Source organism: Diadema antillarum, unplaced genomic scaffold (assembly GCF_040938485.1).
Source record: "Diadema antillarum isolate AM-2024a unplaced genomic scaffold, OU_Dant_1.0 scf00000004, whole genome shotgun sequence".
NCBI lineage: Eukaryota > Metazoa > Echinodermata > Echinoidea > Diadematoida > Diadematidae > Diadema > Diadema antillarum.
This window is the reverse complement of record NW_027270893.1, coordinates 2356161-2500339: the sequence shown is the minus strand read 5'-3', so window position 1 is coordinate 2500339 and position 144179 is coordinate 2356161. Positions and strand designations below refer to the sequence as shown.

The window sequence follows — 144179 nt, the reverse complement described above, 5'->3', positions numbered from 1 at the left end:
CAGTAAATTTGGCTCAGCGCGAGCGAGCGATTGAGTGTGTTGTGCTGCTGGTGGTTGACGTTGACGTATTTGACGTATTGACTAACCCATATAATACAACAGATGATGACTTTTGTTGTCGGGAACATGTACCAAACGTTCCATCCTCAGGGTATGAAATGCTATTTCGGGAGGCTCTCGACTTCGTCGAGGTTATAATCCTTCGACTTCGTCTCGGGACTTGTAACCTCCCTCAATAGCATTTCAGACCCTTCTGGTGGAACATTCGGTATGTTCAATCCCCCGCCAGTCATCATCTATATAATATCTGTATACATAGCCATTATTCAAGAACAAAATGAAGGGCCAATTAATCCAAACCATTTTAATAAACTAAATAAAAACGAATGCAAAACCGAAACAAGTGCTTTCTCAAATCTACAGCAATTAAATAAGTACCAATATTATATGTCAAACAATGAAAAATCATATCGCTTACAAATCGTATTGCCTCTCCAATATTTCTGTTTTCCATATATCCCACTTAATCCACATGTATTATTTCACTCAAAACTTCTTTTTTTTTGTTGCATTCTTTGTGTTAATACTCTTGACAGCATCTTATTATAATCCACATTTAAAAGTGTGATTGGTCTATGCTTTTTAATATTCAAAGGATCTTTACCCTCCATTCCTATCAACGTGATTACTCCTTGCATCTGAGATATTGATAAGATACCTTAAAATAAGCTTCATTCAAAGCTTCTAAATGCCCTTCTATATATTACCAAACGGTAACATAAAGTGACGTACAATTCTTCAGATTGTTTTACCAATTCTGAAGAATTACCACAAGTCAATAAATTTTTGTTCTAAGTCTCTCAATTCCTTCTCTAATTTTTCTTTCTTTACATTCTCCCTTTTTCGCTTTATCTTTGGGGTCTAGGGCAATTACCCCCTCGGCAATTATCCCGTACCCTTCTCGTGGCCCTAATCCTAATCCTAATCCTGAACTTAATCCTAACCCTAAACCTAACCCTAATTCTTACTCTAACCTTACCACTACCTAATATTTAGCGGGGGGGGGGGGGGGGAGGGGGGTAATTGCCCGGATACGGTTTAATTACTCATTTAAATGAACATACCAGGTACTCTGATTAGCCCACAATATAACTGTTCACCATAAAAGACAGGTCCATTAGCGGAAACATTCAAAAATGTACCATGCATAATTTTGTATTCATTCCTGAGAGATAGGCTCATGGAGTTCGTACAACTCGTACTCCATTGAGAAAACCTGGCACATGCAATGTACAAGGTGTAATGAGCTCATTGGGAAACAGACATGCCACACATGTGACTGCTGATATGTCAAAAATGTAGAAAGCCATGTCATAAATGTAGAAAGCCCTCTACATTTTCGTACACACGCACACACCCACACGCACACACCCACACACACACTTTTTTCTTGTTTTTCAGTAATCTTTATTTGATTTCTATAATGTAACATAACAGAATATAACATGCAGCTTGAATGTATGCAACAGTATTCAAACAACAATGATCCAGAAAACGAAAAATAATCAATGCATAATTCAAAAATCATAACGTACATTTTGAATTTACATACTAGCTTACTCGTAAGCACACCCAAAAGAAAATGAAGAAAAAGAAGTAAAGAAAGAAAGAAAGAAAGAAAAACCTGACCTACCCCCCTCCCGTAGTTGTAGGGTCACATCCCAACCCTGTGCACTTCAATAAATTACCTCTAAAATTCCATAATGATATTCATCGCACATAACCATCACGTCCCTGCCTATACTAATGAATGTAATCACAAATCATAGGTGCCAGCAGCAAACAAGGAAAAGTAGAAATTACGCGGTGCATAATATATGTCCCCACCGGAAGTAGCATTTAGTAGCAAAATGTACAATATAGGTCAAAAATCAAGGTCAAAGGTCAAAGAAGTCAAAGGTCAAAAATCTGTGTAGAAGTTTTGAAGCCCTCACCTAGTGCCATCACATAAAGCAAACGGAATCGAAATCGGGCTAGAAATGGCAAAGGAGTAGCATTTTGTAGCCAATGTACAATATAGGTAAAAAATCAAGGTCAAAGGTCAAAGAAGTGAAAGGTCAAAATTTTGTGTAGAAGTTTTGAAGCCCTCACCTAGTGCCATCACACAAAGCGAACGGAATCGAAATCGGGTTAGAAATGGCGGAGTAGCATTTTGTAGCAAAATGTACAATATAGGTCAAAAATCAAGGTCAAAGGTCAAAGAAGTCAACGGTCAAAATTCTGTGTAGAAGTTTTGAAGCCCTCACCTAGTGCCATCACATAAAGCAAACGGAATCGAAATCAGGTTAGAAATGGCAAAGGAGTAGCATACACAATAAAATGTAAATACAGTCAAACCTGCCTTAGCGGCCACCTCTCTATAGCGGCCACCTGTCTATAGCGGCCACTGAAAAATCCCCCCGAGAGAAAAGCCATGTTAAAGACCCTGTGTATAGCGGCCACCTGTCTAACGCGGCCAGCGGCCACAAATTCTGTTTCCCGCGGTAGATTTTAACCTGTCTATAGCGGCCAAAAACCCGATGGAGCCGTAGCCGAGCAGATAATTCAGGGTGTTTTTCTGCTTTTTAGCCGTGCCAGTCATTTCTGGGCAACATTCAGTGATCGCCACCGTTGCATTCATCACTTATTCAGTCACAATAATGCACTAATTCATGACTGTGCACATGCTACATCTAGTGTACTGTGCAACAATTTCATAAACACCGGCATTGTTCTATGCATGATACAAACGTGTGCATACGTACGCACATAAATGTACATGTATATACAACGATGATACATGTACATGTAGGCAAAGCACACAAAGTTGGATTACCTGTCTATAGCGGCCACCTGTCTATAACGGCCACTTTTTCCGTATCCCTTGGGTGGCCGCTATAGACAGGTTTGACTGTATAAATGTACAATATAGGTCAAAGGTCAAGGTCAAAGGTCACAACTGAAATTCTGTGTAGAAGTTTCAAAGCTCCCATGTAGTGCTATCATATAAAGCAAACAGAATCAAAATTGGCTCATAAATGACAGAGAAGTAGCAAATTGAACATTTTGATCACACACGGACGCACAGACGGACAGACGGACGGACAGACGGACGGACACACACACGTACGGAGCCCGTTTCATAGTCCCCTGCTCGAACTCGTTCGGCGGGGACAACAACGGAGAAAAAGAAACAGGCGTTAACAATACACCACAGAGAAGTGAAAAAACATAAATTTGAACCATAATAAAACTAATCTAAACCCCTACCACTCTGTGCCCATGAAATGCATAAACGTTAAAACACTTCTTTTACTTATCTATTCAAATATTTTAATCAAATAACATATTGCCACTCCTTAATGCAAACCCAATTTCCCTCTCGCAATAGCCAATTTCTTTTCCCCTTCTATACTATCTACTATCCTCTTCTGATTTATACTATGATGGTAAAGTACCTGTACTTCTTAACTTACAAATAATATAACTCAACAAAATAATCAATGAGTTAACAAACATTATTCTCATTGAACTATCGGTCAGTCCTACAAAATATCTACCCAATGCATATCTCGTATTTCCACTAGATCATAATGTAGTACCATATCAACTGTCCATAAATCTTTAACTATCTGACATGACAAAAATGCATGTTCGTAAGTTTCTATTTCTTGATTAAAAAAAGAACACAAGTTTTTTGCTACAAAACCAAATTTAAACACATACACACACACACACACACTCACACACGCAGACACACACACACCCATACACAATGGATGTGTGCATTAATGACGAGATAGACTTCTTACCGTTGCAGATCGGGCAATGAGCTACGTGAATCCACTGATCACTTTCATGTTGGCGTCGAAAAATTTGGCATTGGCAGCAAGATTCCCATGCAGCCTTGTATGCCATAGCGTACAGCCAACCTCGTACGGAGTCATAGCAGACAGAATACACCTTTCCCTCCATGTTCGATCCAAATGGCGCGAAGGTGCTCTTTGACACTTCGGAAATGAAGAAGGGAGAGCCGCTGCTTCCAGTTCTTTCCACAACAAGAAGTCGTCCTGTATATAAAAAAAGAAAAATCGTAAATACATATCTTATTTTGAGTGGGAACTCCACTTTTTGTTTATGTCAGGCTTGAAAAGACGAGTAAGGAGGATTCGGACAAAACTATAGACTTTTGCTATTTTTTGTTTCAATGAGTATAAGGCTTAAATAAGCCTGTTCGGAGATAGCTCATGTGCACATGGGTACAAATGACCTTTCATTTTTCTCAGTTGGTTAGGCACTTCACTCAATTCAAAGTGACAAAATGCAGCAGCTTGCCCAACGTAGCAATTTATGGAACTCGTATTCTAACTAAGAATGAACCTGTGTATAATAGATGAAGTGACCAGAATGGTTCGTCAATCAACACTTTGGGAAGTATTGTGCTGTTTTCTGTTAACATTGCCAAATACCAGGCTTGCTGTCAGGTGGATGTACTGGCAGGCACCATTTATAAGGATTCCATGAATAATCATAGCGTTACAGATGCTTATCTCAGTGAAATTAAAAACCAACCTGTCTCTCGGCACAAATGACCTTTTGCTGCTCATGCTCAAACTGGAACCCCGAACTGGCTTATTGGTCACTACCAACAATATCAAGTGAGGTATCAACAGGTAGCAGGTACCTTCGCTCTAATCAAGGGTTCTTCAGAATTTCTGTGTTCATCTTTGTATTTGTTTCTTTAATTTGAATGGATTGAAAAGCTGTCTTTCCTCGGGTAACGTATGCTCTTTGCTTTCCTTTTTTTTTTTTTGGGGGGGGGGGTGATATCCCTGTCATCATCGCCATCTAATTTGCATACAAACTGCGACTGTGATTGATACCACTACTAGTATATAATATTTTGGTGAAAGGCATAAAAATTCAAGTTCCACAATGTATGATCGAACATTCCCTCAATGCTGGTTGCGCGCTTGGTATACAGCACTGGAAATAGACATAATAGGATAAAATGAAAAGAAAAATGCTTGAAAACGATGACGAATTTCAGACGAATAAGTAGTAAATGTGAGTGGAGAAGAGGTAAAATGTTTGAACCTCTGAGATCGCACACCACCCCGGCGTCTTGGTCGTGGTCACAGGTGTTCACCCCGACCGGACTCTTGCGACATCTGTAGAGGGACTCCTCGCTGCCCGAGCACACTGTGTTGTCAAGCCAGATCCGCCCCGTGCCCGCATTGTACGCCGATGCACCAGGCCAAGCTACAGCCTTGGTGTAGCCAAGCTCCTTGCAAACAACTTGAACAGCCTATTTTTCCAAAGGGAACAGAGTTGAGAGAATAAGCATGCTCAATACTGCTATCAAACTATGATTACAATAATTATGCATTATGTCCCAAACGAAATGATAAATATGATAAACGGTGATTGTTACCTGTTGTTATACTTACTGTGTTTTCCAAAGTCGATTCACGCAAAACTTTGAAATCTATTATGGATAATAATAAGCGTCTGTCACAAGAGTTCTACCTTTAAAGTGATATTGCCGACATCGAACCTTATCTGTTTTGGGGTGGTTTTTTTTTGTCACTTATACAATCTGACAATCAAAGCATATGTTCCACTGATTAGGAAGAGAAACATATCCCTATATATTCAGGTTAGTGTGACAAGATTTACAAACTTTGGCCCGATTATGATACTCAATACATAAAGTCTCCCGATTTGCCATTAATGTTGGATGCCAGATTTTATGCAAGATTTTGGATTTGTACAGGAAAAAGCACCGACTGAATGTATATGATGATTATCAAAATTGAGATCCATTCTATATAATTTCAATGAAAGCCGTATAGTAATGATAAAATTCTACGAGTTTCAAAAGTTTTTCTCCAGGCTGTGGCTTTGATAACAATTACACAAGCATACTATAATGTGGCGATGTTTATCTCCAGTCTCCAATTTACCTGAATACTATTCTCTGTAGTCTCTTTAAAGGATAGACTTATTGGCGAAATGTACATTTCGCATCTGATCAAAAAGAGTTATGCCTTTTTCAATTAAGAAGAAAGAGATTATACATTTTGCTAATTTATTGACAACCAGCAACAAACATCATTAATGTTTTTGTTTGTGTCGTTTTATTTGGGGCTATACGAATATTATTGTCACGATTGTGGAGAAAGAACGTCTCAAAGTTCTATCACTGACTACTTTTCGTCGTACTTACAAAAGTATAACTCTTTTTCTTGCTTGCTTTTCATAGTAAACTAAACTACAGAATGGAATCTTGTTTAGTGCCTAAATTGGTTTATAAAATATAGAACTTATCATAAATGGCTTACATTACTATCCCATGTGGTGTTACACACGGTGCCCCATTCCTTACGGTAGTAGATTTCAACTCTTCCTTCGCCATTTGAAGATAGTCGAATAGCTAAAACGGAAAATGAAAATTAAAATCAGAACATAACGTGTTCTGGTTTTCTTGAATTGTATCATTTTTAATTTTATCAACATTAGATCCAGAGAAGTTTACATTAAATGTCAAGTCACACTCACGTAAACACGCCTACATGTAAGTCCATATGTATCTACATTAACACTTAATTACAGTCCGATTTCTACATGTATGTTATCCGGTCATGTGGAGACCGGCGCCGGCCAAGATTACAGATTCGGCTAGCCTTTTGTCAAGGCCCTCTCGCTGTAACGGGCGAGCCAAACGAGCCCAGCCGAGCGCGTTATTCATGACACATGAACCCTTGTAGAGCCCGCAAATGTCAAAATCGACCACTAATATCAAAATAATCACAAATACAATAACACGTCAACCAAAAATGTCAAAATTACCACTGTAATACGTCAACCACAAATGCCAAAATTACCACTAATGTCACACGTCAACCACAAAATAATGTCAAAATCTGATTAACCACAAATGTCATAACGCGTTGATCACAGAGATGTCAAAATGTCAATTTTTACTGCAAATGTCCTAGCGCGAGAGAGAGAGAGAGAGAGAGAGGGGGGGGGGGGGGTTGAAGCCTCCGTAAATTCCTTAAACTCTGGATTTTCTTTGTCTTTTTCTGTCGAACGGAAAAAGATAGAGCTAAGTTAGTGCTATGAAGACATCAATGACTTAAATTTCATGTTTGATTATTGCGGATCCAGGGGTGCCTTGATGGGGGGGGGGGGGGGGGGGGTGAGGTGATGGGGATTTCCCACATTTTCAGCATCTTCTTGGAAACTTGGCAGATATTTATGGTAATATGATCTAATATATTTGATATAATACTCATTTAAAAGGAGATTAAAGTTTTTTCTTTTAAAATCCTATAATGACGACTCCCAGAATCAGATTAGTTTACAGGCTTATTTTGTTACCCGTCTGCAATATCTGCATTGCCGTTCTTTTTATTATTGTTACTATTGCCTAAGCCTTGACTATAAGATCTTCTGTATAACCTATACTACGCAGTTGAAGGGTTTGTTCTATATTCTTTTCTTCTTCTTCTTTTTCTTCTTCTCTTTCTTCCTCAAACCTCCGAGGATCGTTGTCTTTGTTGCATATTCCTGTCTATTCTGTTACCTCTTTATCACGCTATAGTCTTGTTTCCTCTTGTGTCGTCAAGTCAGTTTTTGTCCCTACAAGTAGTCTTGTTGTTGTCACAGTCCTGTTTTATGCTCATTGTATACTCTGTTTGTTGTTGTTTTGTGTATAACTGTTTGTCCGTCTGTCTCTTAGTGGGTTGCCAAACTTTTTTGTGACAAACTTTATTTTTGTGCTGATATGTTTCTGTTTTCAATTAAATTTTTGCATCGAGTTTTTAATACAAGAGGGGCCCATACACTCTACAAGCTTTGTCTTTTTAGTGGGTCCCTCCGTTTTTTTCACACAGCGCATATATTGACAACTATTTCACTTTCGTTACCTCAGCAACTATTGCAGTGTATTGATACTGTTATTGTTGTTTTCTCTGTACAATTGTATGCATTGTTTCTGTCACTCAAGAAAATGAGATTTATGTTTACATTGTGGAAAAAAACGAATAAATTTGAACTTGAACTTGAACTTGAAACTTTCACTTGTGGAATATTTTCACTTTCGCGAATCTGGGCTCCCCTTGAAATTCGTGCAAGTGTCATGTACTTTTGTTGATATCATTACCATTATCATAGTCGTTGCTAACAAGAAAAGACAGTTTGAAAGCCGGCACACTCCCAAAGCGCCCTTTCTGCAACCTTGATAATAGTGAACCTTTATAATATGGGAGGAGGAGGAGGAGGGGGGTTCTTTAGACGAATGGTTGGATTCCATTATAGTCAAAGCGAAGGAACATCATTTTGGTTCAAACCGACAAAATGAAATGAAGTAAATAAAGTGATGATAAAACACATGAAAACATCAAAAATCTTATCTACCAGTCACGTCTAATACACGGAATTGAAGAAGAAGAAAAAAAAAATTAAAAATAAGCTAACATAAATTATTTTTGTTGTCGTCGATTTGAATGTTTGCTCTAAAGTGACAGTATATTGTATTCCAGATTTATTATCAATCATCGTTATTCTTCATGCAAATGGGTTCTTCTCTCTTTCTGAATCAAGTCTAAAAAAAGAAAGAAGAATGTCAAACATTCTTTAGGTTCGTACCTGTAGGCAAAATTCATAATGGTGCTTTGGCCTCATTTTAGTTTTTCCTATTGTGTATACTGCCCTCAACGTTGCAATACTCGGCGCACCTTCGAGATCGTGATGCCTCAGGCATGCAAAACAACTCGTTAGGCCTGCGCTTTTGTGTGTGTGTTTTGTGTGCATGTGATACATACGTGAATGGGAGAATCAAAAGAGATCGACTAATACTGCAGCAGCTCTAGCAGTCTTTTACTGGGTACTACTACTATAACGATACAGCTGCAGTCAGTGCAGCAGAGGTTCTTAACAGCGAACAAGGTACAGTTTCTTGTTTGGAACGTTGGAACGGAAAGGAAAGATCACATGAAGATGGCGGCGAAACTTTGCATGATATTACCGTGCCTCTCCTTCCTAATCAGCATAGGTGAGTTTAGAAACCATTTGTCCCGTGAGTCCTGTGAACTGTGGATGTTGTTGTTGTTGTTTTAATTTTAAGGCGTGTATCATTAACGGTCTGACATTGACCGAAAGATCGGTCTGTATCTGTCCGTCGGGGAATGTTCCGCGGAAAATGCGTCTGGCTTCACGGATCCCCTCCTGCAATACGGAGGACAGCGTTGATGGCAAAAAAAAAAGACTCCTCCGGACAGACGCCATCTTTCTGTCTAACAACAGTTAGGTCTGACATGACTCTAACGTTAGTCTAGACCTAGGCCTAAATAAAATTCCATTGAGGAAAGAGTTCCTTATGTCCCCCCCCCCCCCCCCCCCCCCACCAACTTGCACAAAAAAAAAAAAAATAAAAAAAAAATTACTAACGTTAGATCTACCGTATATCTAACGTTATTCCCTTTCACCAACAATAAACTACTATAAAGGTTAGGGCGGCCTAGCTAGATATGCCATTTATGTGAAGACTTCCCATAGAACATCTAACCTTTAACAATTAAACTAGAAAACTAACTGTTACAAACTATTTAGTTTACCACCAGCAAAAAAAAAAAAAAAAAAAAAAAAGTAGTACCGGTACCATGTAACGTTAGGCCCTAACTGCGACCAGCCCCAACACGCAGTCGAGGGTACGGAGCGTCCCGGGGTTAGTTAGGCCCTAACGTTAATGTTCAGTTAGGCATAAATAATCTACCCATTCTGCGCAAACTAGTGCAGTGGGGGGACATAAGGAACTCTTTCCTAACTAAATGGATACAGACTTATCGCCATGATCGTTTGCACAGCATGAATTTCACTTGCCTGGGATTGTCTACAGTACCGGTAAACATAATGATTTAACGTTAACAGTTAAACGATGGGTTGTTGTAACATTTGTTAGTACTTTATGGAGGTATTTGTTTTATAATTTTGACGTTTCCCCCCAAATCACTAAAATGTCGTGGTTAAACTTGACCGAAAGATCGGTTGGTCGTCGGGGAAATGTGTTTCTATAGTATCTCGCAAAAACTTAAAACCTGGAATCCATACCTCAATCAATACTACCGGGTACTGTAAAACATGATATATTCGCGGCATGAAATTTTCGCGAATTGGAGCCGACAGCCTTTTTCGTGGCATGAAATTTTCGCGAATTGCTACTGGCATTCAATGCATGTAGTGTAGACAAAAGCTTTCGCGTGCATTTTAATTTCGCGAATTTTGCCGCTCGCGAAATTCGCGAAATTAAAGTGCACGCGAAAATTCCTCGTTTTACACATTACAGTATATCATCCCTTTAACAATCTGAGAGCCATAAATCGTGGGTAATGCCGCAGTAATATTTACAGTAAATTTGGGAGTCTGAAAATGAAACAAAACATCCCAAAAAGGAGATATCAGTAGTCTGACAGTTGGTTGCATAATACGTCATGGTTCTTTAGAATAATATTTGATTAGCTTGCTCCTCTGAACATCTTTTTTTTTTTTTTTTTTTTTTTTTTACACTAGTGTTTATAGCATGAAGCCGATTTGCATACAGAACATTATATACTAAGATAGTTTTGGCATGGATTCCAAGGTCAGAGGATTGGACAAACATTGCTTTATACATCATACTTGTGTAGATCAAGGTGAGCCTAGACTAAACACTACATGGAATTGCTGACTGGACGCATACAGTGGACTCCCATTTTAATGAAATCCTTGGAACCTACATTGCAGTTTTCTTTTGTTGTATCAAAATTTTGTTCTGACCGAACAAATAAACAAAGACACAGAGTGGATAGTGTTAAGGCCTGATTTTTACTTTGTTGTAACCGGAATTTCGCAAGTACAATATGTAACCATGTTCATTAGAACAGGAGTACACTGTCTGTACTGCCATACAAGTGTTTCATACTGTGATGGATTGGTGGGGAACTTTCTGTCTTCTTAACAAGTTGTCTCATGTTAATCTTGTTGCAGGATGGGCCCAAGTCATTCAGCCATTTCCCACCGTGCAGACGGTCGAGAACGGTGACCGCATTTCGCTGGACTGCGTGGTCCGCGGCACCACCTCGGACGCCGACGTGGAGTGGAAGCACGACGGCAGGAGTGAAGACGTGGAGCTCATCTCCCTGGGCGACCGGCTGATACGGGACCACAATGGGGCTTACCAGCTGGACAAGACGGGCTCCGGGGACGAGTTTACCTGGTCGCTTACGATCAGATCATTCAGCGGCATCCGCGATTCCGGGATCTGGATTTGCACTCACATTAGAGATAACAACGAGGTTTCGCAAAGAACGGAACTTCTTGTACCAGGTACATAGTGTATAGTCGCTGTTAGTATTACTAGCTTTCCTTCCGAAGGAACCCCATACTATAAATTAACAAACATATCAGTTTCCTGTTGCCTGTCTCAGCCATTTCCAAACCAATTTTCATCCCACAGACTCTTAAAATTGTTTGCTCTTGAATATTTCATAAGAGATTTCTCATTATCTCACAGAAAAGCTGATGCCCCACCTCAACCAAAACTATACCATCTCTTTAAGCTAAAAATGAGCATAATTAGCACATTCCATCTATGACTCATTCCAACTCTCAGAGCAGTTGCATTTTTCTTTCAAAAGATATTAGAGTTAAAGGTGAAGAGTGTGTAGATGTTTTTTAAGAATAGAGAAGAGGCTATTCCACAAGATTGAGTTCTAGAAAAACTGCCATAAACACAATTTCGCATTTGTTTTGTGTTCCCAAACTTATTAAATTACTCTTTCAGAAAATACGAAAACTCAAGATTTACGAGGTAGACCCATTATTAATTTGGAGTCCTCACGTACAATGCAGGGCATGCAAGTTTTTGTTTGTTTTGTGCTTCGCAATCATGTATAATGTGACAGATATTGCGTGTCTGTTGTAATATGTACCTAGTAACACTTTACAGTCCTATGGAATTTCTGTTTTCCCCTTGAGACTGTATTCTCTTGGGGAAAAATAGAGCTCTTCCAGGGATATTTTGTGTTATATTACACAGTCTCTAAAAAGGCCATATCTGTATAATATTCTGCTGATACCATTTCCTCACATGTGTCTGCACTACATGATGTCATTCAAACACTGGAGCAAAATTTTGTTATCCCTGAAAGTAGAATACTGTGATATACAATATTTCATATGGTTCTATGACATTTGTTCCTGCAACAATAGCTCCCATGAAATATCTACGTTTTAAGGCAAACATAAATTCTACTCACAAACATTTCCCTAACCCTTACCCAAATTCTCACATGAAACTAAGCCTAAAACGCTATCTTACCCTAACCATCAGTCCTTGGAGAAGATAAGACCGGAGCAATTGTTGCAGGAGCGAATGTCCTGTCATCGTTTTTTTTTATAAATGAAACTTCGGTTTATCACCTACCCTTTTCATCACCTCCTTACCGATAGCTGTCCCTGTCATCACACACTTTACTGGCGATCTCAACCCGATTGAGGGCAGCAATGTGCGGCTGGAGTGCGTCGCCGATGGCAACCCCCTGCCCAGTGTGGTCTGGTCGCGCTCCTACCCCGAGACGTATCTCGAGCTGTCTGGCGGGGTGCAGAAAGGCTTTGTGCGAGCGATGCACAACAACACCTTGATGCTGAACCAGATCAGCCGCACCCAGAGGGGCGAGTACACGTGTGTTGCCAACAGCAACGCAGCCACCTCCAGCTCGAGCTCCAGTTCCAGCTCCAGCACCATCCAGATTCGCACCATGTACCTCCAGATGCCCTGTGAGTATACAGCTTTCTTTATAGAGAAATGCATTGGTGATGTGTGTACCACATAGTTAAAATATGCATTCTGTCCAACATCTTTACCTGCCGGCATTTGTGTGTTCATCATGGGGTTGCTAAATGTAAGTACAGTCAACCTCACCTCAGCTATCCTTGCACGCTGTAAGTTAAAAGATGAGCTAAGTCAAAAAAAAAAAAAGCTTCCACAGAGGATATGAACATGTGTTCCTTCTGTTGTGCATCTGAATTAATCCGTTGAGGACAGACTGATTTTGCTATTACACACATTTCCCATAGATGTTGCCTGAGTATTCTTTGGACTCGTCTTCAATGGGTTAATGTAAGTCAAAAGGATATTCCCCAAAGGCTTTTGGATTCGACTAAGGTTGAGGTTGACTGTAAGCTGGCAGTGTTTTGACACTGGAATTTTTTCACCGTCTCTGAATGCTCCTCTTCTTTACTTGATTGTTCCACCTCCACTCCCTCCTCATCATTACCTCCGCCTTCGCCAAGGGAGGAGGTTGTGCTTTCGTTACCGTTGATTTGTGTGTTCGTTTGTTTGTCCGCGTGTGCAAAATAACTCAAAAAGTCGTCAACGGATTTGGATGAAACTTGCAGGAAAGGTTTAGAATGATATAGGTAACAGATGATTAAATTTTGGTAGTGATCCAAGAATTTTTTTTGGAATTTATGAGGGATTTTTGATATTTTGGCAGGTAGGGCCAATGAACTTGAAAGTTCGGGCTGCGCGTATATGACGTTTGCATGCGTGCACCAAATTGCGTGCTCTAATTTCTGCCAGGGCGAGGTGTGCCGTGCAGCTGAGGGTTTATGACGTAACAAAGGCTTCTATATTGGGAAATTGGGCGACTTGCAGCATACAATGCTATAAGTACGTATGGATGGAAATCACTGATATCTCTATGGAAGAACAAGATCAGTGGTGGAAATGAGCTTTTTTCTTTTTTTTTTCACTCCATTGGTCTTTACAGCATTGCTGTGTCCTTTTTTTGTATTACTTGCCTGACAGGCCTATATAAGAGCCAGTAACTGGTGAAGAGATTCAGTGATGTTGTGATTTGATCATGGGCTAGTGTGATTGTAAAAATGGTGATGAAGATGTTGGAGCCAAGTTAAGAAGATTCACATTACTTTCCTTCCCCCCCCCCCCCCCCCACACCTCTGTCCAGATGCTCCCGAGGTGAAGGCCACACTTCCCAGGGTCTATGTGACTGAGGATCACAGCGCTGTCCTGGCCTGCACAAGCCAGGCCTACCCAGCGACGTCGTCGACCTCGGACGTGGTGTGGCTCAAGAACGGCGGGGACGTCAGGTCAGGATTTGACTCCCTCTCAATTCTGAGTGGAATTTTTTTTTTTTTTTCAGTCCCTCTAATATGATCACAATGTGTAGTCTCAGGGGGGATGTAATATGTACTGAACTCTTTGCGTGCCACATTCGCACACCAGCTCGGTTGAAGACTTGCCAGATTTCCATAATTTGCTCAAACACGCAACTGCCCACTAACAAATCAATGTATCGCATTTTGCTATGGTACAATGGAAAGTGTCACAAACATAGCTTTGTCATAAAATATGCGTCCTGACTATGCATGCAATTTCCTCACAACTTTGCTGTACTTCACTTTTAGCATAAATGCTTCAATAAAAGGCACATGTCTTTGAAAGCCAAAATGTTTTATGAAAGTGCTCATGCATTCCTGTCTCAGAATAATTGGCACATGGGTTTGACACTGTGGAACACAAAGTTTTAGATACATATTCTTCATCCTACTGAACCTACATGGTGGTGTCCTGTACCCTTGCCTAAGTTTGCAGCATTGTTCAGTATTTCTGTGATATAAACATATCAGGAACAAGGACTGTAAATTATGTATATGATTTGCAATCTCCATTTCTGAAGAATAAAGTTAGAAATGTTAAGTAGCAATTGAATGAAAGTTAAAAGTGTCAGGCAAATATCTTTTACCAATGTGCGATCCATTGCATGCATACCATTTCTTTGCGTTTGTCTGTATGCTCATCAAACTTGCTGTGATTGGTTTAATGTGTTGCAGGGGCAACTCCGGCCATGACGTGCGCATGCAGCGCCACCGTAGGGACACTCGTGACGAGCTCTACTACTCCACGCTGACCATTTCCCGCGTCAGCCGAACCCACGCCGGCACTTACTCCTGTCAGTTCACAAACAGCGGCGGCACAGCCTCGGCCTCCGTCGTTTTGTCAGGTAAGTCTCCTCGGCAGCTGCTCACACATTTTGCATTTACTGTATACGGCGAATATTTGGCGAGGTTTTTATTTTCGCAAGGCAGGTGCTATTCGCGCATTAAAGACATGCAAAAATAATGACTCTGATCCTGATATGAATGTGGCATACACATATACATTTTTCCCTTCAGTACAGTGCTCCGCTATTGCAAAATTAACCACTCGCGAAATCGTCTGGAAGTCCCGATTTGCGAAAATTTAGACTCGCTAAATGTATGGAATATACAGTATGTTGTAACTCAGCGCTGCACACTAGCACTGGTCCGGTGGTCTCGGACCAGTAAAAAATCACTGTTGGACTAGTAATATTTTTTTGAACGGAACAAGTAAAAAATGGAAAAACTGGGTACATATTGGTTTGACAGACAGGTTGGACCAGAAGAAAAAATGGGTTAGTGTGCAGCCCTGTGTAACTACATGTCACCCTCGAGACAGGAGAGATTCCCCCCCCCCCCCCAACACATTTTGAGTGCCAAATTGCTGAAATAAAGCAGAGAAAGTTTGTTTTTTTAATGAATTGAAAAACTGATGAAAAGTGACAGATTTGTACATTTGTGTTGACTTATATAAGTGTGCTTCTTCTTCTTCTTGCGTATGAGTCAGCTATGCAATTTCGGTCAGGCGTTGCGGCCAGCTCACTGTATCTGGGTCGGGGTTGGTCAGGTTGATGGTGGTGCTTTCTGGTGGGCTGAGGGTAGAGCAGTTGTGGATTACATGGTGTGCAATCTGGTCGGGGTGTCCACAGATACAAGCTGCCAATGAGCGCAGTCCCCAGCGTTTCATGTTATGATTGAAACGCCCAACACCAGTGTGCTGCTTCTATAGATGAGAACTTGACAACAGTTATTCTGATGTTTGCATGATTTTCCTGTTATATTGATCTTTTCCCGACATCCAGGACTCTATAAATCCATCTGATGATGATCTTGTAGCATTCTTGTATGCATTCATGTGTAGGCGTGGCTCTCGTTACAAATGTAGAAGTTTCATCATAGTGGGGAAAAATGCATATGAAAATATGCAAATACAATGTAATCATTTTGTGAGCCTAATTCTGACTTCATTGCATATAAGCTTTGTTCTGAATGTGCTGGTTACAATAGAACCGAGTCCACTGTATTGTCTATTCCATGCGATGTAATTCTCCAACAAACGCAATAACACACTGTCTTTTTATTTTACCCCACACCCTTTTTTACCCCACAGTGGAGCCTGAACTCGACCACAGTAAGTACTTTTCTTTTCATACCATCAGGGAATATTGGAGGGGTTCTCTTGTGGTTCAAGTGTATCGAGGCTAAACCTGGAATATTGATGGCTGTTGTATTGCTGCCAGCTATTAATAAAATTTAGTAATTATTTAAGTAATTGCAGCACATGACTGCTGATTGGGATTTTGTGAAATTATGCTTTATTTATATTTGTTTTCTTAAATCTTACATACTACTGTCTGCTTCTATGTAAAACAGCCCACTTTTAGTAGTTTTCATTGGAGAATGACCAACACCCTGTGTACAGACATTTCAGTTTCAATTTATTCACTTCATAAAATCACATTCAAAATATTGACATAGATGTGTGAGTCAAAGGAGGAAATCACGCAAAAGCCTAAATCACGTTTGCAGCCGTGTACTTAACCCCTCTGTGGCAGACACAGTTAGGACTTTTGATGTATTAGGCGTGGTCATGGTAATGAACTGGCTGACAATGTATGGTATGCCAACCTTGTGAAAAGTACCCACCTCCCCCCAGTGATTAGAAACAGTAGATGGTGTACCAGACCAGAAGAGATAAGTAGAGAAAGGTGGATATTTACATGATTACTGGATATCCATAGACTTTAAGGGGTCTCTCCTGGAGACTTCTGTCAGTTGTACTGAAGATGAATAGATATGTATGGAATAGATAAATGATAATAAATGGGGAACAAACAAATAAATGGGGATACTATCATAAGATGGAAATTTACACAGTATTTTCTTCTTTCTTTCTTTCTTTCTTTCTTTCTTTCTTTCTTTCTCTATTTATTTCTTTATATTTTTTTTTGTTATATCAGACCAATTGTAATGAGCTCCCCTTGTTTGGGATTTTGTGACTGAGAATATTTTTATTCTCATTTCATTTTTCCCTACATCTTCATTCGTTCTTTTTTTTTTTCTATTCCAGCAGAGCACAGGCAAAATATTCCTTTTTTGTAGTATTTTGCTCATTGACAATTTTAAACAGAAATATTACCCCTCATAAAATAAAGATGACTGTAAGAGATGGTAAATAGATAAAAAGTTAAGGTTTGTCTCTACAGATTTTAACGTTAGGCAATACATGTATGTTCTACATCGAAATGAATAGGAATTGTTAGCATATGGATGGTTTATTATACATTTTGCTGACATACTGAACCACAAAGTGTGTATAATGTTAAGTCATAGTGGGTATAAACAATTTTCTTAAAGCTGTGCATACACATTGTGTTTCTTTTTCAGACTTCGGTGCCAAGGAGGAACTGTAGAGCCTGGATTGGACCTAATGGTTTTTACTTCTGCTAGTCTTTCATCAAGCCAGCTTTCCTTTAATGAAACAAGTGCTGAGGTGGCAGAACATGCTTATTGGTGGAGGATGTTTATATCCAAGCAGATAAAAAAGCAAAGAAATGACTGGAATGAAAGAAAATTGATATCAGGCACCCCCAAATATGTCAGAATTGGCTTTTGGAGGTGATAGTGAAGCTGTATTCTTGTCTATTGCTCCTGTGAAGTGAACAATGCGCAAGATTCTGGCCACAATATGTATGCCCTCCGTAACTGTAAAATAATATGTCACTTACATGTGGTAAGAATATCCTGAGATCATTTTGTCAGTGACAGCCTGACAAATTAGCTTTTCCTGTCAACCCATTATCTGTATTTAGAATGTTTGTTTATTATTATTATTTATTTTTTATCAGAGAGATTCAATTTGAAATATCCCTCCCTCCTTCCCTCCCCCCCCCCCCCGAAAAAGATTGAAATCTATGGTGCTAAGATTAATTGATAACTGTCTTTTAGTAAAATGGTTGGAGCACTATTAAGTTTTGATCATGCTGTAACATATTTTTTTTTTTTTAAAGTTACCTTTAATGAACATATAATGATCAGTGGTCCTTCATATTCGTCTTTGTGTTTGCCAGATGTGCTCTGTCTATTTGAAGAGATGCCCTTTACATGAGAGTCTCTCCCTTATATTCCTGAACTCTGGTGCTTTAACTCTTTCGGAACCACCGACCCAAATCCTACTGACTCTGTATGCAAACATGTCACCCACAGGGCAGAAAGAGTTACACGAATAGATGAAGAGTTTTATCACAAAATGGATTAAGCTCCATTATTAAACATTTTGAAATACGTGTAAGTCTCCCATTAAATAGAGAGAAAAAAAAAATGAGATTCTTTCCAGGATTGAGATGGGGGACAGTAGGGTTTGGTTGTCAGTTTCAAAGTGATTACTGTGTGTTTTACTGTGGATGAACAAATAATCTAGTGAAATATGATTGAACTAGATATGTTGTACAGTTGAACCTCTCTTATCCGGCCTCCCTTTATCCGGATCTCTCTATTATATGGACGCAATCTCGCCGTGATTTTTTTAAAAAAATAATTACGGGAGGAAAGGGGGATTCCCAACTCCTTGAGAACTCCTACACAAACACACATGAATTACATATACTTGATACATTTCTTGATAGTTATTTAGGTAAATAATGCCAAGAATTTATAAAAGAAAATGATTTCATTCTTGCAAACACGAACCTCTATTTTGGGGTCTGTTACTGAGTGTAACAATGAAAAGGTTGCAGTATACACATTACTACATGTGATACTACAATGGGCTACTGTACATGTGTATGTATATTATGTACCTATGTATAAAGCATTGAGTCTCCCGTATCCGGCCAAATCCCTTATCCGGATGAGCCCCGGTCCCGACTTGTCCGGATACGAGAGGTTCAACTGTATTTCATTTCTTCTTTTTTTATGGTAACATAAAAGTGCAGTAGAAGATTGAGTTGCTCAAATTTTTAAGCACATTGAATACCCCACAATTTTTCACAATTTTATTCAAGGCAGGACATGTGGCCTGGCATTATTTATGTAGAGGCTGTAAAGGCATGATTTGAATGTTAGGCTGAATCTTTTTCATTGGATGATGTTTTTGTTAGTATTTTGAGAGGCTAAGTGTATACAATGTTTGCATGTTGTTTGCCAAACTCACTGGTTTAGGCTGAAATGACATGCCTGCTTGAACATGGAGATGACTTTTTCACTTTGCTGTTTTATCATGCATAAGTTTGCCAAATTGAGTAACATTTGACTTGGATAAAGGCATTTCCGTTTCATATTATCGCTGCATACCGCATTCCCTGTGACTCACAGCTACTGTCTTTCAACATTCATGTTAATCAGTACTGCATATTTTTCACCTTTTTTCCCCACGATATGTGTGGAGGTTCTTGTATTCAGAGGCTTGGGCCATTCATGCAAAGAATTAAGTACTGTGTTGCCTTTTCATCATCCCTCATATTGTGATGAAGATACATGTAATGTTCAATGATACTTGTGCAAAGAAAATCCTAACTGATATTTTTTACCCCGTAGTGATGTCAAACTTCGTAAGTAAACCAAGATGATGTGTTTCGTGGTTACTCAAGAGATGGATACAAGTGCCTGTTGAGATACTTAGATTTTTTTTCTTTTGCATAATAATGAGATAAATGATGATTGAAATACAAGCTTTAATGATATGTTGCCAAATTTTTATACTATATGAACAATGTGAATAGAAAGCCAGTATGTGGTAAATTTTATGAATGTAAGGTAAAGGGGATGAAAATATTTTGTAAGATGATCAAAAATGGTTTCTACTAAATGGAAACAAGGGTACAGTATTTATATTCTCGGAGCATGTAACTAACGTGTTGCAGTATTTTCTATAGACATTTTTACAATGAATGCCAATGAGAGCATTCGGTTTTAATGTTTACAGGAAAGATGAAATTAATTGTAGAAGAAACAAATTCATTGTATTGATTGAAAGGCTGTAATATTTGAATTCATAGGTTAATCTGTGTCATCCTTCGGACCAACTTGTAGGGCTTTGTACGTAGTGTCAGAATATGTATAACAGCTTTTACCAAGTTGATACGATATAATGTATTAATGCTGTATGCTGTATGTATGGATTGATGTTTGAGTTACTGCTGTGCGGTAAAGTGTACAGATAAGACACAGAGCTGCTATTTGGACAGGGTATAGTTTGTTCTACTCTAGTTCACCCACTTTTGACAAGATTGTCAGGACAGTGAGATATTTTTTGCTGTAACAGAATCTTGTAAAAATGGACAAAGTAAATGCATGTTACGGATATTATGATGGTTTTACACGGAGAAATTGTCTTGTACTAACAAAATTGTGTACAATTGTATCTGTGTTTTGAACAGTGAGGTTTGCCATAGTTGGTCCCATGGTCCATGTTTTGAGGAGTTTCTATTACACTGTATACTGATATAAGCTGTGGACTGAATGGTGCCGTACGCACTAAGTATTAGTAATTTGTATGCAGTCATTTAAAAATTCAAGTTTTTTAAACACGAAGGTTGACACACACTTCAGATTTTTATTACAGTGTACAAGTAGCTTTAAAAGCACTACTCACAAACTCTTTCATCCTAAGCCTTACCATCTTTGTATTCTTTTGGACCTTCACTATTACCGTAAATAGTTACAATACATGTACATGCATATGTAATCACACCAGTTTTTTCGTGAAAAACATTGTATACAACCCTATGTGTAGTTGCATTCAGTCTGGTTTTAGTCATTGTATGGCTTGCCACAGATAAGTTTTAATACACACTTAGAATTATCTTGGACATTTTGAATCGTCGTCATTATAATGGTACATTTGTGTGCACATAATCTGAATTTGATGTGTATATATTTGAAGCAAAAGAAAAAGCAATGTGCTGCATACTACAAAGTCTACTCTGTACTTCGCATTCATGTATTCAAAGTGGTTTTAGTGGGCGTACCTATTTTCGTACTCTTTGCAATAAAGCACTAGCAATCCTGTGCAAAACAAACTGTTGTACGTGTTCTGCTTTGTTGAGCTCTGTGTGGGGGTGACCTGATGGATGATTTGTTTGTGTGAAAATTGTGGTTAAAAACAACTAAATATTATATAGATTGAGGTTGGACCACTTCCACATCTTGTTGAAGTCGGATTTGACATGTAAAATAAAGCATAATCAGATAAACAGAATTGCAGAGGTTTGCTCAAAATGGAAACAAAAGGGGGGGGGGGGGGAAGAAACAGAAATTAAACTTTTCTGTTATTTCTTTAATTGGTAATAATGATGGCACCCATATCCATTCTTACCGCATATTCAAATTGGTGCAGGTGAATGATAAAGTATGACCTTAGAAGTCTATTCTTAGATCATTAATTTTCACAAAATCCAGGATGAAATACACATATTTCCTTCACAGCTTTCTGTTTCTATCTACCTACCTACCTACCTTCCAGTATTTATCTATCTATCTATCTATCTATCTATCTATCTATCTATCTATCTATCTATCTATCTATCTCTCTCTCTCTCTCTCTCTCTCTCTATTTATCTAACTATCTCTATCTTTCTATCTATCTATCTATCTATTATCTATCTTTCTATCTATCTATCTATCATCTTTTTATCTATCTATCTATCATCTTTCTATCTATCTGTCTCTCTCTCTATCTCTCTCTCTATCTCTATCTATCTATCTATCTATCTATCTATCTATCTATCTATCTCTCTCTCTCTCTCTCTATCTAACTATCTCTATCTATCTATCTATCTATCTATCTATCTATCTATCTATCTATCTATCTACCTATCTATCTATCTATCTATCTATCTATCTCTATCTGTCTATCTATCTATCATCTATCTTTCTATCTTCTATCTATCTTCTATCTATCTATCTATCATCTTTCTATCTATCTATCTATCTATCTATCTATCTATCTATCTATCTATCTATCTATCTATCTATATCTACCTATATCTCTCTATCTAACTGTATATCCCTTTGTGTGTCTATCTGTCTCTCCCTCTGTCAATCTATTTCATATCAATCTAGATATATATCATCTCTATCTGTCCATCCAAATCTAACTCTCTGTATTCCTATCTTTATAACACGGTGGGCCCCTGTCTGTATATCTTTCTCTCCCCTCTCTTTCTCTCTCTATATATCTATCTAATATTTATCTCTCTACCTATTTTATTCTATCTTTATATCTCGCTCTCTGTCTTTCTCTTTTATCTAAGTATGTACCTAATATATCCAGGCCTTCTTGACTATCTATCCATATATTTTCACATCTGTAGTTATCTATTTGTCAATCAATTTTTGTATTTAGCTATCATCCATCACTGTATCTGTCTATCTGTTCATGTCTATCTATATCTGTCTATCCATCTATCTTATATCTATCTATATATGTACATATCTATCTATCTATCTATCTATCTATCTATCTATCTATCTATCTATCTATCTATCTATCTCTATCTATAACTATCTATCTATCTATCTATCTATCTATCTATCTATCTATCTTTCTATCTATCTATCTATCTATCTATCTATCTATCTATCTATCTATCTATCTATCTATCTATCTATCTATCTATCTGTCTCTCTGTTTATCTATCTATTCATCTACTATCTCCATGATATTTTACCAGAGTACATGTCCGCAAGAAGACATTCAATGTACCTTCCAATAGGGGGCGCTAAAGCACCGATGTGAACACACGGCTCATACTTGCCCCAAAGAGAGGCTTCAATACTCTTTGACTTGTATCATGGCGTATTTGGTGATGCACACACCAGAGCTGGCTGCACTGGTATCATAATAGGCACACAGTGCTGTACTGAACGAAATTAGGAAGTGGTGGTACCAGTGTATAAGCAATACGTGTACGTGCTGGGGAAGGGCTGAGAACTGGCATAAGTACTGGCGACCAGTGATATTGTTTTGAACAATTCTGTTGATTACAACGAGATTCATTTCGAAGATGTCACTGCCTGTAAAGCTAGTGTCGTTGGTCCTACTGACAGCTAGTAAGTATCTTGTACAGTAGTTTTCTGTGTGATTTGATTGGAATGATGTGTCGCGTGAGCTGGAGGGCGAGGGGCCAGAACAATGCTCCCGAAGGGTGACTGGTGTCGCATTGTATACGCCAGGCCAGGTCGTTGCGCGGGGTTTTCAACGGTGCTGTTTGAGCATGTTTGCCCGGAAGGAGCGGCGTACTGCTTAGACGGCGTATGGTGTGTGTACATACGGACATCAAGCGAGATGAGGGAATATACACATTATATGCCACTATCTTATTGTACTACTACAGAACTTTTCGTTCAGTCAAGTAAAATCGCTTATCACTGTTTCAAGAAATTGTACAAAGCCATCTTAAAGTGTGTGCAGTTTTATTATACAGTTTAGTGAAAGAGTTTTTTATGGATCCTCCCTTCACTTCACTTGAACCTTTTATGTCATTCTCTTCTTTTTCTCATTTCAAAGGACAGTAAAGTTTGTAGTCTCGTTCTCTGTTATTTCATAGCCTCACAGTGCTGTGAGATGGATGAGAGATGCCACATACATGTACGCTGACCAGATGACCCTCTTTTGTAATCTCATGTTGGAAACGTCTTGTCATATTGGCTGCTTCCAGTTTGTAGTATAATAACTGTCTCATCTTTCTGCCTGTCAGATAACATACGAAACTTTAACAAGTCATTGCATTTCTTTTTGATGAAAAGTACTCTTTTTACTTGGATTGTTCCGCAGCTCGACCAGACCAAGGAGGTACTAGACCAAGGAGGTACAAGGCCTAGTACCTCCTTGACCAGACGCTGTGCGAAGCTTGGCGTCCCGCAGCGTGCGCATGCAGCTGTCGCGACTTTTGCACATCGACAGACAGGGCTGTTTGTAGTTAATTATGCGCGCATAATTATTATGTTGAATGCTAATTCCTTCTTTCTTGTTTTCATGCCTGCTGCAAGAGCTATTGTTGTGTTGTCCGAGAGGGAAAAAGAATTATATGTAAAATAATTTATTATAGAGTCACTATTAACAACAGCAGCAGCAGCAACAACAACAACAACAGCAACAACAACAGCAATGAACAATACCCGCAAAAAGAAAGCACCATCAAACATGACGACCTCTTTTTTTTTTTTAATTTGTTTAAGATAAAATTTCATGGTTCTGTCAATCCTCAGTATGATAAAAATTGTCCCAATTCATTACGTGCCTTACCCGTTGAAATTATAATAAGCTCTGATTGGCCAAACAAGCAACAAACAAACAACCAAACAGACAACTGAAGTCAACTCTGTGTAATGAACTGATGTTGTCTCAAATTTGTCTAATTTATGTACATGTAGGTTTATTACAATAAAACCTCTTAATAAAACGATCTCAAGATATCTTTTGTCTGTCCTAGTGATATTGGTCAATGTTTTTATTGAATGTCTACTTGTTTTTATTCTCCAATTCGCATTCAAGTATTTATTCTACAATTCACATTGAAAGATGCACAAACAATTCATATTGATTAAACAGGAATCAAACAAAGATTAGAAAATTGACGGATTGCTTATTTCAAATGTATTTCAGAATCATTTTTTTTTTAACCATGATTCTGTTCTTTCAGTTCGCATAGGTATAGTGTAGATTTAGAAATCAATGTCAATCACGATGGCTTCATGAGAAGTATTCCGTTAATGCTTCGACTCAGAATTTAGTCTTGGAGCTGCCACTACCAAATTGAATGTCTCAATTTATTGTCTGTTTATAAGAACTGACATTCGCTGGCACCGAGTAAGTGCCCTGTATGCGTATCCAGAATTTAGCGTTTTACATGTAAATATATTTTGAAGAAAGCCATCCTAGCCAGCCATATAGGTACGTGTTTGACCACATTGCCGACATGAATTATGATTGTTGGCCTACATGATTATGATTCCTCTGTATAATGCTGCAAACATTGGATATGAATTAAACTCGCATGAACCTGTTCTTGAACCCTGGCATTCTGTGCCACCAATATCCGGCGGGTATATACGGCGTAGTCATTGAGGAGCAGATCGCATAACGGGTTCTTTGACTCTGGATTTCGTGTCATTTGAAGCTATCGTCGATGCCGAGTCGTTTGGGGTGACTCCTTTGGGCCTCTGGAAATGGTTTCCAGCGAAGGGGACATTATGCATGTAATAACACTACCTCATACTAAGGCCGGGCATGCCGTCATTATAGGCTAACTATAATGGAGTTAATCACCATTGAATCTACCATCGAACCTTCTATCAGAACTTAATTTGTCCCGCGTTTGACTCTTGGCAGTCCATTGATATGTCGTGTTGCATTAAAAAGAAACAACAACAACAACAACAAAAGTTTCTTATATGTTTTATGCACGAAAATCAAAGGTACGGTATAATATCCAACTCCGGTAATGATTCTGCATACCTCTGTTCGATTAAACGCTATTTCTAAAATAATACTGTTTGATTTTCTGTTTTCTTTTTATGGATTTATAATTTGACATAACTTTGAGAAGACACAGTAAGGGCACGATGCAACCGTATTGTAAGATTTTCTGATAGTTATGTGTGAGTGAAAACCTTTGCATTTCTGTTCAGTAACTCTTTCAAAACTGTTTCTTATAACGCTGATTGATCCTACCAATTCTATTATGATCGTTATTGATATCTAAAAATACTTTGTCTTGCTCCTAAACCCTGTCACTTGAGAAACCTTTGATATCTCGATGAAAGATGCGACTACTGTAAGTGTTTCCATTTTTAGCATGTATTCATATTCATTGTGGAGCCTCTTTTATATTACTAATACTACTCTTTGCATTTCTGGATGACCAACATCAGAAATTCTTGGTACAGGGTGTATACAGTCCCACTGATATAAAATGGTGGTTTAATATAGTTTCGTCTCCCTTTTGCAATCACCTATTTCACAATGAACCTCTTTACTCAATACGCATTCATACGCAATACGCTCCCTCTCGTAATTTAAGATCAACTCAGAAAAATTTTCTCCAATGTCCTATTACCACGACAAAGTTTTATGGTGAGGGATCTTTTGCCCATGCTGCTCCCACACTGTGGAACGCTGTTCCGTGTTATATAAAAGAAGCTCCCACAGTGTTAAAGTTTAAACCTGCTCTCAAGACATTTCTGTTCAAAAAGTATTATGAATGAGTTTGGTTCTGCATTTATGGTACACATATTGTACACTGCATTTCTTCTTTCTACTTCATCCCTCTCCTTAAAGCGCATAGAGACACCACGGTAGTGATATGCGCTATATAAGCACTGTGTTATATATATATATATATATATATATATATATATATATATATATATATATATATTCAAAGTAAGGACGGGTACATTTTTTCTTTCAGAGAACTTAGTTACCTAGCTATTCAGTATTCACACCTTCCTATTACAGTACCTGGAATTCAAATTTGCAAATTTGCGTTGGTTAAAAGTAGCTATGTCGGGCAATTCTCAGACAAGCTTTCAGGTTGTCAGGAAACAAGTTTTGTCACAACATTATGAATAAGATTGAAATAAAATTACGCTTGTAAACTGGTGTTTTATACGATAAAAGCCATCCGATTTTCCACAAGTACACTGTGATGAAGGCCCCTATCACGTTGGAATTTAAAACCATCTTTGTTGTGCTCGATGCAGACTTGTGCACACGTGGACTTTGGTCGCGACACGCTAGATTCCGAATTGCAGGTGTTACTGTTGTAGAGGGGATGGCAGGGGAAGAGAGAAACTCGTAGCTTCGTAAGTCGCTTGATATTTCGAGCGGTTCGTAGCCCATTGAATTCGGGCATAGAAATTATAGGTCAAAAGGCTTTGTTATTGGCAGACATGAATTGTATTCCTATTGTCGAGTCTCAATTTTAATAATCTCATCCGAAAACGTGTCAAAGTTCACGCTACCAAAAGGCGCTAAAAATGAACATGCAGTTTATTTCTGCAACGAGGTTTGGTAGAAAAAAAGAATAGAACAACAAGACAAGTCGGCGCAGTCTCCTTTTTCTATACTTGAATCAGGGAGGGCGAACAATATCTGCTTCCCGGAGTAAATCGTGTGATGCTTCTGGTGTTACACACTACATGTAGAATACATCTAGGTCTACAGGTTATAAGTAAAGTGTCTGGGGATATGCTGTGATTTCTGGATCTTATGTGAACAGTTTGTTCGTTCTTTTAGCCACGAAGGATTATGGAAATGTCAAAGGGACTTTTGTGCAGGCAAAATCACCATACTCATAATTACTAGTATTTCACATGTTTTAGCTCTCAGCCGCGGGGATTTCCTGCGCTGCGTTATATCATTAAGCCATCCGCAAATCGTCGTGAATTTTGTGTCTATGATTATAATATGTTTCTGTGTGAGTAGATGGATGTGTTCGTTTGTGTGTATGTGTTTGTACATTGAAATTGTGCGTTTATATGTTAAGTGCGTTTGTATGTTTGCGTCAGTGTGTATGTGTTATCTATGCTTAGAAATATGTGTGGAAGGGGGGGGGGGAGGTTGTCTCGAAGGTAACAGGCCTACTGATGCTCGAAATTGCATGCACACGTGCTAAAGCTATCAGAACAACAACAAAAACAGCAAAATCTTCATCGTCGAACCATAACGTCTGTCTATTCCGATTTATTGAAACTCATGTACGCGGAAATGCAGTCTTGTTAGCGTCCCTACTGGCCGAGGAATATCGAAGGAAATGATATAGAAACTTTGATGTCTCTCTGCGCTCGGCAATTCTGCTCGAAAGCAATTTGAGCACTAATATATCACCATCGTGTAATCCCAGCACCGAATGCCCATGTAAATGTCAGAGACAGTCTGTTGGACGTTTGAGCTGCACGCATAATATACGAGTTACATAGAGAGAGTCAGGAATATATCATTGTTAACCTTATGAAATCTGACGAACTTCAGTCTTTGCTGGGGCAGTCTTTTACTTGCAATGTTGCTTAGGCAGATATCCGCTGCAGTACTGGGTAAATATCTCTTCTTCAGAGTGTGCCTATATCTTAGGTAGTAAACCTTAATCAAATCTTTTTATTTGTATTAATGTGTGTTTGTGTATGTCTGTACTATAAGGGATGGAGGTTGGTTGGATTGAGAAGGGGGTCTCATTTAAAAAAGAGGCGTACTCTAAATATGCACAATGAACGCACAAAAGCTATTCTCAGACCCTTGAACTTTGCAAAGCGACGCAGAGGCTTGCATTTGGCGGCAACAGCGTTCCTCGTGGCGCGGAATGAGTGTGTGTATCAATAATACAGTTGCACTATTCTTTGGGGGCAAGGTAGGGCCTATAATGGTTATGAATACATTACTGCTCTTCGTGGGTGCGTAATGTTACTATACTATCTCTTGATTGATTTGATTGATTCAGTGTTCATAGAGGAATATCTCACTTATGTATACCTGCATTATATCACCGTTATATTAGTAGACCGTGTTAGTGTAATTGCTAACCCTTGAGACGCTGTATTACAGGCATGCGTGGGATTGTGTATTAGTGGCCCTGCTTCTTGGGGCTTAGACTGTTACAGCAATTACTGGCTCGTAAGTTTACCGAGTATAGCGGTCCTTGTCGGCTTAGTACATTCACTTGCCCAATGATTCAACGCCATTACCAGACTTTTGTAAGCTGTGTTGATGGCTGGTCCCACTTACTTAGTGCACATACTTGCCCCATGTACGACGAGAATGTGCAAGTATTTCGTGGTGCACCTGGCTCAGTAAATTTCACGAGCCCGTCACCGTTCAGCTAGTGTACTCTTGCTACTAGCCCGAAAAGCACGGTATAGTTTTGTGACATGCAGTTGCGGATCCCAATTGATGTTTAAGTAGCCAAGCAATGAATTAAATTTTGCTATGATGTTTGTGGCCAATGTAGGATGTCTACGGTAAATACGTCTTTCCTTGAATCGAACATAAGCCATATGGCGTAACGCATCGATGCTGCTTTCAGGCCCGTAATTATGGGGGGGGGGGGGGGTCGCGGGACCCCCCCCCCCGTTTGCTCCTTGGAATCGCTCGGGATGTGTATAAAACGGAATTGAACATAAACTTGAACTATTCATAACCCCCATAAAAAATCCTATAGTTACGCGGGCCTGGCTTACCATACCTTCCAGTCCCCTTTCTTTGCTTGTCATTGCTCAGTTCAGTGCCTTCGTCGCGAGATGAAATGTTAATAGTGTAGATACATCAGATTTAGTATGGAGGGAAGCTACATGTAATGTAGTCATGGGTTGAGGTGAGAAAGGGGGGGGGGGCGAGGTCGCAAAAAGGAGCAGACTGGTTCACGCGCTACTCAAGCAGCTGGAAAGGGTTCAATACCCGAAATGAAAGGAATCTTCCTTTGAACTTAAATCTATTCTATGCTTGATTCGGTAGGGCGGGACGCGAAGTGAGTAATGTATTCAATTTCGGCTGCACTAGGTACTATAAGGGAGTTCATGGTTAATTAGTGCATGTCTCATTTGACCCCTACACCACAGACTTTGAAATAACATGGACATGTGCTGTGATCAAGAATTCCTTCTTGAAGCATGTCATCTTGAGAAAGTGCATGGAGAGATTATGCTAAACAGTACCTGTTGATGAATGACTTACACATGTACGTTCTAATTTAGTCTGAAACACATAGGCCTACATTGTACTGACATAATTCAGATTCTCATAGTTGCTCGAGACTTCTTTACATTTTAAAGTCAGTGGCAATTACACAGACAATCTCATTTGACCTTTGTTGTGCACATGCGCAAATCACAACCGTGAACTCTCTTATTACACAGGAGGTAGATTAGGAAGGGACGGGAGAGACGGGAGACACGCGACGGACAGACACTAATGTATAAACTGTACAATCACACACACACACACACACACACACACACACACACACACACACACACACACACACACACACTGATACTCACTTCCATCGAAATGATACCAAATCAGCGGGTCAATGTGGTATCAACTTGACAACAGAACAATGCTGGTTCCTTTATAGCATTTATGCTCTTGGCAATTTAAATCAACAAAGCTTGTACTTTAGACACACATTCAATTTGTCAATGCAAGAAATGGATGGAAGAAGTACAGCAAAAATATCAACAAATAAAATAAATTAGGCCCTATATCTTATAGCTGAAATTAAGCACCTATACACATTTTTTATTTCAATAATCTTTATTCATTAGCATTCAAATACAAATGTAATATTATGAGCCGATAGCGCTGTACAAAGTAACAACAATCACGCATTTTTACACGACTAACAAAAGTGTTTATACCCTTTCTGTGCAATACTTATTTTCACAGAAATAAAAATCAAAACTTGATATTTAACACCTGGCATTCTAGACCATATATGCACGCACACATACACACACTCACAGACACACAGACGCGTACCTGTTTTCTAAAAATTTTTGTTTGTTTTAGTGAGGCCTCATGATTAATCAATCATCAACGTAACTATTGAGGTTTTGTTCTGAGGGGGGGGGGGGTTGGAAGGGGGAGGGGGAATGGGGTAGGGTAGTAAGAGGGAGAATGGACGGGGGTATAGGGTGGTGGGGGGGGGTGTGTTTTTTTATTTTTAACAATAAACTTCAATCAATGGATATTGATATTTTAAGTTGGATTGAATGAATGTTGAAAAGAAATTATTTTTGAGTTAGTGATTTAGTTAATAAAATGTGTAATGTAATGAAGGAATAAAATTAAAAAGAGAATGAGAGATCAGTAGTGTAAAATAGAAAAGAAGAGATGTGTATATGGATTGTGTATATGGATTGTGGAAAAAAAATGTATCAGAGGGTATCAAAAGGTATCAAATTGATGTTAAGTTTCCGTATAAATTTTGTATCCATTGACGAAAATGAATATGAAATTAGTCCAGAGAATTTTGTATAAATTTGTTTGTAGATTATGTTTCCCATTGATGAAGAATGAAATATCTTTTAAAACAAACAAACCAAAACTATGCAATGTAAGCACAAAACGGTTAAAAAAAATAGAGAGTTAGAAGAAAAAAAAAAGGAAGAGAGGAATTCTGTTGCTGGTAGAAGAAAAACAAAAGGAGAGATGCTCAACCTTAATCTTCCCTAAATACAAAAACAACAAGCACAACAGACTTATATCGAAGAATACACCACGATATAAATATGGAGCTCTAATGAATTCTGACCTGTATGATAATGCAGTTATGATTATGTATTCGTGGTTAAGATATCGCTGACAGGTCTGTGGATTCAAACCGCGTAAACTAAGGAGACGAGAAGTGCCGAGTATCCGGACACTAATAATTATCATAAAACATACGTTCAGTTCCTGACTGCAGTGTTTTCATACGTCGATTGGGACTGAGGCGGTATTTTGGGAGAGGGTAGAAAAACAAAGCGATTGATCTTTCGATCAGGTCGGTAGAGGCAATGCCGTCCGAAGCGGATCAAAAATATTCCGCATCGACGTCGGGCGCGTCATCGGTGACATTTGGCGATACAGAGGGCGACGTATTTTAGATAAATATTCCCCCCAAAACCGCAGATCCCTGCGTCAGGTTTCATGCAACTTTGAATCCTCGAGGGGGAATGGAAAAGTGATCGTGCGTATACTCCTCAGACGAAGTTAAAGGGAAACTCGACTTCTCGCTTTTAAAGGTGACGTTATCAAAACACTAAGTTAAAACGGAACAGTGAAATGAAATGAAGAGTAGGCAAACATAAATGAACTGCGAAGTGTCAGAGTTGCGATATCTATGAATTACCACTTATTTACCAGTGATGTCGCACACAATATGAAAATTATCGTGATGACGTCATGATCCCCACAACTAATCTCCCACTGGTCTATGTATGTGATTAGAAACACTTATTTTTTTTTTCTTTTTCGTTTTCCGTTTCCGTTATTCTTTAAGTTCGAAACATAATATACTGATATTGATTTGTCATCACAATTCTTGGATAATTTGATGGAACGACATGTTTGTGTCGTTAGATGGAATCTAATGGAGATTTGATTAGGGTTGTCGATTTGCAAGTTTAAAGCAGGACTCGCACCGCCGCCACGCTCCACGCCGTTCTAGCGGTGACGCGGAGTTCAGCTTCCAGACACGAGTGGATAACGCTGCCTGTTTTTACTATTTAAGCATCATCGTGCTCCGAGGCGTATATCACACCTGCTAGAGTGCTATGAACTTCCACGTTTTTGGGGCCCAGGACGATCAACCACAAAACTACACTCAACCCCTTAGCAAGTAGAAGATACATTACAAGGAAACATCGCATTACTTTAGCATTTATTGCGTCTATCTGCCATTCGTAGATCGATTTCCAACAGCACCCGCACGTAACAACAGCGGTATTCATGCTAAAAAGTTCGCGAAAATGTACTAAAACTGTTGTAATGGCAAAGCAATTTCACGTTTCGCATAGTGCGCACTCCCTATACAATATGCAGCCGCTTATCAACGTGAATAATGATGTAGATACAATGTGTATAGCTGTAGGGCCTACACACACATTGTCTATTCCAGGCTGTCAAACTCAGTATGTGCACGTTTGATTAATAACCTGTTGCTCACGGGAACACCTTGTGTGTTTCGTGTTATGTCACGTTCAAGTTCAACTTCAAGTTATTTTATTTAGCAATTTTGCAAATATGAAAATTGTACAAAACAGAAGCACATTTAATTGAACAAAAATGTAGTAGCTCAACAGGAATGCTGATTGCCTACATTTTGTAATATGAATTTTGGCTGTGATGACAGAACTACCAGTTAGGCCTACCTCATCTCTGAGTGAGTGGATTTTTGAGATGAACTTACTTAATCTTTCTCGTCCCCAAATCCCTCGTCCACTCTTATCACCTGCTTTCTCTCCTTTTCTCCATCTCTTTCTCTCTCTCTCTCACTCTCTCTCCGTTTACCCCCTCTATTTCTGTCTTTACGCTTCTTCCAAATGTCATCGGGTAAAAGGGGATGGATGCTGGCCACACTAAGAAAAATAGGTTCAACATTGCACCTTTTTTCCCCACACTGGGAGCACCTTTACGGGTGCAACTTTGCACCTTTCGGACCACAAAGGTGCAAAGTTGCACTTTTAAAGGTGATATACTGGTCTAAAAGGTGCAAAGTTGCCCCTAATTTTCCTGAGTGTTATCAGAGTGTGGTAGTGGTGGGGAAACCAGTGGTGGTTGTTGTTGGGAGGGGGGGGGGGGGGGGTTGAACCTACACTACAAGGGGTCAAAGCGACCATTATCTAGTGTCATATCTTCATATTTCTCTACCCGATTCCCTGGTATGTTCTGTTTGAACGTACATGTTCTTGTGCCAGTCTGTATCTCTCCGCAGTTCTGTTGCAATATATGGAGTATATAACCTGTCGCGGTCGGGTTCATATTTAACTCAAAGTAAACATCGTGGAGTGGCGTCCATATGCTTGATGACTAACTCGACCAAACAAATATCCCATCACATAAACACAGTCTGTAGACGGACCTCGGGGCATAAATGCATCGTAAAAATGTAGCGAGTCTCTCTCTCCTGTTTGAAAAAGATAGATGAAAAACGAAACAAAACCAAAAACAAAACACTGAGAGAAACGGAGGGGATATACGATGTGAAATGAATGCAACCATGCGGATAGTATTCCATATTGCATAATTCATTTTGCGCGAGGGACTTGTTAGGTTGTATAATAATGGATAGACATGCTGTGTATAAAAGCGTGTGTAGAATAGACCTGTTTGGTTTGACTGCTTCTTTTACGTGAATGTCTATTTCAATTATGTAATGTGTGTGTGTGTGGGTGGGGGGGGGGTGCTTCAGAATGTCTGACAATGGTTGATTTATGTACTGGTATAGGAATGAGCCAGACTCATTGCATAACCCATTGAGTCATCTTTTCTTCGTACTATTTTTGAAGCTCTCATGTTAATAGCCGATGCACTGTACAGTGTTTTAGAATCGAATATGTCTGTTGGAAAGGGACAACATGCGACTTGATAATTACGTAGGGTACATCTCAATCCGCATTACCGAGCTCTCAGTTCAGCCTGTGTGTAGGTGAAATGGGACTTTGATAAAGATGCGGTAGTATCGTAGAGAAGGATGGAGCTAACAGCGTAACGTCGAGTTTGATTCATCGGACTGCAACCCAATCGATGTCAAAGATAAGGATGCCAAATATGATTGCAAAATCTTAAAGGGATAGTACAGTATTGGTGGAGATGAGAATTGGGCTTTTAACTTTTTGCAAGATACCAAGAAAACACTTATGATATAGTACAGAGCATACCATTTTAAGAGGAATTCAAAGTTTATTTGATGAAAATCGGGTTTGGAATGAGTGAAACATCCAAAAACAAAGTAAAACAAAGCGATTGTAATAAAGTGTGGGTCCCACACTTTATTAGAATCGCTCTTTTTTGATATCTCAGCCATTTCAAAACCAATTTTCATCAAATAAACGTTGAATTCCTCATAGAATTGCATGCTCTTTCATATTTCAAAAGAGGTTTCTCATTATCTCACCAAAAAAATTTTAGAAACCTGAAATTAGGTCTCAACCAAAACTGTACGATCCCTTTAACGATTTGCAACGATAATAACGATTTAAAAACAGTGATGATAATGATGATGATAGTGATGATGACGATAATGATAATAATGATAATCATAACGATAACAATAGTAATAAACATTACGATAACTATGATGGTGATAATGATGATGATGATGATGATGATGATGATGATGATGATGATGTTGATAATTATAGTAATGGGAATAATGATAACAATAATGATATTGGTCATTACAAACACAATCAAATAAGCAATCATCATTTAAAGTAGTTAAATAATATGTTTTACACTAGGGATAGTGAACATGGTTGTAAATAAATTTCAGCAATGAGAACGAAAATAGTGTGCAGACCAAGAAGGCAAATGATATCATGCTATCTATGGGGGTGTCCACCATTTTGCTCCTCCGTTGTGACAATCATAAAAAAGCCGACTTTCAAGGGCAGTATCCATCCATACACTATAGTGATTATAAAACCTGGCAGTAATGCTCTCATCTTTCACGACAATGAAATCATTTTCTTTTTCTGTATTTTTCGCTCTCTCTCACTCCAGTGGATGGATATATTACAAATTCATTTTTGCTCCCGCGTGATTACGTCGGCAAGAGCTAATCGCTAGCTTTCCAGACGTGCCCTTGTTATGATCAGGGAGGTGAGCTGTCTCACCTCCCTGTTATGATCCGCTGTGATAGATTGGTCCAGTTCTTTTCCCCTTTGAATCCATTTGCACTGATGACAACGCTAATAATATTCTGCTGCCCGCGAGCGTAATGTACCCTCATTTAAAATCCACGCGAATAAAGAATCTTTCCCGCCAAGAGAATTCTCCTTTCCTTTATCATATCTCGAATATCGAGCGCGTGTGGTTCGATGCGTCGCCCAATTATTATTTTTTTGCCTCCCATCTTTCTTTCTTTTTATGCATGAATGTCGAGTGAAATGAAGAGGCGAGCTTGAAAACTTAGAAGGTCACATCGGGTACATCTCGGAAGAAGTGGTTTTTTATTCACTCCGACAAGGGTCCCAAGCTGTCCTGAGCCTCGCCGAAATCTCGTTAGGAGCGGAATTTACTTACACCAATCACGGCAATGCCGTCTGAGATTGGCGGGGAGGAGGAGGGGGAGGAGGAGGTAATGGAAGAGGGGAAAGATCAAACAGATGGAGGAGGAGGAGGAGGAGGAGGTGGTGGTGGAAGAGGGGAAAGATCAAACAGATGGAGGAGGAGGAGAAGAAGAAGGTGGAGGAGGAGGAGGAAGTAATGGGAGAGAGGAAAGATCAAACAGATGGAGGAGAAAGAGGAGGAGGAGGAGAAGAAGAAGGTGGAGGAGGAGGAGGAGGAGGAAGAAATGGAGAGAGGAAAGATCAAACAGATGGAGGAGGATGAGGATGAGAAGGAGGAGGAGGAGGTAATGGAAGAGGGGAAAGATCAAACAGATGGAGGAGGAGAAGAAGGTGGTGGAGGAGGAGGAGGTAATGGAAGAGAGGAAAGATCAAAAGATGGAGGAGGAGAAGGAGGTAATAGAAGAGAGGAAAGATCAAAAAGAGGAGGAGGAGGAGGAAGACGTGGCGGCGGAGGTGGAGGGATAGGGGAAGAACATTTTGCTATATCAGGAAGATGAAAAGTCGCTCAAGGAGAATGAGATGAAGGCGGTATAGAGAAAGGAAAAAGGAAGATGAAGGTGATAAGAAGGAGCGAGGAGAGAGGGGGAGGCGGAGGGGAGGATGAAGAGGAGGAGGTGCAAGATGAGGAAGTGGATGTAAAGAAGGTGGAGGATAAGGGGAAGGCGTATGAGAAGAAGTAGTAGTAGAAGAAGAAGAAGAAGAAGAAGAAGAAGAAGAAGAAGAAGAAGAAGAAGAAGAAGAAGGAGAAGTAATAGAAAGGTTAGCGGATTAATGTTGCTGTATGGAAGAGACTGAAAGGTGGAATAAGGAGCAGGACATGAGGAGACATGAGAAAGGGGAGGAGACTAAGAAAGAAAGAAAAGAAGAAGATGATGATGAAGAGGAGCAATAGAACGTAATTAGGAATGTGGAGAAGACTGCTGAACAGGAGAAGATGATATGGGTAAAAAGAGGAGCAGATAAAAGTATGGGAGAGAGAAAGAGATTGAGAGATTGAATGAGAGAGGGGAGGATAAAAATGAGGAGTTGAATTAGAAAAAAAAGAGAGAAGTGATATAGGATAAGATGAGTATGAAGAGGAGGATGGAAAGGAAAGAATTGAGGAAGAGTTGAGGAGATGGAGGCAGAGGAGGAAGAAGTGAAGATGACACATGCAGATGAAGATGAATTAAGAGTACTATATAGGAGCATGGTAGTAGTACCATGATAGGAGTAAGACAACTTGGTGAGGAATAGGAAGAAGTAAAGGAATGAGGATGAAGATCATTGGAAGAGGAGGATGAGGATGAGGGCAGGGGGTGAGGTGATGGAGTACCAGTAAATGAGGAGGAGAACTGAATCAACCATGGAAGGGGGAACAAGAGAACCAAGGAGGACAGGGGGAGATGTACAAAGGAGAGAAAGGGTTAAAGGGATCGTATAGTTTTGGTTGAGACCTAATTTCAGGTTTCTAACATTTTTTTTGGGGTGAGATAATGAGAAACCTCTTATGAAATATGAAAGAGCATGTAATTCCATGAGGAATTCAACGTTTATTTGATGAAAATTGGTTTTGAAATGGCTGAGATATCCAAAAATAGAGCGATTCTAATAAAGTGTGGGACCCACGTCTTTTATTAGGATCGCTTTCTTATACTTTGTTTTTGGATGTTTCAGTCTTTCCAAACCCTATTTTTATCAAATAAACTTTGAATTCCTCTTAAAATAGTATGCTCTGTACTATTTCATAAGTGTTTTCTTGGTATCTCGCAAAAAGTTAAAAGCCCAATTCTCATCTCCCGTGCACAAACACTGTACCATCCCTTTAATGAAAGTGAGGAATTAAGTTCTGGAGGGGGGGGGGGGGGGGATAATACCGGGGAAGATGAAAATGTATTCTGGGAGATGCCATCTCGTGTTGGCGATGACAATAAGTCTCCGGACCAGTAAAGTGCGTTTGGGTTACAGCGGCTTTAGTGATACTGCTTTGAATTCATCAACATTCTCTTCAGGATGAGGGTGTAGTCATAAAAAAAGAGAAGAAAATGTTCTCTTAACGTGACCAGCGGATGATGGCTATCCCATTTTTTTTTTGGGTCGATATGCGAGATAACATGGGTTCCATTTTCTAATTATACATTGCAGACATGAAATGGCATTACCAACACGTTTAGATCATGGTTTACTCTCAAATAATGTTTGACATGAGTTTTTGTTATGCTGCTGTATAATGCATGATGCGAAGGAGCATTTTTTTTATTGCAATGCGAAATCGTTAGTCTCTATCTGAGTCTTGTAGATATATTCCCGGAAGCCGGAAGGCAAGACGTTCCAGAGATAGTAGTGTTCTGTCGTGTTTTTTTTTAATGAATGAAAGAGATGATGACTATCACTAAATGTGTGTGTGTGTGTGTGTGTGTGTGTGTGTGTTTGTGTGTAAGAGAGATTAGCACCGTTCATATCGTATGTATCGTGCATATCACAATCACATTTACCATCATTGAAAACGGACATAATTGATTTTGACAATCAATATATCATTCTTACAATCAAAGTCGTATGTGGTAATGTTTAATGACACCATTGTATGATACAAATGCTCTATTGACTGCTGCAAATGGCGGTTATTATCGCTTTTAATCATCAGAGATTTCAGAGATGTTTTAAAATGAACCGGTTACGTCGCATTTTTTTTTTTAATGATAACAGGTACATGGCATCTCGGTCACCGTGAGACTGTGGAAAAGAAAGGTCTTGAAGATAGCCTAGTCACTAAATAGTCGCATGTACCCAGCAGATTGGGCGAGACAGAGTTGTCGTGTGGCCGGAAATGCAATAGGAAATGGTGGAAATGAAGGCAAATACGTTGGGTTGGGCGGCGGAGGTATAGAACTAGCACTCAGAGGGTTGAAGATTTGATGTCTGGGCTTGATGTCCCTTCAATTTGGTTCATTTCAATACGACGGCAGATCAAAGTGACTTCTCTAAATTACCATTGGACTGCGAAGCTCGTCGCCATTTCGGCAGTACCGTTGACTACAACTCTCTTTAACCCAGCCTTACAGGTTTCGAATCCATCCAATCATAGAATTTGCTGATTTGACTCGAAATACCATTCGCATAACACGGGAGAAATCAAACGTTCATCTGATTTGTTACGACGTCGTGAGACACCGAACGTGAAGATGATGTAAAAATATCACATGTGGCTATTTTTTAGCAAGCATGATCCCAATTTTAGAATCCTCAAAGGTTATTCCGTAGAATGTACTAAATTGGCACGACATATAACCATGTACCAAAAAAATGCAATGAATATGAAATCTCCACTTGCCATGTCAAATCGAACACGTCACCTGAAAATTATTTTTGTATTGGCTTCGAGCGCCTCTTGTTTATTTATTGTCAGGTAAATGTCACATGTGAAACACTAGTTCTAAAAAAGAAAACTGACTATCAATAATGACATTTGTCGACCGATCCCAGACTTAATCTGTACTGAAGCTGAATCCAAGATTTCCTTGAAATGATCTCATATATCGTTAAATACATCTACATTCGGAATAAATGGAATCAGGTGCGTGCCAATATTAATGTGATTGCACATAATGTATTATATTGTAAGTAATCCTCAATAGCTTAGATTATTTTTGTTGAATCGTTGCGTAGTATGAATACTACACATGTTTACATCCGATAATTATGTTCATTTATGTATAATTTTTTTTTTTTTCGCGAGGAGAAATTTGATACCCTACATAATTATTTCTGGATACAAATGCTTTGCTTTCTACGCGATATTAATATCTCGTATAATATTTCGATGTTATCTTCAGGCGTATCCTTGGCCCGCGCTACGACAGATGTTCCAACCATCACGGTCTTTCGGGGCGACTCGGTCGAAGCCCCGTGCAGCTTCGAAGGAGCTGTCACCTCCATCTCCTGGAAGAAAGGCCCAGACCTGGCGACGGCGACCACCGTCGCGTCATTCGAAGGCGGCGTCGTCTCCGGCAGCGACAACGATCGCATCACGATGCAGCCCGACCACTCGCTCGTGATCGATAACGTCGCCGTGTCCGACGAAGGGAGCTACTTCTGTCAAGTAGATCTAATATCCTTGGACGAGCTCGTCATCGACGTCGACATCATAGTCGCAGGTGATCAACTTTGAATAACGTTTTAGAGCATTCGCCGGTGTCTGAGAGGGTCGGGACTGCAGTAAAAAGAAACTGTTCGCCACGTTCGAGTAAACTCCTGTAAAACGTATAGTAATAGCAATCTAATAATGCGAACAGTGCTCCCTTTTGTGAGAACTCAATACATGTATTTCTCACTATTATAGAAATACTAATCAAAGTAAACGGATGGTACAGATTCGGTTGAAATGGGGCTTCAGGTTTCCAACTCTTTTTGATGATTATCAATTTTGTTGAGATAATGAGAAACCTCTTATGAAACATTAAAAAAAAACACATTACTCTTAGAGGAATTCAAAGTTTATTTGATGAAAATTGGTTTTGAAATGACTGAGATATTGTATCCAAAACAAAGTGATCATAATAAAAAGTGAGACCCACCCTTCATTAAGACTGCTATGTTGTATTTTTTTTTTTTTTGGGGGGGGGGGGGATATCTCAGCCATTGCAAAACCGATTTCCATCAACTAAACTTTGAATTCCTTTTATAATAAATTGTATTCTTTTTAACAATTATTTCTAAAATGGTTTCCAATCCAAGTATCTCTCAAAAAGTTCAAAGCTAAATCCACATCTCAACCAATACTACACCATCCCTTTAGGGGATTATGCCATCATATCGATAAATAAATTCCGTTTGCTTAACCATTAATCTTGTCTAATATCTAACATCATTAAACATTAGTATATGCAATGATTGTTATTTACCGATTCATCAATTCTTCTTCATAATTAATTGTGTCGTTGTCTCTCTTTTGTAGTGTCCCCCGAAGAGCCGTATCCTACGCTCACGATCTCCACGGCAAACCCTCTCCCATCCACCAACTCTTCCTGCCAGCTCACCGTAGCACCAAACGCTCCCGTCGAACTCTCTTGCCGAGCGATTAACTTCAGGCCGTCGATTCGGCTGGAGTGGCGCATAGGCGGCGAGAGGGTCGCCGGATCCGAGCTGAAGTTTTCGGACAACAGCGACGGGACGATGAACGTGTACGGTGACCACGAATTCCCCATGGGCGCTGCCAGAGTGACCGTGGAATGCGCGGCCGTAGGGGAGGCCGTTCCAGATGGGAGCGGAGTCACGGCAATGCTGGTATGCCCTGGGGAGGGTTCGCAGGGTGAGTCTTTACTCCACAGTGATGTTAAAGGAACTCATATTATTATGATGGAAAATGCATCTTAACTTGTGTTGATTCGTGATACCCTAAACATCACATGTGGCCAAAAGAATGTAATTGTCATAGTATGGTCTATAATATTTATAAACTATTTTTCTTCAGATTATTGATAAATACACACACGGAAATCCTTCCACAACAAGATTCTGTCAATGCATCATCTGCCAATCATTTCTTCTTCTTTTTTTGTAGTCATACCCAAGTAATAAGGAGAAAATAGTAGAAATATCATTATAGAATGCGTGTATAGGTTACATATTTAAATAGTATTTGTCTATGTTTGAGATGATCAGGGTTCAATGAATCAATGCAAGTCAAAGTACTTATGCGTTGCATAATAATTCCTGCAGGGGCGTTTCCAGGAATTTCGTAAAAAAAAGGGGGGGTGGGAGGGTGCTATGCACTACCTCCCTTTTTGTTTACGTCTTTTATTTTAACAAAAAATAGGGGGGGGGGCGCCCGGTGCGCCCCCGCCTTGATCAGCCACTGTGACCTGTAAACTGGTACAAAGTAGGACGTACAACTCTGTAGCGGTGGTCAACGCACAGCGGGAGGATTGTAATGAAATTATTACGTGTACAACGAGGGCTCGGAAACCAAAATCAATGTATAGATTTTGACGGGGATGGCGCTATGTTAAATTTTCCACGCGGTGCAAGCTGGCAGCCGTCATTGCTACCAGGGTACCGTTCGAGAGGAAACATTCTTCCATTTTATTATTGTTCTGGTTATCTAAATAATTTACCTATTAATGTTTAAACTTTATTTGAGTTTTGTTTTCTCGATGTTCATCGCTGAAATCGGAAAAATGCAACTTTGATTTCTTGAATCGTCCTCTCATCTACAGGTGGAGGAACAAACACAACGATGGTAGTCATAATCGTAATCGCCGTCCTCATCTTCGTCGTCGTCGTCGTCGGTCTGGTCGTGTGGATTCGTTCATGTAAGTAGATGACGGTCCAGTTGTCACGACAGTATCAAACAGAATGCAATTTGTCCTGTGCGCATATTGAATACAGTTTTGCCATTAGCATCCCCTTTGTCATTGTTGGTACAAATGTATGTTGATTTTGGCGCGTTTCGCAAACTAAAATGCGCGGTTGCGTGTTGGGCCTCTTAACAGTCCTCATTGTTATCACTCAAACTTGGAAGTAGATTGGAATCACCTCGGCCTATGTAAACTCAGCCATATTTTGTGGCTGAGATTTTTGTTCTTTACGTGGTGTTATCGCGAGGATATTTTCAGTAAGCCTTACAGACGCATTCTTTTTAATGCACTCGGCTGGAGATGTTAACTGTCCTGTCGATCATTGCTATGACCATTGAAATACATGTGTCTCATTTTGGTTCATTTTATATCTTTCATTTCAGGCTTGTTCAGATACTGCGGCATGCAGATTATGACGTAACATGATTAATACTATACGTGTTCCTTTTTTGTTTCAGTGCTGAAAGACACCATGGTACGATCCAACTATTCGAAAACGGTCAGCGCAGACGGTAAGAACAGATTTTACAAACGTTGAAGAAATACAGAAGTACTTGTCGAGATATATATGCAGATTGCTAGACAAGAATACAAGATGTAGGGTAGAGAATAAGATCTCAGATAATTTTTGTGGATTAGATTCGACACTTTTATGGATGTAAAATCATGAATCTTCTGCAAAATAGGAAAGTCTATTATTTTGCCGTCAGATATGTAACTCCGTATTAAAGTATAAGTTCCATGGAATTCATTTTGATAAGGAAATGTTGTTATGAACAATCGGGAAATGCGTATACATGTACAACAATATTTGTGATTGTGTGAATTTGTACCATGTGACATTCATTTATATCGTTATAGTTCACGGTTGTGTACTATACTTTCTTGCATGGAGAGTCCCATGCTTAACAAATTAGGAATGAGCTAAATACTTAGCCTAGACAAACCAATCTTATAAATACACATTATTTGCTATAACAAATGATACACTCTCTTTCATGCACTATTCTAACCAATAGACACTGGATGCGTAATTAATCCTTCTAAATATTCTAAGTCACATTGACCTTCGGTATCTGTGAAATCAAACTGCACTAATTGGGCTAATTATGCGCAAGTGATGCGTGTGATCAAGTTTGGTGTATAGTCAGGGTCATGTATACTGTGTTATATGATACATATTAGAGAGAGATAGATAGATGAATACATGTATACTCTTATATAGGAAGAGCAAAACGAGCTAAATCCATTCCTGTTAAGTTGAGATACAATGTATTTGTTATTAAAGCCGCTAATAAGAACAGAAAATAAGAAAATACGCTATTTTTCAATCATAACTGCTAGAATATTCCTTGTTATGTTACAAGTGAGGTATTACTGGAAAGGTTAAATGTCCTGTTTACCTTTGGGAACAGTGATTTTAAACATTAAACATTAAATGCATATGTGTAGGCCTGTTGTACCACAAAACATCCTATCATATAAAATTGTCGTGATAAAGCCTAGAATATAAGGAAATATCTGTATTTTTCTCCATAAACCATAACTGTTGACGGTTAAGTCTGGAAATATTTTTATTATAACTATTGTTCGCAGTTTGTAACAATACTTAACATCAATTTTACCGATTCAAATTTTTACAGTGGTTGTTTCTATAACTAACTCAAATTTAAGAACTATTTTAAAGCACTAATGCTGTCTTTTTTTTCATCTGCAAATGGTAAATTATGCCTTTAGATTATGCTCTATCTGATGATGGACTTACTTTGAAATGTATGAAAATGGCGCTTGGACCAGTTTGCAACAAAATATTCTTTTTGTTACAGACGACACGCCGTCACGGTCGCGGATGTCTAATTTTTGTCACATCTGCTGTGCGGCATGTTGCCCGTGTCTGACGCCCAACGCTTCGTCACCGTACGCCGAGACTCGCGGCGGCAAGAAATCATCACGCAACAGGGACGAACCGGACAGAAAACCAAGAGCGCCCTCAGCGGGTAAAATGCAAATTTCCTTCAAACCCGTTTGACATTTTCTTCAAAACACAAGGGTCGATACTCCCCTCAAGTTTTCTTCTTTTTCCCATAGTTGAGGAAAAGATAAGAATAATAAGTAAATAAAGTAGCGGTCTAGTTGATGTAAAGCCACTTTTATGGGTATCTTTAAATCTTTTTTTCTTAGACTGTTTGGAGTAATTACAAAGGGACCGGTGTGCCTTGTCATTAAAGGGTGTGTACAGTTCTGGTTGAAGTGAGGATTTAGCTTTTAATGTTTTGCGAGCTATTCAGAAACCACTCTATGAGATGTCAAAGAGCATGTAATTCTAAGGGGTATCAAAAGTTTATTCGATGGAAATCGGTTTTGAAATGGCTGAGATATCCAAAAACAACGTGAAACAAAGAGATCCTAATAAAAGGCATGGCCTATCGCCTTTTATTATTATCACTTTTCTGGATATCTCAGCCATTCGAAAACCAATTTTCATCAAATAAACGTTGAATCCTTCTTGAAATTGCATGCTCTTTCATTCATAAGAGGTTTCTCATTATCTCACGTATAGGAATGTTCAAAACATGAATACCCTCCTCAACCAGTACTGTACAGCCCATTGAACATGTTTTCTTTGAAAGAAGTGGAAAAAGCCACTCCCATTTTATTGTTGACTTTAATGAAAAAGGTTAAACAGATTGAACTGACTTGCAGAACTCAAGACTAGAAAGTTTGAGATTCTTAATAGGTCGATTATGTCTCCATTAATCAGCAGTGCTAATCATTTTCGCATAGGAGCACAGTTTCACCATAATATCCCTTCCCCCTTCTCATGCCCCTTTACAGGGGATCGCTCCTGCCATGAACCCCTCCCCCTCTTTCCCTCCCCCTCTTCCCCTCCCCCTCTTCCCCCTCCCCCTCCCCCCTCCCTTAGCACGGTGTGGTACTTTCTGTAATCGTATGAAGTGCATAGTAACATGTAGATGCCTACACTGGAGTACTAAGTACATCAATGGAACATAAATCTCACTTCTTCCTTTAATTTTGTGTTGTCGCCCTCAGCGTTGAAAGCGCGGATACAAAAGAACCGCAAGAAGCAAGAAAATGCAGCGGCGGCCAACGCGGACAAGACGACGGTACCGTCTGACAGAACACAGGAGGACGCCTCTATGCTCGGTAAGAAGCAAAGTCATTTTCTCATTCAGGACAATCTGATCTTCTTTGTCTTCTTCATCCCCTTCTTCTTCATCTCCTCCTCCTCATCCTCCTCCTCCCCTTCTTCTTCTTCTTCTTCTTCTTCTTTTTCTTCTTCTTCTTCTTCTTCTTCTTCTTCTTCTTCTTCTTCTTCTTCTTCTTCTTCTTCTTCTCCTGCATCGTACGACTTCAAACATTACTAGTCACACATCGTTTTTCAAAATCCTTGATCGAAGATATCTCATTGTTGATTACGAGTTTCATCTCATGTTGACAAGGAAAATGCATGTGTTAGGCCTACAAAGAAATTTATGTCAGCTCATATCTTGAGACGGTTATGATGATATACCTCTGTTGTTTCACTAATTTGTTATTGGTCCTTGTAGAAGCAGCGTCCAACCCCGCACAGACTAACCAGAAGCCACCGGGCGCGCGACCCAAGACCAGACCAGCTGACGATGTCACGGTGCAAGTCAGGTGACAGAAAGCACAGACGCATAGTATATACACACAAGTACAGACACAAAAGTGCGCTGAGAAGCATTTTTTACACAGGCACACACACCTCTACCTGCATTTTAACAGATACATGATAATTTTGTAGTGACCACTGTCGTGTGACATGTGATATATATTGTATGAAAACTATGAATCGTCCATTCTCGCTTTTTGCCTTCAAGCCGTTTTCCCCATAGTATTAATTAGATAACCACTGTCCACCATATTGTAGGCAAATGAAGAAACAAAAGACAAAGAAAAAGTACAGTACAAGGTGGAAAGACACCTTTCGTAGCGTTACCGTTTTTCGCTCATTGTGCTTTGTTGGTAATTTTGCGAGTTTGTCATTATGTGGTTACGTTGTGACTGTTAGATCAGTAATGAGAAATTATCACTGCTTTTGAGTTCATTTAATTTGTTATTTTGGCATGAAAAACTTACAGATAAAGGAGCATCTCTTGATATCTTGTTTTATGTTGTTGCGTTTTTTAATATTTTTCTATTCATATATTATTATGTTATTGTTATTATTATCATTATTGTTATTATTAGTATTATTATTATTGTTATTAATTAATTAAATTATATATATATATATATATATATATATATATATATATATATTCTTTTTTTTTTTTGCAGGGACCCACAAGATCCTCAGTCGGACAGATGGAATGAAGGAGCAGAAAAGGACGAGGCTGAAACCGGCTTTTGAAAATAGGGGGCGTGGCTTTCGAACGGAAGGCGTGGCTCCCGATCGAAAGAGGTGGTGCTCTCGATTTGCCTTGACACAGGAAGTTGCTTTCGGAGAAGCCACGGATCGATGCTGTATCGCTCATTGGCCGAATTTGACCTTTCGACTAACTGTCGATTTTCAGCAGGGGAAACCGACACGACGCATAGGTGTCTCGAATGATACACATCGTAAATCGTGAATTTCATGGTGTTGTTGGAAGCTTTTGTTTATGCACTCTCCATCATCTACACGTAGTGTATACTCCTTAACATGTTTTGATAATTACTTTCTGCAACAAGAGGATAAAAAGAGGGTACGTTGTAAAGTGACGTGACGAAAAGGGATGGTATGGCGTCAAGTAATTTAGAAACAGATAGTATGTTTTTTACCGTTGTACTTTTATTACCAGTTTCTATTCCAGTGATATACTTCGGTGTATTTTCTTTATCCTCCAAATGTAGTCTAGTGAATACAACATACGATTCACGCGCCAACATGTTAACCTGAGACGCACCTCCTAGTTTCTCGATGCTCGTTTCATCCACCAAGGATGTAATGTCATTGTGTTGGCCGCGGGTGCCAGTTGTTCGTTTATTTTTATGCCTGGTAAGCGTGAAATTCAAATTAAGAATATCATTTACAAAGACACAAAATTCCTTGAAAATTTATGAGCGGATTTTGATGAAATTTTCAGGAAAGTTCCATAGTAGATAGACGAAATAATCTGGCGATGACCACGAGGCGGATCTAGGTTTATATCTCTTTTGGACGTTCGTGTGACCCTGTCGTCATGGTGGAGGTTTGCGCTCTCCGAGTGCGTGTATTTTTTTTACCGCTTAAAACTCCTACAATTCCATGAAAAATAGCATGTGTACTCAAAAGCTTTAGAATCTATTACAAGCCTACTTAGTTACTCTGGTCTTTCTGACGTGAACGTTGACGAAAATTCGTGATACCATGTAAAACAGGACCAAAAAGAGCAGTTCCATCCATGCCCACTAAAATGGTTTTTGTCGAGAACTGCATTCCGAAAGCAAAAACTCGACGCACATGTTAACATTATTGTTCAGCTTCAATGTATTCTTCATCTCGTGTTCATGTTTGTGTTCACCTCGTGTTATCTTGTAAGAAAAAACAAAGACAAAAACAAAAACAAACAAATAAAAACCTTGTGCATTCGGCAATAATGCTTGAGAAACCACTTCGTAATGTATTCACGTAAATATTTGCATGTAAATTATGATACTTATTCTGAACTGAATATTTGATATTGAGTATACTATGATGAGGTGTACGTGTATTTGTGTGTGCGTGCGTGTGTGTGTGTGTGCACGCTGTTTTCGAATGCGGAAAAGTTGATTAATCGCACTGTCATTTATGTTATTTTTCTTATTCAAGAACAGTACTTTTGACAGTCACTCGATGGATGTTGGATTCGTCACAAAAATCAGGCATCTAGATTTTTAAAAATAGATTTAGTCTGTAAAGCATATCATACAGTACCTGTACTCTGAGCGTAGAAGTGCCGTCTTTGTTTTCTGTATAATTTAATGCGATTGCATATGAATAACTGAGAAGTTACTGCCTGATATTCACATAATGAATTGTGTTAAATTGCGATTGGTCCCTTTAGTTCTCGATGTTGGAAACAAATTCGAGCCAGGTAGTGTGCCGTGTGCAAAAAGAAAGAAAAAGAAATCTTGGCAAACACATATTGAAATCAAGACCCGGATGTTCTCCGAAGAGAGATGTAATTTTGCGTAGTTATTGTTTATGCACTAGCAAAGACAAAAAAAAAAAGAAAGAGAGAAAAGAATAAATGAATACATGTATCTATGACTATTCATGAGTATATGAATATGAAGGAAATCTGAGCCGAGAGTGAAGGAAAAGACGAGCTTACAAGGCGACGAGGCGTGTATACATTTGTCGACTGTCTGTGTGTGTGTTTGTGTAAAATGTCAGTACTTCAGATAGATTTATGAATACAAACTACATTATCACAGTACTTCCATGAATTGACCTGTGTGTATGCTCGAAAGAGCAATTTGCTTCATGCTTAGTAAGTTAAAGATATTAAGTGTTACAAAGATTATAGTGAGCTAGCATGAAATGATGCGTAACGTGGAAAGGGTGGTTTTTTTTTAGGCTACACGATTCCTCAAGTGAACGTACTTGTCAGCGATCTGATGAAGAAATAAAAATCAATGTTTTCTGTTAAGATCCACCTTGATAGTTATCAGCTGGACGGCAGTCTTCAAATACATGTATCACTTTGCTGTTTTCTTTTTTATGCACTGTCACTCTCTGTCCTAAAACACTTATAGCTATCCTAAGAATATTTTCAGCATTTTGAATCTCGTTGCATTGTGAAGAGTAACATTTGACTTATTAAGAATCATCCAGATTTGCTATATGAGACCGGCAGTTCTCTTTCTTCGTGTGTTTGTTGTTTTCCGTGAAAGCAGCTAACAAAATGTATTTACATACATAAATAAAGAACAACTTAATCTGACATCTTATTAAGTAGTTTGCAAGCCCAATTGAGATTTCCCATGGCATGGTACTTTTAGCATAGAGAAATTTAGGCGTTATTTCTACTTTCCTTGCATTTTTCACCAGGCATTCAATTGTTAACTCTCTTGGAGGAGTCTGCGCCTTTGAATATTTCTACAACAATAGTATGGCGCTATACAAATACTGTGGATCATCATTGTGTGTGTGTGTGTGTGTGTCAGCGGACGACATGCATGCAGACATGCACGTCTGCCATGGAAGCGTTTTCATTACGTCATTGCGGAGCATTTATCGTGGGTCGCACGTATTCTTCCTTGTACCGCATTACCATGTATGACAAAATTCGTTAGTTACAATGCACATCATTGTGTTTGAAGAGCACTACTCAATCAGTAACAGCAATCTGTGTTTCATTGACAGTAGCCTACTTGTCTTTATGTTCACATTACGGACGTCATTGCCATGTCAGCTCAAGAGCTAATACGCTGAAAGACCCGGTATTCTTGGGATACATAGAGCGGAAAGGCTGGCCTGGCTCCGATATTATCCGAGAACCTCACAACGAATAAGCTAGTTCACAGTTAGCACTAGTCTGCAATGACCTCTCCAACCACAGACTTTGCAAAACATGGAATAGTCCTCAAGAAGAGCAGTTGAAAACAGCAATGCAGGAAGTGTTAATTTACATGTCAGTGCTGCATGAATGGCTTTTGTTAATGTTGCTGAAAAGAATGTACATTCACCTGTAAACACCAATCAGCACCTGGTTCATTTACAACACAGTTGTCAAGAAGCCCTATCTAGGTTTTGAATACCTCAGTTGCAAATCCATTTCAAGAGAAGGTCTGCAATGACCTTTATCTGCACATGCTCAGATTGTAATTGTGAACTGGCTTATTGTGTACATGTCGACCGTTACTAATGAGCGTCTGCTTCGATGCACACACTGTATTCGCTGATCGGTGCTGTAAGTGGTTCTCAATTATACCCCGGTGGGCAGCGAATGAATCGGGCCACAATCAAGCATCCACCTCCTACCGGGGCCCTGTTTCATAAAGCTGTTCGTAAAGTTACGAACAACTTTCGAGCGACTGGTGATCAGTTCTTGTGCGGAATGATGGAAATTCTGATAAGCATAGCATATCAGAACTGATCACCAGTCGCTCGTAAGTTGTTCGTAACTTTACGAACAGCTTTATGAAACAGGGCCCGGGTCTTTCAGTGTCAGCAAAGATTCAAGCATATGCTTTGTATGCAAGTCTCCCGTAAAGCATTATATACAACCAGTCATGACATGTACTACTTTAGTACTTGCCTAGATACTTTATTATGATTATCACCTGTCAATTTCTTGTCATTGTGTATTCACAGTAGAACCACAATATAAACAATGTGAACACTTTTTTTATATGAAGACTGTCACATCAAAATTTGAATAAAAAACATTTCGCACAGAAAATATCTCATATGTACTTCTCCTTTATACTCAAACATTGATGTACCAAATGAAAGAAAGATATTATTCAGAGGGGTGAAGGATGAAGTGCGATTTTGTTCAATTTGTTTCCCTCTGCATATTAAATTTGTTAAGATCGCAACTGCTGATCTGTGAATTAACAAACATGTCGGAAAATGATGTACCACCTTTGAAAAGCAGCGGGGTTTGTTGAGTGGAGTATTCGTAATGCTGCATGCCGAAAAAAAAAATCAAGTACAGTAGATTGAAGATGATATTGCCTTTATCTGAAATTTAGGCAATGATTGTTTTTCAATAGACCGTTGACCACGTGTCAGTTTGATAAAGCTTTGTATTAGAAGCTACGTACATTATGAGTGAAATGCACCGAACCTCGGCGTATTGCAAGACGACAAATCGTGAAAGTCGAATCTATGAAAATGATTGTGAGCAGTCCAGAAATGTTCTGTTATTTTCTTCTGTATTTTGTTATCTTCGTTGTATAAGTCGACATTCCCCCAATTAAATCAAACTCTCCGGTTTTCAGAGAGGGAGAGAGATTGGGGGGGGGGGGTACAGAAAAGGAGAGGTAGTGAGAGGATGAGAGGGAGAGAGGTCAAAGGTCGTATAGACAGATGCATGCATGTGCATTATACATGTACAATGATATCAAGATACATGTATTCTATTTATTTCAGTGCGGATCAAAGTCGACTTCTTAGCGAGTCCAATAATATCACGGATATGTAATTCGATATATTAAAACAAAACAGACACTACATACAATATGCACGCTTAGTACCAGTATAATTATGTGTAGGTAGTCATCATCAGGTATGAATCTCATGAAATTTATCTTCTCGAACAGAAACGGAACAAAAAATGAGAGGAATTATGCTTCAACACAGAAACCTTTGGTATTAGAGCTGTTGCACAAAAGAGCACAATGGAATTAGATTATCATAATGCCTGAGCCCTGATCCACAGGTAGATTAAATATTGCGAATCACATAAAATTCTATGACCTGTAGAAATGATGAAAGTTACTGTTGGAAAAAGAAAACCACCAAACAATCTTCAGGCACAACTGCTTTAAAATCCTGCATCATTCATCTATAGAACGCCAATGAGTTGCACATAAATAATGCTGCATATCAGTGGCAGCATACTATTTTGGAGTGGCAGTTTGTACATAATTTTTAGAAAACGATGAAAAAGAAGTGAACTCATTCACCTACATTTCTATGTCGCATTATCAACAAAACGCAGACTATGCATTTACAATAGGCACTTTAACCATGTGCCGTATAGCAACAATACATACACATTCAATTCGTATGACTGTTGGTTCGACTTTAATACGCAGAATTCGTAAATTACTGGCCGAAATTTCAGTACATACACCCACTGTTTAAACTAAATTCATTCCGTTGTAAAAACCGAGGTAGCATTGCGTTGATTACACTATTTCAGGCCATCACAATAATCAAACTGAGATCAATTTTGTCCATACAGACTGAAACATATCATAACCATAACGTCAACTGTGGTGTTTACCATTACATTGACAGCGCTCAGCGCTGAATCTGCGCATTGTTACAGAAAATCGGCAAGGTATACCACTATGATATTACACTACACACAATACTTTTGAATCTAAACGTAGTTAAAAGATCATGTTAATTCGCTGACTCGACTTAGACAGTCTCTTACTTTTGTTTCTTTTCTTTTTATTCAACACAAGTATATCCACGTAAGTATAAACGAAGCTCCCAGTATAAAATGATTTCATCATCAAATTTACAATATATCGAGTACATTAATTTCATACTGTATGTTTTAATTTTCCATCTGTAAAACGGCTGGATAGTCCATTTTCTTATTCAGCTACACTAGTTGGTCTCCCATGGAGTTCAGTTGTGAGCACTTGGAGCAGACCACTTCACCGGGTTATTATTCACTCTGCTCTTTTATATGACGCATGAATGAAGCAGGATCATTATTTTACGTGCGCACGTCGTGTCTCTGTCTCAAACACGGGGCCTCTATTTCCAATCCGAGGGAAAAGTTTCTTTATACTGCTCTATTACTGTTACGTTACAACTTGCGTAGAGAGTCCAAACTAGAGGGGAGGCATTTTTAATCATCTTCGACTGTAAAGGTAAAAAGCACAGCTTTAAAGTCCTAACCGATTTTCCTGCAGTTTGCATAAAGTGTTTCACCCGTCTTTCCTCATTCGATGAATCCACGTTTGGGTAAATCTTCCTATACAACCTACAAGCAAACCTCGATACACGTTCTGCCAGATTATTACACTGCTGTTTACGTTTTCATCGTAGATCATTGCTTAAGTTCACTAGATAACTCTCACTGGAATTCTATTCATAGATTGACAGTAAAGCCAACCTGTGTCTGTATGAAATAATCTTTTAAACCTTCAATGTATACCGACATTATCATTTTGCGCATGTTCATTTTTTTATATTGACTCAAGTTTTACCAACTAGCGTCTTACAAAGTCGAACCTATATCAATCACTGTTTCGTGCACACCACAGAATCTACAAGCTTCAGACAATTCTAAACCTCACTAATGTGACATTTCCTAAATGTACTCCGGTGCAAAGTCATTACATTACAAAAATACAAAAACACACAATGCGAAACAAGATTAATTCAACTTCCGGCACAAATGAATGTTCTTGCGAAGAGCTGTGTCAATTTCCGCCACTCTTCTGACGACACGAAAGTCTTTAGTCACTCTTCTGTTTGGGTCTAAAGCAGACGCGTTTGCAGCACCGACAGCAACACCGACAGAGGAAGAATGCGACGACGACTACGGATGCGATCACGGCCAGCAGGAAGGCTGCGACGTCGATGAGGTGCCTCTGGACGAAGCTGAGCTCGAGAGAAGGATTCCGCATGTACTCGCCGCCATGTCGCATCACGTGGGTCACCCAGAATGCGGCGCGATCGCCGGGATGCATGTCGCGGCTGCGCAGGATCTCGGAATTGCGCTTCGCCACTTGCGCGAAGCTGAATGACAAATGATTCACAAACAAACGTAATATTATGACGTCACTTCCAATGGACCAGAAAATTCTTTCTGATGGAGACTGACAGAGCAGCTGTTAATAGTTATCGTGATGATAATAATTACTAGAAAGCTCGACATGACTATCATGCTCATTACCTTCAAAACGAGACGAAAAACCAATCTATTAGGCAACACTTTATTTACACTTTGATTATAGTGCTGGTTTTTACTTCATTTTATTTGGAGTACTGTTTAATTATTGTTATATTTTGTACATACCATAGAGACGAAAATGTAACATGTGCTAAAAAAGTAGAATTATTATCGTCATAATTTTACTACCACCGACTGGCAATGCTAATGCTACTACTACTACTACTACTCCTACTACTACTACTACAGCATCAATATATCATTATAATGATGATGATGACGATGATAATAATAATGATAATGATAATAATAATAATAATAATAATAGTAATAATAGTAGTAATAATAATAATAATAATGATAATAATAATGATAATAATAATAATGATAATAATAATAACAATATTATTATTATCATTATTATTGTTATTATTATCATTTGATTTTAATAGTCCTATGATTTTCCTTTTTCATGATGTCGGTAATTCACCTGTCGTTGTTCAAGATCGTGTGGATTGCCGTGTGAAGTCGCTCCGTCGTCACTTCCGATTTGTCGACGGTGAGACCGAAGCCGCGGTGCACGGCGCGAGTCGCCGCGTCGACGGCGTCGCCGCCCAGCGGAATGATGATGACGGGCACCCCGTGAAACTGGGACTCGTAGAAGCCGTTGTTGCCCCCCTGGGAGATGAAGAGGCGAGTCTTCGGGTGTCCTGTAGGATGCCATATTATGGGGAGAAGATAATATAAGAGACTGCATAAGTGCAAAAAAATTCCTTCATCTTTCTGTCTTGATAAATACACGAATGGACAAACAAATCGATCGATAAATCAATCAATCAATCAATCAATCAATCAATCAACCAATCGATAAGAAGTAAATAAACAAAAGAAAGATGAATGGATGAGTAAATACGTAAGGGATGAATAAACACATAACTGAATAAATAAATCAATACATATATATGAATATTCAAATAGATAATAACCAAATAAATAAATGAATGAATAAGTAGACGGATAGATAAATGAAACGAATGAAAATGTAGTAGGTGACAACTTTATGTGGGACAAATACATGCATATCTAAATAGATGATGAAGACATAGTGGATGGTAAATGAAGCTGTGTGGATTTACCCAAGATGTCGTTCTGTGGTAACCATGGGAGCGTTTTCACGTTGCTAGGCAACTTAAAGGGAGGAGTCGTGCTCATCTGCCACAGAACTTTCTGGGGGAATTTCCCGAGAGCCTCGGCGAATGGCTGGAGCCAGCCGACCCGTATCTGATGGGCGTAGGTCCCGAGGGTGAACAGAATGACCCCGTGCTCTCCCGACGACTCCATAAAGTCCTCCAACTCCTGTATCCATGACAACAGAACTCCTGGTTAAGACTTTCACGCGGGTTGTCGTTGCCAAAATGATATATCCCTTGATTGCAATGACATAATCCCTGACACAAAATTACTTTTATTATTCTTATTACCAACATTGCAACATCATGATTGTTAATTTTGTCATTACATTTTGTATTATAATTAAAACTCACACCTGAATATCAAACATATTCAGAAGTCATAGACATATAAACAGGAGTTCTCAGTACATTATCATGTAAATAATACATATAATTCGTGTCGGCAAAATCTTTTAGTATACAGGTGGAGGAGACCGTTGTCAATAAGCAAATCGTTTGAATTGGACAACGGGCTCTAAACATTACGGCTTGGAACAATTCTACTTTTTTTTTAATTGAAGGAAAAGAACAAATACACATTAATAAATAACGCTAAACGTTTCAAGTATTTTGAAGATCATTTTGACCGAAAAGGACAAAACAAGGTGGATAATGAGTTTTATTTATGTACATTAATGTAATAGTGTGTGTATGTGTGTGTGGAGTGGGGGTGGGGTGGGAATACATTGTTCTCTGCTGAAACGTCTGTTTACCCTGCACTACATTCCCTTCCCACAACCCCGTCCCCCTGTGCCCTCATTTCCTTTTCTCATTCCACCCCAACCCTTACCCCTTTCGCCTCCTAACCTACCCCTTACCCTGTTCCCCTCTGAATCGACTGCCTTAACCCATTCCCCTCCAAATCCACCTCTTTAACCTTTCTTCTCCCAGTCCACACCATAGCATTACCCTTTAAAATCCCAAATCACACGCTTACCCTTTCCTAACCAAAGCAATTACCTTTCGAATCCACCCCTTGCTCTTTTCCCTTTCAACCTAACCTCTTACCCTCCAAATTTACACCCACTTAACTCGTCCAATTACATTCCCATGATCCAAGTGCGGAACATTGGAAACTAAAGATACTTTCACAAAATTTCATGATATAGTAAAAGACTATAAGGTCCTTTCCTTTCATCGGCCTCTGACGGAACGGCTTCTGGAAGTCATTCTATTTCGGAATTATGGATGTAATAAAATACCAGAAAAAATTTAGCAAAAACTTTCTCAGCCCCACATGGACTTCTTCACTCTGAGTTTCATTATATACGTTCCGAGATAAGCGTTCACCTCTGGCAACGCTCCGGCGGGTTTCGCCGTGATCCCGCCGATGGGAATGATATTCGGATACACAGCCGCTGGGTACTCGATCCCAAACTCGAAGTTGAAGAGGAAGAGCGACGGGTAGGTGGCGATGAGCTCCATGGCGGTGCCGGGCAGGTCCGGGCGGATGGCGAGGCGTTGGCGCAGCTCGTCGAAGGGACTGATGAAGAACGTGAGGATGATTTTGATGGCCTCATGAGCCAGCACGTTGACGACCCGCTGTGAACGACGAGGCGGAAGAAGGGGAGATAAGGAGGGGGGTGGGGGGGGGGGTGGGTGGAGGAAATATAAGGGTAATTGTATCCAAGCGGTAATTACCCCCAGAGGGCAATTAACCCCCCCCCCCCCCCGGCTAAAGTGGTAAGGTTAGCGTAAAGATTAGGGTTAGGTTTAGGGTTAGGAGTTTGGGTTAGGGTTAGGATTAGGTTCAGGATTATGATTAGGATTAGGATTAGGATTAGGTTTTGGATTAGGATTAGGGTCAAGGGAAGGGTCCGGGGTAATTGCCCAGGGGGTAACTGCCCAGGGGGTTATTGCCCTAGACCCGTATCCACGAATAGAGGATGTATGTTGTGCTACATAAAGATAGTGACAAATAATGAAATAATCTTGGGTCTTGCTATTATTGTCAGTGTTCTTCATCATTACTCCAAAATCAAAACGGGCTTCATAGATGGTAAAAGAATGATTTTGGAGATGGCAGATGAACTATAATCAAAATGTAGTAACAACAGTCGAATCTTAATGTTGGGTTTCATTTCTGCAGCACTTTCCTTTTGATGCTTTCGTGTCATCATCAAACCATTGACCGTAACATTACGTTGTTACATGTTTCAGTTGGTTAATAAATATCAATCAAAGTTAACGACGACATTGATAATCATCATCTTGTCATTATCGACGGCATCTAGGTCTGGTCTCGTTGTGATCATGTTGATCAGATATTATTATGCTAGTCAGTAAAGGCTATAATCAATGGTCACACAACTATAGGGCTAACGATGGCGATGGTAATACATATACATCTATATTTGAAGGCATCATTCCTACCATCATGACTCTATATTGTCATCCTCTTTAAAAAGTGCCCACATGTCAAATCGCTCATACAACGCAACACTTATGTAAATACAATGTCTAAGTACAATATCTGTCATGTACACAGTCGTTACATGCATAGCTTAGTCTGAAAAAACAAACAAACAAACAAACAAAACAAACTAGCTGTGGTTCTTCTCATCTGGTGCAGTTGAACTTAGAGAACAAGACATGACAAGATTATAAATCAAACACTACTTTAAAAAAATCAGTCATTCACACAAACCTAGTTCCCTTTGAAAACGAAGTGAGCTCTTATAATATATACATAACGATCAATTAAATATCATATTGTAAGAATGAAGAGAGAAAAAGAAGAGTCAGCTATCAACAAGCTCTGCAAAATCATCAACGAAGACAAGCGGACGTTACTTACCTGAAAGAACGACATGTCCGGCCTGAAGCCCGTCATGCCCGTGGGCATGAGGGCGAGGTTGGTGGGGTTGCCGACCTGGGACCCAGCGAGATCGAGTGCAGCCATCGGGTTCGACATGATGGCCATCGTGTCTAGCTTCATCGCGAGGAAGAGACTGCACGTCCAGATCTGGTCGTAGACGACGGCGCTGAAGTTGCCGTGCTCGAGCCGGTGCATGACGTCGGGGTTCCTGACCAGCAGGTCCTCGCAGTCGTCGACGTTTCCCTGTCGCTGGGACATGGTGAGATTGTAGAAGAATCGCGCCCCCAACGGTTCTAGCGCGATCTGATGATCAAACAAACGCATGGGAGACAAAAAAAAAAAAAACAACAAAACATAGAAAAGAAAACATAATATTTCAATAAGTACACACATTCAAATATACAGAAAAAAAGGATAAATTTGGTTTTGTGCATATACAATGGTCTCTGAGGCTGTCCCATTTTATTAGGTGATCCGAGTATCCTCTCGGATCACCTTCTGTATCTGTACTGATTCTTTGTTTTTCGTCTTCTTTTTTTTCTTCTTTCTCCTCAAAAGTTGTGCAGACGTAAACTCAGAAAGTCCTCTGCCTATCAATTTCAAACTCATGCCATGTATGTATCATGTCCTAAAGACAACAAATCTATTGTATCATTGTGATCAGTCGACCGTGACGTCACTATGACGTCATTATATGAAAACACATTCTCAATCATATCTCATTAATGGAATGGAATTTTTCGATGAAATTTACGTTACATATATACTTTAAATTATGCGCATTCTACTCATGTTCTCAAAATTCACATTTTTTCTTAGAACGTGCGCGTACGCGCGCGTTGAAATATTTGTAAGCTCAAATCGAGCTCAAATTTTTTTGCACACGTTTCAGACCATTTGGAGCATTTTTTGAAAAATTGAAAAAAAATTGGACGGACGCGTACGCGCGCGCACATATACGCACGCACAGCTCATATGCAATAGAAATTTCCCATTTTTTACATTTATCGGATGCCTGAAATGTCAAGGAATATTTTTACCAAGTTTCAAGTCAATCCGACTCAATATGACGTCATACGGGCCCGTCAAAGTTGAAATTCCGCGCGTGCGTCAATGGCGATATACAGTGCAACAATGCCAAAAAATTTACAATTTACAAAACAATTTTAAATCCGATTTTACTCGTCAGGATGGACGGTAATCCCCCATTTTCTTTACATATTCTGAACGCTAATGAGTTGTACATGAAGAGTTTGTTCGCAAAAACCAATAAGTCCATTTTTGAATATTTTAAAGTACGGTGTCTGTCGTAAAGTACTAAATAACACCTTTTAAATGATATATTGGTCACTACGAAGTAAAGGTACATTATTGAAGTTATGGTCAAAAGAAGCAAAAATGTTCTTATTATTCTCTTTATTTTTCTTGACCTTTAATCGCAAATATCTCCATTTGGCAAATATGGACTTATCGGTTTTTGCGAACAAACTCTTCACATGTTATTTCATGGGTTGGCGAGGCTGGAAAAATGATGAAAAGATATCAAATTTCTTAATAAAGTAAAAAAAGTAAATTTTCAAAATGACGTCATCAAATTTCAAGTTCACTCAAGCGTATCTCACTTATTCTTTCGTTGATTATCGTCCAAATTTCGATATTTTGTAGCTTATTAAATTATGGTCTTTTAGTCATAAAATAACAACATTTTGATTGGATGACGGCATTACCTCGTAAAAAGGGATTGAAAGTAACATTGTCAAATTTCACCAGTTTACGTGTTATCTCTATGGGAGTGCAGTTTTTATGGAAATGAAAACTGACATGACTATCTTTATCGAGCACTAGCTCACTTATGTTTCGGTGAATTTCTCCCAGATTTTAGTATGTTGTAGCTGAGACTTTGGGCTATGAATGTGCCCTTCGTTTTTTCATACGGAGTCGGCATCACGTCCAAAAACTTGGTTGAAATTAAAGCTTATCTTCGATGTATTGAAATATTTCTTTCTTTCTGCAACTTTCTTTGCAATAACTCAAGAAAAACATACCCTATTACCACCATATTTTGCACATGTTTAGTTCATGTCAGGCACATTATTTCACAAAATAACAACTACTTGATCAGACACCACCTTGGGTATGTAAATTAGGGTCAAAGGTCATAAATGTTTCATCCTGTATCTTGGTGAATACATGTCCTATCTTTCCCATATTTTGCACACGTAAAGACCATGTTACAAGGATCATTTCACAAGATAATCATTTTTGGCTCAGAGGCCATCTTGTCTGTGCAATGTGGGGTCAAAGGTCATATGTACTTCTTCCTGTATCTTCGTTACGACGTGTTATCTCTATGGGAGGGAATTTTTCTAGATGTGAAAATTGACATGATTGTCTTTATCGACGACTAGCTCACTTACCCTTTGGTGAATTTCTTCCAGATTTTAGTATGTTGTAGCCAATCTAATACCCTTTAAGTTTTGTTCATCAAAGTTTTAATCGGATGATGTCTTCACCTCGTGAAAATGGATATAATGTAACCTTGTCAAATTTAACCAGTTTACGTGTTATCTGTATGGGAGGGAATTTTTCTGGAAATGAAAATTGACATGACGGTCTTTATCGAGCACTAGCTCACTTACTCTTCGGTGAATTTCTCCCAGATTTTAATATGTTGTAGCTGAGACTTTGGGCTATCGTCAATTTTCTCTCCATTTTTTCATACGACGCCGAGATCACGTCAAAAAACTTGGTTGAAATCAAACTTATCTTCGATGTATTGAGATATTTCTTTCTTTCTGCAACTTTCTTTGCAATAACTCAAGAAAAAAAAAAACCTCTATCATCCCAATATTTTGCACATGTTTAGTTCATATCACGTACATTATTTCATAAAATAACAACTACTTGATCAGACACCATCTTGGGTATGTAAATTAGGGTCAAAGGTCATAAATGTTTCAACCTGTATCTTAGTGAATACATGTCCTATCTTTCCCATATTTTGCACATGCAAAGACCATGTTACAAGAATCATTTCACAAAATAACCACTTTTTGCTCAGATGCCATCTGGCTATGCAAAGTTGGGTCAATGGTCAAATATACTTCATTCTGTATCTTCGTTATTGTGTATACCGAATTTGGTACCAAAGATGGCAGACCTGACTCTCTTTTCTAAATGAGAATCCAAATATCACACGGCCAATGTCTCTAAACACAGATGAAACCTATATGGTCATGCCTATTGCGATCAGGACTCGAATCATTGATTTAAAAAAAATCGGATCACCTAATTTGTCAGTCTTGACAAATTCCAAGTCTAGTTGTTTTTGTACTCCTTTTGTCTCTATCTCTTTAATAATTCAATTGATAAGCTACATGGAGAGGTTACAGACTACGGTAAGTAATTTGAATGGAGGGGGACCTTGAGAATGGTTTTTACCAATATGATTTTTTTTTACGTGTCGTAAAAACGTCATCAAAACGTCATTTCTTAACCAATATGTTGTCAAAAGACGTCAAAATATGGCGACATATTTTACGACATACCCTGATACAAAATATCTATGACGTTAATATGACGTCTTACATGATACGAAAAAGATGTACTGTGATGTCGATTGGGGTCGACAGGACTTTAAAAAGATATGACATAATTTGTACGAGTCTAATGTTTGCTTGTTTTTTTTTGTGGTATAAGGGACGTTATAAGGGCGTCAATTTCAACCAATAAGACGTCAAAAACGTCAAAATATGACGTCTTTTTCAGGACATTATTACGCTGTTACAAACTGTCGTCATAAAGACGTAAATATACATGAGCCTGACGTCTGAAATGACATAAAAAGACAAAAATATGATGCATTTTTTTTTTACTAGTCTTTGTTATCAGCTGCGTTAAACCTTCGAGAAAGTGCATTATTCAAGCCCTGACGTTGTGAGCATATTCCCATCACCGGAAGTCAGTCATTTGTTACGTCACCATCAGTTATTTAAAACAGCCCGAGCCCGAGGGGAGAAAACCAAATCAAACATGATGAAGACAAAAAATGACAATGTTTATTGTGTTCACACAGGAATTCCATGTTTTGTAAGCTTAAATTTTGGCTCGCTCGTTGCGCTCGCTCGCCAAAATTCATATAAAGAGAAAAAAGAAGATAAGAACAAATCGTGATGATGACGTGGACAAAATGACAATGTATATTGTGTTCACACATGCCATCGTTAGAAGGCAAAATGTTACACGGAGCAGCGGCTGCAATTGTATTTCTTTCGTTCTGAAGCGATCGCCTATTGGATCGAACGAGGGCGCCAAAGGTGTCGAACATACGGGGGGGGGGGGGGGGGCGCAAAAAACCAAATCAAACAAGATAAGAATAAAACGCGGAAATATACAAATTTCGGCTCACTCGCGCGTACTAATTTAGAGTATTTTTTTTTTCGAGTCCTCAGTTTGTTGGTATAAATCTTTATCTATAAGGCCGTCACCATTAATTTTCTTGATTAGAATTGTAAGATCTAATAAGCAAAAAATGACAAGAATTCCATGTTTTGTAAGCTGAAATACAGAAATTTTCGGCTCGCTCGCTAAAATTTCTCCAAAAAAAGGAGATAAGAACAAAACGTGATGATAGCGCGGAAAAATATACAAATTTTGGCTCACACGCGCGTACTAATTTGGAGTATTTTTTTCAAGTCCTCACTTTGTTGGTATAAATCGTTATCTATAGGGCCGTCACCATTAATGTTCTTGATTAGAATTGTAAGATTTGATAAGCAAAAAATGACAAGAATTCCATGTTTTGTAAAATGAAATATAAAAATTTTCGGCTCGCTCGCTGCGCTCGCTCGCCAAAATTTATCACACAAAAAAAGATAAGAACAAAACGTGATGATGACGCGGAAATATACAACATTTTTCGGCTCGCTCGCTGCGCTCGCTCGCCAAAATTTATCTAAATTTATTACATTTAAATCACCCTCAAAAAGACCCCTTTTAAGTGCTTGAAAAAGCATATCATGTAGACTTTTTTTAAAAAGTCCCTGCCGGGATGGGGTTGGGGTTGAACACTCTTTCAGAAATTAGGGGCGCAATTTTCGCGCTTGCCCCGGGCGCCGTTTTCCCTAGATACGCCACTGCATAACAGACATGCAGTGTATTACATTCGCACCTATTTCTCATATGGACTTCAAAGCAGGTCAAGGACTGCTACCGTTTTATCTTTAATGATATGCTACAAACTAACTAACAGCCCTGTCGCTGCACGCAAGTGTCGCGCTTCGCACGGCACGGCGGCGTCTGGTCCAGGGGCGTCACCAGCTTTTTTTCAAGGGGGGTGCGTTTTGACACTTAATGTTTACGAGATTTTTTGGACAGACATTTGGAATATAGGAAGCTCTCAATCCCTAGACTTTTACTGTTTTTTGAGGGAAACCAAGCGGGGAAGGGGCACCGGCGTAGCTAGGATTTCATCTTGGGGGGGGGGGGGGGGTGTTATTATGCGAGGGAGCGAGCAAGGGTGGGGGAGGGTATGGAAGTGCCGGATGGGGTTGTACCCCCTATAAATGGATTATGGAATGACGGTGTGAAACGACAAATTACTGGCAGCGATATCAGGAGAATGGCATAACGACTACAAGCGAGCGAGGGGAGCGAGCAGGCTTGAACATTTTGACATTTTATAGCCATATTTTATTGCTTTGTAAATTAAAGGACAAGTTCACCTTCATAGACATGTGGATTGAGTGAATCCAACAATATTAGTAGAACACAGCAGTGAAAGTTTGGGGAAAATCGGACAATCCGTTCAAAAGTTATGAATTTTTGAAGTATCTGCGTAGTCACTGCTGGATGAGAAGACTACCATAGTGTATGATGTCATATGCGTACAACCATATAAAGAAAATAAAAAGAGAATTTCACAAAACTTTACTTTTTGAATTAAGTGCACATTTCTTCGACTTGTTACTGACATATGTTAAGGGTAATATTATTCCCCCTGCCTTCTGAAAGAGAGAAGTCAAGTGTTCTTTTGTTATGCGAGAAAAGTGAGAATATGTTGAATTTTCTTTATTCTTTCTTTATATCGTTGTACTCATGTGACATCACAAGCTATAGTAGTCTTCTCATCCAGCCTTGAGTGAGCAGAAATTTCAAAAATTCATAACTTTTGAACGGATTGTCCGATTTTCCTCAAACTCTCAATGATGTGCTCTACTAATATTGCTGCATTCACTCAACCCACATGTCTATGAAGGTGAACTTGTCCTTTAAGGGGGGGGGGGGGGGCGCCGGGCGCAACTGCTGGCAATTACTGGCAGCAACATCAGGTGAATGGCATAATAATTAAATGCGAGCGAGCGAAGAGAGCGAGCTTGAAAAATTTGACATTTTACAGTCCAAAAACTGCCATTAGGAGCCTTACTTTTTCGCTTTGGAAATAAAGGAGGGGTGGGGGCGCAACGGGCGCAACTGCCGGTAATTACTGGTAGTAACATCAGGAGAATTGCATAACAATTAAATGCGAGCGAGCGAGCGAGCGAGCTTGAAAATTTTGACATTTTACAGTCCAAAAACTGCCATTTGTGGCCATATCTTTTTGCTTTGGAAATGAAGGGGGGCACACCGGGCGCAACTGCTGGCAATTACTGGCAGCAATATCAGGTGAATGGCATAACAATTAAATGCGAGCGAGCGAAGAGAGCGAGCTTGAAAATTTTGACATTTTACAGTCCAAAAACTGCCATTTGGAGCCATATTTTTCGCTTTGGAAATAAAGGAGGGGTGGGGGCGCAATGGGCGCAACTGCCGGTAATTACTGGTAGTAACATCAGGAGAATTGCATAACAATTAAATGCGAGCTTGAAAATTTTGACATTTTACAGTCCAAAAACTGCCATTTGTAGCCATATTTATTTGCTTTGGAAATTAAGGGGGGCACACCGGGCGCAACTGCTGGCAATTACTGGCAGCAACATCAGGTGAATGGCATAGCAATTAAATGCGAGCGAGCGAAGAGAGCAAGCTTGAAAATTTTGACATTTTACAGTCCAAAAACTGCCATTTGGAGCCATATTTTTTCGCTTTAGAAATAAAGGAGGGGTGGGGGGCAACGGACGCAACTGCCGGTAATTACTAGCAGAAACATCAGGAGAATTGCATAACAATTAAATGCGAGCGAACGAGCGAGCGAGCTTGAAAATTTTGACATTTTACAGTCCAAAAACTGCCATTTGTGGCCATATCTTTTTGCTTTGGAAATGAAGGGGGGCACACCGGGCGCAACTGCTGGCAATTACTGGCAGCAATATCAGGTGAATGGCATAACAATTAAATGCGAGCGAGCGAAGAGAGCGAGCTTGAAAATTTTGACATTTTACAGTCCAAAAACTGCCATTTGGAGCCATATTTTTCGCTTTGGAAATAAAGGAGGGGGGGGGGGGGGGCGCACCGGGCGCAACTGCCGGTAATTACTGGCAGCAACATCAGGAGAATTGCGTAACAATTAAATGTGACCGTGCACCTCAAAACGAACATAAAGTCGCACACACTGATTTTGCGAGAGGACTGAAAATAAGTGAAATGGGTCAACCTAGCCGAACTTGACTTGTTTATATTTTATGAAAGAGCAAGTCTTCTTTTACATTATGCTAAAATTTGGTATCGTGTCACAAAACGGGCAGGAAAGTGTGTTTTTTAGCAGTTTATCTCGAACATTTTTGGTAGAATAGTGTGATTAGGTGTGTCTTTAGAATCCCTTTTTCATTTCTGAAAAACCTTGTCCACACTCTTCACTTTCAACTCTAATAACTTTTGAAAGGATAATGCTACTGCTTTGAAAATTGGCATTAATTATGGACAGAATGTGTTAATGAGGCGTGCTTAATTTCAGTTTAATCTGATAATCTCTTCATTGTTGTTACTCTGGTGGTTTACTTCCTGTTTTTGTCCCATTCATCGCACAGCCAGCATGGTTTGGTAAAGATGAAGCGCTTGAATAGACACTGTATACTTCAGAGCCTCTTTTCTCAGTTCACACTTTTCCTGAGTTTGTGCTTTCTTTCCAATATTTGGATAGGTTAGGAGAGTCCATTTGATTTGAGTTATACATCATTTTAAAGCTGAAAGTCTGCTCTTTCAGAATATGGTCTTCACTAAAAATTCATGTCTGGCGACTTTTTGTTTGTTTTGAGGTGCATGGTATAACAAAATTATAGAGCAAGCGAGCGAGCTTGAAAATTTTGACATTTTACAGTAAAAAACAAACAAACTGCCGTTTGTATAGCTATATTTCTACTCTTTAGAATCTAAGGGGGCGCATCGGGTGCAACTGCTGGCAAATACTGGCAGCAATATCAGGAGAGCATAATGATTACATTCGAGCGAGCGGAACGAGCGAGCTTGAAAAATTTGACATTTTACAGTGCAAAAAATGCCATTTGTGGCCATATTTTTTCGCTTTGGAAATTAAGGAGGAGGGGCACCGGGCGGAACTGCTGGCAATTACTGGCAGCAACATCAGGTGTATTGCATAACAACTAATGCGAGCGAGCGAAGAGAGCGAGCTTGAAAATTTTACATTTTACAGTCCAAAAACTGCCGTTCTTAGCCATATTTTTTCGCTTTGGAAATTAAGGGGGGGGGGGGGGGCGCACCGGGCGCAACTGCAGGCAATTACTGGAAGCAACATCAGAAGAATGGCATAAAGATTAAATGCGAGGGAACGGAACGAGCGAGCTTGAAAATTTTGACATCATCTTTTGCAGTCCCCAAACTGCCGTTTGTATAGCTATATTTTTTCGCTTTGGAAATGAAGGGGGGGGGGGGGGCGCACCAGGCGCAACTGCCGGCAATTACTGGCAGTAACTTCGGAGAATGGCATTACGATTAAATGCGAGCGAGAGGAGCGAGCGTGCTTGAAAATTTTGACATTTTACTGTCCAAAAACTGCCGTTTGCAGCTATTTTTTTTTTTTCGCTTTGGAAATTAAAAGGGGGACGCCCGGTGCGCCCCTCCCCCTGGATCCGCCACTGGTAGTCAAGGGTGTGGGTTTATGTTCATGACTGGGGGAGGTATGACCAGCGAGGTGGCGTCGAAGTGATCAAGCGGGGAAAGGATGTCCAAAATCTGCACTTTAGAGCATCCCCTAAACTAATTGTGCGTGTTTGTTTGTGTGTGTGTGTGTTATATACATGGAAAAGTTAGCCCAGGTCAAGTCTTTTTATTGGCAATGCAAGACATTTTTATATAGACTAGTATGTAAAGCAACACTGCAAAATGCAATGATCTAGCTTTGATAAAACGAAGCGTAAGGTACAAAGGTGTACATGCTACATCACATTGCGCAACATTGTAGCGACTCTTCGTTCGGATGTACTGAGTACACTGCGCACATCCTGCTTATATGCAGAATGCCAACCAGGAATCACAATATTTTGTCGGGTCCGGGCTTTTTGAACAATGTTTCACACTATATACCTATTTAATTATGGTTAAAAGAAATCATAGAAAAATATCTTATTTCTGGATCACCCTTTCATTCAAAAGCAGTTTACTAACACTTGAACTACTATTTCGGTAAATCTTTTTTTTTACCAGCGGATTGGGAGGGGGCGCACCCCCCCCCCCCCTCCGTAGTTACGCCACTGCTTTTGGGTGAAATAATTGGACAGATTTCTTGATTCTAACAAAAAAGCAAGAAAATCTTTTCATCGCGGGAATTATGATTATGCGGGGTGGGGCAAATGGTGCGCTTGCCTTCCAATATTTTTATGGGGGCAACATTTCCATTTGTTTTCTTTCAAAAGCAAGAAAATCTCATTTCGGGAATTATTAATTATGGGGGGGGGGGCAAAACTGAAATAAGTACAATTATGCTTGCCCCTCCATTTTTTTTTTTTTTTTTTTTTTTTTTTTTTTTTTTTTTTTTTTTAGTGAGGCTAAGGCTCGCTCTTTGGCTGGCAATATGGATTGGTCAGAAGTAACGTACATAGACCCTACATACTTGTAAGTAGCACACGTACATGCAAACGTGTATAAGTGGTCCGTATCGTACGGATGTACAGTACATCGATAAATAGTGAACACTGTAGAATACTAATAGATACGTATAAAATCAGTGCTGCCAGAACCAGGGGTGCGAATTGTTTTTGCCGACGATTTTCTTGTGTGTGTGTGTGTGTGTGTGTGTGTGTGTGTGTGTGTGTGTCATTGGTGCAAAATATGAAAAAAAAAATAGTAAAGAATAATTATTTAGCGTCCGGCGTTGAGGTCGCTCGCAGACTGTTTTTTTTTTTTATTTTTTTTTATTTTTTTTTTTTAAAGGATCTGAAGGGGGGTGCGTTCGCACCCAACGCACCCCCCCTGGTGACGCCCATGTGGTCGGACTAGCTACAAACCTGAACAAATATAATGGACTATGAACGGAGGTCTTTCATTGATCCCATGCAGTATCACCGCCGCCACCTGACTACGTGCATCTTAATGAGTACATTCAGATGTTTCGACAATGGCTGCGTTTATCAACTTTCCCCAATTTAAACGACTTTCGAAAGCCCTTTCGATAGCCCTTTCGATAGCCCTTTCCATAGCCCTTTCGAAAGCCCTTTCCATAGCCCTTTCGAAAGCCCTGTCTACTCCCTGTACTATTAATGTGCCGCTTGTTTTCGTCGGCTGCGTTTATCAACTTTCGATAGCCCTTTCCATAGCCCTTTCCATAGCCCTTTCGAGAGCCCTTTCCAAAGCCCTGACTGCCTGTACTATTAATGTGCCGCTTGTTTTCTAAGACGGGACGGCGAAAAGCAATTACCATCATAAAGACATATCTTTCTTTGAGAGTGACGAGTCATGATACAATGCCACATGAATCAATTGTCTTCCTATCTGTGAGGCAGCTCCAGTTTAGCACATACTTCAAATATTTCTGAGTGGCGGCATGAGACATGGGATCAAAGGGAATGAGACTGTTGTTACTCTATTTCTCAAACCTTGTTGGTGAGAGAAACACCTCCTTGTTCCAAGCATATGCGTGCATTACACACAGCTGTATGTATGCACCTGTGTACACGTACTCGAGTGCACTAATAACGTGGCGCGCGTCTTTTCAGTAACTGGAAACGCATGGTTGCGTAACCGCAGTAGGGCGACCTAAAGGGCTTTCAAAACAGCTTTGCGTTTATCAACTTCGAAAGGCTTTTACAAACAGGTTTCTGATAACCTGTTTAGGAAACCTGTCTGGATCGTCACAAATTTCGGGCTTTCGAAAAGGCTTTCCTAAAGGGCTTTCAAAACAGCTTTGCGTTTATCAACTCGTGAAAATTCCTTGAAAGCTGTTTGGATAACCTGTTTCTGCCGAGAAAGGAGAGTTGATAAACGCACCCTTTCGTAAAAGGCTTTCCTGAAGGGCTTTCAAAACAGCTTTGCGTTTATCAACTCGTAAAAATTCCTTGAAAGCTGTTTGGATAACCTGTTTCTGCCGAGAAAAGGAGTTGATAAACGCACCCAATGATGACTGTGTGAGTGTGCATCCTCATCACTGACACACGAATCCTTTCGCCTCATTTCGGTCTTATTTGGCTGAGGTGCTTTTTCAGCCTCAACGGCCTTTGAATGAACAGCGATGATGGGGAGCAGCAAACCTCAAAACAAGTCAAAATAATATTTTGTGTCACAAAATTGGTGACTGAAGTGTACGCGTATGGAAACGCACGTAATGTTTCTTGATGGCAAGACGTACTTAGTACGTCATCTACGGTCACTGTCCATGTTTACTCTGAAACAACGTGCGGAAACTGAAAAATTAAATTACAAGTCACAATTAACGTGCAAAAGTATACATGTATTTGCTTTCTCTCGTAATACACGCACATTTCGTAAATGAAATTGCTTTACCGATTTTCCTATATACACTGCCACTGCACATGCATTTTCCTTGATTTAAGAGAGTTATCATCTTCTGCGCTTGATGTAAATTCAGATTTCTAGAGGCATTAGAGCGCCGTCTTGTTTTACCTGGTGCATAATGAGATCAAGCAGGAAAGCATATTATTTAAAACGTCTTTGCGATACTTTGACAGAAACAGGTGTATGAATACAATGAGCGATGAACGTCCATGTGTAGTAGGTCCATGCATGCTACAAAGATAACATCTGTATAGGTGGTAACTATACACAGCCCAGTCGCTGTACATGGTACGTCGCATAGCGTAACAGCGTCTGGTCGGGCTATATAGGTGGTAACTATAACATGTTGTGTATTATGTGCTTTATACGTTATTTTGATACCTTAGAATATCCCTTGTGACGCTCGCGTACAGCTTCCGGCGGGACAGAGTGGTTGAATATGATAAAATTCAGCTCCCGGTCGTCCGGGTTCTCTGCTCTATAAGCATATGCGTTGGAAAGTAGTACGGTCACGTTATGTCCATGTTTAGCGAGGTACTTCCCAATCGTTTTCCCGACGAAGTAGTGCGAGCCTTCTCCCACGCTGCACGATATCAGCACATTTTCCGCAAAGACTGAAGTGCACCCGATGAGCAGTACACAGAAACATACAGTCGGGACTGGGGTACGTTTCAGCAGAAGCATCATCATTGGCGATCTGAAGAGTAATCTTACAGGAAGAGGCGTGGCCGTAGTGTAGTCACAATTCAAGTTTACATGCGAGAGCTAATGCAGTTCGTGTTATTCAAGTGATATGCATTTCACGTGATAGGGTAAATGCTATTATTCAAGTTAACGACGAAATGATCATCATGTACGCGAACGCTGAGCGACGTCGTAACTAGCAGAAACACTAGCGCTCATCGCCTTCATTTACATGTCGTCGGTGATTATCAAAGATCGCACGTACACGGAATACGGTGCATACTGCATGTACAATTCATATGGAAGCAGAAATCTGTAGGTGATGTGCAGCGCTATAAATATAGTATCAAAGGGCAGAACCCGCGGAACTGTTTGATGTTCACGCCAGATGTAGTTCGCTTTCGCCACCATCACGTCAAACGTTCAAAGTCCACACGCTGACATTAATCAGAATTTTCATATAGGCCGAATATACAGTGGCGTATCTAGGGAAAACGGCGCCCGGGGCAAGCGCGAAAATTGCGCCCCTAATTTCTGAAAAAGTGTTCAACCCCAACCCGATCCCGGTATATTAGGGACTTTAAAAAAAGGTTCGCATGATATGCTTTTTCAAGCACCTAAGAGGGGTCTTTTGAGGGTGATTTAAATGAAATAAATTTTGATACATTTTGGCGAGCGAGCGCAGTGAGCGAGCCGAAAATTTTTGTATTTCAGCTTACAAAACATGGAATTCATGTCATTTTTTCTTATTAAATCTTAAAATTCTAATCTAGATATAGTGACGGCCTTATAGATAACGATTTATACCAACAAACTAAGGACTTGAAGAAATACTCTAAATTAGTATGCGCGAGTCAGCCGAAATTTGTATACTTCTGCGTCATCATTACGTTTTGTTCTTATCTTCTTCTTTTTTTGATAAATTTAGGCGAGCGAGCACAGCGAGCGAGCCGAAATTTTTTGTATTTCAGCTTACAAAACATGGAATTCATGTCATTTTTTTTCTTATTAAATCTTAAAATTCTAATCTAGATATAGTGACGGCCTTATAGATAACGATTTATACCAACAAACTAAGGACTTGAAAAAATACTCTAAATTAGTATATATGCGCGAGTCAGCCGAAATTTGTATATTTCCGCGTCATCATTACGTTTTGTTCTTATCTTTTTTTTGGATAAATTTTGGCGAGCGAGCCGAAAACTTGTGTATTTCAGCTTACAAAACATGGAATTCTTGTTGTTTTTTTGCTTATTAAATCTTACAATTCTAATCAAGATATGGTGACGGCTTTAGAGATAACGATTTATACAACAAACTAAGGACTTGAAAAAAATACTCTAAATTAGTATGCGCGAGTAAGTCGAAATTTGTTTATTTCCTCGTCATCATTACGTTTTGTTCTTATCGTCTTCTTTTTTTGATAAACTTAGGCGAGCGAGCATAGCGAGCGAGCCGAAAATTTTTGTATTTCAGCTTACAAAACATGGAATTCATGTCATTTTTTCTTATTAAATCTTAAAATTCTATTCTAGATATGGTGACGGCCTTATAGATAACGATTTATACCAACAAACTAAGGACTTGAAAAAATACTCTAAATTAGTATATATGCGCGAGTCAGCCGAAATTTGTATATTTCTGCGTCATCATTACGTTTTGTTCTTATCTTTTTTTGATAAATTTTGGCGAGCGAGCGCAGCGAGCGAGCCGAAAACTTGTGTATTTCAGCTTACAAAACATGGAATTCTTGTTGTTTTTTGCTTATTAAATCTTACAATTCTGATCAAGATATAGTGACGGCTTTAGAGATAACGATTTATACAACAAACTAAGGACTTGAAACATTACTCTAAATTAGTATGCGCGAGTAAGTCGAAATTTGTATATTTCCGCGTCATCATCACGTTTTGTTCTTATCTTCTTCTTTTTTTGATAAATTTTGGCGAGCGAGCCGAAAATTTTTGTATTTCAGCTTACAAAACATGGAATTCTTGTCTTTTTTGCTTATTAAATCTTACAATTCTAATCAAGATACAGTGACGGCCTTATAGATAACGATTCATACCAACAAACTGAGGACTTGAAAAATACTCTAAATTTGTATGCGCGAGTAATGAGTCGACATTTGTATATTTCTGCGTCATCATCACGTTTTGTTCTTTTTTGTTGTTGTTGTTAATTTTTGGCGGGCGAGCGCAGCGAGCGAGCCGAAAACTTGTGCATTTCAGCTTACAAAACATGGAATTCTTGTTGTTTTTTGTTTATTAAATCTTACAATTCTAATCAAGATATAGTGACGGCTTTAGAGATAACGATTTATACAACAAACTAAGGACTTGAAAAAATACTCTAAATTAGTATGCGCGAGTAAGTCTAAATTTATTTATTTCCGCGTCATCATCACGTTTTGTTCTTATCTTCTTTTTTTGATAAATTTTGGCGAGCGAGCGCAGCGAGCGAGACGAAAATGTTTGTATTTCAGCTTACAAAACATGGAATTCTTGTCTTTTTTGCTTATTAAATCTTACAATTCTAATCAAGATACAGTGACGGCCTTATAGATAACGATTCATACCAACAGACTGAGGACTTGAAAAATACTCTAAATTTGTATGCGCGAGTAATGAGTCGACATTTGTATATTTCTGCGTCATCATCACGTTTTGTTCTTTCTTTTTTTGTTGTTGTTAATTTTTGGCGGGCGAGCGCAGCGAGCGAGCCGAAAATTTTTGTATTTCAGCTTACAAAACATGGAATTCGGAATTCTTGTGTGAACACAATAACACAATAAACATTGTTATTTGTCCGTGTCATCATCATGTTTTGTTTTTATCTTGTTTGATTTGGTTTTCTGCCCCCTTCTCCCTCCCCCCCCCCCTCCTCCTCCCCCGTCCGGGCAAGTTTTTTTTTTCCCCTTCTTCTTCTTCTTCTTCTTTCTTTTCTTTTCTTTTTTTTTTCATTTTCTCGTTTTTTTGCGCCCCCAAGGAGTGGCGCCCGGGGCACGTGCCCCCCTTGCCCCCCCCCCCCCTAGATACGCCACTGCGAATATACGTATGTATTTCGTCTACGAGCGTAGTGTGGTATTTTCGCTCATACCAACATTGCTGTCCGTCATAGCTAGCCTATAAGGATTTTGCCCTCTTTGATATAGCTCGACCGCAGTACTTTACTTTTTACCAGGTCTTTACAGTTTAGTCAAGCGTGTGGAGGAGACCAATCCAGGCGAGGGAGTGAGAAAAAGATCAAGGTGTAACAAAGTTTTTGTTAAGACGACGTACATTCAATGGCAGTGTCCACGGGTCACTGAAGCAGTATGTATTGACCTCTGATCTCTCTCTCCCCCTGTCTTTCTTTTATAGAGATCAGTGGACACAAACTAACCAATGCCAATTTCACTCTCCATAACCATCCCTCCATGACGAGTATAAAAGAGCTTGAATATATTTTCTAACACTTTAAAAGGGACTGTACAGTACTGGTTGAGGTGGGAATTCAGGTCTATAACATTCCTAAGTGAGATAGTGAGAAACCTCTTATTAAATGTGAAAGAGCATGGGTAATTTTAAGAAGGATTCAATGTTTATTTCATGAAAATTGGTTTTGAAATGGCTGAGATAACCAAAAAAGAGCGATTCTAATAAAGTGTGGGACCCACACTTTATGACGATCGTTTTGTTTTACTTTGTTTTTGGATGTTTCAGTCATTCCAAAACCCGATTTTCATCAAATAAAATTTGAATTCCTGTTAAAATAGTATGCTCTGTACTATATCATAAGCGTTTTCTCGGTATCTCGCAGAAAGTTAAAAGCCCAATTCTCATCTCCACCAATACTGTCAGGTGACTGTATCATCCCTTTAAACTGCAAGCAGTCATAGTAAAGAAAAAAAAAAGCAGGATGAGTAATTGCGACCCTGATAGTCTCTCGTATACTCGTGTGCTTTATCAATCATCTATTTTCAATTTTCCACCGACACTTGTCATGTTCAAATAACTCAAAACATTATATAAAAAAGTAAACCCACTTGATTTTTATTAACTTTAAAGAAGAAATACACACCAGGATTTTGTCAACTTTTTAACAAAGAGGGAAGAATTCCCCACAGATCAACGCAAAAATGATCAAAATCGAATGAGAAATAAGGAAGTTACGACATTCTGAAATTTCACAATTCTTCGGAAAACACTTCTTGACCAGTCGTTATGAATATTCAAATCAGCAAGTTGATATTGTCATGCTCTCACAATTTTTAATTTAGGCCCTATTTCATGTGCAGAAATGACAAAAATCTCACATCTCAGCTTTATGAAAGCAGAACCTGCCTAAAAACCACCCAAAATGAATAATAACCGTTAACACATTTTGGTATTAGATCATGCTTTAACCTGTTTTAGCTGAAAATACATTTTTTTTTTATTCTGCAGAATTTCATACTGTATAACATTATGAAATATTTGTAAGGACTGTTCAAGAAAGATTTCCCGAAAAAATGAAATTGTATAATGTGCGACATAATATCTTTCTTATTCTTATCCAATTTTGTCATTTTTATATCGTTGTCTAGGGAATTTAATTTTTCTTTCTTTCTTTTGAAATTGATTTATTTCTTTTGGGTGGAGTTCCTCTTTAAAGGGGATGGCTAGTAACTGATCAGTGGAAATCAGTGGGAATGCTGGGGGATGATTGTTCCAATCCTTGTGGGATTCATTTAAGAGTACATGATATATCTATTGTTGTGTGAAAATTATTTGCTTCACAAAGGTCTCATATTCAAGTAATGTGCAGTTTAATGTCCCGTCACTGTTCAGGCATGCTAACCTGGAGACATTAAAGGACAAGTTCACCTTCATAGACATGTGGGTTGAGTGAATGCAGCAATATTGGTAGAGCACATCATTGAGAGTTTGAGGAAAATCGGACAATCCGTTCAAAAGTTATGAATTTTTGAAGTTTCTGCTCACTCAAGGCTGAATGAGAAGACTACTATAGCTTGTGATGTCACATGAGTACAACGATATAAAGAAATAATAAAGAAAATTCAACATATTCTCACTTTTCTCGCATAACAAAAGAACACTTGACTTCTCTCTTTCAGAAGGCAGGAGGAATAATATTACCCTTATTATGTCCTTAACAAGTCGAAGAAATGTGCACTTAATTCAAAAGATAAAGTTTTGTGAAATTCCCTTTTTATTTTCTTTATATAGTTGTACGCATATGACATCATACACTGTACTAGTCTTCTCATCCAGCAGTGACTACGCAGATACTTTCATAAATTCATAACTTTTGAACGGACGGTCCGATTTCCCCCAAACTTTCACTGATGTGTTCTACTAATATTGCTGCATTCACTCAATCCACATGTATATGAGGGTGAACTTGTCCTTTAAACTGCACATTACTTGAATATGAGACCATTATAAAGCAAATAATTTCCACACAACAAATGATATATAATTTACTCTTAAATGAATCCCACAAGGATTGGAACAATCATCCTCCAGCATTCCCACTGATTCCAACTGATCAGTTACTAGCCGCCCTTTAAAAGGTCATGAAGGAATTTTGTGAATGTTTGTGTGTGTGCTGGTTTGTCTTAGTGGCATTCAATGATCTAATTTGCGAACACCAATCATCATACATACTGAGCATTACCTGGAGTTAAGCAGAATAGAACAAACAATAAAACGTGCAAGTGATACACTGTAAGTGCACGCCGTTAGCTTAGTACTTGTGATAGTGTATGTGTCTGTGTTAGTGCTAGTGTTAGCATTTGTTTGTGCGAGATATATCTTTGGGTGTGCATAGGTTTATCTTTAGACTAGCGCAAATATGGTATTTCTTATTTCAAACTGACACCTTTGTTTTTATCCAATAATGAAGTAAGGTTCGTTATTCCGAAGGTCTGATGTTCTGAGAGATGAAATAAGATTCTTTATTCAGGAGGTTCGTTAATCCGAAAGGTTCGTTTAGTATACGCACGGCCGTCCAAACTATATCTTTTCAGATTAAGTTATTTCATTTTCGGAATTCGATCATAGTATGAACCTTTGAATGGGGGAACCTTTTTCTTTTTGATTTTCGGAACGACTCTCTATAAGGTATAATATGGAATTTGTGTGTTTCGATCGTAATAACCAATTTTCGGAATACGAATCTTATTTCATTTTACAGTTAAGAGACATTCATATTAACGAACATCCCCCCCCCCCCCAAGTGGACACGCCTTCAAGACACATACCTTACATTAATTTGACTATGATCTGGACGTATATCTCCTTCTCATGTGTCAAATTATTCTGCCACAATCAAGACAACGGACTAGACAACAACATGTTTGCATGCACTTTGATCGTACACGATCGCAGAGATTACGCTTGACGTAATAATCATGATAAGTGTAGGCGTTTGAGATATTCTTCTTGAAAAGACGTATGTATTTAGATATAATTTTTTATTTGAAGTATTCCTTTATACAGATAGATCAAAGCAAATTAGAAATGGTGTAAAGGGATTCGGTACGCAATACTTATCAATGATATTGTAATTATATGCTCGAAAAAAAACCCCAGCAAACAATAAAATGACGTCTACAGTAAGAATTGCATGAGAGGGGTAGGGAGAAAAATAATTATCTCTATCAAAATAGAATTGAATACGAAATGAACTTAACAGTTACCATTACCATAATGATTTTCAGAGCACTATGATAATGATGGAGATCAATACTATGGTGTGCATAGTAGCTGCTTTTTACCCCTCGGATGGCGCGTGTATCGGTGAATGCGGGAATTTACGTGCACGTTTCAGATTTTACCTAACAAAATCACAATAACTTACTGTTTTCAATCGTAAAATGAGGGCAGATGTTGAGTATTTGCTTTGTTTTCTTTTTTTATACAGTCAGTTTTCGATTATCATATAGCAAGGCAATAACGGACATGCAATTGATTGTGTTAATGGTGTGTATTGAGATCATGAAAGTGTCTGCTGTTTATCGTTTTCCCAAAGATGGTTTCTAAATTGTTCAAACAGGAAACGATCTTTGCACACCACGTGATATGACACACGTGTACACAAAAGGATACAGACGAGGGCTTTGAATGCCAATTAAATTAAAGTGCGACTGATCCACGCCAGTTGCAACCCCATTCTATTCAATTCAAATTGTATTTCTAATACCACAAATTCTTTGAAAATTACAACAAGTCATGTAATAGGGAATAATCACATTTAAACGTACATTTAAAAGCGAAAACTTATGCGTGATGGACAAATGCATAATCTATCGATGAAACTATTCGCGTTTCCTGTTTTCTACACACTAATCAAGGAGGTTCGAGAGATGGAGTTACAACTGACTATACCGGGTGTCCCAAAAAAAGCGGAACGGTGGATTTTCAGTACCTTGCTGTCTAAAAGTTATATATCTGTTGACATCATTGGAAAGAACATCTTCCGTAAAAAACAATGATACAAAAATCATTAAATTTGGTTCAGTATTTTTTATTCTACGCCAATTTCTGAAAATGCAGTCATTGCCAAATTTCGCCGGATTTTTGCGACTTATGAGATAATAATTTGAGTGCGACACGCGATCCATACGGTGAATATTGTGTATGCTCGGTGATCCATGTCTACAAAAGATACAGCTTTCACATTGGGCACGGGCCAGGAAAAAAAAACAGTGTGTGTGTGTGTGTGTGTGTGTGTCGCCAATATGAAAGCGTTATCTTTTGCTGACATGGATCAACGAGCTTACACAGTTAACCGTATGGAACGCGTGTCGCACCCAAATTATTATCTCATAAGTCGCACAAAATTGAAAATGACTGCATTTACAGAAATTGGCGTAGAATAAAAAGTACAGAACCAAATTTAATGATTTTGGTATCATGGCCTTTTGCGGAAGATGCTCTTTCTAATGATGTCAAAAAATATATAACTTTTAGAACGCAAGGTACTGAAAATCCACCGTTCCGCTTTTTTTTTTGGGACACCCGGTATAATTATTCAATCAGCCGTCAGTTTTCTATGGATGGACAAAAGAATTCCACAGGTGAATTTGTACCTTTGATGTTCGATGCTTGAAGCCGCCATTTTTCTGAGCAATCTGAAAATTCATTTTTAACGCTAACATAATATCGGGTATATGCTGCTCGTTTATATATCAAATGCAATGAAATTTCACCTAATGATAAAGCATATAAAACAAAAGTCAATTCCATTCGAAAATATGTGCAAAAGTGTAAATCTGAGCTGTATTTTGTGAAATCCACGGTGTTTGAAATTTTACCCTCATAGAAAGCCAGTTTTATCACTTTTCTCCTTATTTCCGCCAAATGAAACTAATATGGTATCATCTTCAAGTATAGTTCTTTATAAACTAATATGTCAGATTAGCGTACAGACACGTACAGTCGAATAATTTTGATATCTATTTCAGCAATATTTGAGCAATTTCTATTCGCGCACCTCCGTGCCTTTACCATCGTCTACCGCCCATCGTTTGTAAGTATAGGGATAGCGAAAAGTACCATCACAAAAGGCGTTTTCACATCAGCCCGATGTTTCGAAATAGCGCGCTGTTTTCTGACTTGGGAAATTAAAAAATATCTCGAGCTTGGATTTTTATCGGGCTGATGTGAAAACGCCTAAAGACATATCATCCTTGGAAAGTGGCTAGTGATTATGCAATGAGACACGAGTCAATTGTCTTCGCATCTGAGCGGCAGATCCATGTTTGACACATACAATTGTACTTCAAATATTTTTGAGTGGCGGCTTCGAGCATGGGATCAAAGCGAATAAGACTGTTGTGACTCCATTTCTCGAACCTCCTTGGTTGTTGTTGGTGAGGAATGATGCATAACACACAAGAAATGCTGTGTTTTGTTTAAGGAATCCATTCACACCTGCGACAGAGCGCATGACTTCTAGGCGGATAGAAAGGAGAGATCCTTGTTTCTTCTCCTCTGATACCTTCGAGTTCAGAAACACATGCAACGTGAAAGATTCATAATAATTATTGTGTATTCTATGAGGCGATTACTATGACTTCATTACTTCAACTAATCTTGGCTATTCAGAGGAAAAAATCGTGTTAAGGTTTGAAATTCCATAACCTTCTCATCTAACTCCCCATTTTGACGAAATACACAATTCTATTCGCTTATTTTGTTGGATTGGTTGCATTTCTGTCAAAGTGGACACAATCCCAATCATTCAGTCGTGACTCCACACCTTCATAGCCTTCTGATTCTATATGTAATGATTTTGCCTAAACCTAGGCTAACCCATATTGTTCGATGATTCTCAATATCACTGTCAATATTTCATTGTCTGTATCTGCACTTTAAATCATGGTCCGTCTTGTTTCAAGAAACACTCTCGACTGACAAGAAAATGTGTGTGTCAAACCCGTAGAGTTATCACGCGTTATGCCCCACTCGTCTGTGAATAATGAGTCACTCAAGGGAAGCGAAATCATTCTGAAAAGTGGGGTCAAAGTACATATTGTGTTAACACTCCGCTAGCTCTAGGCCCATATTGAAATTCATTTGTAATATCATACAGCCAAGATATTATCTTCGACGTTGATAGCTCTTTGTGAGGGACGAATACTAGTAGTTCCGCGTTGTGGTATAGCGGCGGATCCGCACTCTTACAAGCCAGAGCCTCGGCCTCCCCACCGAAAGATATTACAACTATGGATCTCAGGCGACCATACAATGCTGTCCCACTCGTTCGATTATGCGTAGTGTTTTCTTTGGTCGCGGCAACCGTGGCCGAAAACGTGTTGATTTCGTGCACTGTAGGCGAAGGCTCACATTACTTCGTTGGGAAGACTATCGGACATTATCTTGTTAAAAGAGGACACAATGTTACGATGCTGCTGTCGAACGCGTATGCACACAGGGCGGAAAATCCCGACGACAAGGATCTCAACTTCGTCATATTCAACCACTCTGGCCCCGTGGAGGAGGTGTTGGAACGACATGGAGCCTTTTCAAAGGTATCACTGAACCTTAGTTCGCATTAACTTGTGTCACTCAGAAAGAGCAGTATTTGCCATTTTAGCCACATCTGAAATGTATGGTGTTATAGACTTGTGCGAATTTCCAAAGACGATTTGCGCACAGGTGGATTACCAACCTATGTATTTCTTGTCGATGGGCAAAAGGAAACAAAAAAATGTTCGGGGCATTGAAGGTTCATGGAGGATAAATATTAGAAAGAACAGGATAAAAAAAGGCCTATATTAGGCATATCTGTTAAGAATGTATTTACTCTATAAATCATTTCTAACTCCTCTAAATTCTAGTCCCTACTTGCTGTTTATAGTTCACTTGACGAGAGCATTATAGCTCGACCCACAGTTTGGACAAAAGATGAGCTTGAAACTATTCCGTATTAATTGCGCAATTCGCTCTTTGAAGAATGAATATAAAAACTTACACACAAGAAAAAATAAGTAAATTGATAAGGGGTAACCTGTCTTTTTCGCTCTATTTTTGCAGCACTTCTCAAATTAAGCACATTATTCAAGAGCTATGTTGTAAATTTAGCAAGCATTTGTTGTATACAACTGAAATACACTGGTAAGATGATATAACTTAATAGTCATATTTTTCTTTGCTACAGACCCAGTGGCTATGCGGCGTCAAGAATTAATTTTGTACGATGCGTTTGTATCGTTTCTTGTTGACGCAACATGGTTTATGTGAGCTATAGGGGCCAAGCTTTGCTAGTTACAAATATAGGACATATATTGCTTTGCAGCACTGACTAATAGTGCACTATTTTGGAAAATGTCGTCATTAAGAGTGACATATCATATACCAAGAAAGTATACCATGCAGTGTCTACCAGGCCAGTAGTCTGAAATAGTTCAAAATAGGGGTACATAATCACGTGAAGCTCTTCTGATACAATCAGCAGGTAGTTCTAATCCGAAATGTGTATCATGGAAATAGAGGGGTAACCCACGGTATATCTCATAATCATCATCGTCATTCGATGATCAAACAGTGAGATCAATTAAACTTAAACAGAAAGGTACCATATTCGAGCAAGGAACGCACGAAAATGTATACACATTGGGTGCGCAGACAATACAGAGCGCACTCAGAACCTGCGTGTACATTTGTTTCCAAGATGGCCTTAGAAACTTTCGACTTCTGGTTCCTCTACAAAGTCATAACGTCGCAGACTCAAGGCAACGTTAACGACTGCGAGGATCTGCTAGCCAGAAATCCCGACGTCATGCGCAGGCTCGAGCACGGTAACTTCAGCGTCGTCATCTTCGACCATATCTGGCCCTGTAGCCTGTTCCTGGCGATGAAACTGAAGACGCAGGCGGTCATGTCCAGTCCGATGGCCGTAGTGACCGCACTGAGTACGGCGATCGGCAACCCCGTCAACCTGGCCATTTCGCCGGAGCTTCTAACCGGCCTCAATCCACCGATGACGTTTTTCGAGGTGAATTTAAAGGACAAGTCCTCCGTCATACACATGTGGATAGAATGAATGCAGCAATCTTATTAGAACACATCAGTGAAAGTTTGTTGAAAATCAAAGATTCCGTTCAAAAAGTATTTGCGCAGACTATAGTGCAGTGTGTCAATTGATGCGTAGAACGATATGATACTAGGTGTTACAAAAAAATCCCATAATTATATACATATATATATATATATATATATATACATGTACATGTACATATTATATATACCTGTATATATGTTTAAGTGGCTCACTGTTTTGAAGTGGTGTAACTGAACCTCCGTTGCCGTTCATTAAAAGATCAAGTTCATAATACGAAAAAAGTGTCTGTATAGCATCTATTGGAAGACCTGATTATCATTAAAATAACGAGGCTATCAATTCTGTATATTATGTCATACATTTTCAGCGAGTCACTAACGTTCTTACAAACCGAGCCTTCCTGATGACAACATACGTGATCAACTCCCCGTTCAACGAGCTCCGCCACCGCCTCAACATCAGACCCGACATCCCCGGCACCATCAATCATCTTGTGGCCAGCTACCCGTCCCTCTATCTCACCAACATTGACTTCTCCATGGAAATCCCGACCGCGTTTTTCCCAAATGTCATCACTATTGGCGGTATCACAGCACGCCCAGCCGCCGCTTTGCCACAGGTTCGCAGCCTTTGAAAAAAACAATTACCCGTTAAATTGTAATTAAGACCACAAGATTGTTTCTTAACCGTGATTTTGTTAATTATTTATGAGCATTTCAAAATAGTTAATATCAAGACGATCAAGGAAATCTAGTTTATATCGCCTTACGTTTAGATAGTATGAATTTGTGCGAGGACACATTTGACAGAGCATTATCGTAAAGATTCCTGGCTGTTTTGTTTGAAGGATGTAAACCTTGGCCAGAAATCCTCTAATTTCTAAAAAATCAATTTACTGGGTTATCCTTGAAACACTTGAGTAGTATGCAGTTCCATTAATAGAATTAATGCAACACGATTTCAGTGACATTACATTATATTACATGGCTTTGTCATATACAAAACGGCAATGGGATGAATGTGACCACGTGATCACTAACCCTCAATTTGTAATCTTCCTCCACGGACAGAACATTCCCTATTAGAGAACATGCTTAGGAACGCAGATCTTGATAATCTAAGTTAATACTTTTCCCTCTCCCCCTTATATAGGCCCTATATATTTGTTTTTCTCCAAAATCAACTGCTTTTAGCTTTATTTTTTTTTTGTGTTTTAATTTGTCTCCAAACGTTGACATTCTTCCTACCCATTGCAATATTTCCATCTACCAAGTCTACCATGATATTAACTGTCTGTTCCCATGGTAACAGGAGTTGGAAGACTTTATGGAATCATCCGGTGATGACGGGGTCATTCTCTTCACCCTCGGGACGTACTTCCACCAGGTGAGGTCCGACTGGTTGGCACCGTTCGCTGAAGTCTTCGGCAAACTGAAGCAAAAGGTTCTCTGGCAGATGAAGTCAACGCCTCCATTTAAGTTACCTAGCAACGTGAAAACACTCCCATGGTTACCGCAGAACGACATCTTGGGTACGTCTTAAACTGCTGTATTTTTTTACCCTCTCTTCTGAGTGATATGTTACAATATCTACATGTGACACAATCATCATTCCAAATGGCTTATACTTAAAGTTTTTAAAAGAATTTTTCCCCCATTTTTGCTCAAGTGACGTATGTATACAAGATGCATCGACGGAAGAAAAAATATTGATTGGTATTCCACGTAAAGAAAGACAAACCTTCAAAATAGCAAACTGGATAAATAGAAAGGAAGGGTGATGGATGGATGGATGGATGGCTAGATAGATACGTAGATGAATAAATGGATAGATAAGTAGATATATCGATGAATGGCTGGATAGAAGATGAATAAATAGATAAATTGAAAAATGGATAGAAAAGTGGGTGAATAGATAGTATTATAGAAACATTAGATGAATAGATGGATGGATCGACAGACGGATAGACGGACATATAGTAGATTGATCACTAGATAAAAAGATATGTGAATAGGAGGACAGGTGGCAAGATAGATGGATGGAGAGATTAAAATATAGAAAGATGGACATAGACAGACGGACAGATAGTTGGAGATTGCCGTTTTCTCTTCATTCTCCAAGTAATGATCACATCATACTGCTAGTCTTGATTAAAATCGTTGTGATTGATAAGGGGGAAATGAAACAATGACCAACACCAAACAAACAAACTACGTTTGTCGTGAGGGATATTGTTGAAAGACTACATCCCACTTTTATTCCCTCCTCCCTGTACGCAGGTCATCCTAAGACACGACTCTTTGTATTCCACGGTGGAAACAACGGTTTCTACGAGGCCCAGTACCACGGCGTGCCCGTTGTGGCAATCCCTCTCTCGGGCGATGGTACAGACATGGCCGCCCGAGCTGCCCTCCGACAGTTAGCCGTAGTCATTGATAAGACGATGGTAACGGCGGATCGTCTCCACGCGGCAATCGAGACCGTCTTGAACAATGACAGGTTGTTCAGTCTTTGTTTTATCTTCTGTTTCTTCGTCTTTGCCCCCCTTTTCCTCTTTGTTACCTTTCTACCTCTTCTTCCGTTCCTCTTCTGTTCCTCGGCCTCCATCTTCTCCTCCTTCTCCTCCTCTTCTTCTTTTTGTTCTTTTTGTTCTTTTTGTTCTTGTTCGTGTTCTTTTTCTCTTCTTCTTCTTCTTCTTCTTCGGTGTCGTGATAGATATTTTCTTTTCGTCTTTATCTTTCTTCCGCTTGTGCTTTTCATTTTTTTTTTGTGTACAGTTATTTTAATTTCATATGAAATAACATGTTTATTCTACTCTGAATTTTATACCTACCATTCTGTTTGTCGTCGGAAATTAAACGAAAGTTTAATATCCTAAAGATACTATGCAATTCAATGCCATACAATGGTTTGTTATTTCATTTTTCTCGATGATATAACTACATTCATGGAATGATATATCATTATTATGAAATCTCATTATCGTTATAACTGATATTACGAACATCGCTAACTCTGCCAAAAATCTCGCATTACTTGATAGAATAAAATGTCATTGACGTTACTTTGACTGCATTACGAGTGCATAGTGTCGTCCATTAAACTGCGTCACACACGACGTATTAATTCATTGATCATATTTTTTTTTTCAGTTACGCGAGGATAGCGCAGAGGCAATCGGGCATTTTGCGCAGCCGTCCCATGCACCCGGGGGATCGCGCTGCATTCTGGGTGAGTCACGTGATGGAACATGGCGGCGACCATATGCGAAATCCTTCCCTGGAGCTCAACTTTATCCAGCGAAATCTGCTGGATGTGATAGCGTTCCTTCTAGCCGTGGCCGTTCTTCTAGTGATGGCCCTGTTGGCATGCTGCAGATGTGTATTTCGCTGTTGCAATCGAGTGTGCCGGGGGGATAAAGAAAAACGAGATTAACCCATTCCACCTGACATATTTCAAACATATTTTAATTTTGTAAGTGCTTGTCTGTTTCATTGCGGCAATGTGGTACAATAATAGTTGATTGACCCGCAACTCGTCATAGTTATATTATGGTTATGCATATTTGAATAACATTTCGTCACTGGAATTCTATGAAGTCCCACTCACATACAGGACAAACTGTGAAGATTCCAATAGAACCATTCACTATCCCTCACACCAGTACTACAGCGTATGCCAACTCATTCTTCCCACGCACCATTCGGGACTGGAACAACCTGCCTGTTGATCTCGCCGCATACCCATCCCTCATCGCCTTCAAATCTGCGTTGAGGGAACTCTGTAGGATGTAACTCTTCATCCAGAGATTTTTACTTGCACCTGTAAATATTTTGCACCTGATTTCAAATTTCTGTTGCCCCGGCGCGGCGTATGCGTAATGTTCTCGCAGTGCGTTCATCCTCGACCATTTGAGGGCAGCACTTTACCGGAAGAAGAAGAAGAAGAAGAAGAAGAAGAAGAAGAAGAAGAAGAGGAGGAGGAAGAAGTAGAAGAAGAAGAAGAACAACAACCACAAATTCACTGATCGATACCGGAAATTTGCAGCTATCGTCCGCAAACGCGAACGATGCAGAATAGTTGTGCCCGCAACTCGTCACCCGCGCTCCCATAGACAAAGCAGATAAAAGACGTGTGCGGGTGACCGTGATGCTCCCATAGACAAGCACGTAAAAGATGCGTGCCGATGACAGTGATATACTTATAACACGCATTCCGAAGAGAAACCGTCTATAAATTTAAGATTTTCACGGAAAACTGTTCGGTTTTCACCACAGCTTGCTTGGTTTTGGTAATCCTGCCAAGTTTCAAGCGTACTGAACACAGTCCCAGGCATAAATTTTTGTCCAGTGCGCTTGTAGCAATTTGCAGCAGGTATTCGGGTCCCTGACGAGGTGCGGGCACCTCACTATAAAATGGAAATTTGACTTTCAAACTGAGTTATGAGTTATGGAAATTAATTGAATAGAATTAATTGCATGGAATTGAATTGAAAGAAGAAATATTGTAATGAATATTATGGTACTGATATCAATAATTTCATACTGATATTGATACTGATATCAATTATCAAGAAGTTTTGTATTGTGAACAATTTTATTAATATGAATTCAGTGTTTTGTATAATACATTGCAATAGTATATTTTTTGATGAATGTGATATTGATTGATGTTTTGTAATAGAGAATAAATGGTAGTTTAATTGTTATGATAAAAATATGTGTGATTATGATAATGATAATTTCAGGGAGTAAGAAAAGGTTGAATGAGGGAAAGTGAAGAAGAGGATGGTAAAGTTTACAAGGAGTTGGAAAAGAGAAGATGAAGAAAAAAAGAAGATGAGTAGACGAAAAGAAAGTCAATTTTTAGTAGGGTTATTTACATAAACAATAGAGATCATTTATGAAAACAAGAACAGAGGTGTGAAGAATTGTAATTGTATTATTTGTTTTGTTAATGATAAAGGTTAACTTTCTTGTGTAGTAATTAATATTCTAATGTACGTTTGTATATTTGAATGTATTCATGATGATCCTTGTAAGATGTCCGCAATTCATTCTGCGGACTGCAAGAGATGTTATTCAATAAATACCTTTCAATCAAATAATAATGATAGTAGTAGTAGTAGTGATGAGTAGTAGTAATAATAATAATAATAATAATAATAATGATAATGATGATGATGATGATGATTATTATTATCATTATTGTTATTGATAATAATAATAATAATAATAATAATAATAATAATAATAATAATATTATTATTATTATTATTATTATTATTATTGTTATCATTATCATCAATATAATTATGTAACACTCTAGAATTTGTTGGACGTTACTTGAATTTTCTCTCTTGGTGTTGTGACCTAAATAGAGAAAACGAAAACACAAGTTACTCGAACACACACACACACACACACACTCACACATATACACAAAAATACATACACCAAATACATATTGTCAAACCATTCATGTTCATTTTTCAATTTACTTCTTAGCCTACTTGCTAATCTTTTTTTTGACAGCTCTGAAAGTGGCCTGCTATACACTTACTAGCACAGTAGAAATCCGTACAAACAATTGTAACTTGAATAAACAAGTGGAATGATTTATTGTTTTGCTGGATCGTTTGAAACGCAAAAGCAGTTGACGCAACTATAGGAAGCGCTGTAATATGTACATCATATACGAGGGGTAATATCAGATATTAGTGTACATAAATGAAAATATACAATGTATTTTACATAGACAACAGTATTTACAACAAATGGTTGGATTTATATCATATCTGCATTAGCTATAAACACAAGCGGTCATTGATTAATCATATCATACATTTTACTTGATCGGTAAGTTTGTTTTGTAAATACAAATACAATAATTATTTACGGCGAAGATATATGACGCGGTGATTCAAAACACCACCATTCCCGACCTGAATTCGATGGTACAGTGTACACTAAGAAGACTGCGGGAAAATTTTCGTGGAATGTTTCTTTTCACAATTACATCACTCTCTACAACACAAAACTATTTTTGCTTGCCATCAAACCCAGTCGACAGAAACACCGGTAGACATGAAGACAATAATATTAATCTCGGTAAATTTGATGTGGCGAACAAATCAATTCCTTAAAGATTTTTAACGAATGCAATTCTGAAAGAAACTGACACGAAGTGAGATGAGTCCAATGAGTGTGAGGAAATGACGATATCGAGATAGCAGGAAACGTGTAAAACAGGATGACTTATTGAACATTTCAATTTGAGAAGGGACTTGTTGGCGAAGAATTCTTCTTAATTGTGTATTTCATTTATGATGAAAATATCTGATGACTTACACAGGGCAAATTAAAATACGATTTTCTTAATATTGCAACCATTGACTCATGTCAACAAGTAGTGACTAGTCAACTTGTAATCGGCGACTTGACAGAATAATTTTGTAGCAAATACTGTGAGAAAAAAAAAATGACTTCAATATATTGCGTCGGCTTGCGCGATTTGTCGACTTGCGCGTTTACACATACAAGTCTTGCTGTACGTTATATTTCCACAAAGTGACTTCTTGCTACCGTGATTTCGCCTTTAGGGTAATTGTATGCTTCCTATGAAATGCAAAGTTACAAATTAATCGAAACTTGCTCAAACATATACAAAATGCACAAGTCAGCAAAATGCACTAATTATAATGTACTTGGATTATATGATTTTGTCTCATGTCCAATATAAGCTGTGATATCAAAATGATACAGTCATATTTAGCACGGGTCACTACCGATTATAGAACTCATGTAGTGACGATTAACATACCACGAGGTTAGAACGTTAGTGTATGACTACCTTGTCTTTGAGTATATACATCTCCTGTATACACGTGCACATCACGAGGCTCACAGTAGGCCAAAATTTACACAAACAAAGAAGGCATGCGAGCAGTTAAGCAATGTCACGTATACTGTATCAAATACGATTGTAAGAGCACTTTCCAAAAAGCCAATCGCGTATTAATGTACGATAATTTTAGTAAACAATATAATTGTTACACTAATTTGGAGTTATATAAAAGTTATATACACGTACCCATACACATACAAAATGCCCAAAATGATGTCAATAAACTATACGCCTACAAAGGAGAAAAGACCATAAAACGAAAGGAAAGAGAATGATATAATACATGCTGGAAAGACAGAGTGAAGGAAAGGACCAAAGAGATGCATGAAGAGAAAAAGAAACAGCGCCCAGGAAAAAAAAAAAGGCGTTTTGGTGTGCGTTTGCTTCGATCACAGATCGGAAGAAAAGATAATAGAGAGAAATTACCGACAGAGGAGAGAGATATAGAGATATAGATAAAGAGATGGAGAGATAGATGGAGAGATAGATAGATAGATAAGATAGATAGATAGATAGATAGATATCGATAGATAGATAGATAGCGATAGATAGAGAGAGAGATAGATAGAGAGAGCGGGAAAGATAGACAGATAGATAGATGGATAGATAGATAGATAGATAGATATACAGAGAGAGAGAGAGAGAGAGAGAGAGAAAGAGAGAGAGAGAGAGAGAGAGAGAGAGAGAGAGAGAGACAGACAGACAATGACCGGAAACCAGAGAGATGTTTCAACCAAGTCAGAAAACTTTCTAGTCACAAGATAGTTCGCAGTGCCTGGCAAGGTTTTGCCCTTGGAACTTCCTCCGCTAACCCTTGTTCGCTCAGCACGGCTACCGGGTCCTCTTAGCATCCGGAACTCGCTTTCATACCCCAACACCAATACACACATTGCACACTTCGGCACCTATAGGAATACACTCTGCTCTATGGATTACCCCATATCCTTTTATTTTCAGTGGAAGCCCCATGTGAAACCTCTGCTCTTTAAAATTTTATCTATAATATATACATAATTACATTCACATGTATTGTACAGTGTATTTCTCCCTTTATTTGACGCAAAATACAGCATTATGCCTTTCGTTAAGAGGTAAGATGCACAGAAAAGTAATGTCTTTGATTTGTTTTAATTGTTGTCGTTGTCGTTTTAATCAATGCCCAATCATATGAAACGGTAATTGGTACGTATAGCAACTCTTGGTGGTATGAGAAGTGTAATGTCAATGACAACAGTATAAGAATAATTCTTCTTTATTTATCTACCTTTATATTAACTTATGATAAAAGTTAATCTGCACTTTTGTGGGAAGTGCTGCTGTCTGAAATTGAATTGACAATGACGAAATTAATTGATTATACTGAAAGTTCTATAGATTTTCCGGAACACAAAAATTTCGTTGCTGCAAATATTATGATAATTATTGTAAACCGTAAGATTTTGCCTCGCGTATAAACCTTTCCTTCCTTCTTTCTCGTTACTCTTTCATGATGTCCATAGCGTAATTACGTCTTTATCTGTTATTGCGGTGGAATATATCGTACAATTTTAATTCATATACATGTACTTTGATGATAAATGAGCATTATAATATCGAGCTATAACCATAAAAGCCAAATACACAAATTTTATAAAAGTACTGCTTCTTCAATGATGTAAATACAGAACATAACATTTTGTTTTAAGTTGACACTTTATAAGTCACATGGCCTACTTGTCAGCATCAATGACAGGTAGAATAGAAAAGTAGAAAAACAGCAACAACAATAAAAAAGGCAACCTGAAAAATAATGTGCATGGCACAGTAGCTGCACAAGATGACAACATGATGTCTAAAACGAAACCTCTGGTGCATTAGACTAGGTACAATGTCGTCATGACCACGTGGTTATGTGCGTCATAATAGACACTGAGGGCTTGTCACCTGAATGGATGTAGACATCTTTTTTTTTTTTTTTTTTTTGTTCTCAGGCGGTGCCCAGTTGGTGCTGTTCAAAAGGCATGTCCACATCGTTTGAACGCATTTTGACCTCTCAGTTCAAGCAATATTACCAGAGGCAGCTTATGAGATCATTGTCAGGTTTCGTCCCCAGCAAGTTTGATATCCAATTACGTGTCCTCATTTCTAAACTCGAAGTGACGAAACTCGATACATTTCGTGGACACGTTGTAGATTCTGGCATCGGACGCGGTGAAGACGGTGACCATCACATTATCATGTATAGTACGTTGGTTCAAATGCCATCCGCACACACCAGTTCACAGAACGCGCACATCAAATGCCAACTTATGAGCATTTAGTCTCGCTGACCACTTGTGTAAACTGGATTGCGTTTTTCTTGGTGGAAATAAAGCGAATGACTTGCACTAGTTTACCTACAGAAGATCATGACAATAAGCATTACTTTCTGACTCAGGGAAGGAGAGGGGGGGGGGGGGGCAGGTGTGGGGTTAAGATGGGAAATGAGGGATATTGTTGGGAATGTAAGCTACAAAGTATTGCTATGTTCATTACTATTGCTATGGCATTACTCACTAGCTGTCTGTTTGGGGCTTTAGGGAAGCGGCAGCTCGCCATTGAAGTAGCAATAATATGAAAATAGCAAAAAAATCTGATATCTTTTTCCCCTTGGAGAGGCAAAGTCATCTGCACATCAAATGACGCAACTACGCCAAGTGATGTTGCCAAAGGTTACGCCATAGCAAATAAAAACCTACGGTAACCTTCAGGTTAGATGAAAACCGCATGGACAGCACCTACGCCCACAGTTCAATCTACAGCCAGGAGCGAAGGAGTTGTTTCAGATATTTCCGACAGCTCTGCCGCGCGGGTGCCCTTCGGAACCGAATAGTAGCCGAGGTCTTCACTCGGCCTTGTCCGGCCATCTTCGAGGTTCACGAGGAGGCCCGTCGCGACATCGTCGGCCAGCTCGGGCGGCGAGTTCCTGCGGCGTTCCGGCGAGGTGAGGAACTCGGGCTCGTTGGACGAGCAGTTGTTGTGCTGGTTCGCAACCCTCACGCAACTCGGCGAGTTCATGGGCACGTAACTCAGGGAGGTGGTGTACGTCCCTTCCAGATGAATCCGCTGCACGTCTTCGGCGCTTGGCGGCGCCCTCCCATTAATGTCCATTGGTTCGCTGCTCCCACGGTTTGGATCTCCGTCGTTGATGGTACGTGTATTTGAGAGTTCCCCAAGTTGAGCGTACGAATGCATGGAGGGATTCACGGAGTACAGCTCAACTCCGGCGTTTTCCTGAACATGTGCAAACAAAATAATCATAGCGCTGAATTTTTCATTTCCAAGTAAAACATTATTTAGTCACTACAGATATAATGGTACAATTCGATGAGAAGGATCGACTATCATAGCGTCTTCAGTTTGATTAAGCTAAAGAGACATTTATTTGGTTAAAATGAGGGTATGGCATCACCACTCAACAAACTTCCTAGTTTGCCATAGTGACTGTCGACACCGTTTTGCAAAAAAAAAAAAAAAAACACACACACACACACACAAAACCCGCACAAATCTTTTGAAAATCAATAACCTATTCTTTTTATGACGTATGAAACCTTCACGGTCCGATTTGTTTGCTTTCACACTGATCATTAAAAGGTAAGGAGGGCCTGAACATTGGGTGACACTTCAAGACTTAGCAAGTTGTCATCATAGTATGATCATACGCACTTTGGGTTCGTCACTTGCCTCTCGTTCTATCACTTCCTGGCAGGACGGTGAGGGCGGGCCAGTCCCGTTGGTGCGCGGCAAAGTTGGCAGCCTCCGACTGCGCATGCTCTTTTGTTGCCACACGGAGGAGCCCGCTGTGTTGAGAAAAGTGGAGCTAGACTGTGAACACACACTCACTGGTTAACCCTTTGTGTGCATTGAGTGCTGATTGGCACAAAACTCTCATAGTTTTGTACACACTGTCCGAAGTCGTACAGCACAGAAAGGGTTTATTACCTTTTCATCTCATTAATCACTTCAGCATTCCCTCTCTCAATTGCTCAAAAGCAAAAAACATATAGTGAAGGTCATCAGCCACATCCTGAACACAAATTTGACACCCCAATGATCGTTTTTTTCCGTGTCAGAAAAGTAGACTCAATGCCAAGAGTTAAGGTATTAAACAAGATTGCCTATAAAAGTATTTTCTTTCTTTTCATGGCATTCATTCTATTCCATAAAACTCTCTTCTGCATCACTGGCTACTTGCATGAACATTTTTGTTGTTGCTCTGGTAAGGAAAAGATAGTAGAAGTTTGAGAATATTAAAGCTAGCATGATTGGTCCCTTCCTGCTTGAAGAAAACAGCTGAGTAAGGGTTGAAAGTTGGTAAAGTCTCCCCTTCTCGATTTCTTTCTTCAGTGTAGTCCAGCCAGCATCATACAATCGCCTGACGGTCCCTCATTGTTTGATGCATGTAGTAACATTCGCTGAATAGCAGTTGACAAAAGGACTGAAAAAATCATAATCATTGTTTTTCCATCGTTGAGTTGTCTTTTACTATCAAAATAGAAGACATCCACTTTTTGCCCTCCCCTCTGATCTCACCTCTTTTCCTGTTCCAATGCCATGCCGCTATGACAATGACAACAGCGAGAACACAGACAGCAGCGCCCGCAGCGATGGCCACCAGGGTAGTCATATTGAGGCCGGCATTCTCCTGGGGATCTTGGAGAGCAGCTGAAAAAAAAGCAACAAAAACAAGGTCAAAACGTCGCGTTTAACTCGTTCAATGTCACCGCATCACCGGGGTAACATTAGCGAGCTTCAGATCTACGACGCTCACTGTGACGCCCCTCCTCGCGGGATGGATAATGAAATCACCTGTCTTGCGCATTATTGTGCAAAACACTATTTTGTCTTTGCTTTCTTTTGTTTTGATTTGCCTAATAGCCGCGTCGTAGGATAAGAATCTCAGATCTAAAGCTCGATATTTCATAGGTGTAAATGACGTTAAGATGAACACACAGATATGAAGCAGCATAGAATGGCCCTTAAACAGAAATCAGAGGACTTCACGGCTCTTGATAACTCCAAATATCAGAACAGCAACGACGACGACGATAACAACAACAACAACAACAACAACAAAAACAACAACAACAACAACAACAACAACAACAACAACAACTGACCACATTGATCAATTTGGGTTTGTGTGCTTAGAAGTCTACTCTTCCACGTTTCTTTGCAACATTATGCCTTGGAATACGCTTCTATATCACCTTGCACTCAGAAAAGCTTTATGTTGAAAATCACAGCATATTGGAGGTGCATTTTTAAGTTCCTGGTGTCATGAATCGGCAACTCGGCAGTGTATGGCTGTAATGCGCACTGCCTAACATCCTGTGCCGGTTCGTGCTATTAGAACGGGGAGCCAATACGCTGGCATGGCCTGAACATTTAGTGCCGATTGACGAGTTCTTAGAATTCATGTGAAACCATCACGAAACAGCATGGATGTATTAAAACCAGACGAACGCGTCCTTTCCAGACTATATGATTGTATAGTCACCTTGTCGGAACTTGTATCTCACTTTATGGATGTATCAGGGCCTAAACACTATACCAGGGAGGTGGAAGAAACGAATCTCTCTTCCACCTCCCTGACTATACAGTTTACTTCCATTCTCTGTGTCTTTGACTTAGCAAAGTCAAATTACAAAGTCATCAACCTTTTCGCACATTCGTTGCTGTTGTTTCCTCTTAAAGCAAAGTCATGTGGTCCAACGAAAGAGCAGTTAAGTCTATTGAGCAGACGTTACTGAATGGCTGATTCCAGCAAGTCCATTGTTTCAGATATCTTTCATGTTGTTTCAGGCGTTACTTTCACTTTCGTCCAGCACCACATTTCCAATGTACAAATCTGACTTTATATCAATATTTGACTTCGGCACACCGATGACTAAAAAGGCATTAAGCCAAAAGAACGACAGCGGCAAGATAAACTTCCGCTTACAAAGGAAAATGAATCGCATGTGATTATTACACACCCCCAAAGCACCCAAAACACTAAAATAAATAAGTCTATAACAAGTCGCATATACTCTGATGCCTGCATAGCAGACCGGAATTATTCAAAAATTGTTCATGGCCATTAGCATTGTACCTTAATAAAAAAAAAAAATCCAGGCTCCTTGCATGCCTAGGTCACTTCGCATTAGAACAATTCACTGAGAAATTGTTCAGAAAAAGTCGCACGTCATAATAGGAAATGAGAGCAATTCGAATTGAGCACACTGTGGCTCGAGCAATCATGGTAGCGGTTTCGAAGTATGGCTTTCCTTTAACCTGTAGACAAAATTCACATTACATTCCCAAATAACAATCCTAGCAGAAGTTACGGGGGAAGACGACATTTTTTTTTTCAGCCAACGGGCATGGACCTTTCACTTTGACCTTTGAACTTAAGCCCCTATCATAATCATCATCCATATCAGTGTCTACTCAGTTGAATGACTCCCTGTGACTTCCAAAATCATAGCACATTTCTTGCTAACGTCAGGACTGGTAGACAGTAGTTGCAGCCTAAGTACGATAATACCTGACGTTGACCACCTTCACTACTATCATGTCACGAAAATATGTAGACTAACGGACAAAATGACCGAGGGCTACCTGATTAGCGTACCGACGCATATAGTGACCAAGTGACTTTTGATCCATGGACCAACTGACCCAGGTTATGGCCCGAAGACCCAAGACAGCTTGATATTCGAACTCACCAGGAGTCGGGATTAGCACCCTGTCAGCCTCACTACAGGCGTCCAGCGCAGAACTCCCACAGCTTACGATCCACATGCGGGAACTCGAGGCGCTGTTATTCAGGGGGATTCGACCCCCGAACTTGACGCATGATTTACCCGGAGTTCTCCCACCGCCGACCTCATTCTCGTATTCGACCCGGAAGCAGAGATTAGCCGGAAGTGAGCTGTGACTCTGGTTCGACTTTGAGCGCGTGACAACGGAGCCCCCGTCCTCGAAGTCGTACTGCGCGACCACATCTGTATGGGGTACGAAAACGGATCACAACATAAAATGCACTTGTAAAAGTTTTAATATACACTATTTTTGTGCGAGTTTCCACGTATTGGCAACGGCTTTGTCTACATTTGAAGCTGAATAAAAGTTATTCCGTTCCATTTAATGAATAATACATTTCCTGTCGATGTATATTGTATTCATTCATCTACGCAGATACCTTTCTACATGACGTATTCATACCTACCCATGTACACGTGCATAATCTTATCCTGTAATTATCCGAAACAAATCCGAGAATAATCACAGTCCAAGTTTCCTTATATTTATCACTACAATACTTTCATAGTGCAAAATAACTCTAAAAGTTGAACAGGAGTGATATTACTTGTAGACATAGTTGTCGTGCAGGGATATATGCTACAAGCCTTCCATTACCGAAGGTAACTTGTCTCTGTACAATGTCAGTGACAATGTGGATTGGAGGTCTTGAGCGGTTTAAATGTATACGCAGAAAAAACAAACAAACAAGCAGACAAGGTGATGTCTATAAACGGTAACTACATAATGTCAAGACTTACCCAATTCACTAGGAGACAGCGCTGTAGTGAGCAAAATAGAAAGAAACAAGCATATAAAGGAATGAGGCTTCATTACTTCATGAATTAATTCAAATGTTACAAAACTTAAAGCTCTCTGTCCATGGCTGGTGTATAAAACAATAATGTTCTGTGAGTATACTTTGTAAAATACATTCGAAAACACGGCAATGTGATTGCGCGAAGCATTGAAAAACAAAACAAAACGAAACAGGAAAACGCAGAAACTACTGCAGAACTATATACGACCTATATGTGTGTGACCTGCGCAAAGCGATCGAATGTAGCACCATGGTCTATACAATTTCGATGTAACCTATCTTTCCGGGCACACCAAACGGAGAACAAACTCTACCAACTAGATTCCCTTTCAGAGTATAGTTATTGCCTTGATATCTTGGAACCGATTTTTAATTTTTGGATTTGCTCAAAATGAAAAAAAAAAAAAACCGGCTCCATTGTATCTCTTCGAATCCCTACGAATACCTGACGTATACAAAGAACGTCAAACATGTCACGAACTATTCTAGTATTAGCAACAGATGCGAACGCATATCTTCAAATTTTCGAATTCGTTGGACATTCGTTGGTTTAACACGCTCTAAGTGTGACGGGGCCCTAAGCCATTATGGATTATCATTTGATCTGTAGCTGTGGAATTATATACCAAATTAGATACAGGTTGTAATTCACACTGAGGCAGGAAAATGTTTTGTCTTGGTGTTAGCAAATCTAGGAAACATTGTCCCGTAGAAAATCCCCAAGATCTATATGACATTGCATATTGTTTTCAAACGCAATATCAGCCTGTCAGATTTTACCTATTATGAAATGTTTCAGGTTGCTCGCTAACTAGTTACACAGACTTTTCTCTGATTTTTCTTATAATCTTTTCCCCCCATACGGAGAAGAGAAAAACTTAACTACTGAGCGCCACATAGGCATGTTGTGGGGTCATCCCACGAGCTAGACACCTACGAGTCATACGGTCCACGAGCTACACAATGAAAAAAGTCCCTCAGTCATAAACACCCACGAATCAAATATCTCACGGGCTAGACACCAATTACAATGTAAAACAGGCCCGTGAGCTAGACGCTATATAATTTTAACTTCACAAAAAAAAAAGAAAAACGAGTTTGACACTAGGAGAATGAGGCTCACGAGCTCGAAACTACGAAATTAAGCTCCACGATGTAATGTCAAGCTCGCGAGATTTATTCTCCATCAAGTGTTTGTCTCGTGGGCCTTTTTTTGTTCATTTTTTTTTTCGTTAGTCTGTTGCGCGTCTTGCTCTTGGATCGTATAGGTCGTGGGCCTATTTTAGCTGATGTCAAGCTCATGGGCCCTGCTTACTTAGAGCATACAGTAGCTCATGGGTTGTATAACTCGCGAGCTGTACAACCCGTGATGGGCAGTAGGTACAATTGCCTACAATTCGTGGGCAGTATGACTTTGTGGGCTGCATGACTCGTGAATGTCACGATCGTGACATGCACCCCCTGTTGAAGCAACGCTAATTGATGCGATATACATAGGGATCGCTTCGCCGACAATGACTTCACTTACGGGCAGTGGAGGTCGCATGTCCGGTAGTGTAATCGCTCTCTCCGAAGTCGTTGACGGCCTTGACCTTGACTTGGTATCTTGTGAACGGTAACAGGCGGACGATCTCGAAGTGACTGCCGGAGATGTTGGAGTAGACGATGCATTCTCTTCTCACGCACGCCTTCACCGTGAAAGACTGGAGGGCGCCCCCATTGTACCCCGCCACCCAGTCGACAGTGAGTGATTTGGACGTGGTGCGGGACGTATCAACGCTGACGGACAGCGGTGGGGATGGCTTGGCTGTAGTAGCAAGATATAAAGAGAACAAAGGTAATTGTGAGATAGCATCCTTGCATAATTTAATATAGCAATTTTGTTCGTTCAACTGTGTTTTTTTTTTGCCTTTACCGTCGATGAAAACTCACTACGCTAAAAAGTATTATTCCGACAAGTATTATTACCACTACAGAAACTTCACAACCGCTTCTGCACTTGTGAAGTTATGAAACTTCTGTTTAAAACATGTTTAAGGCAACGCAATAGAAATAATTAGAGGAGACAATAATGCCAACACGTCACAACTCCACTCACTTATTCCACTGAGCTTGATCACGCTGATCGCGACCCCGTTATCGTTGCGGGCCTCGCATCGATAATCTCCGTAGTTCTCGGCGGGATCGATATTGCTGATGTGCAGGAGGCTCGATACTAGTATGGAGTAATCGGTCTGGCGCAGTATCGATTTCGTGACCTCCGATCCTCCTTTCGTCCGATTATCGGGACTGTACCACGTGATGGTGGGTTCGGGGTACGCCTCCGCAACACAGTTCAGCGTGGTGGCGTCCCCTTCGTTGCCATGGACACGGGATCGACCCTCGTTCGTTACATTTGGAGCGTCTGAGCAGAGAAAAAAAAGCCCTCTTTGAAATTGAGTTCACGGACATAAATGGCCAACAGATATCCTATTTTATCCCCAGAAATGTGTGATAAAATAATGATAATGATAGTATCACTTAAATGATGATAATTACGATAAGAGCGATGTAATAATAGTACAATGTATTCCACTTCATTATTGCATTGAGGTAGGTATTGCTCTGTTTACATGGGCAAGCAGGTTTTGACGCTTTTGTTAAAAACAAATCGAAAGGACCGAACTTCCGTCTGTTCATGACAGTGTGGACTGCAGAAATGGATGTCAGTCACATGATATCACAGCCTTCACAGAATAAAGTGACTGATACTAGTCTATATTTTATCTACTTTATTCTATACTGAAACGAAAGTGCGAACGAGATAACACCTGTCTAAACCAGCCATGAGGTAGCTTGTCCTATTTCCCGTGATAACTGGGTCTGAAAAAAGGGGACCACCCTGAAAGGAATACAGAACGCTGAATGTTGATAAAAGGTAATGTAGATGGGATGGGCCGAGTATACCGGGAAAGGGAAATAATATGAATCTTGCCGGGGAAGAAATGGCTTAGGGCGTTCACCGGTGGAAACAGGGTATGGAATTGAGAACATTGTACAAACATGAACGGGAAGGAGGCTTTTCACGTGCACAATGGTGGTGCGGAAGTTTGTCTAGGTGGCTCTTGAGTGATGGTCGACCTTGCTTCGAGTGCATACATTTTGCAAGGTACGGAACATAGGTAGGTACAGCAGCGCAGGACAGATTGGCTATTTTCTTATTTTCTAGTAAAGGAACCATTATTATAAAGGTGTTTGTAAGAATATAATGATTTCGTGTGTGTGGGAAGGTGTTGATCTGCCTGTCTGAATGTATGCAACGTCTATAATAGAAAATACATCTCTGTCTTGCTTTGGGATTGTTTTTGCTTTGTGACACTGCCACATATTCACCTTATCTAAATCACACACTCGTGTTTGTTTCTTTGATTCATTCAACATCCATTCAATAGAGACTGGCTGGCTCGTTGCTGTTCAATGAATTTTTAAAGACAATACATCCGGGATCATGTTATAATAAAAACAATACAATGTTACAAAATGTACCAGGGAGAATCCAGCAATGAAAAGAATTGACATTTGAAAGAAAAACAAATCTTCTTTGTGCATTAACCAGGGAGTGGCGATCACTTCCGCTGTGAAGACGTTGAACCCAATCAGCAGGGTTAAGAAAAAATTACCCGAAGTGAAAGTGCACGAGAGAGAAGAGAGAGAGAAAGAGAGAGAGAGAGAGAGAGAGAGAGAGAGAGAGAGAGAGATTTGATTAAAGGACATATTTTCCCAAATATATGTGTTGCTCGAGTGAATGCAGCAGTATAAGTAGAACACATCAGTGAAGTTTAAGGAAAATCAAACAGTCCGTTTAACCCTAAAAAGACTGGGGGGGGGGGGGGCCTAAAAGGCCCCCCCCCCCCTCGACATTTCGCGCGATTACTCTGCAACACGCAATGCTCTCGCCGCGATGCTCTATGACTTTTTTCTTTTGAGTTTCCCGCACATTTTGACACCAAATTTGTGACGCCCGGGGGTACGGTTCTGAAGTTACATAACTTTTTGTACATGCATGTGAGGCCGAAAATGGCTCAAAAATGTGATTTTGTGTACAAAGTCAATGCAAATTGAGTTTTTTCACATGGTTCATATAAATATACTTATTTTTACTCTAAATGGGTAAATTTAATTTGTTTTAGGAATATTATGCTTCAAAAAGTGTTTGCCACAAATTTTGTAAAAAAAACCAAAAAACAAAAGGTCGAAAAAACAAAGAAATATATAAGAAATTCAAAAAACAATAAAATAAATAAGAAATTAATTTTGATACCGATTTTTTTTCAAGTACATTTGCTAAGAATGCTACAAAGAATAATTAGACCAAAAATTAACACTTTTTGAGCTTTATTTACTGATTTAGATCAAAGAGTCTGATTTCTTGCATAAATTAGCATAATTAATCAAAATAAAATTAAAAAAGACTATTTTGGAAAATTTAAGTATACGATCTTGTAGATTACATCGCACACTACCATTGTGCAAATTTCCGCGGCGATCGCGCGATCCACGGCCGAGATCTTAAAGGGGGGGGGGGGGGGCCCTTTAGCCCCCCCCCCCAGTCTTTCGAGCTACCAAAATAGCCCAGTCTTTTTAGGATTAAAAGAATACTTAAAGTTTCAGTGCTGCTATCGCTAGATGAGAAGACCAAAACGGTTTATGACGTCACCGCAGGACAACGACATAAAGAATAATATATAAAGAGAATTCCACAAAATTTCATTTTAAAGGAAAAGTACCCATTCCCTCAACTTGATACTTACACATGTTGAGGGTGTTATTGTTCACTCTGCTTTCTGAAAGAGGTAAGTCCAGTGCTCTTTCTTTTAGCTAAGAATATGAACATATGTAAATTCTGTTTATAATATTTTCTTTATATCGCTGTCTGCAGTGACGTCACACATTATTGTAGACTTCTCATCATGCAGTGATGGCGGCACGGAAACTTGAAGAATCATGACTTTTGAACGGATTGTCATGTTTTCTTAAAGCTTCCATGGATGTGTTCTACTAACATTGCTGCATTCACTCAATCCACACATATAATATTTGGGTGAACTTATTCTTTAAGCTTTATAGGGATTTCAAAATGTGTGCATGAGCTGAACGCGGAGCTATCCGTTCCGTCTTTGCAAACTTTATCACATAGATTAACCAACCTAACTCGAGTAAAATAACCTAAAGAAGCTTGGCCACTTACGGTGCACGAGAATCTTGGTGTGCACTGAGCTGCTGGGTCCAACGCCGTTGTCAACTGTGCAGCGGTAGAGACCCGCGTCGGACCGACTGACCCGGTCGAACCGCAGAGTGTTGCGCGAGCTGCCCTCGGCGTGTCCCGCTTCGTCGATGCGCACCCAGCGAATGTTGTCCGGGCCCATGGGATTACCGTCCGCCCAGCACGTCATCTCGACGTTCCGCGTTCCCTCCGTCACGTCCAAATTCCGCGTCCCCTCAGTCACGTCCGAGAGCGGCTGGCTGGAATTTACCGCCACATTGGACGGGGGATCTGTCAATACACAAAAGAGTTGCCGTTTTAGGGACTAGAAAATTTCACATGTGTAATGTGTTATCACCTAGTACATGTGCACAAACTGAAACAAATGCCCCATATTATCTAAGAAACATATCTTTTTCAAATGGACGAAAGATAGGAAAGCTTACATGGTACATGCAGAATGCAGGTAATAATGAACATCAGCTTTAGAAAAAAAAATCTATGAGTTCACTGGAATGTTTAAGGCTCTGCAGAGCGACAAAGATAGCAAAATATGGAAAATATTCAGAACGCTGTAGGGCAACATTAAATACGAAGGCGCACTTACATTTGACATCTGGCCGACAGGGATCTGAGCAGAGCTGGTCACACATAGACGTTCTCTCTATGCAGCAAACAAACTCCTTGCCGAAGTCTTGCTTTTCAAAGCGTCTCGTGTACGTGAGCAGGCTCGACCCGTCTTCGGCAGTTCCCGAGGAAAACTCGTCTGTTCGGTTGCTCATTGAAACACCGTCGTACAACCAGTAGAGATTCGGAGGGGGCGAAGTTGCTGCCGAGCGGCAGCCGAGTGTCGCCGAATCTCCGGCAGTTACCGAAGTCGGGCAATCGTGAACTACCACCGATGATGGACACACTATGGGATTGAAATCAGTATAATAATAATAATAATAATAATAATTACTCGGATCACCTATACTACTACTACTACTACTACTACTACTACTACTAATAATAATAATAATGACTTATTTATCCAGGGTAGCCTCTTTAGTGTTGCCACTACTCTACCAGAGGGCCCAGCCATTATCATTACCCCAGCGTTGCCAGGTACACTTATACACCTGGGTCGAGAGGTACATGGTGGGTAAAAACGTCCTGTCGAAGGACGTAAGCACTGGGCTGGATTCGAACTAGGGTCCTGCGACGGGGAGTCGGGAGTCTTATCCACTATATGCAACAGCCCCCAACACACACACACACACACACACACACACACACACACACACACACACACACACACACACACACCAGCAATGTATCTATCACTCATTGTTTAAACGCAGTTTCAGCTCAGTCAAAACCATAAATCGAATGTTTACTCAATAACAGGAAGTATCATCTGATTGTGTCATTTCATGATCATAATTATCATAAAATAATATGAAAATGTTTCGAACGGTAATCAACCTTGCACGTCAAGCCGAACGCTGGATGAAATTATTCTGCCAGAACTGGGATGCGTTGCTAGGCACCGAAGAGTTTTATCCGCATCCCCCAGTGTGGGCGTAACCTCCACGAGCCGAGAAGACGATATGAGCCGGCTATCGCTCGGAGTCGCCACGTCCACCTGGTCGCTCATGCTGATATCGATACCGTCCGATTCCCACGTGATCGTCACACCGGGCTTGGCGGGCGATAGTATCGCGCATCGGAGCTGATACGATTGGCCGACTTGGACTTGAACGCTCGAGTTGTTGTCGTAGTCGTTGGACCAGTAGTCTGAGATGACAACTCCTCGAGGAGGGACTGAAAGTGGCGAAGAAAAAAAATATCAGAAAAAAATGGAAAAAAAAAAACAAACAAACTTTCGCACCAATCAAAATCGAGGATGAATCAAACGATCCTCATATGAGACAAAGTTCACTTTTGGAGGAAGTTTTCCCTTCAAAAAGAGGCAATGTGTACATAAATCATGTATTGCACAATTAGTCATTAAGGGCCCATTAAAAGAAACATTAAAGAAACATTATTACACTGTATTATGTTTGGTACAATTCAACATGAAGAGGAACAAGATTATTGAAAACTGCGTATCAGAGTATTATCAATTCCTTGAAAAGCTTATGCCAAAACTGTCTGAAGGAACATACGTGCTCTGACACAGGGGAGGGGGTTTAGTCTTGCAGGTTTATGGCACGGGAAGCGCATTGGTTCAAACAAAATCACATTCGTGTATAGACCTGGTAGGAGGTGACGATTCGACGGAGGCATAATATGGAACAATAATTTAAGACGGCTTGTATTGAGACTACAATTTCGCAATGGACACCTACAATTGGTGACTTCTCACACGCACTCCGATTCAAAGTCCGAGCGAGTGTTTACGGATCTTCGCTGGCATACAGAAATAAATGCCTCACATACCAATTTGTAATGACAGAGCTAAAATTGTTTTTCCAAGTAAAGTCACATAAAGATAATCACGACTTAGTGTCAGGGAATTCCACATAAAAACAACTGCCACATAAAAGAAAAGCCCTTTTAAGGGTTGTTTGTTTGTTTGTTTGTTTATTTGTTTTAATTTTTCTTTCCTCGCAACCGCAGTTTGGCGTGCCAGTTTGTATGATGTCCTGTGACAACAAGGCGTTTCGTGCCAATTCATATTTGGCATGTTAAGGAATGCTTCTAAAGATTTAGGCCTCATTATGTGCGATGGCGTTGAACGTATTGACAAGCTGTTACTATAGCAACAATCGTGCTGATAACAGCATTCCTACCTGTTTGGGGGGAAATGCTGCATTGGAAACCAATCACTACCACCGTTATCATCTAATTATTTCTATCTCTTTCATAATCCATGCTTTTCCCGTTATCTCTTAGATTTCATCGATTATCATAAAGAAGGACAATCATAGCGTCTTAGTGGGGACAATAATCTTAGGGGTGATAATAGCATATATGTAGGCCTACTGTAAATCCTGGAACGTGCTGCAAAATGAGTAAGCAAAATTTGAGATCACGAAAGGGAGGGAGAGAGAGAGAAAGAGAGGGAGAGACATTGGTTTCTTTGATTTTGTGTATGCATTTTTTGAGGGTCCCATACCTTATAAGCTTTGCTTTTTAGTGGGACCCTCCATTTCCATTCTAATTCTTTGTATTATGCATATGTATATACCTTAGAAAGGAATTTCTGTTGTTACTCGTGACCACATGTACGTTTTCTTTGAAATTGTAACAAATATGTTCTGTTAATGCATTGTATATAATTTTCCCTGTTTATTCAATGGAAATGGAAATAAAGTTGAAAGTTGAAAGTTGAAAGAGAACAGCAGAAAGAGGGAGAGATGAGTTATGTTTTATACTGCTGTTCTGAACAACATGTTTCACAAAGGAGCATGCTTGGTTTCACGTACACATAGAACAGATCTAAATAGGACCTATTGTTAGGACACCTAAAAAGTGATGTGAGTGCAGGGGATCAGGTATCACTGATTAGGGCAGGGGTTGCAGGTAATCTTACAAGTCATTGAAAATACTTCAATATATACTGTGTCTTTCATTATTGTTAACAAATAAAACGTCTCCAAAACTTGTGTGGACTCACGTTAATGACACTTGGCCAAACATGGAAGAAGAATTCACATTTCAATATCTTTAAAACGTCTGTCGTGAGAGGCTACATGTAAATAGTCCTGTGACGTTTTAACGTAACTGTTCCTTGTTACTGAGTGAAGCTTTACTTAAAAGGGCATGAGTAAATATGGGATTGCGCTAGCAAAATTTGCGAAAGATGGTTTATCTCGATACAACCACATCGCGGTATGTCGTATAACTCACGTATGTGCTTTAGACATGCTGTCCTAACATTCGATTCGAATGTCATTGGAATGTTAACTACAGTCTGTAATAAAAGACACGCTGTAAGTCTAGGGGCTGGGCATGATGAGTGTGAAATCATGATGCTCAAACAGTTGGTAGACACGACAGCAGAATGCGAGATTAAAGAAATAAAGATTAAATAAAAGTCTTACAGCAATATCATGCTCAATCTCTTTCTTTGAGTTTGAGTTAAGTAGAGTCTGATTAAGTTTATGTTCTTTAGGTTGTTGTCATTTTTATTTGATATACCATGATAAATTATATGAGTATTAGGAGAATTCTAGACCAGCTTCAAGCTAATCTGAAAAGAAAGAGTAAATTTTACTAGCAAAGCAGTGAAAATTTGATCAAGATCAGATTAAAGATGAGGAAGATAGTATACGAAATCTGAAAGATGCGCTATATTTTCTTTTTGCCAACAATTCTCGAACGGATGATATGAATATTGCAAATGATTATGTTATCACCTTGACAGAATTTTTCAATTTATGCGTGCCATAGAAAATGACGAGCAAAATTCAATTCTTCTGCAATTCTGCTATAGAAATGTAAAACATAGTGTTATTCCTGGGTGAATAACTTAAAGATAATCATCAGTCTGACATGTATTATGTTAGGATTTGAGAGTGGGACATAATTGGGTTTCCACAAAATTATAGAAATTTCAAGCTTTCATGTACAAAATATCTGGCCAGCTGTGACGCAACTGCATCACCAACAGCAACCCATTTTTCACTGTTCAAAAACTGTTCCGTGAAAATAAGCAAAACTTCACAATTTCGAAACTTCCCGAATTGTTATCAAATTTTAATTAATTTTCCACTGGTGTGCTTGTAAAATTTTGCTATCTCTTTTCAATTTGATTTTCAGCTGGTCTGGAATCCTCATCGCAAACTAGAGATTGTAATTTGTCATCACTGACAAATTAAGGTGATCCGATCTTTTTTTTTATCAATGATTCGAGTCCTGATACTGCAAAGTCTCAGCTACAACATATTAAAATCTGAGAGAAATTCACCGAAGCATAAGTAAGATAGTGCTCGATAAAGAGAGTCATGTCAATTTTCACATCTAAAAAAATTCCCTCCCATAGAGATAACACGTCATAGCGAAGATAGAAAAAGAAGTACATGTGACCTTTGACCCCACTTTGCACAGACAAGATGGCATCTGAGCAAAAAGTGGTTATTTTGTGAAATGATCCTTGTTACATGGTCTTTGTGTGTGCAAAATATGGGAAAGATAGGACATGTATTCACCAAGATACAGGATGAAACATTTATGACCTTTGACCCTAATTTACATACCCAAGATGGTGTCTGATCAAGTAGTTGTTATTTTATGAAATAATGTACGTGACATGAACTAAACATGTGCAAAATATGGGATTGATAGCCATTGTTGTTGTTCATCTATTGCACAGAAAGTAGTAGAAAGAAAGAAAAATAAAGAAAAAAATATGTTATTTTATAGAAATTTGAAGGAGAAGCATAAAAAAATCAGAAAAAGACTAGAGATTGTAATTTGTCATCACTGACAAATTAAGGTGATCCGATTTTTTTTATCAATGATTCGAGTCCTGATCGCAATAGGCATGACCATGAAAGTTTCATCTGTGTTTAGAGACATTAGCCGTGTGATGTTTGGATTCTCATTTAGCAAAGGGACTCATATCTGCCATGTTTGGTACCAAATTTTGTATACACTATAACGAAGAAACAGCAACAAGTACATATAACCTTTGTCCCACCTTTACACTCCCAAGATGGCATCTGATGAAATAGTGGTTATTTTGTGAAATGATTCTTGCGACATCGTCTATACGTGTAAAAAATATGGGAAAGATAGGACAGGTATTCACCAAGATACAAGATGAAACATTTGTGACCTTTGACCCTAATTTACATACCCAAGATGTTGTCCGATTAAGTGGTTGTTATTTTATGAAATAATGTACGTGACATGAACTAAACATGTGCAAAATATGGAAGTGATGGGGCATGTTTCTTTTGAGTTATTGCAAAGAAAGTTGCAGAAAGAAAGAAATATCTCAATACGTAGAAGATAAGATTTATTTTCAAACAAGTTTTTTAACCTGATGCTGACATCGTATGAAAAAAACGAAGGGCAGAAAATAATAGCGCAAAAGCTTAGCGGCTTGTGCCGAAAGGGTGGGTTGGGTGGTGGCGCGTCGCGTTAATGGAAACACCACCCTTCGTCCAAAGCCCCCCCCCCCCCCCCGGTTTTGCCGAAAGGGTGCGTTGGGAGCGTTGGGTCGCGTCGCGTTGACTGGAACCCCACCCTTCGTCCAAAGCCCCCCCCCCCCCGGTTTTGCCGAAAGGGTGCGTTGGTACTTTTTCTTATGTAATATCAAAAGAATTGAATTTATATTTAACCTTCAAACAACCATTTCAAAGAGGCTATCGTCCGGATCAGTTTACACTCTAATACAACTTGGTCTACAGCCAGTTGGTCTAATAGACTGTTTAATATCAGTTGGTCTAATATGTACCAGTTGGTCTAGTCATCATTTCGTCCAATTACTGTTTGGTCTAATTGCTATTTGTTGTTTAATATCAGTTGGTTAGATATGAATTCAAAACTCGTCCTTTAACCCTATAAAGCCCAAGGGGGGGGGGGGGGCACATTGTGCCCCCTACCCGATTTTCATTCGCCACTCCTTCGCCCTTAATTCAGTTTTAACCAAATTTGGTGACTTTTCTAAAAATCTTATTCCAAACATTTTGATATATGATTAAGCTATATTTGATATTGCTGGTTGCCATGGCAACAATAAAACTGACAACCATGTCAGTCAGATTTTGCATATTTTTCTGTTCCAATTCCAATTACCCATATTATAATTATAAAATGGGCGTTTCTTGGCTGAAATTTGCTGAAGGAGCAAAATGTGAAGTAATTATGGCCCTGAAATGTTTTTCCTATTATTTCCTTTGTTTTTCTGTAACAATGCCATAAAACAGTAGATATAATAGAGATACTTGAAAATAACAGTATTTTCCAAAGATTGCCATTCTATTTTGTGTCATTTTGATTCCTCCACCCAAGTTATACCTCTAATATCATTTGTTTATCACATTATCAATCTGCAAACTTAAAATTCCGATATTATTGGTATATGAAATATGATAACTATATGCATGTACCTATCCCTAACAATACATCTCAGGTCTCATAATGTATTTCTTTATTTTGTTATGAATAGCGCCCCCATGTAGTGACCTTGAGAAATTTCGACCATAAAAAATAATGAGCTTTGACTTGCAAATCGTTTGTGGCAAATATGAAAAATATTGGTCTATGATAACACATAGTGGGGATAAAGAAATTATACAGAAAAATCATGTTTTTAGCATATTTCCTATGTATTTCTTTATATTTTGGTGAATAGCGCCCTCTATGTGTCACCATGAAAAAAATCAAGTATGCGGTCATGTAGACTATGAGTTGCTCTACCCATGTGCCGAATGTGACGATGAAACATCAAACAATAACATCAAGATAGCTTGGGCTTTATAGGGCTACATGAGAAAAAGAGAAAAAGTACCAACGCACCCTTTCGGCAAAACCGGGGGGGCTTTGGACGAAGGGTGGGGTTCCAGTCAACGCGACGCGATCCAACGCTCCCAACGCACCCTTTCGGCAAAACCGGGGGGGGGGGGGGCATTGGACGAAGGGGGGTGTTCCCATTAACGCGACGCGCCACCACCCAACCCACCCTTTCGGCACAAGCCAAGCTTAGCTACCACATATTAAAATCTGGGAGAAATTCACCAAAGGGTAAGTGAGCTAGTGCTCGGTAAAGACAATCATGTCAATTTTCACATCTAGAAAAATTTTCTCCCATAGAAATAACACGTCATAACGAAGACACAGAGAGAATTACATATGACCTTTGAACCCACTTTGCACACCGAGAATGGCATCTGAGCAAAAAGTGGTTATTTTGTGAAATGATTCTTGAAACATAGTCTTTGCGTGTGCAGAATATGGGAAAGATAGAACATGTATTCACCAAGATACAGCATGAAAGATTTATGACCTTTGACCCTAATTTACATACCCAAGATGGTGTTCGATCGAGTAGTTGTTATTTTATGAAATAAAGTTCGTGACATAAACTAAACATATGCAAAATATGAGGATGATAGGGGCTGTTTCTCTTGAGTTATTGCAAAGAAAGTTGCAGAAAGAAAGGAATATCTAAATACATCGAAGATAAGCTTGAATTTCAACCAAGTTTTTTGACGTGATCCGGACGTCGTCTGAAAAAACGATAACGATAGCGCAAAGTCTCAACTGCAACATCTGGGAAAATTCACGGAAGGGTAAGTGAGCTAGTGCTCGATATAGATAGTCATGTCAATTTTCATTTTCAGAAAAACTGCACTCCCGTGGAGATAACACGTAAACTGGTCAAATTTGACAAGGTTCCTTTTAAATCATTTTCCGAGGTGATGCAGTCATCCAATCAAATTGTAACGTAATAATAATGAAAGACCATTTAATAAGCTACAACATACTGAAATCTAGGGGGAAAGCGGCAAACGATAAGTGAGATACGCTCGAATAAACTTGAAATTTGATGACGTCATTTTGAAAATTCCTTTTTTTTATCTTATTAAGAAATTTGATATCTTTTAAACATTTTTCCAGCATCTCCAACCCATGAAATGACATGTACAACTCATTGGCTTTTAGAATGTGTAAAGAAAATGGGATATCAACGTCAATTAATTCTGACGAGTAAAATCGGATTTAAAATTGGCGGTTATTTCCAGAAAAACTGCACTCCAATATATAGAGCAAACACGCAAATGGGTCAAATTTGACAAGGTTACCTTCAATCAATTTTTAGGAGGTGAAGACTTCATTTGATGAAAATTTTGATTGATCAAAACTTATAGAGCATTAAATTAGCTACAACATACTGAAATCTGGGTGAAAATCGGCGAAGGATAAGTGAGATACGCTCGAGTAAACTTGAAAATTGATGACGTCATTTTAAAAATGTACTTTTTTTATTTCATTAAGAAATTTGATATCTTTTGATCATTTTCTAAGCATCGCCAACCCATGATTTGACATGTTCAACTCATCAGCTTTCAAAATATGTAAAGAAAATGGGGGGTCATCGTCCATCCTGACGAGCAAAATTGGATTTAAAATTGGCAGTTTTTTTGGCATAGTTACACTGTATATCGCCATTGACGCGCGCGCGGAATTTCAACTTTGACGGGCCCTTATGACGTCATATTGAGTCGGATTGACTTGAAACTTGGTAGAAATATTCCTTGACATTTCGGACATCCGATCCGATTGAAAAAACGGGGAATTCGTATGACATATGTGCTGTGCGCGCGCATATGTGCGCGCGCGTACGCGTCCGTCCATTTTTTTCAATTTTTCAAAAAATACTCCAAATGATCTGAAACGTGTGCAAAAAAATTTTGAGCTCGATTGGAGCATACAAATATTTCAACGCGCGCGTACGCGCACGTTTTAAGAGAATATATGAATTTTGAGAACATGAGTAAAATGCGCATAACTTGAAATATATGCGACGTAAATTTCATTGAAAAATTCTATTCCATTAATGAGATATGATTGAGAATGTGTTTTCATATAATGACGTCATAGTGACGTCACGGTCGACTGATCACAATGATACATTAGATTTGTCGTCTTTGGGACATGATGCATACATGGTATAATTTTGAAATTGATAGGCAGCGGACTTTTTGAGCTAACCTCTGCACAACTTTTGCGGAGAAATAAAGAAACAAAGAAGAAGAAAGAATCCGTACAGATACAGAAGGTGATCCGAAGGATACTCGGATCACCTAATGAAGCTAAGCTTTGATTTTAGCCGAGTTTTTCGACGTGATTTCGACGTAATTTCGACGTCGTAGGAAAAAATGGAGGACATATGCACGATAGCGCAAATTCTCAGCTACAACATATTAAAATCTGGGAGAAATTCACCAAAGGGTAAGTGAGCTAGTGCTCGGTAAAGACAATCATGTCAATTTTCACATCTGGAAAAATTCCCTGCCATAGAGATAACACGTCATAACGAAGATACAGAATGGAGCACATATGATCTTTGACCCCACTTTGCACAGACAAGATGGCATCTGAGCAAAAAGTGATAATTTTATGAAATGATTCTTGAAACATGGTCTTTGCGTGTGCAAAATATGGGAAAGATGGGACATATATTCACCAAGATACAGCATGAAACATTTATGACCTTTGACCCTAATTTACATACCCAAGATGGTGTCTGATCGATTAGTTGTTATTTTATGAAATAATGTACGTGACATAAACTAAACATGTGCAAAATATGGGGGTGATAGGGGCTCTCTCTTTTGAGTTATTGCAAAGAAAGTTGCAGAAAGAAAGGAATATCTCAATACATCGAAGATAAGCTTGAATTTCAACCAAGTTTTTTGACGTGATCCCAACATCGTATGAAGATACAGAGGGCACACTTACGATAGCCCTAAGTGTCAGCTACAACATATTAAAATCTGGGAGAAATTCACCGAAGCGTAAGTAAGCTAGTGCTCGATAAAGACAGTCATGTCAATTTTCATTTCCAGAAAAACTGCACTCCCATAGAGATAACACGTAAACTGGTCAAATTTGACAAGGTTACTTTCAATCCATTTGACGAGGTAAAGAAATCATCTGATTAAAACTTTAATTGATCAAAACTTATAGAGCATTAAATTAGCTACAACATACTGAAATCTGGGTGAAAATCGGCGAAGGATAAGTGAGATACGCTCGAGTAAACTTGAAAATTGATGACGTCATTTTAAAAATGTACTTTTTTTATTTCATTAAGAAATTTGATATCTTTTGATCATTTTCTAAGCATCGCCAACCCATGATTTGACATGTTCAACTCATCAGCTTTCAAAATATGTAAAGAAAATGGGGGGTCATCGTCCATCCTGACGAGCAAAATTGGATTTAAAATTGGCAGTTTTTTTGGCATAGTTACACTGTATATCGCCATTGACGCGCGCGCGGAATTTCAACTTTGACGGGCCCTTATGACGTCATATTGAGTCGGATTGACTTGAAACTTGGTAGAAATATTCCTTGACATTTCGGACATCCGATCCGATTGAAAAAACGGGGAATTCGTATGACATATGTGCTGTGCGCGCGCATATGTGCGCGCGCGTACGCGTCCGTCCATTTTTTTCAATTTTTCAAAAAATACTCCAAATGATCTGAAACGTGTGCAAAAAAATTTTGAGCTCGATTGGAGCATACAAATATTTCAACGCGCGCGTACGCGCACGTTTTAAGAGAATATATGAATTTTGAGAACATGAGTAAAATGCGCATAACTTGAAATATATGCGACGTAAATTTCATTGAAAAATTCTATTCCATTAATGAGATATGATTGAGAATGTGTTTTCATATAATGACGTCATAGTGACGTCACGGTCGACTGATCACAATGATACATTAGATTTGTCGTCTTTGGGACATGATGCATACATGGTATAATTTTGAAATTGATAGGCAGCGGACTTTTTGAGCTAACCTCTGCACAACTTTTGCGGAGAAATAAAGAAACAAAGAAGAAGAAAGAATCCGTACAGATACAGAAGGTGATCCGAAGGATACTCGGATCACCTAATGAAGCTAAGCTTTGATTTTAGCCGAGTTTTTCGACGTGATTTCGACGTAATTTCGACGTCGTAGGAAAAAATGGAGGACATATGCACGATAGCGCAAATTCTCAGCTACAACATATTAAAATCTGGGAGAAATTCACCAAAGGGTAAGTGAGCTAGTGCTCGGTAAAGACAATCATGTCAATTTTCACATCTGGAAAAATTCCCTGCCATAGAGATAACACGTCATAACGAAGATACAGAATGGAGCACATATGATCTTTGACCCCACTTTGCACAGACAAGATGGCATCTGAGCAAAAAGTGATAATTTTATGAAATGATTCTTGAAACATGGTCTTTGCGTGTGCAAAATATGGGAAAGATGGGACATATATTCACCAAGATACAGCATGAAACATTTATGACCTTTGACCCTAATTTACATACCCAAGATGGTGTCTGATCGATTAGTTGTTATTTTATGAAATAATGTACGTGACATAAACTAAACATGTGCAAAATATGGGGGTGATAGGGGCTCTCTCTTTTGAGTTATTGCAAAGAAAGTTGCAGAAAGAAAGGAATATCTCAATACATCGAAGATAAGCTTGAATTTCAACCAAGTTTTTTGACGTGATCCCAACATCGTATGAAGATACAGAGGGCACACTTACGATAGCCCTAAGTGTCAGCTACAACATATTAAAATCTGGGAGAAATTCACCGAAGCGTAAGTAAGCTAGTGCTCGATAAAGACAGTCATGTCAATTTTCATTTCCAGAAAAACTGCACTCCCATAGAGATAACACGTAAACTGGTCAAATTTGACAAGGTTACTTTCAATCCATTTGACGAGGTAAAGAAATCATCTGATTAAAACTTTAATTGATCAAAACTTATAGAGCATTAAATTAGCTACAACATACTGAAATCTGGGTGAAAATCGGCGAAGGATAAGTGAGATACGCTCGAGTAAACTTGAAAATTGATGACGTCATTTTAAAAATGTACTTTTTTTATTTCATTAAGAAATTTGATATCTTTTGATCATTTTCTAAGCATCGCCAACCCATGATTTGACATGTTCAACTCATCAGCTTTCAAAATATGTAAAGAAAATGGGGGGTCATCGTCCATCCTGACGAGCAAAATTGGATTTAAAATTGGCAGTTTTTTTGGCATAGTTACACTGTATATCGCCATTGACGCGCGCGCGGAATTTCAACTTTGACGGGCCCTTATGACGTCATATTGAGTCGGATTGACTTGAAACTTGGTAGAAATATTCCTTGACATTTCGGACATCCGATCCGATTGAAAAAACGGGGAATTCGTATGACATATGTGCTGTGCGCGCGCATATGTGCGCGCGCGTACGCGTCCGTCCATTTTTTTCAATTTTTCAAAAAATACTCCAAATGATCTGAAACGTGTGCAAAAAAATTTTGAGCTCGATTGGAGCATACAAATATTTCAACGCGCGCGTACGCGCACGTTTTAAGAGAATATATGAATTTTGAGAACATGAGTAAAATGCGCATAACTTGAAATATATGCGACGTAAATTTCATTGAAAAATTCTATTCCATTAATGAGATATGATTGAGAATGTGTTTTCATATAATGACGTCATAGTGACGTCACGGTCGACTGATCACAATGATACATTAGATTTGTCGTCTTTGGGACATGATGCATACATGGTATAATTTTGAAATTGATAGGCAGCGGACTTTTTGAGCTAACCTCTGCACAACTTTTGCGGAGAAATAAAGAAACAAAGAAGAAGAAAGAATCCGTACAGATACAGAAGGTGATCCGAAGGATACTCGGATCACCTAATAAAAAACAAACTTCAAATAATTTTGTATTACATCAGAATGCAACATAACAAACCATAAACCTTGTGAGTATATCCAAGTCTATAATATGCCATAATCACGATAACTTTGCCAGTTCTCGCCCTTCTCCCCCTATTCTTTCCCTATACGTCTGTTCATTTTACGCCGTCTACACCTACTACTGTTTAAACAGGTTGTAAATATAGTTATAATGCAAGGTGGTATAAAGAGCCAGTGCAATGAATGAAAAAACGGTCAAAGGGTAATCGCGTCGATTTAATGTCACTAACTAAACATGATCGAGCAAAGGTGACTACAGTGGCTTCGCTCGGGGCGCGAGAAAATCACATCGCATTGAGGAAGGAACATTATGGTTTTTTGCCCAGCACGATATGAGAATCATATTTATCATTCTTATTCTTTATTCTTTGCTTCATTTGCAGGAACATCAAAACTTTGGAGATACGCAAATGAAAGTGGTAAGAAAGAACTTCCGATGACAGAGGATTTCCTGAGGGAAATTGAAAACTTTAATAACTAGAAGTTCTTTTCATTTTGGTTAATGCTGTACAAGCACCATTGCAGGTAATCTCCCATTTCATTGACTTGTGACCAGCTCGATGAAGGATCTATATAACCACGGCAATTTGCAGCCGGTATCTCCAAATCTCCACGGCACCGTACTAATGGAGACCAAGATAAAGGCGTTCAAGCCCTGACGTCATATTATTATTTTTTTTCCTGGCGTCTCTTTCCCCCTCAATAATAGGTCACACCATAAAGATATTAATTGAAGTCAAAATTGAGAAAAAAAAAGAAATGTCAGATTAATTGATGAGAAATGAGCACTGCTTACTTGGTGTCCACATCGCTGCGTTTGTTGACAAGGGTATTGTTGGAGGCAGATGGTGCAAAGTTATATGAATTGATGGCGCAGATTCGTAACATTAGATATTCATGTAGGACTACCTGACCTGAAGAAGATTTAAAAGAATGACGCTAATTATGAAAAAGTTTCCTGTATATGTATACCAAAATGTATGAAGGCAGTGGTACGAAAGACCTGTAATTTCAGATTTTACACGTATCTCAAGATTTATTGTTTTTTTTTTTTTTTTTGCTTCTTACCGTTTACTGTAAGCTGTGTGTCACTGGACAACAACACGAACTCACTGGTGAACAGTGAGCACGAATAGACGCCTTCGTCGTCGAGATTGACGCGGTAGATGGTCAAGTTCCCGCTGAACGACATATCGACGCTAAGGTCGTAGCGCTCCCTGGGAGTAGCGTCCGGCCATGACACCTCGCACGTCTGGCCACACTCGAACGTGGCGATATTATCATTGTCCTTCGACCACGTCAGATACCCAAACTCTGCTGACGACGTCCTCGGCGCGTATGTGCACGTCAGTACGACGTTGTCGCCCTCGACCGCCGTGACCTGAGGCTGTGTCGTTATCGTGGTCCGTGCCCCGAGCGCTTTAGGGACAACCAGATGAGAGAAAGACAAAAATAACGACGAAATAATTAAAAAGAAAATTTCACTCATGTCGAAGGAAAAGCAACAAAAAATATCAGTTTTTATTCTTATTGTTTTTTTTCCGGGTTTGGGGTCAAAGGTATACGCAGTTTGTCTGTTACATCATGAATTTGTTTCTTTTCGTACGATAATTATCGTGTTACCTCTTTTCTAATGTAATGCGCAATACCTTATAGTTTTCATTGAATTGCAGTTTAACTATAACATGTATAACAGTTCTTATCTGAAGATATTATTCCGTATTCTCATTTCATTTCCATTAGTGTATACTTTCATAGCATAGACTTTCTATTTCAAACATTAGTGTTCTGTCCCCTGCTGCGTTCTGCCATGACATCAAATATTACAAAAAAGTGACTATTTTTTAAAAATAAATAATGGGACCGAAAATGAGAAACTGACTTACATTGTCACAGTACATTGACTTTTAACCTGAACCTTACCTTTCACCTTTGCCATTTCAATAGAATTATTTACTATTTCCACGTTTTTAGTAAATCGTATTTTCATTGAACATCTAAAATAGGTACAAAAAAAAAATTAATTGGCAGAAAAAGAGCTTTGTTTGGTGAAAGGTAGAAACAGACATTTGACCTATGACCTTTGGGACTTTGGCCTATCACCCTAATTACAGTAGTCTGATGGGCCAAGTATTTTGAAAATCTATAAAAGGACTGTTTAGTTTTGTTCATACTGGGTTGGTCTGATCTGAGGCGAAGGGATGAACGAATGCAGAGACAGACAACCGAAAAGCATAACAACTTTATCTTTAAGAGGACCTAGTCGAGGCTTTAAGAAATGTACAGCACTTTGTGTCAATGGGAATGGGAAGCCAAACACCATGTTTACTGCTGTATGTGATATTATTTGCTCCCATCCCACTTCCTATTCCCCTCCAACAAAACGAAACAGACTTGGCTGTAAGTCATTCTTTATAGTAGCACATGACACTTAAAACAGTTGAACTTCATAGAGTGATCGAGAGAGAATATGGATACTTTGGAAAGTATCCCAGTATTTAGACAAAGCATAGCATTTCTTTAATATTTGGCACCGAAACTATAATCCTATACTATTGTAAACTCGAATTGACAACCCTCGCCTCACCTGAAAACTTCATAAAACCAAACGAAACGACACAAACAAAACAATACAAAACACATAAACGAGAGGAATATCTCCTCACCCATGTGAGTTGAAAATGAAACAAACACCGGGTATCATAATATCATAGTATTATTGACTTTTCTTCTTCAGGAATTCCTGAAAAAAAGTTTTGAGACCTGACCATGACTCGTATCACATGAAAGGAAGCAGCCAAAAATTGACAAAAACACCAGATGTTTATGTATGTAGGTGGGTAAGTATGTAGGACACGACATTAACTTCTCTCTCTGGTGGCCTGTTCGGGCCACTAAAAATCTTTCAGTCCGCAAGTTTGGTGGCCCGTAAAAGAATTATATTGGCCCGAAATAAAAGGAAAAGGGAACATAGTAATCCATTTTTGAACTTCAGTGCCCAATCGGGCCACCAAAAGATAACCTTCTTGGAAATTTGTTGGTCCGGCGTCAATTTTCAGTGGCCCCGGGCCATCGGATCACCTGGCCTACGCTAGAGTCGATCCATGATGAATGTATGTATGTATGTATCTATGAAAGGCTGCCAGTATTCACATATCAAAGTCAGGGCGATAACTCCCGAAGGCTTCCTATTAGTGTGACATGCATCTCACTATATAGGCAAATCAGATTTCCAAATGGGAGGGAGATTTTCAATATTCTTTGTAAAGAAATTAGAGAGACAGGGTCCTACTGCATTCCATTTTTCAGGGAGGCTTGCGTCTGGCTCTGAAATAAATGTGTGTGTGCTTGTTTGTATGCGGGTATGTAATGGGAAGGGGGGGGGGGGCAAATGGGGAAAATCTGGGAAAATTCTAGCCAGAATGTGTCTTGGGATATAAACACTGTCCTTCCTTCCACATGCACTTAAAACGAGTGCACATCACGAGACCGACACCCACGAATCATGCACCCCACGAGTCATACAGAACATGAGTCATATACAGCCCACGAGTTATGCAGCCTACGAGTCATACAGCCAATGAGACATACAACCCACAAGTGTAACAGCCCACGAGACATACAGCCCATGAGTTCGACACTTCAGGCCTACGAGACCGAAACATAAAGCCTCGTGTTGTATGTGTCGAACTCATGGGCTGTTTTTACCTGGTGTCGAACTCATGGACCTTATTTGCCTAGTGTTAAACTCGTAGGCTGTATGACTCGTGGGCTGTATGACACATGAACCTTTTTCAATGTCGAACTCGTTGGCTGTATGACTCGCAGGTGTCGGTCTCGTGGGATGACCCCATGAAAACGTCCATTTAAAATTTATTTTATTTCGTCCTCAGACCTGTTGAGACCACCTTACACAATGTCGATGGGTGAATTCGACGATAATTTTGTCACCATGACACATGACACCCCGCCCTCCCGTCATTGGTTGCAATAAAGAATCATTCCCTCCTCAAAAAAGGAAGAAAAAAGAAGAAGAATAGTCTCGGTCGATATGTTAGCAACTACAACCCCTTTTCGCAGTTATTATTGAGAGGCTATTACAACACAACGCTCATTTGGTGCGTTTTATTCGTTTTTCATTCATTCATTTCAAAGACGAAAGAAAAGTAGATTCTCTCAGCATTACCTGTGCAAGTGAATATGAGATTCGCCAGGCAAGTTCGCATTATCTCATCTCATTTGTATTTGTAATTGTGACGTCAAAACATCATTGTTTCGTGAAGGCATATACAGATAATCATGTAAAATGTCTCAATTCTTCATTTCCTCCTAATACTTCCAAAACAGCTTTCACTTCATGCTCGGTTAATCTGATTGCGCTGAGTTTCTAAACTTATCTCTGCCAAGAACGATTACCAATAATATTATCATTATCATTATTATTACTATTATTTATAGTGCGCTTTTCCCACACGGCCCAAAACACTTACGATCAATTCAAAACATGTTTTAATTGAATTGAATGTTTGGAATACTATTTGTTATTGTCATTATTATTATCATTATCATTATTATCATTATTATTATTATTATTATTATTATTATTATTATTATTATTATTATTATCATTATTATCATCAACATTATTATTATTACTATCATCATCATCATCATCATCATTATGATTATTATCAGGCATTTACATACGCTTTACATATAGTTCACCTATATCACAACGTTTAATAGAGATATATGTTTACAAAAACAAATAGAATATATAAAATTATTACCACTAGGGAAGAAGACACGTTTTCAACTATCACTGAACTTGCAGACTTGATGAAAGTGGGGGAGTTCATGAAAGTAAACTTTCAATTGTATCGATAGTTTCGATTACTTCACGAATGTGCAATTCCTAGTCAAACTACCCTCCCTAAAACGAGATATTTCAAAGTTTTGATTCGCTTTTGATGTCACTCCACACACACATATTATTATTCATTGGGGTGGTTACGATACATTTCCCTAAGACACATAATGGCAATTATTATAAATACGCTATCGAGAAGTCTACGGTTACTCTCGGTTCCAGAAATCCATTGTAAGAGCGTCTCGTGAAATAAGCGTGGATTTTTAGTTACCCCAGTTCATTCACTTCTCGTAGCATCGTTGTGGTTTCGACAAGTTTCGACCTCAGCTATTTTTAATATAATGACACAATTATGTCGATATGAAATTGCTATTTTAAGATGTTTCTCTGCTGCATGCAGGCCCATTACATGTTTCCAAAAATCCCTAACAGCGAGCGATCCAATATGATTAATTCGTCGGTAAAAGTCAAATACTGGGATATTCTGATGTGTACATCGATAATACTGACGCCCTGCAGGATTCAGTGTACGCAGGTTCTATTATGGTGAAAAACTATAAAAACTATCAAGGAATTTAATCGAGAAAATGCATCAATATTGCATTCTTGCACAGGTGACATAATATTGAGGCGGACTCAAAAGGCTAGCTAGGATTATTTGCAATGGCTTTACAGTCGCAGTGAACGCGATATTGCCCATGTTTTCTGACTATGTCTGAGCATGCGCGGGTGGGATCCACCTTGTCAAAGATGTGTGACATAGAATTAGTACTACAGGGAGACGATGTAGGTTCCCTAATTGCTTGATTTTTCTCTCAATTTTTTTTTGGGTCTAAATCATTGATCAAAAGATGATGATTTCCAACACTTTAGTACAAAGCAAAGATAAGTTCTAGGGTAACAACTTCATCACCTATTCGCATTTATTCGGTTGCGGAATCAATACCACCGTAAATTCCTGGTCAACATGAGAAACGTAAACTTACATCTTTTTAAAACTAACCCTTTACCGTTTCGTGAACTAAAAGTGGGGATATACTTAACGGCAAGGGATACCACATGACATCAATCACCACACGCCTGAAACTAAAACTAACTTCTATGATATCATATGTCCTGATATCATCATATCATCATATAAGATTAGCTCATTGGACGAAACTGCACGCTGGAGCAATGGAGAGCATTAAACCAATCTTGTTCAGTGCGGGTAACCTATTGATATGGGTTAATTCTTAAAGTGACAGCTACTGTAATTAATTTGTCAAGTGTAAGTGGTTTTACAACGTGACGTCACCGGAAAACGGTTATCGGTCCCAACTTCCACATCTCTTCGTCGCATTGTTTCGCAATACCATCGAGAGACGCAGCGAAAGCAAAGCACTAACATCTTTGCTGACAGACTACTTTCTGCAGCGTGACAATGACAAAGGAGTTAATGAAAATACTCTGCCTGCATATATGTACTCAAATCCGCAAGAAAAAAATCCCCATTATTTTGTAGGTGAAGCAAGACTTTATTTTCCCAAGTGGGGAAGGTATTTGAAAGATTTTATGCCATATCATGAGCGGTATGTTATTACTAGTATTACTGTTGTTATCAAGGCTTTGGAAAATTCGGTCTTTTTTAGGTTGAGCATCCTTATCGTATGTTTATCAAATCCAGTCTTCTTCCAGTTTGTCTTCGGGATATAATGACACTGCTTCTTTGGAAGCATTCCCCACTTCTACCTTTTATGTAATGGTCACGGGTGTATACAAGTTTGCTTGATCACTACCATGAATTAAATAATTGGTTGAAAATCGCTCACGACATTGCCTCTGCCCGCGATTATGATCATTAATCATGCATGGTGTTATAGGCAAAACAAATTATTATCTGTACAAAGAAACACACAGAGATACACCAATGTTTACACCCGCACTCACAAACGAATACAAACTCTACATCCAAATATACACATGTTTGACTGACAAGGTATATGAAAACATAACCTGGCAAGTAGCAACTCTTCCTTGCCATACCAATCACGCATGTCTATTGCTATAAAGTCTTCATACTAAGCTGCAGTCACTGTTAAATTGCATTTGGCCGATCTTTGCGATGTAATGAAACGTACCGGGATATTTTCTTCTCTATGATCGACACACAGAATCAAATATTTTTCCATAAATAGATGCGTTATCAAACTTTCAAGTGGACTAAGAAATAACAGGAGAACAAGAATAATACCCGCTTCCCCATGCCAATCTTCCAAATTTGTTGTTTGTAAACGGCTGGAAGGGAATCATAAAGTTACGACACTCTCGATGTTAAAATATGCTCACACATGCTCAGTACCACACCACTTCCAACTATTACGACTACAATTGATGAGTTTGTTTGCAAAAACCGATAAGTCCACATTTGCCAAATGGAGATATTTGCGATTAAAGGTCAAGAAAAATAAAGAGATTAATATGACAAGTTTTTTTTTTTTTACCATAACTTCAAAAATATACCTCTATATGTAGTGACCAATATATCATTTAAAAGGTACTGTTTTGTACTTTTTGACAGAGATCGTACTTCAAAATCTTCAAAAATGGACTTATCGGTTTTTGCAAACAAACCCTTCAATTACAACTATCATTATTGACAACTACATGACTGCGACTTCTTATTATGCTACAAGTACCGACAATATACTACAAACTACTGCCACGTGACTGCTGCTGCCATACTTCTCCTCCTACTACTACTTATTCTACTATGTCTTCCACTTCTACCACTGACCTATCACTATACAAATCGAAGAAAGAGCAGATGAAAATAGATGATATTGAGGAAGACACGGGAAAGATTACAGAAACTGAGGGCATTACCCGACTGTAAGAGATTCGACATTGAACCAAAATGTGCAATTGTCATGAACAAAGTGGATAAAACAGCCATCAAAAGTTTGACATTGGCGACTAATTTCCTCTTTCCTCCACCCCTGTCAAAATTGTATGGAGTGAATGTATACGTTAGCTTTAGCAACAGCCTGTATATTTTACCCTGCCGTATGGAGTCTACACATTCACACGTAGGGCCTATGAGAGGTTTTGGCGTTGCGAACATTAAGGATAAATAAGAAGACATGCTAAGCTGATTCTCTCTCGAGGTGCATCTCTCTACAGGATTTGACCCTTAACCCCATTCACTTCCCTTACCTATACATTGTGTTGATATCGACTGAGATTAATAGGAGGGGAATAACACGGTGCGTTCTTTTCTATCCTCTTTTTTCTTTCTTTCTTTGCCAATTGTTAACACATTGGCAGGAAGTTATCCTTCGTACACCGGAAGTAGTTTTGGCAATACGGATAGAAGGGCACGTTCGAACATGGAGACAATGCAATGCACTACAACATGTATGCCTGTAACATGGACTGTCAAAACTGAACCACCCCATAACACCCACTTAAATCCACATAGGTCACACATTATTTTCTTTTTCAGTAGTTATTATTAAATTTCTTTCAATAAACAATAAATACTTCTAACGTTGTCATTTGCGTTCGCACACACGCAGACACACCCACACCCACACACACAGAAAAAAAAATATATATATATCATAGAGGGCATTATAATATAATCATACAATATGGGGCATAAAATAAAAGTATACATATGTGTGTCTAGGCCTACATAATTATACATGCAAATAAAACATATATTATGTATAAGTTTTTATTGGAATTTGTAGGCCTACATTACCAATAGTAATACATTTGTGTCATTTCGTACATCTAGGAGAGACATGGCAAAAAACGAAAACAAAAAGGAAGCGAGAGACAAATATATATATATATATATATATATATGCGCCTATATGTTTCTTTGTCTGAACGAAATCTGCCGGTATTCTTTTACTATGCCTAATTCAGGCCGGGATGGTGCAATTTGTACTATTGAGAAAACTGTAACATATCACAGAGGAGAAATATTAACCAAACATATAGGCCTAATGCATCATATGAACCCAGTAAATGCACGTCATTTTATGATAAACTGATGAATTTCTATAGATTCTACAGAATTGGCTTTCTAGATAGAAAGTGGGCAGCAATTTGTAACATCACACAACTGTAACATTATACCAGAAGATATGACTTTTGTATAAGCTGTATTGGATCGCTATGGACGCTCTGTATATACGCAGCATTTCGTATAAAAGCCTCAGACCATGGAGCTTGCATAGCTCCATGCTTTTCACAATCCACAGACACTATCCACGTATACCAAGTATAGGGTCCATGGTATGACCATTGAGGTATAGTGTAGTAGCTCCATGGTTCGACCAGGGAGGTGGAAAATCTCTCTTCCATCACCCTGGTATGACCTCTATACAATACAAATCCAGTCACTGTGTTTCTAGTGTATATACTCTCAGTACTCTATACAGAGTGAGTAGTAGTAGTTAGTACGACATTCCTTTACCCATTCATAAAACCAGAGGCGATTTTTTTGCCAAGCTCTTTTTCCCATGATAGAAGGGAGCATATAATCTACTCTTTGCGAATTGCTCTGGCCAGCTCAACGATGCGTGAAACGAGAGGAGGTGTTCACACTTGACCACACCATAATTAAAATTACAAGGGCCAATTTTCCAAAATGATCGTTGGGCTTGGTGTGTTATATTATCATCATTTTACACCATTATTTTCGAGCAATGAATGTTGTTCCTGAATATCTGCAAGTTTGCCTAAGGCTTGCCAAACTAAAAAAAGAAAAGAAAAAGAAAAACGGAAGGATACAAAAAAAATGACTGTATTTCCAACTATATTACCAATAAACTTCAATTCCTACCATTAAACAGCCATGAGAGGGAAAATATCTGAATCTGAAACACTTGTTTGCAGTTTGCGTGTCTACCTTGTTTTGCTTTGTTGTTGTTGTCATTGTTGCTGCTGCTGCTGTTGTTTTTATTGTTGTTGTTGTCGTCGTTGTTGCTGTTGTTGTTGCTATTGTTTTGACGTGCACCTTATTAGTATACAGGCCATCTGAGCGATGCGTTTATTACAACTGAAGGAAGTGTTCTTCACTTGGAACTTACAAGTTATGCCTAGGAGGTACTAGACTCGCCTTGTACCTCCTTGATACAGCCTAGGACCTCCTTTGAATAGTTATCTATTATGTTGCCATGGCAGCGTCAAACATCGTCTCTGCTTCCAAAGCAATGTCGGGGAAAGAATATGTAATCATTGTAAGATCGCAATACCTAATGTTGTTGAAATAAATACAAGTTCTACAATCGAGAGAGGAAAAATTGTCTAGACGAGTCGCCATCAACGTAAGGAAATAGGATGCAGCACCGAGATTACCAGGCAAACCAATTTTGGTGTACATTGTAAGAGATTTTCTCTCTCTCTCCTACTTTACTCGGGAACAACGGCAATAACAGCGGTTAAGTTAATGTACATGACCCCCAAGCCATGTCGGCAATCACCTGCCTTCCTATTCATGGCTTTTAACCCCGCACTGGGTTGATACTGGGCGGCACAAACCTGGAATAGAAAATTCCGTGAGTATTTCGGGGTAACGTATTCATTGGTAGAAAAAGTATAAATCTTGCAGGTGAAGGCAGAAACACAACATTATCCTCTAATGATCTCTCCCGCTTCCCCCTCTCTCTCATTCTGCAACAGTTTTGCCACCTATATTCGTCATTTCATTTGTATGATGATTTAATGGAATAGGTCTATTATATTCATTTATTTATATAATTACTTATTATAACATCGCAGTATGGAAGATGATGCTCGAAGGTCCCGCCTCCCTGATACAAGACATATAAAGGGTGACGCGAGCACACAGTCTGAACTGTAAGATTTTGCATTTACTTACCCATGATAATTTGAGGGAAATCAATGTGATAAACTTGTGAATTAAAAAAGTGGTTATTGAAGAGCTGAAATATATTCTCACATAATGAATTTTACATCTTTACAAATTTATCTCACATGGTAGATTTTGTGGATTAAAAAAGTGGTTATTTAAGAGCTGAAAAAAATTCTCATAAGAACACAATCAGATACAAGTGACGAATATAAAAAGAGGAGCAAGCATAAAATGTTCAGTGTGAACACGTCAAACGCGGAGGAAACCATTCTTTATTGTTACTCAAGTATAGCACTCACGCTCCTTTAGGTCAGTCAATCAGCATTCCACTATTGTGGGACCGGTGTTCTTACATCGACAATTGGGCGTGGCATGGGCATGGCTAGCTGTGCCGTAGTCTCATTCCAGACGTTATTTGTCGTTAAGAATCTCCTATCTATCTACGGTCAAGGGCTTATTTAGCTTTTCTAGTATCTCTTCTTCTAGTTAACACTATCATTATCATCAACGTCGTCAGTTATATCATCATCATCATCATCCCCGCTATCATCATCATCATCATTATAATCCTTACTTTTCTATCATTCTAAACTATTATCAGTAACGTTATTATCAAAATGTATGGTTGCGTTTATGTCTGCAACTAGAATGCAAACACTTTCTCACCATTATCGTTTTCAATTTATCAAAGCCCTACATGTCAAGATGAATAGCAGCGCACTCTTCAACAATCTGCGAACATGAAAACATGATCTGTTCATTGTGATGTACAACTTTGCTAGATATGATCTCAAGTACACTTTATTTACGAGATGCTTCTGTCATGTCAAAGTGCGAAGTGAAACGAAACAAAGGAAAGAAGTTGAAATATACTTTCATTAATACGTACAATAAATTGTAGACAAGACAGAAGGATACTCATATCTTTTTACAACACTGTTTAGTTCAGTTGGTGCAGTGCACGCAGATTGTCACAACTAAATGCGGAAATTCACACGCTACGTACAGTATGGCCGGGGGGGGGGGGGCAAAGCTAAATTGTTTATCTATATGAAGAGAAAACACATTCCAAATTCCAATAGAGGAATTTGACAAATAAAAACTTAAACACGTTACACAATATGCAGTGGACGTTCTGTCAGTTAAATCGGACAAAAAGGCGGTTGCAGCATGTTAAAGTCTAGAGTTTACAATGCTGTTTCTTTCCTTTTCAACGAAGCAGTTCAGTACAAATTACTATCACCATGGAGCTATCACAGAGGATAATCGAGTCTTCACGGGTCATTCGTCTTTTGACTGGAGCAATTTATTGAATTTGATTCCAATACGAAGTGGACTAGTTTTCAAAGATGATTACAGGGGATCTATATAATCACCGTGAGAAATAAAACCCGATCCCTTTCCTTTTTTTTTTAATCTAGCTAACGGTCAAAGAACCTTGTACCGTATAATACGTCTGCTGGCCACGCTGCTTAAATATAACGACAAAAACAGAAACAAAACAAAATTCTAATTGAAGACGGGAAGAGATTAAACATTGCAGCATTTACTGTCTCGACGACTTATTCATGCAAAGAGCTGAAGGACTTTAGAATTCCTTTCTTACTTGACGTGCTCGGACTGAGGGTAAACATCTTATTTAGTGACAAAGGTCGAATGCAGCTTCTGCACTCAGCAAATATTGTGGCAACATATCTTGCCGCGTGAAAAACATACTATATAGCACGTTTCTAGAGATGTGTGTGTGTGGTGTATATATATATTATACTGTATACAAATTCTATATAGAAAAGGAATGCTTTCAAATTGTCACAGACTTAAATAATTTCCCATCTACTATCGTCTCATGCAGCATCGTCGAAAGTTCCTCAGTAATATAACACTATACCCCAAGTGCAGAGAGCAGAAAGGTGTCCTTCGCATCCTCTTAAAGAACACTATATCAAAGATATTACGAACAATCAGATACCTGGCATGCAACAAATTGATTAGTACTATCCCGATGACGACTGAGAATGGAAGATGACATTCGAATGAAAAGTAAATAACTTAGGCCTACAGTAGAGTTAACGAGAGTAACTTTTTTAACCATCTGCTTACCAAAGCGGCTGAAAGCCTACAATATATATATATATATATATATATATATATATATATATATATGATATTGTACATGTATAACAGTTGAGCCAAAAGATTGTCACGCTTCTAGTGTTCTTTCCCGTTCAGGAATAAATCCATAGTTGCGTCTTGAGCAAAGCCTAAGTAAACAAACTAGCTGACCACGACGTATTCAAACCGCGCGAAACTAGAAGTATTCATTAGCCTTTCTTTGACTTTATAATGAGGAGGATGGCGTTGACCGCTACTGCTTGATCCGTAGCGGTTATGGATTGACCCTGTTACCTTTGTTGACATCGTTTACATAACACCAACTTGCGAAGTCATCGAAAATACGCCAGAGTAGAACAGTGAGTAGACGGGAGGGATTTTTAGCCGGAAAAGTCGATACTCTTCCAAATTATGCATTCTTCAAGAGAGTTATTGACAAGAGGTTGCGTGTGTCGACTCGCTTATCACACCCTTCGATATTCCCGCATGCAACCGAGCAAGAATTGTGACATACGGCACAAACCTGGAATGTGTTACAAGTTGCACAACGCGCAAACACTTCATGGAAATAGTAAATCTTGGCTCAGCTGTACAAAGTTGCATGACTTGTGGTTCCAAACAGGAAGGAGGTAAACTTGACAACAATACAAAATTGCAAGTTTGTCAAAATATCAGCTGCACCATGCGTTTGCAACATACATTATGATATAGCGTCAGTCACAATATACAGTTGGAAAAAGAGAGTGCCTAACGAGTTAACGAACGGATGAATGCATAGATGGATGTGGGCCTAATATTCTTTATGAGTGAAGAGATAGATATGCATAATAATTAACAAGATCTAAATCAAGTTAAAAAGCTCCAAGAATATAGTAAGATTCTATATTGCTTTAATAAAGAGGACGTCCCAAATCGGGCGAGGCGACGAGAAGGTGTGAGAGCGGTTGTAGGTTTTTTTTTTTTTTTTTTTTTTTTGGGGGGGGGGGGGGGGGGGGACAAACCCAATAACAAAAATGGATTGTAGACGGATAAGACATTCGTGCTTATATGAGAATGTCAACGGACTCCAACTTGGAATAGGATAAAAAGTAACACACTACCAGTTACAAGTAGAGAACGCACCCTGACCAAAGCTGGAATATATTTCCGGTTTGTTAAAAGGCCTGGTGATGTATTTTGGTTCAGTAAGTGTACTGACCCTGTATAGGCAGTAAACTTTAGATCGGATATTGGTCATATCGAAACTAAAGGTATTCTCATCAATAATGAAGTATAGTATTCTTCGAAGCACTGAGATGGACGTAGTATAAAAGAAGGATCTGCGAGTCAAACATATACCTCCACAAACAAACAAACAAACACACAAAAGAGAAAAGAAAACAAAAACAAAAATAAATCTTAAATACTAACCAACAACTCATCGAACAATAGAGTTTGAGAAGAGAAAACAAAACAAAACAACCTTCGCGCCGCATACCACTAAAATGATCGGAAGTCAAATGTGACACAATGTCTCATTATGTAGACACTCTGTCCCTGTATCAGCGCCAGCAATTCTTTTTTTTTTGTAAAGTATGTGTCTCTTTATACACCAACAGAAAAAAACTTACGTCATTTTATCGATATATCTACCTATCTACCAATCTATCTACCTACCTATCTATCTATCTATATCTATCTATCTATCTATCTATCTATCTATCTATCTATCTATCTATCTATACATACATACATACATACATAAGTAAATAGATGAACGGAAAGGTACTGTATATAGATAGATAGGTAGGTATATAGATAGATATATCTATCTATATACCTACCTATCTATCTATATACAGTACCTTTCTGTTCATCTATTTACTTATGTATGTATGTATGTATGTATGTATTGTATGTATGTATGTATGTATCTATCTATTTATCTCTGACTATTTATGTATTCTATACATCTATCTACCCATCTATCTACCCATCTATCTACTTATACATCTACTTATATATCTGTCAATTTGTCTATATTTATCCATCTATCTATATCTTCCTATCTATCTATCAATAAATCTGTGCATCTATTGCTTCTCTCCATGTGTGTATCAAAATGCGTAAATCTTGTACATTGTATCTTCTATACCGTATTAATCATTCATGTAATCATAGACCCTATATCGTGAATTTAAATTTGCCTTATTCTCTTGAAGTAACTGTACACTGAAGCCTCCGCTGTTGTTTAGAGAGGTGGTCAAAGACCGTTAATACCAATAAACGAAATATGTGATTATGATAACAAAAATAACAGTATCTATCTACATAGCTATCAATCCCATCTTTACATGTATATTTTATTGTTACACTTCAATGTATCACAAACTCCCTCTTTTGCCTTGTATATTCACTTTTTCGTATGCATAATTATAGGAACATCTACACAGCTCAGGCTGAAATGGTAATACCACATGATAAGGGTCGCATTGCTAATGCTAGGGGTAATGTTTTTCTATGGTGGGTTATCGTCGTACTAGTATCCGGGTGTTGTCTGAGCCCCTCCCCTTTGTTAGTGTCAGAAGGCTTTTACGAACACTTTGACCCAAGTTCATAAATTACGAACACCATTTTATCACACATGGCCGTAATCAAACAATCATAATCAATTACCCTAACCACTTGTTATTTTGTGATGGTTTCTAGCCATAGATACTACCCACTGATGTAATGCATGTAAACTTCTCGCCGACCATGTTCAGTTTCTGTCTGGTGCCAGTGATCATAAACAAAAGAAAATCACATAGATAGCAGGTGTTAAACAGCAAAAGATAACAACAAGACATATAGGAACAACCACTGGTATACGTTCCCTTAAAATAGGAAAGATGATGTCAGTTCTAGCGGCGGACGTGAAGGTGTGAAACGTTTTTAAGATGATTTCAGCCTAAACAAGAGCGTGGGAAAGTTATATGTCTTTCAGCGAACGTACCTGTACCAATAGGCCGCCAGTGGCCTGCAAGTGCGAGAAGGCAGAACAGGTAGAGTTTGCACTGATCCATGATTCTACCACGTTTGATCGTACGTTTCTCCCCAGGTCTCTTCCCACCAAGTAGTGTTGTGACCTCTCAGCACCCGAGCACAGGGATGGAATGTAAGGCTTCAGTTTCCCACACTTCTTGTAAATACACACGAACACACACACCGTCACACACGCAGTCGAGCGAGGCAACCGGCCAATGAGTGTACTCAGTATCCAACCACGCCAGTGCTACCCAAAACTTCTGAGCAGCGCTTTATGTTATACTTGGCAAACAGACCAAAGGGGAAGACTGATAAAAGAGAGCCCATTCAATGGCGTGGCCACTTATCTTCTGGCCTTCTTATTTTGTGCTTCCGTCGGTACGAGAAGAATAGCGACTGTCTGGATTGAATGAGATGTTGCGAAGTATAAGAGATCTCGTTGTGTGAAGTTCTGTAAGTGTCGTCTGATTGGATTACGTGCTGAGTATTGGTGTATTGGTTGGCGCGAAATCGACAAGCTGTGTGTCCTCTAGTTTCTCTGCCGTGCAGTGATTTCAGAGAGCTTTTTACTTTCGGGAGTTCGTCAGCGGCATCGAATCAAAACAGAAAACCACGTGATGTCGTACAAGCGGCGCAGCCTCAATTCGCCCACACCACAGTATCAATCGGTGTTTACCCCTCATCAACGAATGTCTTTTGGAACACTGACGTCAGAAAAAAAATATTCATAAGATGATGTAATTATTGACAACGATGGTAGCAACTATACTTCTTTTTTTTTTTCTGAGAACAAGTTTGCCCCATGTTCATCTCGACCCTGAATAAACTTTACGGGGCAATCCACACGATTTTCATAATTATGCAATTTTCACATCATGTTGTACATAAATCAACAGCTCCATGTATAGATTTGTGGAATTTATTGTGGTTCTTGAGCAGAGAAACGATACTTTTAAAAACCTTAAACAAATTACACCGAACAAGGATGATGACATAGGAGGTTCACATGTTTCAGAAATGTAGCAGTGTAATTCCATTACAATACCGCTTGTTTGCGAGTTCACCTGTGTATAATTTATGCATGCCTTATTCTTTTGTTCAGCTTCCTTAAGCCCCAACTCATGCATTCTTATGGTGACCCTGCCATGTCATCCTTCATTATTGCAATTTATTATAGATTTCAAAAATATTCTTATTCTTCATCCCGATTATCAAAAAATTCTGAAACTCTGTCCTCAGTATAAGTAATTCATAGTTGTTGAGATGTACCGGTAAATATCTGAAAATCATCCGGAGGTCTAGAGTATGATCAGACAAAAACAAAAATTATGGTAGAAATTTCATCAAAGGGCCTCAGCTATAGGAATGTACAGCATTTTGTAGTTCCACGCGTTTTCACCAACTATACCAGAGTGCTGCAAACAGCTTTTGTAGAGTAATGAAAAAAAAAAATGAATGAAACATGGATACACGTGGATTTAATGAATGTAACAATGTGAGTCCGCTAAAAAAAACTTATGCATTCTTAAAATGTCGGTGCCGCCAATTCCTGGATGAGAAAAGTACATTATGTAAAGTCACATGTGGAAAACGATGCTAAGAAATAGATTGAACTTTCTAGTACAACAGAAAGAAAAATCCCACCCACCTGATTCTACTCTTTCAGAAAAAATGGGGAATAATATTACCCTTAGCACATGCCAGAACCGAGTAGAGAGAATGTGTGCTCTCATAGAAATGAAATTTGGTTGAGTTCTCCTATTTTCTTTCTGTCATTTTGTGTGTGACGTCACAGAATGTGTATTCTTCTAATCCAGCGATGACTGCACCAAAACTTTAAAAATTTATAACTTTTGAACGGATCGTCTGATCTTCCTCAAACTTTCACTGACGTGTTTTATTAACATTGCTGCATTTTCTCACATCCACTCAATGCACATACACATTTGAATTTTGTTCCCCTTTAAATGTGTCACCATCGAACTCAAATCTATTAACAGTTTATACAAAACTGGACTGTTATTTCTTGAAGATTTTTTTTTTTCGTTTACGAACTTTTGAAGGGGTGGGGATTGTCTAACATTTAGCATTTTCAACCTTTAACTCATCGAAATTAGAGTTGCTATGTTACATCATCACAGAAGGTTCAATGCAACGAATAGATGAATAAATAAATATTTTTTCTTGTAGGGTTTGTCAAAAGGAGAAACTTATTATGAATTTCGTGTTGGTGCTTGGGAGACTTTTACCAGCATTGTTTCGTAACAACGATAGGAACGTCTTAATTACGTAACTTCCTCGAAGTTCGAATCTGACTAACCCCTTTGCCATTCTGTTTGTTTGTTTGTTTTTTTCAAATAGTGTTATGGTCATCAAAAAGTAACGTGAACATGGTGTGGAAAAAAAGTGTGTGCACAATTACCACAATAATTATACTGTCATCATCTCACACGCTGTTTTATCATAACATGATATGGGCCAGTTTTATCAAAAGATAAAATCGATTCTAAGTTTCCTTACCACCACACAGGCTGCCATGGACTTACAGTTGAAATCAACTTTAAAATCAATTTTAAATCTTCATGAAATAGGGCCAAGAACATAATCACGATCTGCTGATGTGCGCACCTATAACTCCCTGTTACAACAGTTCTGCTGAAGCCCAACCCACAGATCGCCGAAACTTAACGAGTGCAACAAAAAAAAAAAAAAAAAAAAAAAGGGGGGGGGGGCAGAAAATGAAAGAGAAATAATGAAAAAAAAAGTTTTTCTTCGGAAGTGTGTCAGGAAGCTTTGTTATGTTTGCATGGCTAGTTCTGGAGGTCATTGGTCCGCAAAAGTTCAGGTATACACTGTGGTTTTCTTTCCCATTTGGGTTGCTGGTATATGTATAGGTAAAATCTCGTTTTAGTTTGGCTTGCTGAAGAAAGTCAATATTGAAATGATGATTAAAGCTGGATAGGTGTGTTATTATGGAACTTTGCTAGGTGAAAAATCAAAGCAAAGCAATCATAGCAAAGGACAGAATACAGCGTCTTTGTGTTCTAAGAAATGAACGTACTGACCACAGAAAGTCGAGGCGCCGAAGATGTGGACATAATTTGCGATTATGGAGGAGGGAAAAATTTGTGGGTGTTTTTATTTTTCATTCTAAAATCTTCGAGAGTTTAGATTTTTGCTCACTTTTAATTTTTCTCAGCTCACAAGTCGGTGCCATTACAATTGTCGTTATTTTATTATTGCTATTGTTATTTCCATTATAACTGATATTTGTAGTGCTATTAAAGGTTTAAAATTATCCTTTCAGTTGTAACAGTTTGTATCATTGCCATTAATGTAATTTCAACATCATAATTATTACCATTATATTCCTAATCATAATTGCTCTCATTATTACTATTTTCGTCAATCTTACCACTTGCGGGAGTAAAAGAGTAGTAGTGATAGTAATACAAGAAAAAGTAGTGGCAATAGTAATGGTAATAGAAGTAGAAGTATTGGTAGCATTAATGATGATAGATGTATTCAACATGTCAGAGTCAGAAATGACGGTAATGGAAATTGTTTAAGTGCCTTGAAGCACATAAAAATGGATGGTGAGATCAAAAGCACACTATACATGTATTTAACTGTTGCTGCACAGCTGTATACTATGTGCCGCGCAATACATGGTTAACACCACATACAATGGTCATCAATAATGGGCAAATTTCATCATACATCCAAATGTAATCGTGCTCATTTTTATTCCGACAACTCTCCAAGAACTGACATGTTCTCAAAAACTATATTTATTGAAGTTCCCTTGTCGTATTGCTCTGAAATAAACAGTACACATTATTTATTGATACTATAATCATGTCGGGCGACATTCTGAACAAGCTTCTGGGGGGTCATTGTACAATATTTGTTACATATATTTAGACCCATTATGAAAGTGATTTTTATGTAAAACAGCAACTGTGCAGGAAAGGAAAAAAGAAGAAGCTGTGTATGTGTTGGGAATGTAAGGGCAGGAAGTTCGAACATACGAATAAGAAGATAAGGAAAACGTTCAATCTAACACGGATATCCAGCATCTTATTATGTAATTCCAAATCCTTTTTGCTGCTGAACTAATTGGATATAGGTGGACCTAGAAACTAGCTTCTGTAATGTTGTGATAATGTGTCTGGACCGGAAATAGATATAGGGGAGGAAGTGGATTTAAGCCCATATGTGAGAGCAAGGTCGAAGAGGAAAAGTTGTAAGAGAAAAGTCTCCACATATTGAGCTGTTTTGTTTTTTAATCATATGTTTCTTGATTCCGGTTTGGCTGCCTCTTCATAGTCCATTCACCCATGGATGTAGATACAAAAAAAAATAAAAAAATAAATAAACAATTTCTCTAAAGACAGGCGGGAAAACAGGATACCTGGACAAAATGCAGACCCTCACATGTAATCATGGGAGAGAAAAGTCTTAAATACAAATTGCAAAATTTTAGATTAATTTCCTTCATTGAACAATGTCACCATACTGAATGTCGCATCGAAAAATCGTCCCTTTCTGCGCATGTATATAATAGAGCTATACTAAAATTTGACTATTTTGAATGAATTTAAACACAGGAAACTACAATCTTCTTATCATATTTACAGATTTGTTATGACATATTGATTATAATTTTCTATCTTTGATTAAAGGGATCGTATAGTTTTGGTTGAGACCTAATTTCAGGTTTCTAACATTTTTTTTGGTGAGATAATGAGAAACCTCTTATGAAATATGAAAGAGCATGTAATTCCATGAGGAATTCAACGTTTATTTGATGAAAATTGGTTTTGAAATGGCTGAGATATCCAAAAAAGAGCGATTCTAATAACGTGTGGGACCCACACTTTATTACGATCGCTTTGTTTTACTTTGTTTTTGGATGTTTCATTCATTCCAAACCCGATTTCCATCAAATAAACTTTGAATTCCTCTTAAAATGGTATGCTCTGTACTATATCATAAGTGTTTTCTTGGTATCTCGCAAAAAGTTAAAAGCCCAATTCTCATCTCCACCAATACTGTACTATCCCTTTAAACTGGTGAGGGATTAAATTCGGAAACGCACACACACGCACACACACGCACACACACACACACAAGACATAAAAACAAACATACAAAATAATTTTCCTGTCTAAGATGAAATTTTTTATATTACTTCGTGATGCGTATTCATCGTGGTAATAAAACAATCAACGGGTTTATCGTAATGCACAATAATTTACATATTTTATTTGGAGTGATTGTTTGTCGTTTCAACGTGAAATATCAATGACTGTATTCTGTAAGCGCATAAATAATGTAATATAGACACTCTAAACATGAAGCAAGAGAATAAGTTTAAACTTTTGTCATTCGGTTGTATTGCATATCAATGCATAGCAAAATGAAGTCATGCCGACACTTGGTCAAAATTTGTTACACTCATTTGAAAGTGGAAGGACCGAAAGAAAACTTAATTGAAGTGAACATTATTTTAAAGATTACAGCCAAGGTGATTAACACTGCCGTGATCTCTTTAATCGAAGACAAAAGAGAAAACATTTAGAGTGATAAAAAGGATGCTCAAAAGGTCTCAAATGTCATTCGAGAATACATCTCGCTTGCTATACATTGAAGCTATAAAACCATCCTAAAGAAAACAAAAATGCCATCGAGACATGTAAGATTATATAAAAACTCACATTAATGACAGTACAGGATCTATCGAGATTGCTAAATTTGCTCTTAAAAGAATTATCATGGTTCTGATATGTCATCAAAATTCCATGATTACATCAGACAGCTATATTGTTTCGAGAAGAGCATTATTGTATCTTTAAAAGAGCACATGATAGATTTATCTTTTCATTTTCTTATAGAGGAAGAGAGGAAGGCTGGAGTGTTACAAGAAAAGAAAGCAAAGTATGAAAAAATACGAAGAAATCGGTAAACAATGGAATAAGTGAAAAACTAAAAAAAGTATAACTCTATAAGGGTCCGTTTGGAGGAATTCCACTTGGCAGAGTTTCAATCTTTAAAAACGATAACAGATGCGTCTGTTTTCCCAGTTTGGCTACTTTTTTCGATTTGTTTTAGTGCAGGGCATTCATTCCAAGTTTCACTACAAAGTAATAAAGAAATACCCATTCTATATTTCCGCTGATAAGCGGTTATGCATAATATGATAATTTAGAAGTTATGCTATAGGCCTAAAAGGGAGATTTAAGTCAATATTTGGTAGAGTTTGCAGTGGTCTGTAAAAGAACTTTTGAGTGTTTAGCGGTAAACAAAAACTTATTTGAGTTCAAGTCCAATATCGAATAAGTGTGTAAGTGTGTGTGTGGTTTTTTTTTTGTGTGTATGTGTGTTGTTTTGTGTGTATCAAGGTCATTTTCAAGGATGTACAGTCATTCAATATTTTCGGACACCCGAACTAGTTATGAACCTATAATGTGATAGATAATATTCACTTGTTTTTACCCACGCCGATGAAAATCGGCAGGGGGTTATGTAAAGGGTTCCGTATGTTTGTTTGTTTGTTTGTTTGTTTGTTTGTTTTTTTGTTTGTTTTTTTGTTTGTTTGTTTGTTTGTTTGTTTGTTTGTTTGTATGTTTGTTTGTTTGTTTGTTTGTTTGTTTGTTTGTGTACAAGATAACAAGAGAACGGGTAAACGGATTTGCACGAAATGTTCAGGGAATGTTTGGATAATGACCGGAAAGAATCGATTAGATTTTGGTGATAATCGGTTGACCCTTGCAAATTCTGTGTGACCTTGAAGTTTTGACCCCATGGTATAGTGACCATTCCGAAAATTTCCCGTTTCTCACTTTGCGATTTTCCGCTACCATACGAACACATAAACTCCCCAACGATCCGACTTCGCTGCTCAAATGTTCGTAAGAATTCCGAAATTTACGTTTAGGCCTATTTGAGGGACTATGTCCTTCTAGATTTATGAAAGTTCGTTCTCCGTCATCACAAACTGGCCCGTATTTTGATGATTTTTCAAATTAACATTGATTGTTTTTTTCGTTAGAGGAGCATTTTGCTCGGTCGCAGTCACACTGCACGATATGCGTGCTCAATGTCAATGCGTGTGCAAGGCCGCTGAAAATGCATCGCGCTCTACACTGTTGGTGCAAAATTGCACCGGAGACGTTGCGGCGCTCGTTGGTAGCCGAATACTGGTGCAGTAGACATTTGCATTCAACCCTTGCATTGAATAATTCCCGTAGACACTAATCATAGGGGTAATTGCCTAGGGGGTACGTAAATTTTGTTTTTCTTTTTTGCTTTTGTGGATACCATCAAAGATCGTACACTCATACGACCTTTGATATTTGATGATTTTTCAAATTAACATTGATTGTTTTTTTCGTTGGAGGAGCATTTTGCTCGGTCGCAGTCACACTGCACGATATGCGTGCTCAATGTCAATGCGTGTGCAAGGCCGCTGAAAATGCATCGCGCTCTACACTGTTGGTGCAAAATTGCACCGGGGACGTTGCGGCGCTCGTTGGTGGCCGAATACTGGTGCAGTAGACATTTGCATTCAACCCTTGCATTGAATAATTCCCGTAGACACTATTTCATAGGGGTAATTGCCTAGGGGGTACGTAAATTTTGTTTTTCTTTTTTGCTTTTGTGGATACCATCAAAGATCGTACACTCATACGACCTTTGATATTTGATGATTTTTCAAATTAACATTGATTGTTTTTTTCGTTAGAGGAGCATTTTGCTCGGTCGCAGTCACACTGCACGATATGCGTGCTCAATGTCAATGCGTGTGCAAGGCCGCTGAAAATGCATCGCGCTCTACACTGTTGGTGCAAAATTGCACCGGGGACGTTGCGGCGCTCGTTGGTGGCCGAATACTGGTGCAGTAGACATTTGCATTCAACCCTTGCATTGAATAATTCCCGTAGACACTAATCATAGGGGTAATTGCCTAGGGGGTACGTAAATTTTGTTTTTCTTTTTTGCTTTTGTGGATACCATCAAAGATCGTACACTCATACGACCTTTGATATCATCACACTCTCGGCTTGCTATAATCAAAATATCCCGTAAGAAAACGGCGTATTTCTCGATTTTTAGCGCTTTTTCCGCGACCCGTCGTGTAGACAATACTCTTAAAACTGGACTTAATTCGCGCGCGCTTGGAAAAGTTCCGATTCTGCACTTTTGACGGTGGAATTTGGGATTTTCGATGGATTTTTGGAGGAGACTTAAAGGACAAGTTCACCTTCATAAACATAAGGATTGAGAAAATGCAACAATATTAGTAGAACACATCAGTGAAAGTTTGAGGAAAATTGGACAATCGATGCAAAAGTTATGAATTTTTTAAATTTTTGTGTTGGAACCGCTGGATGAGGAGACTACTACAGCTTGTGAGTCATATGCGTACAACAGTATAAAGAAAATATAAAAGAAAATTCAACATATTTTCACTTTTTTCGCATAATAAAAGAGCAATTGACTTGCCTCTTTCTAAAGGCAGGGGGAATAATATTACCCATAACATTTATCGGTAACGAGTCAGGGGAATGTGTAGTTTTTTTCAAAAGATGGAATTTTGTGAAATTCTCTTTATATTTTCCTTATATTGTTGTACGCATGTGACATCTAAGTTATTCATACACTGCAGTAGTCTTCTCATCCAGCGGGTACTGCACAAAAACTTCAAAAATTCATAACTTTTGAACGGATTGTCTGATTTTCCTCAAACTTTCAATGATGTGTTCTACTAATATTGCTACATTCTCTCAATCCTTATGTTTATGAAGGTGAACTTGTCCTTTAAGGACTTTCCTGTACGTGAATGAGTGTTAATACCGTATGTGTAATGATGTGATTTGCGTGTGATGTGACTGTAGAACCAAAGATCGTACGCTTCAGTGTACGATCTTTGGTAGAACTCACTGGCTGGTGATAAAGCACACTGGCAATTAAGTGGCCGAATTCTGGTAGATGACCGAATGCACATTATGTTTACCCCGACTTTGTACTTAGGCGTGGGTCTGCCGCCTTTGACGGCCCCTCTCTAGTTTCATATTGCATTTCCAAAACACACGCTCTTACTAACATACACACAAACACTACACACAAACACACATACATACACACACTCACACACGTATAGATGAAATATTTTATCGCAAAACGAGCTGAGTCCATTCTTAAGTTAAGATAATTGCGAATAGAACTGCCAGAAACCAGATGAAGTAGTAAGAAAATACGTAATTATTTAAATCAGAACTTCACGAGTATTCCTTGTCTTGTTACAGGTGAGGCATCACTGGAAAAGTTTAATTTTTCTATATCTGATGATGGATTTACTTTAAAATGTTTAGGAAATGGCCCCTAGCCCATTTTGCGTTGAAAATCTTTCTGCAAATACATTATTATTTATCATTATCATTATTATCATTATTATTATTATTTCATTACTATTATTATTATTATTATTATTATTATTATTATTATTATTAATCATTACTATTATTACAATTATCATTATTACTATTACATAATAAGAGAGAAAGAGACAGAGAGAGAGAGAGAGATACGCTGATATAAATTTTGACTTTAGATGTCTGAAGAGATGGCATAGTATTGGTTAAGTTGAGCATTCACCTTTTAACATTTTTGTTTTGTTTTGTGAGATACCTGGAAACCACCTTATTAATAATGGTCCAGAGCATACGATTATAAAATGCTCAAAGTTAATCATTTTGCTGAAAATCAGTTTTGAAATCGCTGAGATATAAAAAAACAAAAACAAAACAAAACGCTCCTATTAGGAGGTGGGTAATACCTTTTTTTTAAGGATCACCATGTTTTTGATATATCGGCCATTTCAGAACCAAATTTCATTAAAAAAAACCCTTTGAATAAAATATAGAGTTAGATGCTCTTCCATATTTCATGACAGGTTTCTCACTACATATATATATATATATATATATATATATATATGAAGAGTTTGTTTGCAAAAACCGATAAGTCCATTTTTGAAGATTTTGAAGTACGGTCTCTGTCATAAAGTATAAAATAATACCTTTTAAATGATATATTGGTCACTATATATAAAGGTACATTATTTTTTGAAGTTATGGTCAAAAGAAGCAAAATTTTTCTTATTATTCTCTTTATTTTTCTTGACCTTTAATCTCAAATGTCTCCATTTGTCAAATATTGACTTATCGGTTTTTGCAAACAAACTCTTCATATATATATATATATATATATATATTATATATATAAGATTATGTACATATAAAATCACCGTAAGAAAGCTGGAAACCTGAAGCCCCATGTTAACCCAAACCGTACCATCCCTTTAATGCATTTAAGGTCACGGAAGACCTAGACTGATAGGTTTCAAAGTGCACACAACAGGGTCAGGGAGGGGAGATATAGAGTGTTTATTGTTTGCCAAGACGCTGATTTGTATCCGTCGTTTGAGAAATACACCAAACTGGGACTGAATATTGATCCTTGTATAACCGAAGAAGGACGGGAAGATACAAAGAGATTTAACATTATTAGATTGATGAACTTAGTGTGTATGTGTATATTTACATTGAACAGGTATACATACATCGTTCGATTCATTCATGTTTGTAATGATAAGGATAGTAATTTACACGCGACAGTGGTAGGAAACGGCAGTACAATGTATTATATTATAGTATATTGCATTTCGATGTATTTCGCATGCAACAATTGCCAGATACTTTTCAATTTGTAAAGCGTACAGAATCCCAGAAAAACAAGCACACGTGCATTATATTGTTGAGTTAATGTGATATGTATTATTCATAATGTGATAAGAGATGAACTGTGAAAAAGATTAACCTGTGCTCAATTAGGTCATTCAGTTGACTTTCTATTTCATTTATGTATGAAAAGTAATTCAGAAATCAAATCAAATCAATCAAACAATCAAGACACAATAACAGTGCTATGTCAGATATTTCTGGGTTTTTTTCTTTTGTCATGTGTCAATAACGAAAGAGAAAAGTTTTTATACATAATCTTTTCTCTTTGTACGGCGTTCATTGTTGTAATTGTCACATTAGAGGTAATATATATTATAAATCGTGTTTACTAAAGAGGGCAGGCTCATCGCCAACCAAAATTTTGTCCTCTCTGTGGGTTCAAATTAGATTAAACATGACTTTGAGACCCTCGAGAGGGGCGGATCCAGGAATTCCGAAAGGTGGTGGGGGGGGGGGGGGGGGGGTCAGGTGGGGGTTGGTTGTCCCCCCTCTCACCGTAGGGATTTATATATATATATATATATATATATATATATATATATATATATATATATATATATATATGTTTATGTTAGTCTTCGTGCGATTTCATGCATACTTTTGGTATTAAAAGAAGAAATAAAGGGGGTGGTGCGCCCCCTGGATCCGCCACTGCAGTGGATTTATGTAATTATGAACGGTACTATGGAGGAGAATGCTGGGAATCGTGTTAAACAAATTCTATGAGTCTACATCAAATGCCATATTATTTCAATACCACATCAAATTTTGTTAGATCAGCGAAAGAAAAAATTAAGGTCTACAATTATTACCTTGATCGTGGCTATAACGACCTGGTTCGGAACGCAAGCTTCTTAAACTGGTTGCTTTTCACGAGGGGTTCGGAACTATTGTGTCCAGCTGACGAATTGCCAGTTTCATTATTTTTTTTTTCAATGAAATGCACGATCGGTACTCAGTTTCATAATTTTTAACGTTTTAAACTTAATACAATCTCATCAATGAAAATAAATGATAGAATAATGGTATTGATAATATCCATAACAGTAATTTAGTTAATGTTACTAATTAGCAGTAGCAATAGGACATGACATAAAGGGTAACGAAAACAATGGTCAGGGTTTTTGTCATTTTCTCTTTCCAACCATGGAATGTGTAATTCAAGTTTCAATTTCCAAGTTTATTTGTCACCGTTGAAAAAATACAGCATAAACAGAAATACAACGTTTGCGTTTTATTACGTTTGCTGCAAACATCTGCCAGAGATTCAAATAATATTTTCAATGTGTTATGATGACACTATGAAAATGTCAAATCAAATGTCAGCTGTAATGTTTAACGACTCTAAAAAACAGCTGATATCTCATAAATCCGGGAGAAATAGAAGAAGTGAGAGTAAAAAGTGGAAGATATATCAGAGTTAAAAAAGTGAAAGTGGAAGAAAACTTTGACTGTGTGTGTGGGTGTCCACGGTGTGTGTGTGTGTGTGGGGGGGGGGGGCAGAGGATGAGTTGGCTTATTCAATGACATCCTTCTGAGTTGAGGAAATTCAGTATACGGCCATGGTATATACGACTTGCACAGTATATATAGCATGGCTGACAAGCAATATAGCCCAATGGATGCTCTGCACAGCCTTAAGAGGGTGTAATATTTGCGTTTTGTTTGTTCTTTTTGCGAACGTATTGAATCTTAAGTTCGGTCGTGGTTCGTTAACAGTTCCAATTAACAGTTACAATCAAATTATCGCACATTTTCCATCGTCGCAAATGGATTTTTCTGTAACATGATTGAACTGCCAACGAATCCTGACGAAACCTAAAATTCGTTACGCTCACAAACAAAATATTGTCCATGATAAGTCGCGAGTCGAAGTAGAGAACATATTGACATATCACATGACGATTGTTGTACTATATATTTCATTATCATAAAAAACCCAGCTGGCATGTAACAGCGCCAAGTGCATGTGACACGCATTGTTTTACTTGTTCTACTTATTTGTTGCACGTGACATTGTATGAATCAAATTTTGCATCGTTAATAATAATTAGAGAGCACAAGAGAAGAGAGCCAAATAAAAAATAAGATAAAATGAAATCAAAACATTTGTAAAACAAAACATTACTATGCCCAAACAATCTCTTTTTTATTAAGCAGTAGCGA

At 38.8% G+C, this 144179-nt stretch overlaps 5 protein-coding genes and 1 long non-coding RNA gene across 6 annotated transcripts; 3 read left to right on the top strand and 3 right to left on the bottom strand.

Moving 5' to 3' along the window:
* The first annotated feature begins 14943 nt into the window (after positions 1–14943).
* Positions 14944–17922, top strand: LOC139710317 (uncharacterized). The gene is made up of 3 exons (XR_011709450.1): positions 14944–15110; positions 16358–16378; positions 17635–17922. It is a non-coding gene; the product is annotated as an uncharacterized lncRNA (long non-coding RNA).
* Positions 17923–23171: 5249 nt separating this feature from the next.
* On the top strand, positions 23172–46020 carry LOC139708260 (uncharacterized). Its single transcript, XM_071620261.1, has 8 exons — positions 23172–23298; positions 39834–40154; positions 40955–41308; positions 42216–42311; positions 42815–42868; positions 44183–44353; positions 45408–45521; positions 45926–46020. Exons 1-8 carry the CDS (start codon positions 23253–23255, stop codon positions 46018–46020), a joined length of 1251 nt encoding a protein of 416 aa, XP_071476362.1. The 5' UTR covers positions 23172–23252.
* A 6503-nt stretch (positions 46021–52523) lies between these two features.
* Positions 52524–58309, bottom strand: LOC139708154 (UDP-glucuronosyltransferase 1-2-like). The gene is made up of 5 exons (XM_071620163.1): positions 57965–58309; positions 56458–56709; positions 55072–55291; positions 54426–54645; positions 52524–53781 (listed from the first exon to the last, which is right to left on the bottom strand). Exons 1-5 carry the CDS (start codon positions 58307–58309, stop codon positions 53499–53501), a joined length of 1320 nt encoding a protein of 439 aa, XP_071476264.1. The 3' UTR covers positions 52524–53498.
* Positions 58310–80273: 21964 nt separating this feature from the next.
* LOC139710206 (UDP-glucuronosyltransferase 2A2-like) lies at positions 80274–86073 on the top strand. The gene is made up of 6 exons (XM_071622169.1): positions 80274–80591; positions 81734–82057; positions 82491–82742; positions 83435–83654; positions 84403–84622; positions 85276–86073. Exons 1-6 carry the CDS (start codon positions 80286–80288, stop codon positions 85556–85558), a joined length of 1605 nt encoding a protein of 534 aa, XP_071478270.1. The 5' UTR covers positions 80274–80285; the 3' UTR covers positions 85559–86073.
* A 5140-nt stretch (positions 86074–91213) lies between these two features.
* LOC139710098 (uncharacterized) lies at positions 91214–93719 on the bottom strand. The gene is made up of 3 exons (XM_071622068.1): positions 93584–93719; positions 92735–92850; positions 91214–92281 (listed from the first exon to the last, which is right to left on the bottom strand). The coding sequence occupies exons 1-3, from the start codon at positions 93675–93677 to the stop codon at positions 91799–91801; spliced, it is 693 nt and encodes a 230-aa protein (XP_071478169.1). The 5' UTR covers positions 93678–93719; the 3' UTR covers positions 91214–91798.
* Positions 93720–95626: 1907 nt separating this feature from the next.
* Positions 95627–117287, bottom strand: LOC139708047 (nephrin-like). Its single transcript, XM_071620065.1, has 9 exons — positions 117272–117287; positions 116417–116767; positions 103366–103704; positions 102506–102790; positions 101884–102189; positions 98755–99060; positions 98185–98463; positions 96598–96618; positions 95627–96039 (listed from the first exon to the last, which is right to left on the bottom strand). The coding sequence occupies exons 1-9, from the start codon at positions 117285–117287 to the stop codon at positions 95627–95629; spliced, it is 2316 nt and encodes a 771-aa protein (XP_071476166.1).
* Between the last annotated feature and the right edge of the window lie 26892 nt (positions 117288–144179).

What these genes read in the sequence shown, in the direction of transcription:
- LOC139710098 (XM_071622068.1), bottom strand. Translation starts at nt 93,677, where the DNA reads ATGACTACCCTGGTGGCCATCGCTGCGGGCGCTGCTGTCTGTGTTCTC. An exon ending in GCATTGGAACAGGAAAAGAG is followed by an intron (nt 92,851 to 93,583) that starts GTGAGATCAGAG and finishes TTCTCAACACAG; the next exon opens with CGGGCTCCTCCGTGTGGCAA. An exon ending in AGGAAGTGATAGAACGAGAG is followed by an intron (nt 92,282 to 92,734) that starts GCAAGTGACGAA and finishes GCACATGTTCAG; the next exon opens with GAAAACGCCGGAGTTGAGCT.
- LOC139710206 (XM_071622169.1), top strand. Translation starts at nt 80,286, where the DNA reads ATGGATCTCAGGCGACCATACAATGCTGTCCCACTCGTTCGATTATGC. An exon ending in CACCGATGACGTTTTTCGAG is followed by an intron (nt 82,058 to 82,490) that starts GTGAATTTAAAG and finishes ATACATTTTCAG; the next exon opens with CGAGTCACTAACGTTCTTAC. An exon ending in CAGCCGCCGCTTTGCCACAG is followed by an intron (nt 82,743 to 83,434) that starts GTTCGCAGCCTT and finishes CCATGGTAACAG; the next exon opens with GAGTTGGAAGACTTTATGGA.
- LOC139708260 (XM_071620261.1), top strand. Translation starts at nt 23,253, where the DNA reads ATGTCACTGCCTGTAAAGCTAGTGTCGTTGGTCCTACTGACAGCTA. An exon ending in CCCTGGGGAGGGTTCGCAGG is followed by an intron (nt 41,309 to 42,215) that starts GTGAGTCTTTAC and finishes TCTCATCTACAG; the next exon opens with GTGGAGGAACAAACACAACG. An exon ending in GGTCGTGTGGATTCGTTCAT is followed by an intron (nt 42,312 to 42,814) that starts GTAAGTAGATGA and finishes TTTTTGTTTCAG; the next exon opens with TGCTGAAAGACACCATGGTA.
- LOC139708154 (XM_071620163.1), bottom strand. Translation starts at nt 58,309, where the DNA reads ATGCGTTTGTTTGATCATCAGATCGCGCTAGAACCGTTGGGGGCGCGA. An exon ending in CCGCCGGAGCGTTGCCAGAG is followed by an intron (nt 55,292 to 56,457) that starts GTGAACGCTTAT and finishes TCATGGATACAG; the next exon opens with GAGTTGGAGGACTTTATGGA. An exon ending in ACCACAGAACGACATCTTGG is followed by an intron (nt 54,646 to 55,071) that starts GTAAATCCACAC and finishes GGCATCCTACAG; the next exon opens with GACACCCGAAGACTCGCCTC.
- LOC139708047 (XM_071620065.1), bottom strand. An exon ending in CTGTCGGCCAGATGTCAAAT is followed by an intron (nt 102,190 to 102,505) that starts GTAAGTGCGCCT and finishes GTGTATTGACAG; the next exon opens with ATCCCCCGTCCAATGTGGCG. An exon ending in CACCAAGATTCTCGTGCACC is followed by an intron (nt 99,061 to 101,883) that starts GTAAGTGGCCAA and finishes TTCTCTGCTCAG; the next exon opens with ACGCTCCAAATGTAACGAAC.